General features: G+C 38.5%; 8 protein-coding genes across 19 annotated transcripts; 3 read left to right on the forward strand and 5 right to left on the reverse strand.

Moving 5' to 3' along the window:
• Nucleotides 1-2,809: 2,809 nt before the first annotated feature.
• Nucleotides 2,810-19,889, reverse strand: LOC149069306 (dnaJ homolog l(2)tid, mitochondrial-like). The gene is made up of 12 exons (XM_089249824.1): nucleotides 19,815-19,889; nucleotides 19,605-19,782; nucleotides 17,292-17,425; nucleotides 14,906-14,989; nucleotides 12,982-13,203; nucleotides 11,295-11,447; nucleotides 9,951-10,098; nucleotides 6,914-6,978; nucleotides 6,625-6,753; nucleotides 4,625-4,740; nucleotides 4,418-4,512; nucleotides 2,810-2,944 (listed from the first exon to the last, which is right to left on the reverse strand). Exons 2-12 carry the CDS (start codon nucleotides 19,726-19,728, stop codon nucleotides 2,868-2,870), a joined length of 1,347 nt encoding a protein of 448 aa, XP_089105950.1. The 5' UTR covers nucleotides 19,729-19,782; nucleotides 19,815-19,889; the 3' UTR covers nucleotides 2,810-2,867.
• A 5,927-nt stretch (nucleotides 19,890-25,816) lies between these two features.
• On the reverse strand, nucleotides 25,817-32,894 carry LOC149069307 (polyubiquitin-C-like). The gene is made up of 4 exons (XM_089250197.1): nucleotides 32,833-32,894; nucleotides 30,146-30,636; nucleotides 26,661-27,116; nucleotides 25,817-26,176 (listed from the first exon to the last, which is right to left on the reverse strand). Exons 2-4 carry the CDS (start codon nucleotides 30,627-30,629, stop codon nucleotides 25,971-25,973), a joined length of 1,146 nt encoding a protein of 381 aa, XP_089106323.1. The 5' UTR covers nucleotides 30,630-30,636; nucleotides 32,833-32,894; the 3' UTR covers nucleotides 25,817-25,970.
• Nucleotides 32,895-35,210: 2,316 nt separating this feature from the next.
• LOC149069308 (sulfotransferase 1C2-like) lies at nucleotides 35,211-66,267 on the forward strand. 5 transcript variants are annotated; one of them, XM_089249195.1, is made up of 2 exons: nucleotides 35,211-35,525; nucleotides 64,542-66,267. In XM_089249195.1, the coding sequence occupies exon 2, from the start codon at nucleotides 64,565-64,567 to the stop codon at nucleotides 65,453-65,455; it is 891 nt and encodes a 296-aa protein (XP_089105321.1). In that variant the 5' UTR covers nucleotides 35,211-35,525; nucleotides 64,542-64,564; the 3' UTR covers nucleotides 65,456-66,267. The 5 variants fall into 5 exon arrangements, with proteins under 5 accessions (XP_089105321.1, XP_089105322.1, XP_089105320.1 ...); XM_089249196.1 differs by lacking the exon at nucleotides 64,542-66,267 and adding an exon at nucleotides 43,426-44,480 and having other exon boundaries at nucleotides 35,269-35,525; XM_089249194.1 differs by lacking the exon at nucleotides 64,542-66,267 and adding an exon at nucleotides 52,426-53,386 and having other exon boundaries at nucleotides 35,284-35,525.
• Nucleotides 42,358-43,233, forward strand: LOC149069309 (sulfotransferase 1C2A-like). The gene has a single exon (XM_089250022.1). It carries the CDS (start codon nucleotides 42,358-42,360, stop codon nucleotides 43,231-43,233), a length of 876 nt encoding a protein of 291 aa, XP_089106148.1.
• Nucleotides 66,268-68,785: 2,518 nt separating the features above from the next.
• On the reverse strand, nucleotides 68,786-92,414 carry LOC149069310 (amine sulfotransferase-like). Of its 4 annotated transcripts, XM_089249427.1 has the most exons (3): nucleotides 91,440-91,470; nucleotides 75,682-75,770; nucleotides 68,786-69,938 (listed from the first exon to the last, which is right to left on the reverse strand). In XM_089249427.1, exons 2-3 carry the CDS (start codon nucleotides 75,726-75,728, stop codon nucleotides 69,041-69,043), a joined length of 945 nt encoding a protein of 314 aa, XP_089105553.1. In that variant the 5' UTR covers nucleotides 75,729-75,770; nucleotides 91,440-91,470; the 3' UTR covers nucleotides 68,786-69,040. The 4 variants fall into 4 exon arrangements, with proteins under 4 accessions (XP_089105553.1, XP_089105555.1, XP_089105554.1 ...); XM_089249429.1 differs by lacking the exons at nucleotides 75,682-75,770; nucleotides 91,440-91,470 and adding an exon at nucleotides 92,360-92,414; XM_089249428.1 differs by lacking the exon at nucleotides 75,682-75,770 and having other exon boundaries at nucleotides 91,440-91,534.
• Nucleotides 92,415-93,532: 1,118 nt separating this feature from the next.
• LOC149069311 (sulfotransferase 1C2-like) lies at nucleotides 93,533-96,198 on the reverse strand. Its single transcript, XM_089249430.1, has 2 exons — nucleotides 96,139-96,198; nucleotides 93,533-94,593 (listed from the first exon to the last, which is right to left on the reverse strand). Exon 2 carries the CDS (start codon nucleotides 94,563-94,565, stop codon nucleotides 93,633-93,635), a length of 933 nt encoding a protein of 310 aa, XP_089105556.1. The 5' UTR covers nucleotides 94,566-94,593; nucleotides 96,139-96,198; the 3' UTR covers nucleotides 93,533-93,632.
• Nucleotides 96,199-97,981: 1,783 nt separating this feature from the next.
• Nucleotides 97,982-109,619, forward strand: LOC149069312 (sulfotransferase 1C2-like). Of its 4 annotated transcripts, XM_089249435.1 has the most exons (3): nucleotides 97,982-98,073; nucleotides 104,509-105,409; nucleotides 108,538-108,667. In XM_089249435.1, the coding sequence occupies exon 2, from the start codon at nucleotides 104,537-104,539 to the stop codon at nucleotides 105,395-105,397; it is 861 nt and encodes a 286-aa protein (XP_089105561.1). In that variant the 5' UTR covers nucleotides 97,982-98,073; nucleotides 104,509-104,536; the 3' UTR covers nucleotides 105,398-105,409; nucleotides 108,538-108,667. The 4 variants fall into 4 exon arrangements, with proteins under 4 accessions (XP_089105561.1, XP_089105559.1, XP_089105557.1 ...); XM_089249433.1 differs by lacking the exons at nucleotides 104,509-105,409; nucleotides 108,538-108,667 and adding an exon at nucleotides 101,988-103,236 and having other exon boundaries at nucleotides 97,990-98,073; XM_089249431.1 differs by lacking the exons at nucleotides 104,509-105,409; nucleotides 108,538-108,667 and adding an exon at nucleotides 101,982-103,236 and having other exon boundaries at nucleotides 97,991-98,073.
• Nucleotides 109,620-113,809: 4,190 nt separating this feature from the next.
• Nucleotides 113,810-118,188, reverse strand: LOC149069313 (sulfotransferase 2A6-like). Of its 2 annotated transcripts, none has more exons than XM_089249583.1 (2): nucleotides 118,144-118,188; nucleotides 113,810-115,277 (listed from the first exon to the last, which is right to left on the reverse strand). In XM_089249583.1, the coding sequence occupies exon 2, from the start codon at nucleotides 115,254-115,256 to the stop codon at nucleotides 114,402-114,404; it is 855 nt and encodes a 284-aa protein (XP_089105709.1). In that variant the 5' UTR covers nucleotides 115,257-115,277; nucleotides 118,144-118,188; the 3' UTR covers nucleotides 113,810-114,401. The 2 variants fall into 2 exon arrangements, with proteins under 2 accessions (XP_089105709.1, XP_089105710.1); XM_089249584.1 differs by having other exon boundaries at nucleotides 113,842-115,272.
• Nucleotides 118,189-122,970: the final 4,782 nt, after the last annotated feature.

Genomic DNA, 122,970 nt, shown 5'->3' on the forward strand with positions numbered 1-122,970 from the left:
TGAGGCCCGGGTGGGACCATGCGTTAAGACGGCACTGAGTGGTGATCGGCAGAAGTTGGTTTCCTGCGGTTCCCAACTTTGAGGCGCAAATGCGAACCGATCTCCACATTAAAAAGTCCCGCGACAGCAGAACAACAGGCTACAACGGTATAATTATTCATTCATTACACTTCACGCTCTGTGAGTTGAAAAAACTAGTTTAAAAAATTGATTGCAGATGGCAGCACAACACAGAAACAAACTTCACGGAAGGTTCACTAATATACACACACATTCCAACATATACCAATTCGTTAGAGGTTCCGCAGAGGAATACGGACGAGGTGCATGTCTGGTTTAGTAAGTAGTAGTAGTAGGTTAGTCCTTCAAGTGGTCTGGATTTATTTTAAACAACACTATATCCTGTTACAATTTCAAAACAAAGAACAGCTTTGCAAATATTAGTAACAAGACATTTTTCTTCTTTGAAAACTCTACGAGTTCAGAGATTTTTAAGGGTTCCGTGGTGTTTGATGATGTGAAACCCCCAAAAAAACTATCACGGAACCCCAGTTGGAAGTCCGTGCCTTAGAATATTCTTGACGAAATATGGACCGCAAGTTAAAAAAGCTTGTGCACCAATGGTTTAGGACAGGGGTCACTGTGATCCTAGGCAGGGCCGCCAGTATTAGACGCGGAGCCATACTGCACCACAGATCCGTCTTGATAATTTCGGGACCCTTAGCCCAGAATTTTATGTATTCAGTGTGAGAGGAAATCGAAAATTCAGAAAATAAAAATTCAGAATAAATGCAAGAATTGCTTTTAGAATTAATGGAAATTCAGGATAAATGAAAGAAATATTTCCAGAAATTGATGAGAACTCAGAATTCTATAAATGATGAAAGTTAAAAAAAAATTCTATCATTATTTCTTTCCAGATGAAAATGCAGAGTATTCAAGAATTATGAAAGGAATTATTACTACTGTAAGTGCGGGGCCCGGTGCGACCGCTGCTGTTGCACACCCCTAAGGGCGGCTCTGGGGTCCTCGGAGATCTCAACAGTGAAAAACGAATAAATAAATATTCGGAAATCCTGCAAGTCACTGAACACAATTGATGCATTTCCAGGGCCGTCCATCTTAGCAGGTTAAGAGGATTTCTCCCCCGCCCCCCCCCCACACCCATTTGATTTCATATATTTCGGGAGGGAAAATCTGCATCCAAAAACGTTCACAGTTTCTACAGAAATAATGAAATACACCTTCAGAACCTACCCATTTCAGAATCACAAAGAATTTCCGAATCAGTGAAATAATTTCAGAATTGATGAAAATTCATAATCATGAAAAAAAAATAATCTTAGAATTACTGAGAAAAAATTTCAGTATTAACAAAAAATTCGTACGTGGTAAAGAAATGATTTTATAATTAGTGATAATCCTTATTAAATGGAAGAAATAATGTCTTCAATAACTGAAGAGCTCCAGTTTAGCTTATTACCCATCAGCCTAAATATAAAGAATCCACGGTATGTGATATCAAGTGCTTGTGTGCTTTTGACATACTCTCCATGATTGCTACACATTTCATTTCAACGCTTTAGCTGCACGAATAGTCAGCAATTTAGGTCATCACAGGGGCAAAAAAAAAAAGAAAAAAGAATGCAAGTCCTGTTGTATCTATTTTCACTATATGGAAACCATGGAAGCACTGTTAACACACATTTCTAACAACTTACATTGCTTCTTCCTGGGCAAAGAACGCTATACTTCAATCATGAACGATTCAGATTGTCAATAGTAGTAGTAGTCTAGTACGGTAGTTCTCAACCTAGGACCATATGGTTCTTTTGTGTAGTCCTGGGATACTTTAAGGTAGCCACAAGTTGTGAGTGGGGAGTCACAGAAAACTGTGAAGAAATAAAGCTTTGAAGTGAAATTTTTTTGGGGAAAAAATGGGTCTACTTTTTTTCAGAATCCAGCAGATGTGATGAAACCAGGGCCATGTTAATCCATATCCCCTATAGCCAAGGGCCTATATGATGGATCTGGTACGATGATTTTCGGGTCTATGTAACTATATACTTCTTAACTCATATGTAACTATTACTTCCAGCTAAGTATGGGCCCCCCCCCCAAAACATCCCTTAGCCTGAGGACCCATGATGGTGAGAAGCATACAGCCCCCACATTAAGGAAGCCCACTGAACTCAGCTCATGGTAGGCGTAAACCCATGACAATGTGTTATCAGAAGGGGCGTGTATAGATGATTTTTTTTCCCCATGTAATTCTGCTCTTGGAAGGAATGATCACTCTCCCCACCCGCCTCGATCTGTGCCTGACCCAGGGTTCCAAATATTGAACTTATTTATAAAAAAAATTGCATTGTAAATATTTAGTTTTGACTAAATTCAATTCCATAAGTAAAAGGGATCTCACTCCTGGATAAGGGTAGGACAGTGATATTTTAATGCATGGGTTCAATGGTGGGGTGGGGGGGGGCCTCATGATAATGAGATCTGTTTAAGATTATCAAGATTAAGCATGTAAATTTGTATAAGCCAGCATTTCTGAACAGGTGGCGGGGGGGGGGCACCTGAAGAGAATCTCTTTGCCCGAGGGCCCATGATCTTAAAATGGTCTTGGGGGTAGGGATCTCTGAGTAAGACAGGGAAAGGCCACAAGATCGTCCATGGGGGGGGGGGGGTGTCTCACAGGCCAAAAAAGATTGAAAAATGCTGGTCTAGTATACTGATCATTCATAGATGACAGAAGCAACCAACAATATGTAAATTACATCAGTTGTAGATAGAAATACACATTGAAAACATTTTAAAACCTTTATTACAGATTATAATTTGAAGAAAAACTAAATTTCTAAATGTTATCCAAATATGGCAGTCTTTATCCTTTGTAAAAGGCCAGGTTTGCTATCTTCTCCAGCATAAACATCCTCTTTATCTAAAAAAAATGGTAATTTAAGAACAACAGAGATTTAAAATTACAAAATTGATATCAATACATATAACAAAAAAGTTCTGGGATTTTTTTTGCAAATCACTGTAAAACCTGTCCACGTTGGACAACTACGGTTCCATTAAAATCTGTCCACGTTGGAGAGTTGTCCAAGATATAGAGGTACAGTATTGTGAACATTCTGTGTAAAAAGGGATTATGGCTGGTTCCATTTAAAGCCATTCAATCTAGGGAAGTGTCCAGCATACAGAGGTGTCTAAACTAATAGGTTTTGCTGTATTTTTTTTTCCGAAAAGTTTATTTAACATGATGAAACAGTGCATAATGATGTGAAAAATAAATTCATCAAGAGATCTGGAGATCTGTACAGATGAACGCAAAGTATCAATAAATAATTACAATGCCATTTCAAGGACAGAACAAACAAACAAAAAAGAAATAGAAAGGAAAAAAGAGATAGGATAAGTGCATCGGAATTAATTCTGCATCTATGAACAATTATAAATTCAGAATACAGCACAGCATTCCAAAAATATACAGTATACTTTCATATACATTATGAATGAAGAATATGAAATGCTAGAATGATGCGAGAATTGTTTAGTGACTTCGACAATTGGAGGCAAACAGCGGGAAGTGTACTTAGAGATTGATAAAATTGTATTTAGCACTGATTGAGAGAGCTCTGTTTTTTGTTGTTGTTTTTTTAAAAAAATGATTGTTGATGTTAGCTATTGAGAAAAGATAATTTTTTAAACGTTTTTTCCAGTAATGGTATGAAAGGGGGGAAAAATAACATCATGAAGTAGTTTGTCATAAAATTTCAGAATAAGGTATGTAAAATGGTTTTCCTGCACTGTTTTTATGTACTAAAGGAATATTTAAAATGTTATTGTATCTAGATATCCTTGATAGATTAAGGGCAAGACTGAGTTGTTTTTGAGCAAGTAAGAGAATGGATTTATAAAAGTATAAATACAGCAATGGGAGTATATTAAGTTGCGATAGAGACTGAACGATGGAATGAATTATTTTCTTTCGGATGATAGGTTGCAACACACTGATTTAGTCACTGCCCCAAACAGTTAGTCCATATAATAGATAAGAATGAAAAAGGTAATAGTAATATGACAACAAAAAATGGGTATTTAGATAATGTTTCAGATGATAAAATTTATAAACTATAAAACAAAGTTTTGATTGGATATATATTATATGGGATTTCCATTTAAAATTTCGATCTATAACAATACCTAGGTATTAAATGGAGCTTACTTGTTCTAATGGAATACAGGTACATGACAGATCATGAAGATAAATTTTTTGATGAAAAAGGATATTATAATTGGTATCCAAATTAGTGAGGTTTGCAAAACTATTTACCAATTTACTATATTAGGTGCTTCGTGTAAGTTGAAGCAGAATGTTTTCTCTTTTAAACAAATGGTTAATATCTACCTGGAGATGACGATATTCCCTCGACGGAACCAGGAGTATAATCTTCCATCTCTGCATACGACTTCAAAAGATTATATTGCTTTGAATTTAACCTCCTGTAATGGCAAAATAGCGTAGCATTGTTACCAATGTAATGTTATCAATTATATTAGATTCAATAAGGTATTCCTGATCGCATAGTTTATATCATTCATGTAACAAACTCACTTGGGAATGTCTATTCTTATGTGGACGATGTGGTCTCCATAACCATATCTTGATGGTTTCTGCAATCCTTTTCCAGGAATCGTGAATGTGGTGTGTGAAGACGTACCTGGTGGAATCTGCGTAAAAAATGTGATAACTTGATAAAGAAAAAATTAATCTTGATAATAATCACAATTTTTTTTTTTTTTTTGACCTCATATTACTTGGTTTAGACAGGAGCCCCTTTTGTCCTCTGCTAGTTCTAAACCATTGCAGGAGAATGGAAAGTGAAGATATTCAATTTGATCATTTTGTATCATATCATTATCATTTCATGTATTTGTGAGGACTATTTGGACCAGGGGTGCACAATCTCCAGTGTGGGTGGGGGGAGAAAGGCCCTCAATGGAGAAGACAAAAGAAACCTCTGGTATTTTTTTTAGTTAGAGATTGGTTCCTGTGGACTCGGGGGGGGGGGGAACTTTAAAGACTCGCCATAAGCAAGGAGTATGTGTTAATATTTAATGTTTACTGCTAAAAGTTATAATCAAACTATTATCAAAAAGTGACACTGTTTGTGGTTGAAGGCAATCAAGTGCTGAAAATGAACGGGACACTCCCCAATCAATATTTTGCATTTGATCATTTTTGTCACACCACAGTCATTTTTTGCGCATGAGGGCTAATTAGACCGGGACCTACAATTTATTGCTGATTCAATATTTTACATGCCCGAAAAACATTAGTTTTCCCTTTAGAGCAAATTTTTCCCACATATTCAAAACAAATATGCTGCTATTTAGCATATTTGTTACACTCGAGCAAATGCAACTGATAAGCCTATTGGTGTGTGAAGTTGTGCATTTGTCAAGTTTGGTAAAAGAACTTTTGTAAAACTTTTATAGTGTGGCCTAACAAAATTTCCCTTTTTTTATAATATTTTCCTCAAACATTCAAAACAAATGTGTTGTCATGTATTGGTGAAAATACTTACTGGAAAATTTCAATAAGGAAAAAAATATATATGTATGTTCTCATTTGTTTGTGAGAACTCTCAAAATTTCCCATAAACCATACAAAAAATTTCCATTTTTTAGATTCTTTACCTTTCTTTGCCTCGGGCGGGTATTTTTTTTTTTTTTTAACATGCCCCAAGCATGTAAGACAGTAGATTTGTCCAGCTTTGTTGAGCACCCCTAATTTCAACTGTAACTCTTATACAGATACCCCTTGCTTTATGCGATTTTTCTATAACGCAATTTTCAAAAGCTGATTTTAAAAATTCCAACCTGCAAAAATTTGGCTTTGAGATGAACTTCAATCCTGGAAATGGGCTTGAAAATCGAAGATATATAACATAGTTAAATCCTTTGATGAAATACGTTGGATTTGATGATGTAACTGAGACAAATATAAGAGAAATTCTGAGATGCAACTCACCAGATCTCACTGAGGAACAGCACTTGATAACACATTAACAATGACATGAGGAATTTCATTCAAAAAAGCGGCTTCAGTGAGACTAAAATTTTTTTATTTGCAAGAAATATGTAAATTCTCTGCTAAGGAAGATTTTTACAAGTAGATGAAAAATGCTGGTTGTCAGCCGAATCTCAACTGTTCCATTAAAAAAGCGTTATCAGCCTATTTTATACCAGGCTCTTCAGGAAAAAAATCCTCCACACTCAATAGAATCAATCAGAAGTAATGAAGACAGAAAAAGAATTAATTTAATTCATTCATATTTTCCCCTAAAGTCGCAGGATTTATTCATAAGTTTGAATAATTAATTCATTTAAAAAAAATTCTTTGCTGTTGGGTTCATTTCTTTTTAGATCCTTCTGAAAAAAACCAACCCCTATCCCCCATCTTCCCTATGTTAAATTCAACTCACTTTACGTAATTTTGACTTACACAACTATTTTGTGGAACCAATCGATTGCATAAAGCGAGGATCGCCTTTATAGGAACTGTACATAACAAAAGTAAATGAAGGAAAAAAAAACAATTCAATCACTTACGTTTACGGATATGGTGTCATGTACACCTTCGATTTTGATATTTCCACCTAGAACTGCTTGTGAAAGACTTATCGTTGCATCTGTGTGAATGTTGGCGCCTTCTCGTTTGAAATATTTACTATCTTGTATCTAAAGAAAGGTTTAGAATCTTGAGAAACAAGGTACCAACCATTATGTTACACAAAAATTGAGCAATAACTTCTATATTCAAATACCATGCTTTTCCAACAACTTTTTGAAAATAGCATAAATTTTTACAATTCAGTAACTTACTCTGTAGTTTCCTTACCCTAAAAGTAACAAAGACTTCGCCTAAACCAGCTTTCATTCTAACTGTCTGGCCATCTTCAACACCTAAAAAAACAACTAAATATTAATTTTTATGATAATTATAGTCAAACTTTTTCACACTTGAAAAATGAGATAGTTTTATATGTATGCCTTAAATAATGAAAACTCTCTCATAAAATATCAGAATGAACAGCCAAAATGCAATGATATTAGCTCACTGAATCGTTGTTGCAGCATTAATTTATGTTTTTATGAATCTTTTTTGAACAGTGCCCACGGGGTCCATGGGAGCAAAAACCCCTTATGTTGGTTGTTTGAAGTTGCTATGACAGAACTATGCAAATACAAATACAATGCCACAACAGGCAAATTGCCCAACGAGGTGGCTGACTTAAGAACATCATGGATCCCCGAGCCATTTTTTGGAGGCCCTACCTACTACTGCTACACCACACATGCACCCCGCCCACACCCCACCCCCGCGGAACCCCCAATGAATCGATACATGCAGGAATGTGCGTGTACGTGTAGTGAAACCTGACGTGAAGTTTTTTGTTTCGCTGTAATGCTTGTTATGTGTAGTGCTGCCATCTGCCACCAGTTTTTCTAACTATGAGTGAAGTGTTATGATTGAATGATTTATCGTTGTAGGACTGTTGCTCTCTGTGGCGAGACTTTTTAACGGGGAGATCGGCTCACATTTGCGCCTTGAAGTTGGGAACCACAGAAAACCAACTTCAGCCGACCACCACTGTGGGGTTCGAACCCGGATCCTCGCATCGCGAGTCCGTCACTATAACCACTCGACCACCACAGCGGCAGTCGCGCAGCTATGTTACAGTTGAAGTATGAAGTAATGAAGTATTCATTTTCTCAACTGTTATTTTTAAAAAATATATATATTAAAAAACTGCACATGCACCTCTGAGCATGTAAAGGTTGGGAACCACTGTTATAGAGTGTTAAATAACGTTTGATAACCAAAACATGATATTATATTATTGCTGCTGTTTGACCATGATTCATTTAAACGGTGATTTAATTAGTGAATAAGAGGCATGTAACGATAATATCACACCTTTATACAACAACTTCTTTTTGTCCACAGAGTATTGCTATATCTAGGTTTTACTGTACAGTCAGCCCTCAATATTCACGGGGTTATGTTCCAAGAGTCTCTGTGAAAATACGGAAAATCTGTGAATAACTCAAACCATAAAATTTTGTTTCGTAGGCATATCATGAACAGCCTCTATCTCTCCGTCACTTTATCTCCATAGTTATTTAATCAATTTTTGGATTTCTTCTATGTTCATATCATCAATTCATCTTGGATCAACATAGCGTGACAATGTGTTATACAGTCACATCTGCTTATAATGTGTTATGCAGTCACATCCGCTTATAGTGTAGTCGAAAAAAGACAGTGAAACTATACTTGATTAAAGTTTCACATGTATTTGAAATAGAAATGTGTCAAAATCATTGATTTCATCTTGACATTTTTGTGGACTTTGAAAATTAGGCATTTAAATCATTTTTGCCAAAAAAGAATGCAAAATGTAATGCTTTTATAATGGAAAAATTTTCGTCTCATTTTTTCAAACCGTTTAAAGAATAGTAAAGTAACCTCAATTTTTTTTTTTTTTTTTTGACACCTCACTTTCTTTTTTCATTTTCCGCTTTCAACAAACTGTATAGCTACAGTATTTGAAGCAATGAGTGGCATTTTGCACTTGGAAATTCTCAAAATTATTTTGCAAATGATGATGAAATTAATTAAAATTGCAATCAACGTCCGAATCTAGCTGGAGAACGGTGAATGTGCACTAAAAGCGGTTTGGAGGTTAGATTCTCTGGAATAAATAACCTCAATTCTTTCTTTCTAACGAGGTTTTCCTGTAAACAAAGATTTGACTGAGAAAATAAAAGCAAAATAGGATTTTATAGTACTGAAAACAGCCCTACTAGAATATCTTCAGAGGAAGAAGAAAAGGAGTCATTATCAGCTGCAGAAAGGGAAATTTACAGACAAGAAGATTTATATAAGATTACAAAAAAATTTGTGACAATGCCATGTTTTAAAATTGGTCAAAAATTTGTTACATGCATACCTTGCTGAAATCTTTGTTCATTATAAGCAATCAAAATAGCATTGATAAGCAAGACGAAATTCATGGGCCTCTAAAAATAACTTTGTAATATGAAAAAGTATATATGTAAAAATTCTTAATATCCCGTGTTCGTTATAAGAGAGTTCGACTGCATAATCTTTCCGATTGTTCCCTTAGAAATAGAAGTGTCTTTGGACACATACACACAAATTGTAGTTTTTTTTTTCCCAACACAAATTGAGTGTTTCTATCTTTATAGCTCCCACGGCTCAGTGATACAAATGACATTAGCGATGTTGTAATTCATTTATGGCTTGAGACGTTTGTTATTCTATGACTGTCTGCACAAATTATCTCAATCGAGTAAAGTGTACAGCAAGTCCTAAATGCTCGCATCATATCCTGATCAGACGACTGGATGATACTTAGTGTTATAAGACGTGTAGGAGACATCCTAACAATATATCTGAGTGATAAATAAGTGTTCCAATACCAGGAAAAAATTCCGCAGGAACAGCGTTTTCCCAAAATGGAAAAAAAACCTGCAAATACAGAAACCATGCATGCAAAATTCAAGAGGGCCAACTGTATGAGTAATACCCTGACTTATGTCCCCTCGACTTACATCACTCAGCACTTACGTTGTCTCATTCTAAAAATGATCTTTTCCAATAAGGAAAATTTTGAGCACAGCTTGAAGGCTTTTAACGTCACATTCTTAGTGCAAAAATTTCATGGAAATATTTCCTGTGTAAGTTTCATCAAAGAGATAAATAGATAAGAAACAATAATGTTTCTCTACATGACCCATATTTTAAACCAAAATTATAAGTGAGGTGCCGTTATAAAACGTCATATGAAAGTCTGATTGAACTTAATGTTTTTACCTCAACTTTCAACGCAATCAATCCATTCACTTACCAGCAGGAACATTCACCAAAATTGGTTTCTTCTGAACGCATCTGCCTTTCCCATCGCAATTAAGACATGGATAGCGATTGAACATGCCAGTACCATGACACCTCCGGCAGGTTGTTCTCATGACAAACGGGCCAGTAGAGATTGTTTCCTACAAGATTTGTAACAGAAATTTTTATTTCAGTGGTTTTCTATTCATATTTCTCCCAAAGGGAGCATAATTTATCACATTACAGTAAAATCTCTGTTTTACAGACACTAGTGGGACAATGAATGGATGAACGCCAGAACTTTACCACTGGACTTATCTCTTCCAGCCCAGCTTTGCGGCAGAGTCTGGAACACTTTATTTTGTGTCAAAAAAAAATTTTATAACAAAATATCTCCGGACAATTGGGTACTGTCACGGCACTAGTGGGACAAAAAAAATTCACCCAAAAAAAGACGGGTGACTGCATCGGAGAGGGTTCCTGTTGGAGCTGTAAAATATAGTATTAACAATAACTGTAATGCTTCTTTGTTTGCAATTGAACGAAACTCTGACAGTATAAGATGCATTATTATTTCATAGATAGGCAATTAAAATTACAATAGAAATATTTTACGAAGTTTACATACTGAGTTAACATCATTTTGTTAAACTGATAAATCGATGTTTGGTAGGTTTTGCTGAATATTTCGACTCCTTTAAAACGTTGACCTCATGATGTGCACAGAAACGATCTAACCAACTCCAAGCATCATTAAATCAAAACTAAGAAAAACCTATATATTTAAAGCCATCTTCGATTCAGTTAACGCTTCTCAGTTTCGTAATTGGTCCAACTGCACACAGACTGCATTACAACTTGTCACTTGGTTCTATTTAGATAAAAAAAATCCCACCTCTTTCAATAGTTTAGATATCGGTATACCTCAAAAATGTTAAAAATGGTGCTTGGTTCTTTTTATATAAAAGCTGTCCAAATATTAGAATTTGTGCTGCCATCTAGTGAGCATAATTTGTACCAAAATTACAACTACATGTGCCCGCACAAGGGTTTTAGTCCAATAGAACAAATGATGAAAACAGTGTCCCTGACCATATCTGAGGGTGACGGTTAAGCAGGGGTTAGAAATACATTATTTAAATAGACTTTTTGGTGGGATATTTTTATTGGCTGTAAACAGGGGGTAACCGTATCTGAGGGATGACTGTTGAGAGGGGTTTTACTGTATCACATTATAAAAATGATTAACCCTCCCCTACATGTGTTTAAACATAAAAACTTGCAGTAGTTTTTCCAAAATTCATAATGAAATGAATTAATGTTCTCTAGTAACAGTACACTAGAACATATCTCTTACCATTCCTGTAGCATTACAATGTAAACATCGAACCATTTTTGTCCCAGGTGTACAGCAAGAGCCTCCACAGTTTGAGCAGGTATCAACCATGTTCACAACAACCTGTTTCCGAGTACCTCTCGCTGCTTCATGAAAGCTCAGATTTAAATTAACCTATCAAAAATATTGAAAAATAGATAAATAATAACAAATATATTTGTACAGGAATTTTTTTCTGCAAATATTCTTCTTGAAATCGTTATTTTAGAGCATAAATCAGGGGAAAATTTTGGGTTTGAAAATTTGAATTATAGTCGGACCTTGATTTATATATATATATATATATATAACAATCCTTCCACAATGATATTTTTTCAAGTCTTGCTTGGAAATTCTATATGTACTCTAATAGTTAACTGCTCTTAATAGTTATACACTTGTATACTTGTGTACAAGAAGAGTTTTTTGTTCAGAAAATCTTTCATATATTGGCGAGAGGGTCGGATTATACATGGGTCAGGTTTTGAGGGAAAAAAATTAAACCCAAGTTTCACCCCCCCCCCCCATAGTTAAGTGCACTAATTCTGACCTGCAAAGCAGGTTCAGCTCGGCCCATGAAAACAAAGCCATGTTTCAACATCATGGGAGGACCCTCTTGCCTTTTTGTTAGGAAACTCTTTCACTTCTTGGAAAAGGCTGAATGTTTATTATGTATCTAAACTAGTTCTGAAAGTGAGGTGTTGGGATTGGGTGGAAGCATATTTACTATTAAAAATTTAGTAAACGCCTGTTTAGCATTTTGTCTACGATGGAAATGGTGGCTTTTGTTAGAAAACACTCTTATTTTAGCATTGCCAATCTTAGATATTTGGTAAAGTTGATTTTTCAGTGGAAAACCTTTTCCCCCAGATTGCACTGGCTGAAAATCAGAAGAAAGCCTCTTTCATTAAAAAGAGCTATGGTGTTTTGATGGGAGGTTTAGTGATTTCTGTTTGCCACCTGAAGGGTTAATATTCTCATCCTCCTAACTACTGTTATGGAACTTAACTACAAACAAAAACCTGTCTGGAACTGAAAATAATTCCAGTCCCTTGACATTCCTTTTTATTACAGGTTTCATTGTATACATTGACAAAATTTGTCGAATTTTTTAGGATCGCTTATACACAGGTTTCTAAATTTTTATTACTTTGGTGGTCCTCAAGTTGGGAGAGGGATCGAATTATGCACAAGCATATATATGGAACATTTCTGTGGTGTTTGGTGAGAACATGATAACTCCAAAATTTTTGAGATATGAGCATTTTCATTGTGATTTAACAATCAAAAATAAAGCATACACACAAATACAAATAAAAATATCATACATCAGCATGTTTTTTAGCTGTACGCGCGTGTTTGCACATTTATCTCACTTCTAATTAGTTATAATTAGCAAGACTTTCTTTTAGATCAAAAAAAACATTTTTTGGAGATATCATGTTCTGACCAAACACTACAGATTTCTTTTTGGCTATTCTATGACTCAGAACCACTTTCCATGTGAGTAGACACACTGATATGAATTCTAATTTAAATGTAGGAAATTTTAGGCTTCAGTGTCAATTTTTTAATCTCTGTGGCAACTTGGGGCCTAGGAGTTGTCAAGCCTTGTCATAAACAGAATGGTTAACAAATAATATGTCAAAACGTATAAACAGCAAATGACCTGCTCCGTCCCTGCATGCCCGAATTTGGATTCAGCAAAGTCAAAATCAGACATTTTGAAGTTGAAGCCCAGATCACCAAAAATTTTCCTGAAGAGCTCCTCTGGATCGATATCGGAACGGTAACCAAAATTTTGGGAGGCATCACCAGAGGTGCTGCTTCCAAAGTCTGTCTGTTTACCCCACTGATCATACTCGCTTCTCTTTTTCTCATCACCTAGAACCTGAATAAAGATTTGAATTAAAGATAACTCAATCACCTGCTAAACATATTTGTAACAACAAACTTTTCGCAGGTTGATTCAAAAACTGAAAAGGATTTCTTTAGAGTAAATTTTTGAAAAATTAACTCTAGAACGACAGAATCAGTCATTTTGATACTTTGACATGGGATTATACCCAAACAGTTCATCTCGGTTTGTTGAAATTTTAGGACTTTTTCATCTTGTTAAGGCTCTTACATTCCTAAAACATAAATGTTCCAGGTTTCTTAGTTAAGTCGTAAAATGAAGTTCTACCTAGAATGAATGTAGTGGTCATTTTGACAGCTATAGAGATATTTGTAAAACATGCTGAAATGAAGTCTTCTTATGCAAACATTAATATTGAGGGAGCAGAGATATTCTATCATGGTGTTACTCCAGTACCATTTTGTACCATTCAAAGGTACACCTTAGAAAAAAAAAGATCATCTTTGTATGTTTTTCGTCTTTACGGTCTTTTTGGATATTTCGTCTTTTTCGGATATTTTTTGTCTTTACTGCATTGCATTTGCTGGTACAATGTTGTACGATGAAACTAATTTTCATTTTTCACAGTTTTACTCATGGACAGAGCTTTAGCCTGGGAGCCGACACGATTCTTATCTTCTTTTTTTTTCTTCACACTTAAATTTACTGTAGAAGGGGCCACCAAATATCCCAGCCTAAGAGCTCTGATGGATGATGTGGGGACATTGGTGTACACAAAGGGGAGTTTTTGAGGTTCTAACCCCACAAGCCGCAAATATAGTGTTATTTTGCAGGAAAAAAATTTAACCCCCTCCCCCAGAGAAGAAAAAAAAATTGAAACACCCCCTTCAGAAAATTCTGCGTACGCCTATATGTGGGGAGCCATTATTTTACAATATATCGTGTTTTCAACTGAGCATAAATATAGTACTACGATTGGTAAGCACAGAAAATCTAGTTCTTGAGCACGGCATGCAGACACAAAGTTGAAATTGCAGACAAAGGAAATTTCTGCCAGAAATCATCAAATTTTATTACCTTACTAATGAGTGTCATTGATGTTTTCAACAAAATGAATTTGTTCTGTGCACGATGAAATTGGCATCAAAAAGCTGTCTTACTTATGTATTTTGTGTTGCTCAGGATTTGGTGGCTATTCAGTTTTTTTTTTTTTTTTGTTCTTTCTTTGCAAATTTCTCAAGCGTATTACACTTCAAACCTTGTCAGTGGACTGCAAAAAAGTGCAAATGAAGCCACAAATTACAAGAGCTAAAAAGAAACATAGTCAAACCTCTTTTTTAAAGTTACAAAACAGAATTAGTTTGAAAAGCGATTTTGCCGAAAATTCCAAAAAGACTTACTACGCAGATAAGGGTTTATTGCAAAAATGAGGTAAAAAGACTGAATAGGTACAGTTTCAGGAAATTTCAGAAAATTAAAATAATTTTTTTTTCTATTGCGGTCAAAATGGCTGCTTTCATCATTCTAGGTAGTTCAAAATTCCCATCATTCTAGTGTTAACTAAAGCATGCATTACAAAAACATTCTTCAAATCAAGAAGATTTTAAATGTTAATCTTGTATTGCCAATTTACATGCTAATGTTTTGTTATACAGTAGATATCATCATCAAAAAATGAAGAACATTTTTAAAACATTACTTACTAAACATGCATTTGAAAATCAACGAACCTTACTTCATAAGCAGCAGAAACCTCCTGGAATTTCTTAGCAGCTTCTGGGTCGTTCTTATTTGTATCGGGATGAAACTTTTTCGCCAGCTGATGGGAATTAATGAAATTAAATTTTTTTTTTCAAATGCAGGGAATCAAATATTGAAATGTATAATGAACTAAATAAGTTCAAATGCTACAGATACAAAACCTGAAGATGATGTCCTCTCCACTATTCATACGAAGGTTTCGACAGATCCAGCTGATGTGAAGATGAATTCAGGAATGAAAATTCAACTACCTTCACGGGAAATCGAACCCATGTTCTCTTGCATGTCAGGTTGAGAGTGTGCTAGACAACTACGCTATAGAAGTAACAAACTTTTTTCCTTAAAGCTTGTATGTGCTGAACGGGTCCGTACATGGACAGCCAGACCTAACACAGCCTACAGCTCACATAAACTGATTTTTTCCCCACCAGATGGTGACTTATATGAACATGAAAACACTCTCTGCTATTCATACAAATGTTTAACCAACTGGCTGATGCAAAGATGAATTCAGGAAAGAAAATTTGACTGCTGCTACAGGGAATTAAACCCCGCCCTTTTACATATAGCATATCAATAGATCTAGCGTAAAAGAAAACCATTAAACCATTTCAAAATATGTTGTTTAAAACAGGTGAAATGTTACCTTTGCTCGCCTAATCATTGACGGTCGGTCCCGGTAATCGCATGTTTGGCACTCATGACTGATCAGATCTGCTGCCATTTTCAAATTTGTGAAAACTTCGATTTTGAACTTGAATATGTAAATTTTAATCACAAATGTCATTAGTGATTTAATTGTTGTGAGACAGGTTTGTGTGGGGGCCCGTTTGGTCTGACATTACTCGTTTTGACTGTAAATAAAAGCCTCTTTCACCAAGTCATTCCTTACGCATTTCCCAATGTATTTTCACAGTCTCATTTACCTTTGTCTTTCAACATGTGATGGATTCACATTTTTATTCTGCTCATTTGGCCTTTGGCTAGGAAAGTTATCTCATAATGGGAAGTTAAACAAAACCTGTGTCCCTCTTTCTCTCTCTCAGGCTCTAATTGTTTCCGGTAGGTGCAGACGCCTTCAGAAATTGATCAGAGTTCCATCCGAGACTGTTGGTTTGATCAATCTCATCACGTGTGGGCTGTTTATTGTATACAGTAATTTTTTTTACGCTCTAGTATGAACCAAGTGGGTCCCTATGAGCTGCATAGCGTTTGCTTTGTTGTGTTATCTTTCATTTGTACTTTTGTATCGCATGATATGTTGTCTGTGTTGTTAAATAAGAAAAAAGTATTGAAGATGCTGTGCATGTTGAGAGATTGTGTTCGTAGCGATCCTGACTGTGCAATGTTCCAGCTGATCATATGGTCTTTTGCCACTGCTAACTCCTTCACATTGGTTCCTGACAGCGGAACTGGTTGTCAAACTGTCGCCTCCTTATGATTCTTCATGATGATGTCATCTGGGAATTTCATTCTGCAAAATATCTCAACGGTAATAAAGTATTTTCTCATAGACTGAGATGCACTTGAGTGTTTGTCAAAAAAACAAGATGTCTTGATAGGATATAGTCCTCCGGAGTCTTAGTGAGGGATAAGTTTTTCACTTTGTTGTAATCTATAGAATTTAGTTGAAAATACAGCTCGATCGTAATGTGTAAATAATACAGTTTTTGTGTATGTTATGAAATACAGAATCTCACGCAATAGAAGTGAAACTTCTAGGTTGTTTAAATTTGATTTGTGCATGACTCGATTCACCTTGCCTCACATCTATCTTTCACTGGTCGCAAGATATAGAGGAGTAGGAACACACACTCCTTCCCACTCTACCCTAATCCAATTTAATTTTCTTCCAAACTGTGTGCATCGCCCATCTACCATCTCTAAAGTGGGGCATTCTATGAGTGCAGCGGTATCCAGGGGGGAGAAGGTAATAAACTGTCTTTGTCTGAAAGAAACTGCGAAATGGTTCAGGCAACTCTTTTTAAGGGAAAGGGAAGCTTACGTTATTTCAGTTCAATTTCACTTTTTCTGATGTGGATCAGAAAATTTGCACTGTTCCTAAAGAAGTTTCACTTCAAAAACGCATTTCTAGTGGTCTAGCGCACTTACACCTGACATGCAAAATGATGGGGGTCGGATTCAACATGAAGGCAGTTGAATTTTCTTTCCCAAGTTCATCTTCACATCAGCAACCTATTGAAACATTTGTAGATACAAAACCATCAAATAAAATTTGCAATGCATAAAAAAAGTGTGGCATATGGATGGTTTTTTTCAATAATTTCAATGTCGTGTACCAGTTATCGACATGCACAATGAAAATATATTTGTGTGCGAGAAAATGTTAATTTTAGTACCTGATAATATGCTTTTTTTATATCTTTTTGACTGGAGTTCCGCGAAACACCGAGCACTTGATAGAGATCTTTCTGCCATTGCGATGACGAATGAAAATTACGAGAACTTATCCACGATAATGATGTATACAACACTGTAATATGATGAGAAAGAATAAAAAATTAGGCCTATGAAGTATTCATGAACAATGTCATGGTTTCTTTGCAATATGTGTGAAAACTTCTCAATGTTTTTGGCATGTGATTCCCCTGCAGGCAACTATTTTTCACACTCTTGACCAGAATTTTTAGTACTCCCCGCAATAGAGTAAAAATCCTAAATAAAGATTTTGTCAGGTCCCAAAGCACTTCTCATAGTGTTAATACATTTCATCTATAATGACAAATCCTATGTGATGACAAGCTTCTATGGTCACTTGAGTAGCGTTACATAAAAGTTTCACTACATTTGAATTTAAGATTGAAAAATGAATTATGTTCAAAAATATAACGCCACCTACTAGCCCCCTCCCCCAAAAAATGTAAGATTATTCTCCCAATCAGTGGCATATTTATGAGGGGGGCCTTAATAAGAGCTGTTGACCGAAATGGTGAATTTGAGGAGTGGATGTGTGTGACCAAAGATGACCTAGAGCGCAAGGTCAGCAAGCTACCAAAAATTATGCCAGCATGATAGTAATCAAAAGAGTGACCTAGAGAGTGTATGAGCATGGGACTGGTCTAAAGAGTAACCTACAACGTGTACAAGCATGTGAGTAACCAAAAGAGTGGCAGAGTGAGTAACCTAGAGAACAATGGGCCAGATCAGCTGGAGGTGTAAAATTCTCGAGAATAATCTTTCGGAGAATATTCTATGGCAGGACTACTATTATCAATAACTTCAGAATATTCTTATAAGTTCTTGATAAGAATATTCTCCTGTTATTTACAATATATAGTTACATATAATATCCTTGAGAATATTCTCTGGAAGGACTATTTTCATAAATTATTGGGGACTATCCTTATAGAAAATAATAAGAATTATTCTGAAGTTATATTAATAATAGTCCTTCCAGAGAACAGTAACCGAAATTTTTCCAGAGAGTATTATAATAAATAATCTCGATAAATAACTTGAGAATAATAATTATTTTTGATAAGAATATTCTCTGTCCCCGTCCAGGAGCGTCGGAAGTGTTTCGAACCTGTGGGTGCCCGTCTTGAGATTCATGCAGGAAATTTCGATTTTAGAATCAATTCTGTGGGTGCTCGAACCCGTTCTACAAACTTCCGTGGGTGCTCGAGCACCCACAGCACCCCCGGCTCTGACGCCACTGTCCCCGTCTCTCTTCCCGACAAGATGATGGGTATATTGAAGTTTGTAGACCACAATATTAAAGTTTGAAAGCAAGAAAATGAAACCAACAGGGCTGAATGGCACAACTTTTAAAGAAATGTGAGTGGTACAGAATTTGAATGTATGTGCATTAAAAAAAAAAAACGACAGTCCTGTATCTTCTTATAATGAAAGTCATTTTATAAGAATAGCTTCCCTTATCAATCAACTTTGGTGTAATTTCTTTTGTTGTGAACTTACTCGGAAAATTTATCTAATTTTAAAATAATTTTTTAAGGTTTTAATCTGAAGGTTTCTAAAATCTTTATAACCAAACTTTTAAAACCTGGAGAATATTCTCGAACTAAATGTTGTCATTGGGGGTGATTATACCAAAAATTGTTTGGTTGTATATGTTTCAGGCAATGAAAACTGATTTATATTTCACAATACAAACAAAATTAGTGAAATAATTTAAAAGAAAAATGACTATTTTCGATTATTCTTTAATTTTTACATCCAAGAGAATATTCTCGTTCTCCGATATTCTCACCTCACATCTCTAAGATCAGCGAGCAACCAAAAGAAAGACCTAGAGCATATGGTATGCAAGCATGCGGATAACCAAAAAAGTGTGCGAGCACGGGACTGATCAAATAGAGTAACCTAGAGGGAGCGCAAGCATGCTGAGTAACCAAATCAGTGTGCAAGCATGTATATGACGAAAAGAGTGACCAAGAGAACAAGGGACCACACCACCGAGCAACCGAAAGAGTGCCCAAGAGAGACCTATGTGAGCCACCAAAGTAGTATGCAAGAATGTAAGAGACAAAAAGAGTGATCATTCGTATTATCATTTTGGTACAGGAAACAAATCACTCAGTAAACAAGGTGTGGGTCTACGAATTAAAATATACAATAATATCAAACACATGAACATGAAGGATTTCACTAAATCGGAAAATTTCGAGAGAATTTCAAAAGCCCGTATTTACCCGATCTATTTCCTTGACCGGCACCGATCCTTTTGAATCGCGATTTAGTCCACCCTCGATAGAAATACCCGATTAAATCATTAGCGATAAATTTCCTATTAATTAATAAAACATGTCGGAACATTTCATTTATTAAATAAGATAAAAAGATTTACGAGTACAAAATCTAAATTCTTTCTGATTTAAACGTCAAGCGTCATCGATGATAAATGATTTAAACGTCAAGCGTCATCGATGATAAACAAATCAAGGTGTATATATTTTCACTTTTTTTTTTTGTTTACATCTGATGCAACGAGGGACAAGTTCAAGTTGCCCTGCTGTAGGAGGAGTCCGTGTCACAATGTATAAGAAATGTTATAAATTTAACATAAATGAATCGCCATTGTTCGACAAAAAAAACTCCTGAATAAATCAATGCATTCGAAAATTTTCATAAAAAGACACGTGATAAATAAAACAGATTTTTACACCATACTTTTAAACTTGAAATAGAAGATGTCCCCATATAGCCTTTCTTAAGCTCTACCAATACAGTGTTTCTCAACCGCCGGGCCGCGGCCCGGTACTGGGCCGTGATTGATCTGCCTTTACCTTTCCCCCCATTCACGTTCCGTTAATCGTGCGTTTGACCGGGCCTTCTACTTACAAAAATGAATGAAACCGGGTCGCGGGCTTCTAAAGTTTGAGAACCACTGTTCTAGAGCAGTGGTTCTCAACCTGGGGCCATATGGCCCCCTTGTGGTCCTGGGATATTCTAGGGGGGCCACAGGAGGAAATCAAAAGAAAGTTGATCCACGACAGGTGGTGAAGGGAGTCATAGAGAACTGTGATGAGAAAAAGCTTTAAAAGTGAAACATAGTTGAAAAATATTACTACTTTCAGAATTCATCAGATCCGTCCATAGAACCAGGGGCATCTTAACCCTTGGGTCTATGTGGGCATGACCTGGGTCTTCATGTCTATAGTGGAGGGAGAGGGGACCGCTCTATATGGGATATGGTATTATGATTTTCATATGTAAGCTGTTGTTTCTAGCTAAGTATGGAGGGCCGCCAGAGCAACGGTTGATGTGTAGGTTGAATTGTCGTGCATGTTCGTTAGATCGTACCTTATCTTACACTTACCATTTTTTACCTTATAATTTGACTCCTGGGAGAGATGATAATCCACCATTTCAATCCGTGCTTAGCCAGGATTCCAGATTGATTTGATTTATTAAAATTCCATATTCATAATAAAAAAATAAAAAGTATCTCACTCTTGGATGAGGGGGGCCCTGGATAGGACGGGGGGGGGGCACGAGAAAAAAATGTGATCCATAGGGGACCATGAGCTTAAAAAGGTTAGGAAACACTGTTCTAGAGCAGTCTGCTTTAGAAGGTGTTGCTCTGCCCTCAGGTTTCTTTTTTCTTTCGGGAGTGTCTTTTTTCCTTTGTTTTGTCAAAAAGCTATATAGAAACTTCTATAGCCCATGGAGGAAAGAATAACTTTTATTCTAACTAATATTCATTTAACTATAATATTTAACTATAACTAATTATTCATTCCTCCATGTCTATAGCCAGTGATCACAAAGGCACTGACTGGTTTGCACACCATTCTCTATATCTCTCTGAAGGAAAGGGGGAGGGTTTCCACACACTTCACAGTGGCCGGCATTTGCAGTTGGTTAGAAAACAATGGTATTCTCAATATGTATGATGTGGTTTTCTTTTCGAGCTCTTTTTCAAACTGGCTCTTTCATAAAATCCTGAAGGAAGCTGTGGACTGTGTGTTTGGAAGGCAACTTCAGTTGTGTTCTGGGAACTTTGAACGGCAATTGATCATGGGAAAAAAATTTAAATGAATCATCTCTCACGGGCCCATTACAGTAAAGAAATAAAATATACATCTTTTTGACGATTAATCGTCCCAGGCGGGAGCCCGTTAGCCCCACCCTCGCGGATGCCCGTTCTCAGGAGCTCTTTACCTAGAACCCACGAAAGGGCGTAGGGGGGGGGGGACTTGGGAGTCTGGTCCCCCCCCCCCAAAATGTGAGAAAATGACCGTGGGAAAAAGATGGCCAAATCCATTGTTCTGTCACTTTGGTCCTCCCCCCCCGAACGAAATTTCTGGCTACGCCCCTGAACCCCCGTACCCTCTTAGGCAGCGATTCTAAACATGTAGGTCGCGGCAAGCTTATACGTGCGTCTATTCAGCGCTTCTTTGTCGGGCTATTCTGGGAACCGCGGATAAACGTTGAATTAGGCAAGGGGGACAGTCACCGTAAATTAGAGAAACGCCGACATCTTGACACATGGGAGGTCTCAAGAGTAACGTCCTCATACAAATTGGTAGGCACTTCTAGCTACAGGCAGTGCCGTCTTAAGTCATGGTGATTTTGGGATACCGAAAATCCACATTTGTCTCACGCACGACCACTCCATTGCCCAAAACTTACCGATTTGGCTGTAATCTCCCGCAAAGACTTCATTGGGCTTTTTTTCTTGCGAGAAACGGTGACAGCTGACAGGTATATTGCGCTTTTGAAGCAATTCGTCGCCACTCAACAAGCGTAGGACGATCGACCATGCACGGCGTGGTTCATGCAAGATGGGGCTAACACAAGCCGTTTTTGACTTTCTGGACGAATATTTCGATAGAGTTATTGCGTTGAACTACACGACAGTTAAGGGGAAAAGGCATGGACTGGCCATAGGCGGAATTGACTTAGAAGTCTGGGGGGGGGGGGCAATGCCCCCACATATCTCCGCCCATGGGGCTGGCCTCCGTATTAACCCGACCTCACCCCTGCGACTACTTTCTGTGGGGCACACTCACTGAGCTATAAGTAAACTTACTTATACACTAGCAAGCTGATCTTGCAACGCACGACTCCCTGCAGTGGTTCTAATCCGCTCGTGGGTACACAAATTCCCTTTGTGTTCCTTTCTTTCCATTGAAAAAAAAAGATTCCAGGTGGGTCCTGTGAAAACTGCTCAAGAATCGTTCACAACACCGTACAAATTACTGAACCAATTGCGAAAACTTTCATTGCGTGATCCGCGCTTTTACGTAATGCTCGGGGGGGGGGGTGCCCTGGGATTGGGGGTGTGGCGGGATGTTGGTCCGAACCGGGTGTGCTTTCCTGGCCGGCACGCCCATGATCAATGAGCTTATATCGCAAAAGCGACAGAGCCTGGCGGTGTTCGGTTCTAAACACTCGACAAGCTGGAGGCCATTCGTCAAGCTTGTGTGTCCATTTCCGGTGACACTAGGGTCACTGACCATATCATTCTTCGTTTGCGACGTGTGTAAGGTGCACATTTTGAATCGCTTTTGATGTGAACGCAACGAGATCCGCTTCCATTACCCACATGTACAGCCTACTTATGGTAATACCGCCGGCGACGCAATTTGTAATTTTTTTTAGGTTTCTGTATCAGATTGTTTTTTTAATAAACATACCACCGGTTTCATGCTTCTATCACGTTTCTGAGTTATTTTCAAAGTTAAGGGTCCTTCGTGAATCACCCTGTAGGTGGTGGTGGGAAGAGGCACGATTCTGTTAAGGCAGCGATTTGGTTTAAGTCCAGCCTTTTATTTGTACAGGGTTATACATTATGGAATTACATTATTCGTAAATTATTTACAGGGGTGGTAAGAATCCCTGCTGTATGTAGTGGCTTTGTTACCATCAGTTCTCAGAGAAACCACAGGATTATTCTCTATCTTAAGATGCTGTCATAAAATTATCAAAATCGAAGATGCAAATTTAGTCAATGTAATTATTTTTCATCACAAAGCCAAAACATTGGGTCTAATCAACTTGTCGCGCGACAATTCGTCGCAATCAATTTGTCGCAGCGTCAATTCGTCGTGCTACAAACTCGTCGCGGTACAAATTTGTCGCAGAGTCAGTTCGTCGCGGTACAAATTTGTCGCAGAGTCATTTCGTCGCGGTACAAATTTGTCGCAGAGTCAATTTGTCGCGGTACAAATTTGTCGCAGAATCAGTTCGTCGCGGTACGAATTTGTCGCAGAATCAGTTCGTCGCGGTACAAATTTGTCGCAGAGTCAGTACGCCGATCAAATAAATTTTCAAAATTCAGTTTTCATGGTATTCATGCCACACTTCCCGCTTTCTGGCGGGATCTCCATTTCTCGCAGCGAGGGGCGTTGGGCGAACACACGAAGATGATAGATAAGTTATGATAAAATAAATTTTTAAAATTAAATTTTCACCGTATAAGCCGCACTCCCGCTTTCTGGCGGGATCTCCATTTCTCGCAGCGAGGGGTGTTGCGGGAACACACCAAGATGATAAATTAGGATCAATGCCCATCCCAAAGCACAATTTGCCTAAGGGGTCATTTAAGTATTACGTCAGGATCGGGGAGGGAGTTTCGGATTTGTTGACTTTTGATGGCGGAGGGGGGGGGGTTGAAGGTCGCTTACGTCATCAACCACCCCTTTTTGAAGATATGAAATATTCTAAGCTGCTGGTGAAATTTTGCTGACAGGGGAGGGGATGGGGGTCAGTGTTTTGCTGATTTTTGCTGACAAGGGGGAGGGGGTCAAAAATGGCTGAAAATCTGCTTACGTAATACTTGAATGGCCCTAATTCACTATTGAATATGTATCTGCCATGTAGAGAATACATCTTTGAGGAATTTTTTACCGACAATATATCTAAGGCTAGCATTATACTATGAAAGTGTTCTAAAAGTCCTTTTATAAAACTTGAAAAATTCAACCAATAAGATTATCGGTTGCATTTGCTCGAATGTAACCTATGAACTTTATTGGTTGGATTTTTTGAGTTTTTAACTTGAGCAACTTATCCGGTGCAAATTAAATTTTGAAAATGTATGTGATCGCAATTTATCATCTCGGTGTGCGCCCCAACTCCCCTCGCTACGAGTAATGGAAATCTCGAGAGAAAGCGACAAGTGTGGCTTATCCGGTGAAAATGAAATATTAATTAAATTAAATTATTAATTATTTCAGGTTCTTGTGGAGATACTGTAGTGGTTAATGTTGGTGGGAGTCTCGAGTCCACATGGGACAGATACAAGTTTACACTTAAAGAGAGCCTCCGCTGTGCTGTAATTTGGGGAATATCATAAACACCGACATTTTTTTACAGAATTTTAAAATTTTATCATAGAAAAAATGATTTTTTTAACATTTACAATAATTGAATAATAAAACATTAATATCAATTGTAATTTTAATTTCGATGTAATTTCGATGATTTTTTTCGAAATGACAAAAAAAAAATTTAATAAACTGTGTGCATTTCTTGATGGAAAAAAACTTTTCTTCATGTTTATTTTTTCACGTATGTGACAAAAAACCTACATACAGATCGCGTGACGAGTTGACTCTGCGATAAATTGACGTCCCGACGAATTGGTTACACGACAAATTGTCACTGCGACGAATTTGTACCGCGACGAATTGGCTCTGCGACGAATTTGTACCGCGACGAATTGGCTCTGCGACGAATTTGTACCGCGACGAATTTGTATCGCGACGAATTGGCTCTGCGACGAATTTGTACCGCGACGAATTGGCACTGCGACAAATTGATGCGCGACGAGTTGAGCGCGACAAGTTGAGTGCGACAAATTGACCGGCTACGTACAGAATGCCTTCTGTGACATTTAAACTAATGCACTGAAAATGAAATTTTAATAATCCTTCACATATATGAGGGTGTTCCCCCCCCCTTCAAATTTCAAGAAATTCATATAATTAAAATCAGCAACTAAAACATTTGGTCAACGTTGTATTTTCCACCATTACGTACCACCTGTAGTTCAACAAGAGACCAGACTGAACACTAATTTATTGGAAATATCTCCTAAACACCGAGATCAGTGGTAAAAATGAGCTATTTAGGATTGAAGGCGGCCATCGTCTGACCAACATTTCTCCAACAACTTCAGAAGATTCCAAAATGCTTAGAGAAAAACATTGAGGTAAAAAACTCAAAACAGATGACAGCCTTCAAATGCTAATAGCTATGATGCATTTATCTAATGGCTGCGAAAACCTCAACCATTGAGAGCAACGATTGATATATTAAAAGGTGGAGTGTCCTAAAAATGCAACTAATGAACAGCAAATTTCTATATTACAAATACATTAGATTTATGAAAATTTTGATTAAAATAAGATCAAAACAAATCACTCAACAATACTAAATAAAAAGACAAATCATCTTAATGCTCATTGTGTAACCTTTATTCTATTAGTTCAAAAACTCATTCCTGTATAAAGAAAAAAAACTGTTCTGCAAAAAAGAATATCTTGTCAAGTTCAAGCCTAAATGGAATTTTTCTTTTTCCACAAAAATAAAGATGGGGATCCCTGGAACTAGAATCCACCCCTGAGCCTGAGAACGAGATGAAGAGTAGATTCCTTCTGGATGTTATAATCCGAAAGAGTGCGTCCGTCTTCCAACTGCTTGCCAGCAAAGATGAGACGCTGCTGGTCCGGTGGAATGCCTTCCTTATCCTGGATCTTTGCCTTGACATTCTCAATTGTATCACTCGACTCAACTTCCAGAGTTATGGTTTTACCTGGAATAAACAAATTATAAAATATGGCACATCAAACACATCATACTCAAGGGGGAAAAAAAAACCACATTAAAACAATACCTCCTTGAGCTGGATCCACACCCACAGTGCTAAACTGCTCTCATGCACAAAAAAAACATAACTCAAAAATAAAAAAGTGGAGAACTGTTAACGGAGTGAGGCATAAGTGGTAGAGAAACTTGTTCCATGTAGAACAAATACTGATAATCACGCAAGTGACGAGCGTCACAAGAAAACCGAACAATGTGTGAACCCCCCCCCCCCCAATTTCTCATGTATAAACTTCCAGTGGGCTGCTCCCTGATGAAAGCAAGGATATACAATGTCGCGCTATTCACATTGACCAACTTGTGTGTAGGTCCACCTTAAAAACCAGTTTCCCGCTGCACAATACCGTAAGTGCGGACCCAACTTTAGATTCTATACATGGGAAATAAAGAGTTTAAAAAAAAAAGATAATTACCAGTCAGAGTTTTAACGAAGATCTGCATGCCTCCTCTAAGCCTCAGCACCAAGTGAAGCGTGGATTCCTTCTGGATGTTGTAATCAGAGAGCGTACGGCCCTCTTCTAGCTGCTTGCCCGCAAAGATTAGACGCTGCTGATCGGGAGGGATCCCTTCCTTGTCTTGGATCTTCGCCTTCACATTCTCGATCGTGTCGCTGGGTTCGACTTCCAGGGTAATAGTCTTGCCAGTCAGGGTCTTCACAAAAATCTGCATGCCTCCTCGCAGCCGCAAGACAAGATGAAGGGTAGACTCTTTCTGGATGTTGTAATCAGAGAGTGTACGACCATCTTCCAACTGCTTACCAGCAAAGATCAGACGCTGCTGGTCAGGCGGGATGCCTTCTTTATCTTGGATCTTAGCTTTCACGTTCTCAATGGTGTCACTCGGTTCAACTTCCAAAGTGATCGTTTTTCCTGAAATTTAGAAGGTTTTAACTCCGATTCAAATTCAATACAAAATAAATATTATTAAAAAAACAAAAAAAACTTAGAAAAACAATCTAGGGATTTTTATAAAAATAAGGATTTTTCGTTTGCAAAAACATGACATTGTGTCAGCCATTGCCAATCGTCACCAAGTTTAAAAAAAAAAAAAAAAAAGGTTTGCGAACTTCAACGTAAAAAAAAAACAAATGAATCATTTAGACCCTACAATGCACGATTTTTTTTTTTGACAGGTTACAGAATTAAAAAAAGATGTAAATAAGTTTTACGGCCATCCACGAGTGGCTTTCGAAAGAAAAATGGGAATAATGAATGTTTCAAAACATGAAGTTGCCAATTGGCAGCGGAAAAAGACACGCGTTCAAAGTAGCTGTTGCCGATCGGCAACAGTTATATACACTATGGTTTAATTTTTGGCACAAGCTGGAACGAAACAATTTTCCATAGAAACCTATGGGGGGGGGGGAAATCACCACTTGGCTAATGAAGTGATTCCAGAACAAATATTTTCATTACTGGAGGTATCACTAATATTAAAATACAATAATAAATAACAATAAATATAAATAACAATGATGAATACATCATTGTTAAATTTGATTGTTAATATCATGGTAACAAAAATCTTTTGGTTAATATATAAAAAAAATTAAAATTAAATCTAAATTAGAAATTATTAATTTTTATTTCCAATTAAAAATTTTAATTTTATTTCTAATTTTGATAAATTAAGAAAATTGATATTCTGCCGCCAAATATTTGGTATTTGACAAAAATCACTATTCGTCCTATCCCTACATGTCTATAGACACAAGGACATTCTTCTACCCACTCCAAGCCATGCAAATATGGCAGTGGTTCTCAAACTTTTATCACTAGCGGCTAACTTGCTTGATTGATGGCTCATTCACAGCTGCCCAGAATAGTAAACAGGGATGAAAAGTGACAGTCCATTTCAGAGCAGTTTTGTAACAGTAAAATATAGGATTCGAAGCAGATATTTATAAATTGGAACAACGAAATTAGCTCAAGAATATTTTTGTTAACCCCCCCCCCACCCCTTTTTAAAATAAAACAACTGCACTGTCTTTTGTTATTAAACATCTTTTTATCAGCTTGTTTTTGTTTTTTTATTTTTGATGTTTCAGGCTTTTGACACGTTGTTTGAAAGAGCAACTGTCACAAAATTTTTTACACCACTCTATTGAAGATGATTTTTGTTTACTGGGGGCATTATTTGCTGTCTGGAACGGCAGTTCAAATGGGATATAAATCTTCAAGTTAATATTTTTAAACTCTGAAACTTGAAAAATCTGAGAGAATTTAAGAATCAACATGTTTGGCAATTCAGCAGTCATTACTTTGCGATCTGACACTATATCGGCAATTTAACGCTCGTTATTCGGCAAAGTTTCTAAATTAACATTTTCAATTTGGCAAACCTGTTCTTTTACTCCCGGAATGAATTTTTTTTTTTTACGAAACATCAGGATTTGACGGAGTGTCGATCAACTACAATTTCTGCTGCTTCTAGTGGAGGCTTTCAATACTGAAACTGACTTGCATTTGCGCTTTAAAGCTGAAAGACCATTGGAAACCAACTTCAGTTGCACGATCATGGATATTAGGGATTTCGCAATGGAAAGCCAGATGAGGGGCCAATAGCTTAAGCACAGTGGAATAAAACACTTTTCTCTGGAAGAATTGTTTTGCAGCAAGAATGAATAAATTATTTTGCCACGCTTTCTAAAATTCGGGACATACTAAAGCAAAATTTGCTATTTGAAACAGAAAAACACTATTGGAACAGGATGGCACAAGATGTTAATTTTGACGCAGTGTTCCTACCCCTGTGAGTAAAGTAAATATTCATTTATAAAAGAATCAAAGCATAATTTTAAAAAACACAAATCAATGTTTCTAGCTCGTTTGGGATATCTCAGCAATGCATACTTTAAAATATAAACTTCTTTTCCTTCCGAACACAGCTCAGGTCTATCACCATGGGTAATTTACTATCTAGCAAGCTGTGCTGGAAGAAAGTTTAAATGAGCACCTAACAGTCCCAGTGTATCTAATGAGCCCAGGACCTTGCGATGCGATTCCGTCATTATGACCATAAATGTAAACGTAGTTGTGTTTGTGAATAAACAGCGGCTTTCGAGAAAAACTTGCATAGGGAATAAGGAGTTAAGATTTACCTGGTTCTATGGACACCTCTACCTTGATTTTGAATAGTAGATACCGCCCCCCCCCCCACCAACATATTTCACTTGACAGTTTCCTTTCCTGACACGAGGAAAGGGGGGAATATTTCAAACCTGTGGGGATGCTAGCCTCAAGTTTCATGTAGGAAATTGATTTCCGAATCAATTCTAGGGGTGTTCAGAGTTCAGACCACTCAACGAATTTCCATGGGTACTTGAGTGTTCCTCGCTCAAACACCACTACGTTCACATTTGTGGTCCCCTTCACCACTTGTGGGTAAAATTTTAGATGAAAAGGAAGCCATGACATCTTCAGAATATACCAGGATTGGATATGGCTCCAGGTTAAGAATCAATGGGTAATGTTACCAGTCCTTCCTACTCTGAAAATCAAGTCACTGCAATAATAAGTAATGTTACCAGTCCTTCCTACTCTGAAAATCAAGTCACTGCAATAATAAAATCCTATTCAGCTTAAATGAGACATGTGGTTAAATAGATAAATCATTTCGAATGTCGAAAGACCCGATTGACGTTGGCCATTTGGCAAATTATCTTTTACTACAGAAAATTGACACAATTAGTACAATTTACATTACGCTTGCAATTAAGTATTAAAAACTAACGCAAGAGTCTTTTTTCGGTGTACAGCAAGTTCCTTCGGGGTAGGAAAGTAAGAATTTTTTTACAAATCAGCCACAAAATTCGAAAGCTGCCTGGAAAATCTGCTAAACTTGGCAACTATGTTTTAAAAACATCAAAAGCAAATTTTATAACCAACCAAATGCATACCTGTCAAAGTCTTGACGAAAATCTGCATGCCTCCCCTGAGTCTCAGCACCAAATGAAGCGTCGATTCTTTCTGGATATTGTAATCAGACAGGGTACGGCCATCTTCCAACTGCTTTCCTGCGAAAATGAGACGCTGCTGATCGGGAGGGATCCCTTCCTTGTCTTGGATCTTTGCCTTGACATTCTCAATCGAGTCACTTGGCTCCACCTCAAGGGTGATGGTCTTGCCGGTGAGAGTCTTCACGAATATCTGCATGCCTCCTCGCAACCTGAGCACGAGATGAAGAGTCGACTCCTTCTGGATGTTGTAATCCGAGAGGGTACGGCCATCTTCCAACTGCTTCCCGGCAAAGATCAGACGTTGTTGGTCCGGCGGGATGCCTTCCTTATCCTGAATTTTGGCCTTCACATTCTCAATCGTATCACTTGGCTCCACTTCCAAAGTGATGGTTTTTCCAGTCAGGGTTTTCACAAAGATTTGCATGTTGTACCTGGAAGTAAGAAAAATAATGACCCTCAATTTTTTTTTTAATTTCTTCCCCCTCTCCATAGAATTTAAATCAATCATCCAAAATCACTACAGTAAAATCAATAATTGAGTCTTGAAACAGATTCCAGATAATTCATCTTAACCCTACGCATTGCTCATCTTGCCACCACCCCCCACCCTCGAGAAAAACCATCTGGACTTTTCAGTACCCTTCAAGCTAGTTTTTGCATAGGTTTTTGACAGATATATATATATTTTTTTTTATCATTGATCAAAAGTTTGTTAGGTCAAAATGACTCCTCACACTACTTGCACAAGGTTAAATGCCTTTCGGAAAAGCTGTTAGAAGATCACATGCAAGATTTGATCAACATGTAGTGTTGTTTGTAAGGACTACGATTCCGAGTAGAACCTTTTATATCCCGACAGTACTTCAAAGCACCGTTTTAATCAAACGCTTATATCTTCGTAATACCACCACTTTTACTGACAGTATCTACAAGGACACGAGCGCAGTTCCAATAGCGGGCAGTTTATGGCAGCAATACTTTTTCCATTTGCTGCGGGCATTTTATCTTTGCCACATATATAGCATTAGGAAGTTCAATAGTAGAGTAGATTTGCGTGTTGTTCATTCGAGTTAATTTAGTGACTAAATTACTAGTGCTATTATTTTTTATTCTCTTCTATACTAAACACAGGTAAGCATTCCCTACATTTTATTTAGAATTCTCTATTTTCTATCATAGGGTCAAAAATGTAAGCCGGTACTATAAAGTACCGTCAGGTAGCGAGTGGATTTTTTTCCTATAATACAAATTGCTTCGATGCGGGGAGATTTTTTATTGAAGCAACCACATTGAGTAGTGAAGATAGAGATAGGACACAAAAAAAAAAAAAACCCGACTAGCACCTATGATATTGATCAATGGGCAGAATGAACAAGGCAGATATGCTGCACTCACTAGATGACAGGGACAGGAAGTCAAAGAAATACTGGCTCAGACCGTTCTTCACGATGCTTGAAATGACATATGCCATTTATAAAAGAAATACATGGAGAAATTTCACTATTGCAGTTTCAAAAGAAACTTGACAAATGAGACGCAGCATAAGGGAGTAGTCCAGTAAACAAATTCTCGGAGCTGATTGTCTACATTTGTTCAGCAGAGGGAGAGATGCAAGATGTGCTCTATTCGAAACATTGTAAAATAAACACTTGGTTTTAGACTATGTATTTATGTATTCTGTGGAGAATTTTTTTTTTAACACAAATCATTCTGGCACCTAGATCTTTTTGCAATTGGTCCAGCCCTGAGCACATAGGCGCAGATAGACTTGGAAGTCTGGATGATGTCAATTCATAATTAAAAAGGCCCGATTTTTTTTAGGGCCCCAACTGAAGGAGGGGACGATTTTTCTTTTTAAATTACCAAAATATTATTTGGTAACATTAGGAAAAAGGTCCAGAACCGCGGCCCTGCCTACATTTGTCTACAAATTTGGTTCTTAATTAATTGCATTATTTTCACTTTAAAATATACCCGGGGAAAGTTTAAAAAATGAACAGATACGATTATAATCATCAAAATTGCATTAAAAAAACTGAATATATAATGTAATAAAATAAAAAACGGAGTCATTTATCCTTCTCTCTTCCCCCCCCCCCCCCAATTTCTTTGAAATGTCTCAGTAAAAGATAATTTTCAAATAATTAGAAAGAAAATTTGAATATTTTTTGTGACTTGGTCCATGGAAGAATGAAATTACGTTAACGCCCATCCCCCATTGTTTTTAAGGGGAAAAAACCCTTTATGTCGATTTTTTTTGCCAGCAGTAATACTTGCTGGGATCAAAATGGCACCACAACACGAAGTTAAGGGTTAAGTAATAATACAGAACAGAATACATCAACCAAATATATATTTTTCTAATTGGATAATAAATCGAAGAATTGGACCTTTTTCAGCAAATTACGATTCCTAATTGGTCGATTGATTAATTATGCAGACGCGTCGCATTTCTTTCTCTATGGCGGCAAGGAAAGAACTCGACTTCCGCCCACGTAAGCAGTACATAAAACCCGCAGAATGAACAGACGACATTAATTTAAGCCCCGTTTATTATTTTAATAAAACGCGCAAAATAATGTAACGAATTAGAAATGGATTTACTCGTAGATTAATATTACGCTCACCCAAATTGATATCTTCCAAAATCGCAGTAGAGAAATCTTCGACAAACGCTACCAACTTCCAAAACGACGAACAATAAATGAATTTCCCCGTACACTAGCCTATATAAAATGCTGACTGCTATCGGAAATCCCTACCTCTGATTGGTCGTTTGTTGCAACTCAGAATGTTCTAGCACCTATGACGTCAACGAAGCTCGTGATCTGATGATGCGTAATCTTGAAATTGCATAAGCTGGAAGTCATTAGACCATACGACCCGTTTTCAATTAAATGATATTCAAAGTTTTGATATGCAAAAATCTCCCCCACGACTCACAAAATCTTTTTTTTCCCCATCGCCGATCTCCCAGTGCAGGATTTAGGTTTGATGAGGCCCTGGGCCAGGATCGTAGTCACAAAAAGGCCTGTGAAAAGTCACAAATTTAATTCGGAGGACGGAGGAACTAGTACTTCGATGAGGGATGGGGACGAAAGTGATAAAACAATAGATATTTCCATATTATTGCATAAAAATCAGTCATTTTCTAACATTTCGTGGAGACCGGACCCTCCTCCGGTCCTCTCCTCTCACTACGGTCTTGGCATAGGCTCTTGAAAAAGGAAGGTAACGGGGCACCTGGGACCCGTAAAATGTTCAACTCCAGCCGTCCTTTGTCAACGACAAATTGTCGTTTTTTTTGTGCTGAATGTATCATACATGATAATTTACGTACCAACTTTTTTTTTTCAAACAGAGCACAACTCAGGTATATCGCCATGGGTAACCTAACAGTCTGAGAGCGTATCTACTTTCTAGTGTTGTGTCTGATTTTTCAGTGCTGCCATCTATATTGCAGAAGTGAAGTGTAATGATTGAATATTTGAACCGTTTGTTGTTGAACCTGTTGCTCCCTGTGGGCCCATTAAACATTGGGCCCGTTAAATTAGAAAAAGTGTAAAGTTTGGGTTTTTGGATCCCTTCAGAAGTCGGGGACCCGGTGCGCCTGCCGTTAAATCCGCCTCTAACTAGTGAGAATGCTGCCGATTGAGCCGCTGTATTAAAATAGAGCTTTGATGCTGCCTTGAAAGTGTACAGTTCCATGTACACTTTCAAGTGCACTTTCCTCCCCCCTCAAATAAATCGAGAAATGTAGGGTGAGAAGATTTCTATCCGCCATGATCGGTGTCAGAAATCGCGGGAAAAATTTTTGAAGTTCAGACGTTCTGTCGAAAATCACAGCTGACGTTTTGGGCTTCCTTCTGTACAATTTATGAGCCATTGGAAACTTCATAGACCCACCCCCCCCCAATCCGGCAGCAGGGCACCAAGGAACCCCACTGACAGCATATAGTGGTGGTCGGCTGAAGTTTTAAAACTTCAAGGTGCGAATGCTAGCCAAAAGCTTACATTTATAAAAGTCTCTGCACGGAGAGCAATCAATCCAACAACATTAAAAATGTTCACGCACGACACCGCAAGCAAAAAAATAACCTGCAGAGTTGTCTGCTTTCGAATTCGGAAGACAGATGGCAGCACTTGACGAGAAACAAATAACAAGCTTTCTTCAGAAACAAACTTCACAACATGTACACGAATATTCCGACATCTGTACCCATTCACTGAAAATTCCATAGAGGCATATGGATGAGGTGTATGTGCAGTTTAGTAGTGGTAGCAGGGTCTCAAGGCTGGGATCTTTGGTGGGCCCCCTAGGCCAGATTTTTCGCAGGCCCTTCTATAGTGAATTTATAGTGTGGGAAAACAAAAAAAAAAAAATTGAGAATCGTCCCAGGGCCGTCTTAAGAGTATCATGAGTCCCCGGGACAAGGGGTTTTTCGGAGGCCCTACCTGTTAAATCCTGGAAAATTTCAACCGGATCTCATTTTTGTTAGGCCCTCCTCTCATAGGCGCAAATAGACTTGGAAGTTTGGGGGGCACGATGATGATGATGTCAATTCATATATACATTACATCAGTCGACTCCACCTTTGACACCTCTGACTTCTAAAATCATATGAATATACGCACAGTTGAAGATACAGTAATAAAGTGTGTATATAAATGAAATTTACACTTTATTCACCCCCGCGAGGGTGAAACTCCACTTCATTTCAACAGTGAAATGAATCAGCACTTTGATTTCTATGACGTTCATCCCGTGCTTCAAAGGAGTGATGTTGATGATGAATACGACGTCTAACGAGACTGGCTGAATTCATTCCTGCACTAAATTCTATGAGAGTTTGAGGCAAAACCTTTTCGACCTTGAAAAGATGCCAAGAAAATAAACGCCATTATTTTTTTTATGTTACGTGTAAAATATAATACAATGCATTTATCCGTGAAATGCCGTTGATATGACACATGTTAAATAGAGAATAACCCGTAAACAAATGGTCACGTTCACGTTACAACAGAAAATGAATCATGCTCTTTTTTTTATTTTTTTCTGTGTGTATATCAAGTTCCAACACACGAAACCTCTATCTGATGCCGTTTCTTCTTTTCACGAGGATAATTAAAGGTAACACCCATTGAATATACTAAAAACCCAAGAAACGATGTCATGCGAGAGCACTTGATAAGATTACAGGGAGGTTCAAGTCCACTTCCGAGGCCATAAGTCCACGATTTCATTTCATCAATATCAGTGACAGCAAAAAAACGTCAATTCTTTCACCTGGGAGCACCTTTTCTCTTCTTTTTTTCATTGGTAAGTTGCTCTTATTTGTTCTTTCTCTCGTTTATTTGATTGGTTATACAGTTTGTAAAGCGCAAAAAGAAATTTATAAATACACTAGCTATAATACCCGGCGTTGCCCGGGTATTTTTCAATGAGGCTTTTTTGGATCACCTGATATCTCCCTCTTCTCTTTCTTTGAGGGACATGCAAACCGTTTCCAAGTTCACCAATATGGCGACTTCCTACGTGACTCATGAAAGAAACAAATCTAGATTTAAAGAAACGTAAAAATATATATATATATATATTTCAAAAGGTGCTAGGTATTTCGATTCCCCCCTTTGAACTTCAAGTTATCTATTTCTGCCTGTTTCTGCTTCAAAAAATGCTTAATTAAAGCTGTGGAATTTTTTCGATGTACTTTTTAAGGGCCCATAATTAATTTTAAAGCAACCTAAACTATATGAATTTATGCAGTTGAATATTAAAAGACAATACGGAGACATTAATTTTCATGCTTGAGAAGATACAGGGGCGTAGCCAGAAATTTCGTTCGGGGGGGGGACCAAAGTGACAGAAAAATGGATTTGTCCATCTTTTCCCTTTTTTCGGTCATTTTCTCACACTTCGGGGGAGGACCAGACCCCCAAGTCCCCCCCCCACTCGCTACGCCCTTGAGAAGATATAAATAAAAAGTTAAAATCAATGTTATTGCATGGATATCCAACTCAAAACTATATATATATATACAATAGGTCCGGCTAATTACTTCATATTTAATCTCCTGGGCTTCGTATATCTTTAAGCGAACTCAATCGGGAATTCAATTCAATTTTTAAAATTATTGATGTGACAGAAAAAACCCCACCAAATTTCCGCATTTCTACATTAAAATCGGCAATTTTAACACGGATTTCTATGGGGGGGGGGTCATCCTTTGCCTTACCCTCAAAGTGATGCTGATGATGGTGTCTATTCAAAAAGCTCTCATTACTGGGAGGATTGAGTAAAGTGGCAAACCATTATAAAGTCATAAACTATTATACATATACGTACAGCATTGAAGAAATGACAAACCATTGTAAAGGCATATACACGTCTTAAACGCATTGCTAGGGAACCACGGTAACCAAAATAAACGTTCGGAAAGTGATTGTTGAGGCCCAAAAAACCATTGTTGCCGGACAGTTTTTTGCCCATTTGGGGCATTTGCCCTGGGCTGACGAAATTTTAAAGTAGCCTATCGTTCAAGTCGGGTCCCATTTGGTATATATGCAAAATTTGGCGACGATCGATCTAAAATTGTAGATTTGTATAGAGAACATACACACACACACACACACAGAAAATCAATTTTATATATATAGATTAATTAATTAATTAATAACAATAATAGTAATTTTTACTTAAAAGCAATGAAGGAAGGGGAGCTGAAACTTGCTTGTCGACAAGCGCGTACACAGGAGAGAGAAGGTGCATTTTATTTTCAGAAATTATTGTGGTGGTCATGGGCCCCACATCCAGGAGTAGGGGCCCCTAGGCTGGAATTTTCCGCGGGGGCCCCTAGTCAGACTTTTCACGGGCCCTTCTATAGTTCATGTATAGCGTGGAAAAGCAAAAAATTACGAGAATTATCCTGGGCCCCAGAGCTAGAGCCCTGTCGGCCCCGGCCTTGTGGGGGCCTCCCTACAAAATTCATTCGGGGAGGCTCAAATCACCTCAGCTCTTAGGTTCCGGCACCTATGGTAAGACCTCGGTACGATGAATATAACTTTTGACGTCAGCTCGCTTATAACGTCATTTTTTTAAGTTCCCTATCAGCATATGCAAATTGGGATTGCGCGTTATTACCAGGGGCCTCTGTAATAAGAGTAGTTTCGTGACGTGGCAGCTGACGTCATCGCACTGACAGGACCGGTCGATTGCCATTGCCTACCCTGGTATTTCAAGGTCGCGCTTCAGTTAAAAATAAGACGCCTTCATATACGAGCGGAACCATCAGGCATTCTGGTCCTCGCCGAAGGGTTGCTGCACGAAATCGTCGCTTCGGAAATGACCGCCAACAGAGGGGAAAAAAATCGCGTCGGTAAATCTGGCATAGCAACCTAACAGAATTCCCATTCGCGCTAAAAATGCTTGGCAAAAGCGTATGGAAAATTCAATTTGTGGGAGAAACAAGGAATTTCAAGGAACGGATTTACTATGGGAAATAAACCACGTTTCACGAAATTATGATTAATCACGAAATTATTGGTAAACAACAGGTTGAATTCGTAACAGTTCGTGTGATGACGATCAAGTAATTAATCTTAAACACAAAAGTATATAGCAAAAAAAAAATTCTTAACTTTTTTTCAGGTTTTTAGTGAAAATAAAATATTCCTATATATCCCTTACCCCGATCCTTAATTTCAGGGTAAAAGTGGCATACAAAAATATATATAGTCAATTTAGATTACATTAAGAAAATTTCTTCTGGATATTAAATGATTGTGTGAAGTTAAGGATTTGATAAACTACTGCCTCTAGATATTGGAAATTTAGTAAAAAAATTGTTAAATATTTTAGGAGCATTTATTTTATCAGAATTTTCTTCAGTAAGTTACAAATTCTGAATAGCACTCACAGGTTCAATAATGTAAATTGACGAGCTCAATGAGTGAATAAATTTATTTATTAAAAAAATATTCAAACATAATGTACATAACTGATGAAAGCAAGATTTTACAAATATCATTCACAATTTCACATATTTTTCTACACCATGTAATCAATTATTACGCTGCTTTAGAGTACCAGTAAACTTTGGGAATTACAAAAAAAATATGCTTAAATAACAGAAATATAGTTTTTCTTGAAACTGCGTGACCCAACAGCAATTAATCTGGAAAAATATATATATATATATATTCAAAAGCAATACTTTAAGAGAGCCAAGATAAAAACTCTACTGAAAATTGAAAATTACAATTATGGCAAAAAAATAGTCTACGCGTACATGGTAAATACCCATATTTCGTTATCTTTGACCCTAGTAATAGGTCAATACAGGAGCGCAACAAAATACTTTGTCCCTCGGGCAAGCCAGAATTTTGGTACCCCCTTGCATGTAGAAACAGTTAAAGGGTGAATTCTGCACCCCTTCTGGTCCAGCGCCTGGGGCACCAGACCCACATGCCCCCCCCCCCAGTTGCAGCCATGGGCCAATAATAAGCTAATCTTAAAATCCTAATAAATGTATAAAAACATCACCACATTAGGATAGATAATCACCAATAAAATACACACATTGATTCCTTTTAATAAATATATTTGTCTGTAGCTAGTATCCTCCGAACCAAGCTTTCTCTCCTCATCTAAAAAGTAAACAAATAAGCAATGACGATTTTCTGGCTTTCAGTATTTTCTGGCTTTATAATGACAATTGAGAAAATAAGGTTATTTGAGAATATCACATACATAATCATCACTCAGAACTTTTGGAAGGCCTATATTCTTCTTCCGTTGAGGAGTAAGAAGTTTCGGTGGATTAGGAACCTGGAACAAGGTCGGCACAGCAGTTTGCTTTCACTTCTTGCAGCCATCTTGCCTTTTCAACTCATACTGGTTTTCTTCAAAATGTACCTAATTTAAAAAGGGACAATAACGAAAAATTACCACACAGCCTTTTTTTATACCTTAATTCAAAGTAATGTCAGGTAAGTGCATATTGCATCACACATAAGAATGATAAAACAGCATAACATACATATTTTTAAGTGATTAATATGGTACAAATATTAACGTCCAAAACAGTCAAAATTCCTTTTAAGGGATACACATCTGTTTTTCAAAGATGAAAAATTCTGCCCCAATTTCTCAGAATAGGAATTAAAATCTTCATTAACCATCATAATTAATCTCTAAATACTGGACACTCATGGAATTCTTAATACCTATCCTTCCTGGTCCCCGTTTCCTGGTATGAAATCGTCTCTCCTGGAGTTCACGATCCACTTCTCGCGTCGTTCTTTTTCCACCGGAAATCTAAACATTCTATAAAACCTTTTTTGTCGGAATTGGAACACTTTGGAGCTGAACAACAAGGCATTTCTGAAGTTATTTCACGAAAAAAATCGATAAAAACAACTACAAACACAATAAATTTAACTAATATATAGGAGCGTTGAAGGGACCCTACAATGCGATGATAGTAAGCAGTGCTACAAAAAGGACCAGAATGCCGCATGCGCCAGCCTGTGTATTAAGGAGTTCTAGTTAAAAAGTATTGGAGCAGTGACGTCACGCACTTGATCCGAGACCACGCCTACTGAGCCAAGGTGGCAAGAGCAACCTTAAAGGGATGAGAGACAACCCTTACTATACAGCCGTGTGGTTATTATGTATTTAACATCGCTCATGAAGTCATTTTCATTGTTTCTCTGGGGGTGACTTGAAAATTGGCGATTGATAGTATAGTAGAACCTCCCATAATGGGCAAACCTCATTAGTGGACACCTACCACTAACACTTACAGCGACAATGCCGAGTTATCTCGCTTCCTTAAAACCCTCTTATTTTGGTAGCTAAATTATTCAGCTACTGCATTGTAGTTTTTTTTACAGTAAAGCATGTTTTCCATTCCCCCCCCCCCCCCAACCTGCAAATCAACTGCCAGCGGGTATAGTCAGGTTATACAGTCGAATCAAGTTTTAACGAATACCGTTATAGCGAAAATCTCGTTTTAACAGACACTTTTCTAATCCCCCAAATACCTTCACATAGGAATAATGCTAGGTAACCTGGAATTCCTTTATAACGAAATTTCGTTTTAACGAAGTGATTCCTCCGGTCTCTTGGCATTCGTTATAACGGGATTCGACTGTAGTTCAAAATTTGATAACAGAAGGAGAGAGACACACACACACACGGTTTAAGTAGCTCGTGGGACGGCGCTTCAATGTATTTCGCTATATATTGACCCTTTAATTGGCAAGCATTGAAATATCCAGTGGAGAAAAATTTTGAGGGGGTTATCTTCTGTAAATGGAGGTGCCATGAATGCTTTTTATGCATGACAAAAAACTTTTATATAAAAAAATATGGGATGTTGCACTTCAGGGAACACACCGTATTTATATGATTTACATTGATATGAACAGCATAAAAATGTCATTTATTGTTTCCCAACTTAGTTTTCTATCTCTGTTGAACAATGCAGAGCAATATACGAGAACACTCCAAAATGCAAGGATCAAAAATTGTTCTTGCTTGGCTCGTCAAGAAATAAGACACAAGCGCACTTTTAAGCCATTCTGCTAGTAATTATGGAAACTTCATGAACAGTTTTCAAGTGAAAATCAAATGTTTAGGAATTGCATGGAAGCATCAATGCCGAAACCCGCTCAAAATATACAATGATTTCACTAAAAAATATATAAGAAACTCATGTTGCTTTCGAAGGAATATTGCCAAATATAATGTTAGCGGACATTCTCCGTCTGCGGACAAAAAATTTCTGTCTCACGGATGTCCTTTATAGAGAGGTCCCACTGTACAGTATTTACAAAAGAATAGATGAAAAATTTTACTTTATGTAAGGGCCCTTTCGCACGGAGCGGATGCGGGTCCGGAAGAAGTTTTAACAATTGGAATATACTGCGCCTTTCAGACGAGCCGAAAAATCTCCGCACCTAGGAAATGTTCATGCGGGTCCGGACGTCGTCCGCATGTGTCAAAACCTAAAGTAAGGAATGTATTACTAATACCTAAGGAATGTATTTGTTGAATATATTTGTTGTCGAAAAAAATAAACTATAGAAATCAAAATATTTTTATCAATAAGCAGATATGTACAGCATCTTTCATATTCTTCATGAACCGATTGTTATGTGTAGCTTAGGAACTCTTATTTCAGCAATGTGGTACTTCTTTACAATTAAGTTCTAGTACTGTACATATATACAAGGTGTCTATAATTAAAATTCTTAGGCTCTGAGTTGTGAACACTATTCGTGTGCGACTATTCATCACAAAGCTATGAAACTTATGAAATTTTTTAATGAAGAGACCGGAAAGAAATTGAGAGCAAAAAATGCAAGAAAATTTCCTATCAGATGGCGTTCCTCCACCCGAAATTCCGTAGCTTTTCCTTATTAGATAATGATTCAATCTTGGGATGCGGTGTTTGCTGCAATTATTTGGTCCTTAGACCAAAGCTAGGGCAACACTCATGTCCAGATTGGCAGAATAGTCATTCGCAAATATTTGCTTCCAATATTTGATATTTGCCCTCCCCCCTCTGCTGCAATGAAGCACCAGCAACATAGCCTGGCTATACACTGGCCCCAGTGTCGTCTAAATGCATAGGTCCCCACCCGTACACGACCCGGGGACCTGATGAGAGCTGGTTCAAATTTTGAGAGTAAGCATTTTAATTGGTAGGCAGTCATTTCCATCAAGGTAGGAGGTCCTCAGAAAGATCACTTTGCCTGAGTGCTCATGATGATCTTAAGACGATCCTGACTGTCCCAGCCTGGCTCAATATTCCTCGGCGAAAATTTGCTTCCAGAACACTCATCTCCAAAGATACTTCCATAGGATACTGGAGTGGAAGCTTGAGAGTCCTGGTCGTTCTCTAGGGCCTCTATAAAGGTGACAAAATTTATGGTAACTGCTATGCAAAGTCATTTAAGCCCACGCGCGAAGAGCCCTCCAGGGTCCGGATAAGAGCATGCCTCAGGATAGCCTGGTTAATGGAAACGATTTCCGGCTACATATTTATACTAAAGAAATATCTGATGTTCGATGTCAATTCAAAGTGACGCCGGCCTAGTGAACACGTTTCTCTTCATCTATTTTTAGATACATCCTAGTTTGGTTCATGGCAGAGGAAGAGAAAAACTCGTCCCGAACACTGAAGTTAAAGAAATATAGAGGTTATCTCTTCCCCGATGGCCCGCTGGCCAAAGACGAAAACTTGAAACAGGCCTGTCAGTACATGCCATTCGACGATGATATCATTCTGTGCACCTATCCAAAGACAGGAACAACGTGGATGACCTATATAATATGGATGATCTTGCATGGAGCCGAATCTTTCCCAGGGATGCGAGAACTCTCTAAAACACTCGCGCCGTACCTGGAGCAATACGGGACGAGTAAGATAGAGGAACTGAAACCACCTCGGTTTTACAGAACTCACTTGCCAAGAGGTCTCGTGAAAATAAACTTGAAAGCGAAATATATATACACATACCGGCGTCCGGAGGATACTCTCGTATCTTACTACTACTTTGGTAAAATGACCGAAACCCCAGAGAATGATTTCGATGATTTTTTCGAGAGCTTTCTCGAAGGAACTGTTCCTTGCGGGAACTACCTCGATCACTTGTACAAGTACTACGTGCATAAAGACGATCCAAACTTCTTGTTCGTGTCTTACGAAAACCTGATAAATGACACAAAAAACCAGTTCCTTCGCGTCGCGAACTTTCTGGGGCACGATTACTATAGAGACTTGCTCGGAAACGACGTATTCTTGGAGAAAGTACTCGACTCGACCAGTTTTGGAAATATGAAAAGAAACTTGTCCATACCGATATCGCTATCGGGTGGAAAAGACACTGCCGAAATGTTCCGTAAGGGGGTTGTTGGAGAAGGGAAAGACAAACTCACAAGTGAGCAGATGAGCCGTCTTCGTGCATTAATCATCCATAAGTTGGACGGCACCGAGTTGATTGATAAATGGTTAACTTGACGATTTCTATGCCATAGGAAATTTCACGTATAATGTGGAATGACCTTAAATCTTGCAACAAAACGTTTATTTTGTCGCTATATTCGTGCATGTGAGTGGCTGAATCGTCTTCAATTTTCAGTTTCTTTATTTTGATTTCTGATAATCTCAACGGTCACGATAAGCTTGAATAACCAAGAAACCGTATTTCAGAATTCCAGTGTCTGCAGCTTAGATGTCTGATCAAACCCAAGTCGGAGACGATGGAAGCACCAAGATATACAAAGGTTACCGACTACCAGGCCCGAAGTTTTTCAAGGAGGAGGATATGGAGGCGTCCATCAACTACACACCTCTCGACGGAGACGTAGTCTTGTGCGCTTTCCCGAAAACCGGAAACACTTGGATAACCTATATTATCTGGCTGATCCTCCATACAGACGATTCTTTTCCGGATATAAACGAAACCATTCATACTCACGTGCCATTCATGGAAAGGGTGGGTATCGAACCCGTGAAAGCTCTCAAACCACCAAGATTCTACAAGAACCATTTCGCTTACGGCTTGATGTCTATCAACGAGAAAGCCAAGTACGTGTACACGTACAGAAGACCCGAAGACACACTCGTGTCCTTCTACCACTTCTTGAGAAATTCCGGAAGAGCCGAGGAGAACTTCGACAGGTTCTTCGAGCTTTTCGTCGACGGATTGTTACCCTACGGAGACTACTTCGATCACGTGATGGAGGCCTACGAGCACAAAGACGACGGTCATCTGCTAATGGTCTCGTACGAGGACCTCAAATCCAATCCTCGTGACGGGATATTGAGGCTCGCGAAATTCCTCGGCGAAGACCATTACAATTTCCTGAAATCCAACGACTCCTACTTGGAGAAGATCGTGGAGCGGACCAGCTTCGATTACATGAAGGACAACTTGAAGGTATCGATTACATCACCTGATACAAAGCTGCCCATGCTGTTCTTCCGGAAGGGTGTCGTGGGAGACGGAAGGGATACACTCACGGAAGAACAGCTGCAGAAGCTGGAAGATCTCATTCGTAAGAAGATGGTAGGGTCCACGATACTGGATGAGTGGCTGCTGCGATGACGTTTCCAAATATCAAATGAATATTGTGTTACAAAAACCGTATTGAATGTATAAATTTCCTCAAGAGAAAGCAGTGCCCAGTATCATACATTGCTATGAAATGATTCATTGATTAATGAGAAATTAAAAATTTTACACCATAACAAATACGTGATGAGTTTATTTATTTAGTTGTTGGAAGTCGTGAAAAGTATTACGTATACGTGAAATGTATCTGTCCTACAATCAAATGACGGTTTTTAAAATGGGATAGATAAAAATAAAAATAGCACGATAGAACAGAGATAGATATTAAAGTCATTCTTGCGGAATATATTCGATTGGTAAGGGACAATTCTAGGTTATGGTGTCGCAAGGAATTTTTCTCTAAGAGGGTTGCTAATAAATGGAATAGCTTGCCCCCGGGGAATGGTAAATTCTAACGCAATTAACACGTTTAAAAAGAAATACGATAAACATATATATTGCTTATAAATTTTTTATTGCATTTTTAATTGGGTTGCTGTATCTTTGTAATATATGACATCCATACTTGCTATGGGCATCTTTTTCTCAGCCACCTCGTTGGGCATTTTGCCTGTTGTGGCATTGTATTTGTATAAAAGTGCAAAGTCAGGAATTTCAGCTACGTCATTCATACGAAGTACAGGTGACTGGATACCAAGCGAGCGTATTTGGAGAGAAAAGTTACATTTCTCTGTGGGGGGACTGTGTGGCGTGCTCTGCCATTAAGCTACAGAGGACAGACATTTTCTTTCCTAAGAACACTGTTATCTTTTTGGCTTAACGGGACTGCGTAATAGACAGCCTCCTAACTCAGCAACAGGTCGTAACGAAATTCTGTAATGTTCGGTCAGAACATATCTTCAAAAAATGACTTATCTTTGAATGAATTATCTAAAAGTAAATCTTGCTAATTATAACAAATTAGAAGTGAGATAAATGCACAAATACGTGCCATACGGCTAAACAACGTGCTGATATATGATATTTTCATTTGTATTTGTGTGTATGCTTTATTTTTGATTTTTAAATGACAATGAAAATGCTTATATCTCAAAAATGTAATTTTGGAGTTATCATGTTCTGACCAAACACCACAGAATTAGTCTCCAGATTGCGATATTGAACGAAACGATGAACCTCTCTGCTTAAACTGTACGAAGTACAGATGACTGGATACCAAGAGAAGATAATTGGAAAGAAAAGTGAGACATTTCTCTGTGGGAAGTCGAACCACAAACCTCGCACTATACTTTGAACTTCGTATAATTAACGAAGAGGTTCATCGTTTCGTTTTCGATGTCGTTATTTAGCTAATTTCGTAACGAACTGTTGCTAAGTTAGGAGGCTGTCTATTGCGCAGTCTCGTTCAGCCTTTAAAAAGTCTCGCCACAGAGAGCAGCAGGCCTGCAACGATTAATTATTCAATCATTACACTTCACTCATAGTTAGAGAAACTGGTGGCAGATGGCAGCATTACACACAACAAGCGTTACACAGAAACAAACTTCACGTCAGGTTTCACTACACGTACACGCACATTCCCGCATGTACCAATTCGTTAGAGGTTCCACAGAGGAATATGGACAAGGTACATGTGTGGTTTAGTAGTAGTAGTAGTAGTCCCGTTCCGCCTAAAGGAACACAGTGCTCATAATAAGAAAATGTCTGTTCTCTGTAACTTAATGGCAGAGCACGCACCCGGATGGTGTGAGGTCAGTGGTTCGATTCCCCACAGAGGAAATTGTCTTTGATTGGTAACCAGTCATCTGTACTTCGTATAATTAGCGGAGAAATTTCGTTCTGCGTCATTCATGTTGCAAAAGGTTGTTAAAAAATAACTTTTTATACCTACACCGTGTCCAAACACCCTATTAGAAAGTTGTTGCCCTGTCTCTCCATTTTTGCAAAAAACAGTCGGGATTGCCGAAATTACTCGAAAATACGGGAATGTCAAAGCAAATATGGGTGCATGTTCACTGGAGTCATAAATATACCTGTCAGTATATGTATAGGTTTGGCTGAAAAGTCTTCAATTCTTAGTTTCTTTTACTACATTCTAATGATCTCAAACGTCATGATAAGCCTGAATAATGAAGAAATCGTGTTTCAGAATTCCAGTGTCGGCACCCGAGATGTCTGATCAAACCCAAGTCGGAGACGATGGAAGCACCAAGATACAAAGGTTACCGACTACCAGGCCCGAAGTTTTTCAAGGAGGAAGATATGGAGGCGTCCATCAACTACAGACCTCTGGACGGAGACATCGTCTTGTGTGCCTTGCCGAAGACCGGAAACACTTGGATTACTTATAATATCTGGCTAATCCTCCATAAAGATGATTCTTATCCGGATATAAACGAGACCATTCATACTCACGTGCCATTCATGGAAAGGGTGGGTATCGAACCTGTAAAAGCTCTCAAACCACCAAGATTCTATAAGAATCATTTCGCTTACGGCTTGATGTCTATCAACGAGAAAGCCAAGTACGTGTACACGTACAGGAGACCTGAAGACACACTTGTGTCCTTATACCACTTCCTGAGAAATTCCGGAAGAGCCGAGGAGAACTTCGACAGGTTCTTCGAGCTTTTCGTCGACGGATTGTTACCCTACGGTGACTACTTCGATCACGTGATGGAAGCCTACGCTCACAAAGACGACGGTCATCTGCTGATGGTCTCGTACGAGGACCTCAAATCCAATCCTCGTGACGGGATATTGAGGCTCGCGAAATTCCTCGGCGAAGACCATTACGATTTCCTGAAATCCAACGACTCCTACTTGGAGAAGATCGTGGAGCGGACCAGCTTCGATTACATGAAGGACAACTTGAAGACATCGATTACATCACCTGGTGCAGAGCTGCCCATGCTGTTCTTCCGGAAGGGTGTCGTGGGAGACGGAAGGGATACACTCACGGAAGAACAGCTGCAGAAGCTGGAAGATCTCATTCGTAAGAAGATGGTAGGGTCCACGATACTGGATGAGTGGCTGCTGCGATGACGTTTCCAAATATCAAATGAATATTGTGTTACAAAAACCGCATTGAATGTATAAATTTCGTCAGAGAAAGCAGCACTCAGAATCATACATTGTTATTAAATCCATGAATTTCTTCATTAATTAATGAGAAATTAAAAATTTTACTGCAAATATGCACGGTAATGGGTTCATTCATTCAGCCGGAGTCAAGCACCTTCAAGAAACTTCTAAAAAAGCACCATTTATACATTTTGCGTATGCAGTCCGCGCCGCTGAATGTGACCACATCAGGAATCGGAGTTTCTGATAACAATTAACGATTGATAACTATACGCGAAAAAAAGTGCCATCCGTAAATACGATGGTCATATATTCCGTTTGGTTGAACCGGACATGTGGTTAACGGGTGTTGGTAAAGCAGGACAACCGTTTTCCTTTCCGACATAATTGGTTGCAAAATGGAAATTTTTCTTTCTATTCTGAAAAACGGGACCTCTTTTTTATTTTCCTTCAAGCTAATTCTGTAATTTTGTTGATCAGCCATTGTGAGGTGTTAGAATGAAACGATATAATGTATATCACACAAATTACAATACTTTTTTTTAATGTACACAATACGTTTCATGGATCCCTTGAGAAAGTCTCTCGTTAAAAGAAATTTGAATGAGGTCAACTGAAAGAAATAATCAAGAACTGAAGTAAAGTGCTTTTTTTCCGTGTCCGGAAAATTCACCGCCAGCAATTCACCGACAACAATTCACCGCCGGAAAATTCACCGACCAACAATTCACCGCTAGGAAAATTCACCGACCAACAATTCAACAATTCACCGCCATGCAATTCACCGCTAGGAAAATTCACCGACCAACAATTCGCCGCCATGCAATTCACCGCTAGGTAAATTCACCGCTAGGAAAATTCACCGACCGACAATTCACCGCCATGCAATTCACCACTAGGAAAATTCACCGCTAGGAAAATTCACCGACTAGCAATTCACCGACAACAGTTCAATGCGAGGGAGTGAGCGATTGAGTGACCGAGTGAGTCAGTGATTGAGTGACCGAGTGAGTCAGTGACCCAGTGAGTGACTGAGTGACCGAGTGAGTCAGTGATTGAGTGACCGAGTGAGTGAGTGACCCAGTGAGTGACCGAGTGAGTAAGTGATTGATCCAGTCAGTGATTGAGTGAGTAAGTGATTGATCGAGTCAGTGATTGAGCGGGTGAGTGAGTGACCGAGTGAGTAAGTGATTGATCGAGTCAGTGATTGAGCGAGCGAGTAAATTGGTTAGTGAGAGAGGGAGTGAGTGAATTGGTTAGTTAGTTAGTTTTTAACCTAGTAGTGTCACAAATGATTAAAAAATCCGATTGTTCCGAAAACGTATTTATGATGAAGTGTTGATTTGAAGACACTTGGATCGGGCGTCCTCTTCGTCGTGGTGGTCGTCGTCAGCCGCGCTTTGGCATCGACATTTGGAACTGCTTTCAAGGAACGCGTAACGATTTACCAACAATTCTATAGAAGGATGGCATCGAGCGTTCCAACAGCAATTATCTGCTCACCACCCAGATATATGGAAGTTCATCGGTGCCATAAAAAGAGAACAGAGTTTGAATGAAGTTCGGATGGTGCAAATTGTAAGTGGACAAAACCATCACATTGATTAGGAGAAAGAAATACCGGGACTCTGCGCAGAGATTAAAGAATTTACCCTTGACCGAATTCCGAAATTTTATGGGGTCCCAGACTGGATATACCTTGGGCTTCCACTATCGCTAGGACCCCTGGAAATGAAACCTTTTAATTTCCCCATGAAGGTATATGTGCAATAACCCGGGTACCCCGACCCTGTATGTTGGGAGCACTGGTGATATATGTATATTTTACGTATACATACCTCTCGGCATGACCCCCACGAGGGCAGGGCTGACAGGGGTCGGAACGTTTCTTATCGCTTTTTGATATTTTCACACTATAAATTAAGTACAGAGGGGCCCGTGAAAAAGCTGGTTTGGGGGCCGCCATCCATTTCAGCTTAGGGGACCTGCTGTAGGATGTGGGAAACTCGGGGTATATGCACATTACTTGGTCCCGATGTGTCAAATGGGTCCCGATATATGCAAGAGTTAAATGAAAACTTGACCCCAAAATCGTAACCGACTTCCGTAACACAAAAACGTAACAGATTTCCATCACTCAAAAAACGTCACCGACTCCCGTAATAAAAAAATCGTCACTAATTTCCGTTGCATAGGAAGTATATATATACGCATATAGTAAATATAGAGTACATATACTAGATACGCACTAAGGCGGGTTCCTGAAAGTTCATCACGTGAAATCGCGGGTAACAGCTAGTTCAGCATAAAAAAATCCATTGGTTACTGATGATCAGCGATGTTTTTTATAATATCAAAGTGATAACAGGAGATGATTTTAAACATTTTTAGGGGGTTGATTTATCGCGTATCCACTTACTTTATTATCTTTTAATTCTGTTATTATCCCTTTTAACATTCCATTAGAAGTTTCTGAGTAAAACCGAGTTAATGGAATTTTGTTGAATATACTATCTTGTATTGGGCAACAGCAAATTGTAATTTATACAAATACAAGGCCACAACAGGCAAAACGCCCAGCGAGGTGGCTGAGAAAAAGATGCCCACAATAAATATGGATGTCATATATTTCAAAAATACAGCAACCCGAATCCGTATCATCTGAATTTCTTCTCATAAAGTCATTATTTAAACTTTCCGCCATATCTTTAGGACATGGCACTTACTCACTCAATAGATCACTCACTCACTAGATCGCTCACTCACTTAGCAGCTCGCTCACTCACTCACGGACTGACTTACTCGCTCATTGAATCAGTAACCCACTCGCTCACTGAATCACTTACTCACTCGGTCAATCAGTCCCTCACTGGGTCACTCACTCACTCAGTAACCCAATCGCTCATTCCCTCGCTAACTGACTCGCATCGAACTGTCGTCGGTGAATTGCATGGCGGTGAATTGTTGGTCGGTGAATTTTCCTAGCGGTGAACTGCATGGCGGTGAATTGTTGGTCGGTGAATTTTCCTAGTGGTGAATTGCATGGCGGTGAATTGTTGGTCGGTGAATTTTCCTAGCGGTGAATTGCATGGCGGTGAATTGTTGGTCGGTAAATTTTCCTCGCGGTGAATTGCATGGCGGTGAATTGTTGGTCGGTGAATTTTCCTAGCGGTGAATTGCATGGCGGTGAATTGTTGTCGGTGAATTTTCCGGCGGTGAATTGTTGTCGGTGAATTTTCCGTAAACCCTTTTTTTCGTCATACAGTAGGTTTCCCTTCACTACGACTCCCTTGTTAGCTGTCGTTAAGGCAGGTCATGATTTTTTTTCCCTAAAAAATAAAGAGTTTTTATCATGATAATTGATACTATTGATAATACTGGATCTTTCGTCGGGAAGTTTATAGATACGTGCAAGCTTTCGTACGATCACTGCCCGAGGTTGTTAACACTGGAAATAGAGTGGCAGTGATCAGTGCCGTCTTAAGACATGGGCCCGGGGCCCTCAAGAGAAAAGGGGGCCTCTCAAAAATGGGATCTGGTTGAGATTTTCGAAAATTTGCCCGGTAGGGCCTCAGAAAAATCATTTGACCCGGGGGCCCACGATGCTCTTAAGACGGCCCTGGTAGTGATGGAGAAAATAGGACTCTGGCGTCTGGAGGCAAGTGAGTAATTTCTGGGTGCCGAGGCCGAGGTCTAGGGAGAGCCGCTGGTTGACAAATATTGCAACGAAGCTGTTTCTGTCGGGGCCCGACGTCTCTTTTTGCGGTATATTCATCAATGCTGATAACTGGAAATGGGTGAGCAATTGTTACAGAGCGCCATCTCGTATTTTTTGGGGGTTTAAATAATATTGTGTATATTGATATCGGACTTTGAATTTTTGGGGGAGTAGATAATCATTGATTTCTGATAATTAGGGGAATTTTTCCGATTCCATTTTTGTGAAGGACAATTTTGTAAGTAATAACTTAAATTGGAAATGGAAAGAGATTTCCACTGTGCTCTTTGCCATACGCCATCAATCAATATCAAAGCAGCATGGGTTGCGTTAATCACAGTAACTCGATATGCTAACCCAACAGCTGATAGCTTTGAGGGAAAATGTTTTTGATAAGTTTCAAACATTAGTTGTGTAGAAATCAATAGACAATATGATGATAATTTACCTGCTGGTAGTACTGTTTGTAGGGATGCTGTTAGACTTAGAAAACTTATAGACTTATATCACAGATGTAATAGTGCTAAGAGTAGTAAGGTAATAATCAAAAGACAGGTAGAACTTGTTGAGAAGGTTGTGGCATTCTTTCAAAATGAATGTAGTCATTTGCCTCAGGGAAAAATTAATAGAAGAAAATCTAAGACAAATGTAAGGAATGCTGCAGGTTCTGAAATACATTTTTCTAGCTCACAATCAGCTTCAGAAAATGAGGTTTTGTCTAAGGGAATTTTCAGTCTAAACGGATTCACATACACTACCACACAAAAAAATACTCCAGAGAGTAAAAATGTGGATATAACAGAGGGGAAAATTAAGTAGAGGAGATCAGAAAATGTGGACAAGGTAATAGCAAAAATAATGGTCAACAAAGGGTTGAATAGTGATAAAGAAGGAGTAATAAATGATGATCCCTCTATCATTGATGTTGTGCCCCTGGATATTGATTCCTCAATTGTTGGAATGGTTCCCTTGGATACTGGAAAAGTGACAAGTAAATTTCCCTTTCATCGAATTGTTTGTCGAATTGTTTCTCGGAATTTCCCTTTTGATGAATTGTGGTGCAGGCAGATTTTTCGATTCTGACAATCAGAATGACTATTGAATTGAGCTAAGTGACCATTTATTTTAGGGCCAATCTGTCGGCATACTACGGATATTATATATGAATAATATTGAAAACGAGTCCGTGGCCTTCATTTCATTGGCATCGGAAGAGGGGGGGGATATACTTCACTTAAGAACCTCTGAACTGAAATAATCGTTTTTTCGCGCAGAAATGTTTATAATAGCTTTTCCCACAAAATATATTTTCTTGTTTCCTTCTTTCTTCAAGATCGAAATGGCTTCTAGAGCGGAGGGAGGCGATGGGCGCGCCAAAAAGTGCGGTCAACTGCCCAGACCCATACCCGAGTCCTTCAAGGAGGAGAACTACCTGGCAGCGATGGACTACACGGCTCGAAACGGTGACGTGGTCTTGTGTGGTTATCCGAAAACTGGGAATACGTGGATATCCTATATTATCTGGATGATCCTGAACAACGATGAGAAATATCCGAGCTTCGATGAGGTGACCAAGACCCATGTACCATTCATTGAATTCATCGGGATCGAACCAGTGGAAGCCCTTCAACCACCGAGATTCTACAAGACTCACCTGCGTTTCGACGAGATCAAGGTCAACAGCCGTGCGAAGTACGTCTACACTTACCGCAGACCGGAGGATACGGTCGTTTCCTTCTACTATTTCCATACGGCTTTTATTAAGGCGGGGGACCCCATCCCGGACAAGGACGAGTTCTTCCGTAAATTCCTGGACGGGAAATGCCCCTACGGTGATTATTTCGATCATTTGTTGCAGATGTACGCCCACAGGCACGACGGTAACGTACTGATGGTGTCGTACGAGAACCTGAAACGGAACACGCGCGACGAAATCATGAGAATCGCCGAGTTCCTCGGAGAAGAGTATCACGGCAATCTGAGATCGAACGAGGGGTTCGTCGACACGATAATCCATCGAACAAGTTTCGACCAAATGAAGAAGAACCTGTTTCTCACGGTACCGGACACCGAAAATGATTGTGGGGAAGAGAAAAGGACCGTTGACTTCTTCAGGAAAGGAGCCATCGGTGACGGCAAGGACAGCCTCAGAGAGGAGCAATTGCAAGAAATTGGGCGAGTTGCTATCGAGAAAATGGGACATACAGAAATATATCGGGAATGGATCGCTTAAAAACACTCCGAGAAAGAACATGTTATAACTTCTGTTGTCAATAAAGGACTACAAATTTTAAGGGTTCGACTCTTTTATTTATCATCGCGAATCACGTACTGATTTTAATTCCTTAATCAGGTTGATAAATGGGGCATTTGTTGAAATAACAGGGCGTAATTTACGGAGGAGTGATCGGGGACAATGCCAGTGGTCCTGAAGCTTAAAAAGAAATAGGACAGGGAACAGTGATTGGATTGGCTATAGCGATAACCCTGTCGTAGAACGTCGCGAAAAGATGGATAAATCATCCCTAGGAAGTCAAGGAACCCTAGCACAACCTAACATACTACACTATTTTGCATACCAACTAGAATTCTTTAAGTGGGGAGCTTATTTTCAAAAGGGAACATTCCACGATTACTTTCTTTCATACTGAACACAACTCAGGTCTATCACCATCTATGGGCGATTTACTACCTAGTGAGTTGTGACGGAAGTGTAACTGTGTGTGTATCTAACAGTCTGAGTGAGTATGTAGTGTTGTGTTTGATTTTTCAAGTGCCGCCATCTATATTTCAGAAGTGAAGTGAGTGATGTGCTATATTGAATTACATTTGTAGTGTTTGTAGGTCTGTTGCTCTCTGAAATAGCGCAGCATTTTTAACATATTATATCATACGGGAATACTATACGAACATTTCAATACAGTCGACGCTCGTCATAATGATCCCACGTTATAGAGACCATTCCATTGCAACGACCGACAAGATCAGTCCCAAATTTTTTCATGTACCTTTCGGATATATAACCCTCCCAATATAACGTCCGTTTTCGATGGGACGAGGTCGACTGTATTACGTTTTTTGATCAACATTCGAGTGAGTTATCTACATTTGAATTTTGGAAATGTTCGGTTTTTGAAAGAAAATTAGCGGAAAAATATGTTACCTTTTGATTAAAATTGGAGCTGATTAATTCTGAAAAATTGAAAATTTCTGCGCCACCTGTTGATTCCCAGAAGGTTTCACCTAGCCAAGGAAGGCACCTTTACTACTCTGTCATGAGTAACATAAGAATCATGATCATTCTAAAGTGGAACAATCCACAACGGACACTCCCGTCAGCGACGTCTCCACTAACGGACACTTTTTTGAAATTACATCGGCGGGACTCGATGTAGTATTTTACTACCCATTGACAGACACTCCTCGTTTGCGGACAAAAAATTTTCGATCTCATTGGTGTTTGTTATCGAGCTTATACCGTAAAATGCGACTTTCAAAGCGCTTCTGACAAATGTGACGTTTTGAAAGAAAAAATCCCTTAACGCCAGACGACAACCGCTCTGTTATGTTCGCTTTTGAATCAAAAATACCGAAGTAATGAGAATAAGGTGCATGGGTTACACCTTTTGGCAGGAACGACTAACTTTACATTGTGATTTGGATCAAAAATATCCCCGTTTGAATAAAACCCTGTTGCACAATCCGACATCCAGACCAACCTTGAGTCTCCATAGGGGATATAACCTGGTTTGCCACAAGCGCATCCATCCTTGACCCATGGGTCAAGGTGGAAAAACACTATCAGAAAATGAACCGGGCAAGCCGTGCAAACCAAGCCCACCGCATCAGCGCAGCACCTCCTAGAGATAGAAGGCCTCCGCACGGGTTGCCATAAACGTCATTCAGACTACAGAGAGATCAGTTTGCCACATTTTGAAACACAGCATCTTATTTCGTTTCTTCTCATTTTGACTTAGAATCTTCCTCATTGACGCACAAATACCGCATAGTGATTGGATGTGGGGCATATAAATCGCCAATTCTGAGCCCGACCAATTCATTTTCTCACAACGATGATACTGGCACGCGGAAATGAAGCATACGGGATTTCGTCGCGGCCAGTCGCATAAAAAATTCACTTCGTCAGTATAATAACGGAATATTGAGTCTACTGAGTTCGACGTTTCAACAATCATCTACGGTGTTCTGGGTGTGATCTGTCTTCGACAGCGATCAACCATTGGTGCTGTGATATCCGCAATGCGGAATAACGGCGTTTCACAACGGTTACCAGTGTCTACGCTCACTAATTGTTGCACCTGTGTTTCCCCCCCCCCCCAGTGTTACGTCTGGCCTAATTTTTTCCCCCATTGTGCTATTTTGTTGGATTAAATTTCCTCTTCACAAGGTAAGTGGTATCTCGTACATGCCCTTATGCGAGTTCCAACCTTGAGGTAGTTTGGAAATTACCATTATGGGCTACGGAAGCTAATGAGTCTAAAGGCCCCTTTACTCGTACAATCTTCCCCGCACGCCCGGAGCGGGACGTTCTTGCGCGAAGGATTGGAGGGCGGTTAGGAACGCGGCGTTCAAGAGCGCGTTGTTAAAAAGAGACACATTCTTGCGCGCGCTCTTCCCTGCACGAAAGAAGGCCCCGTTCAGAATTGTGTGTGTAAAGGGAAGCGTGTGGCGAAATTCATACGCTTTTGCATGGCGCGTGGACTTTCGGGGAAGCACAAAACTCCACGTTCCTGGCCAAAGTTTTTTGCCCTGTTGGCAGATCGAAATCGGCTGACGTTTGCGCGGAAAAAATATAGATTTCAAAAGCTTATTATATATACTGTATATATATATATATATATTACTACGTGGATTATTCGTTTTTAAAAATAATTTTAATAATTATTAATTGAAATTACTGTTACAAATTTATGGTAATTTTTTATGCAATTTATAAGAAATTGAGAAATAACATTTCTGTGATCGTTAATTTCAAATTTTTATTGTTTCGATTCGACTTTCATTTGTTCGTTCGACTTTAATTGCTATAATTAGCTGTTAACTACATTTTCTGAATTTAATTGTTTATATACATAATATTATAATGTCACCGAAACAAGAAAAAAATCAGATTTATTTTCTTCCATCAATTATTGATACTGTGTGTAGCCGATGTTTTTTTTAATACTACCAGCCAGAAAAATAGATAAAAATTGTTAAATTGAAACCTCGCTACAACGATTCTCGATATAACGGTAAATCCTTCTACAACGATATAGTTTCAAATCTTTTTTGGAAATGTCTATATTCTAATGTTAAACCGCTGCCTCCCTATATAACGATAATCCCTCTACAACAATATTTTTTTCTTGGTCCGCTGAGTATCGTTATATCGAGGTTTCACTGCACTTTTTTCAAATTATGGTGTTATTTTGTAGGGCTATATTTCAGATATTTGAGAAATTCTTGATGAATTTCTGTCGGTTGTATTCATATCCTCAAAAAATCATTTCAGTTTAATGTTGTCGAGCATAAGCAGTTCATAACAATACAAAAAATAACAAATAAATTGAAGCATAATTTTTTTTCAAATTTTTAACAACTCATACACACGTATTCTTATCCGTGTAAAACATTCCGTTGTGTGTCATGCTATGACAGCAATGAAATTAAAATTGCGAATAGCAATACGTTTTTAGTTGGATATCATTCGTGATATTGGATGGTTTTTGGTTTTAAATGAAATCGGCGAGACAATCTTATAACATGAAACATCCCTTTTACTTGGTATTTTAAACATCACTTGACCTTGGACATCTTTTGTGATCTTATCATGGAAAAGTACAGCACATTGTCCACTGAACACCTGCTATGAATGCAGAGTTGGCTGGATCTAATGAATAGGGTGCTTCTTTTTAAACAGTATCATTGTTAACCTTTGGACATTCAGATAATGGAAGTTTTTTCCACAGCCCTAAATCCCTTTTAATTTTTTTTTCTAGTGTGTTGCAGTCAAATTTATACTATCAAATTTAAATCAGATGTTCTTAACCTTTTTAGCAGCGACTTAAAAACACCAACTTTGTGTTCCCCAGATATATTTCCAATTTTAAATATATGCGTATTGAATAAATTTCTAATTAAAATGGTTTTTTTTTCGAAATTTCTGTAGCCACTGGTAGGCGTCTTAACTGGTGAGTGAACAAGAATGGAACCAGTGCCAAATCAAAAAAGAATCTCCAAGTTATTGAAGGCTTTCATCTATTCTGAAATTATATTTTTTCAATTCTGGATTTTTATTAATTTTGGAATAATTTCTTTCATCAATTCTCGCATTATTTTGCATTAATTATGAGTACATACTTCTGTCGTTAATTTCAGAAAAAGTCAAATTTTGAAACTGATCTTTGTTAAATTACTTTTTTCTATTAAAAAAACAATTTTCTTATTTTCTTTAAAAAGAAAAAAGAACTTATAGGTTAAGAACCCCTAGTTAAACTACAGTATTTTAAATTTTTCCCACACCCTGAGAATAAATGAAAGCTTGCGAAGTTATCAAAATAATAATAGTAATTTAACATATCTATAAATCTGATATAATAAATAAAGAAACCAAATCAAAGTTCGAAAATTATTACAATAACCTAATAAATGTAATTACGGCACATTAAAACAATTCGTTGGAAAAAGGAAGAAAAATCGTTAAATAGACTCTGAAAAAAAAATTGCAATAAATATTGTCGCTGAAAAAATTATTTACACTGTATACATCTCTTTTTTTAGAACGATAATGAAGGAAGACGACGCAGGAGACGAGGGATTCGCCCCGTTTTTGCCCGTAGGGTGGGTTTGCGTTACGATTTTGAGTTCGCGATTGAACGCTGGAATGACCAGTTCTTGCGCGCACTCCTAACCGCACACTTTTTTCGCCTTTACACGCACACTCTTGATGGCGGTTCTGAAGTTGTTTACAGCTATCGCGCGCAAAAGCGTACGTGGGCCTTAAGGCAATTAGAAATAAGTTTGAAGAATTGCTGTTGGATTTTGTCAAAAAAAAACAACAAAAGAACAAGAGAGTGATGAACTTGAAAGAATTTGATATCATTGTTTTAGCGGACTATGTTTTGTGGGAAACTTCTAATAATGAAGATATGGTACAAAAGTTTGAACATTTTGTTTTGAATTCTATCACATAGTTTGATGCGTTTTAGGATAAATCTGAGGAAATTAGCAATAACATGGGGAATCCTTTGATGGGATCCCATCGGGATTCGACAATTCTATTGACGACAATGTAAAAATTAGTCAACAACATTCAGATTCTTGTGTTGATAAAGACAGTTCTTCTGCATTAGCAAATAGTTGTTTTTTAAGTGCTAACCCAATGCTTTTAAATTTTTTGGTTAAATACTTCATCTGAAGTTCTGTACTATGCACAGGGGACTCTCCTAATTCCTGGAGAGACGTATTTAGTGTCTGCACAACAGCTGAAGGTGGAGGGACACATGAGTTTGTTTCATCATCCAAAAGTTTTCTGCAATCATTTTTTCCTTGCATATTTTTCAATGAACCAATCTGCTTCCTACAATTATCACAAATTTTTGATATCTTTGGCATATCAGGAAACACCACATATCCATTAAGGCACATTTCTTAGTCTCCTTATGTTTTTCACAGAATGATTGTTTTTTTTAAAGGATTGCAACATTGTAGTGTCTGATATCTTTCTTTCTTCATTGTATAATATCACACAGATCTCAATTGAAATATAGAAAAAAGTTTCTGAGGAGAACACTAAGAAAATTAACTGAAATAATATTTTTTTTTTCACTAATACCAACACCTCACAAAATATTAACATTTAAAAAAGAAACTTATTACCATCACATTAATCACCAACAACATTCACATCCAACTGCCAATGAATCAGTATGAAGACTGATTTGTTGGACTTGATCAGTTGGACTGGTTTAAAGTGGTTTAAACCATAAAATACTCACCCATCATAGTCACTAGTTGTATTTTAAACACATTAAAAATAAATTTATTAAAAAAGTGAAAATTTGTTTATGGGTGGGTTATGTATTAGTCATTCATTAAGTCAGTAAGTTATGTACGTCATTCCCGCATGTACCGATTCGTTGGGGGCTCGTGGGGGGGGGGGGGGGGAGGTGCATGTGTGGTGTAGCAGTAGTAGGTAGGGCCTCCAAAAAAATGGCTCGGGGATCCATGATGTTCTTAAGTCAGCCACCTCGTTGGGTAATTTGGCTGTTGTGGCGTGGTATTTGTATTTGTATTTGATAGTAATAATTCCAACACTAGCTCTTCTAATAGTAACAATAATTCCTCGTCCACGTCTTCATCGAGTGGTAGTGGTACTGAGGAGTCAACTGACTGCTGCAGTACTTCTAGCGAAGCAGAAAAAAGTGGAATTGGGCCTGTGTTACATCGAATCTCCCCTGAAAACAGTCCCATTAATAATTCTGATTATGAGCTCCCAACTAATCAGGGTGCCAGCACCTCCAGGTCACCTGACAGGGCTGAACTTACAACGCATAATATTATCAATACTAAAAATTCAAACAATGGACTTGACACTAATTTCACTCATGAATCTACCTCATCCAATAATGAGGTTACTGATGTTAATTTGGATGGCATTGGTTTTATCCCTGTGTCACGGAAAAAAAAGAAAGTAGACAAAACTGCAACTGCTAATAATTCTGATAATAGGAACGCTCATAATAACAATATTGCTGCTACTGTGGGTAACACTAGACTTTTGGGTCACAAGGGTATCCCTCCCATTATTTTATCAGACTGGGGTAAACAATGGCTTATTGATTTTGCCTCAATAAAGAAACAGTGCGAGGTGCCCCGCCCCCCAGTTTAAAACTACTGCAAACACTTTAGTATTTCAAGTATACACCGAGAAAGACCACAGATTGGTCACCAAAATATTTGATGAGGAACACTATAATTACTTTACATACCAAACGCCTGGAGAGCGTACTTTAAAATTCGTAATTAGAGGATTGCCTGCTAATGTAAATACTAATGAAATTAAATCCAATCTTGAAGCAAAGGGTTTTAACCCTTTAAAGGTTACCAACATGAGGAATTTTCGCACGGGAAGAGCTCTCCCTCTGTTCTTGCTGGAAATTCCCGTCTCAGAAAAGCTTTTTGCAAATATCACTGAAATAGCGGATATCAACATCCAGATAGAGAGATACAGAGGTGTCCAGGGGCCCCTGCAATGTCGCTCCTGTCAGGAGTATGGGCACAGTGCCTTCAGATGTCGACAGACTCCTATATGTGCTTTTTGTGGCTCCTCCCACGAGACAAAGTTGTGTCGAGATAAGGGTAATCCGGAGAAAATTAAGTGTTGTCATTGCGGCGGTAAACACGCATCTACTTTTTCTGGTTGTCCGGTAAGACCTGTGTCCAACTCTAATAGAGGTAGAATTTTTATTCCGCGTGTTCCTCCTGATTTAAGGAGATCAACAGTTGAAAAAAGTAATACATTTAATAGTAACCCTGAAATTGAAAATTTTGATGAGAACGATGCTTTGAATAATGGAACGCTCACCATTAGCCCCTCTACTCAAAAAAAAGAGGTGGAATATTCCTGAAAACTTTGAACAAATCGAAAATCACAAACAAATTCAAATCAACATTAACAAACAAATTGAATTACACAACGCAATAAAAGCAGGCATCCATCCACTTGCTAAGGAAAAATCCTCGATTCAATCGGTTTCAGAAGATACAGTAAATTAATGCTTACTGATATACATGCAAAAATCTCATTTAGAAAGGTTTTGCATTAACTTTTGCTGCATACTAATAGACTCAACATTACATCAGCCACAAATATATCTATTTCTGAATCAATAAATTAAAACAATCTTGAACAACCTGGCACATCTACTTCAAACTTGGTGTCAAAAAACTGTGATATGGACTGTAACTCACAGAAAATAATTACAACTCGATCTTATAGCTGTATTGCTCAACCAATTCTTGTGAATATGCCTAACTTAAACACATTTGACTCGCAGTAAGAATTAATTCGGAACTCTCCAGAATTCTTACAATTTAGTGAAATTTTTACTGATCTTTTGAGTGCTGCAGGGTTTTCAACTAATAAAATTAATTTGACCATCAAAGCTTTGATTAGCATACTCAAACTCCCCAACAATTAGTAATCTTCAGAATTCACTACTACGGCCATTAACAGTAATGGCGTGGAATGCGAATGGAGTTAAAAATAAGATCCACGAATTAAAAGAAGAACTTTATAATAATCAGATTGACATTTTATTACTGAGTGAGACCTGGTTGCTGCCCAGTGCCCAGCCAACAATTCAAAATTAACGGTTATAACGGCATCCGTAAAGATCGATTACGTAATCAGGGGGGCGGAGTTGCTGTTTATGTGCGACATTCTTTTTCATTCCATGAAATGGCTCTGCCTTCCTCTACTCAGATAGAGGCTGTTGCCATCAATATTCTTATCAATAGAATGACAATGACTTTTTGTGCAATATACAAGCCCCCACGAAATAGACTCGATATCCCTCTTCTTGATAATATCTTCAATACAAGTATACCGACGCTTATTAGAGGAGATTGGAATTGTAAGAATGGTATATTTTATAGTCTTGGTTCGAATAGATGTGGTAGGGTACTTAGAAGGTACTGTCTAAATAATTTCATTAACATTCACTCTTCAAAAACACCGACACACATTCCACCGCAATCTACATACCAACCTGACTTTATTGACTTTGGCTTGTCAAAAAATTTTCTTCATGAAATAAAAATGTATACAAGACACATTCTCAGCTCTCCTCACAACCCCATTTTCTTTCAAATAAATTTTTTGTGCACTCATAAAAGACACACTGTGAGGAGAACCGACTGGCCTACCTATCAGGAATTACTGAATAACGATAACATAATTTCACAAGATTTACTACATCCTCAAGATGTTGATGATGCTGTATCACAAATTACACTTACAATACAAAATGCCCTTAGAGAATCCTCTACTGAAATTCTCAAGCCTGAACACCGATATGGGCTACCACCGCTTCGCCGTTTGTATATTGACGATCATCCAATTCGCTCTGTTGAAAATATCAAATATTTGGGCTGTATTTTTAACAAAACCATGACTTTCACACCACACGTTAAATACGCTTGCAATAAAGCCAATAAAATAATGGGAGCCTTAAATAAAATTACTTTTCCTCAGGCGAAACTTTCTCTCAAAAATAAAATTCTTCTCTTCAAATCAATACTTAGACCAACAATCCTTTATGCTTCTCCAGCTTGGGCCCTTGCGACAAAAACAAACATTAGAATACTGCAAAGTATGCAAAACAAAATACTTAGAAGATTCGTACGGGCCCCTTGTGTGGTTTATTCGAAACCGCAATATTCTTAGAGATCTCTCACTTCCAAAACTTTTTGTGTACATTAAACAGCTCAACAAAAACCAATTTGGTCTAATGGACAAATCCGAATTTCAGCACATAGACAAAATTGTCAATTACAGTGAAAATCCTCCTCGGCGAACAAACACTCGAAGAAAAATCTACAGAAGACAAATTTTCCATCTAAGATGGGAAAATCTAGGGAACTAATTTGGACTGTATATATGTGTGTAAATATTTTCAAGTTATCCATGTTTATTCTTGTATTTCTGGCACCTATTTAATCTTTTTTACTTGCACCTATATAAATCTTATTTTTTCGTTATTCTTCTTGGCACCTATATATTCAATTGGATACTTTTTTCCTTTTTGTCCTGGCACCTATTTAACCTCATATTTATATCAAAACTCTAAAAAATGGGGGAAAAAAAACTTCATTCCCTATGACGACTAGTTATATTTGAACTTCATGTATTGTAAAATGCCATAATGATTGTTGTATCACCGGTTGATTGTGGACCTTCCTTGGAACTCGCAATTTACATGTTGATCCACCTACTAATTGTGTATTTCGTTGTCTTCACTTTCAGCTTCCCTCAACTGTTGGTGTGTGGCGGCATTTTTATTTTTGACTGTGTAACAACCAGGCTTAAATTCTCTTAGCCATAACCATGACTCCCAAAATCGACAAAAATTCTTCTTTTCTTTACATACATGCACACACTTACTAACCTACTAAATCCTTCCTTCTTCATAGGCCTATCTTGGCCCGTTTTTATTCCCACTATCAGCCCCTTGGCGCTGGGAATGGGGGAAAAATTTTGATGCTGGTCTGGTCTGGCTGATACTGGCACGAGCAGAGAATTTTTTTTCCCTGAATATTCTGAGGGAAAATGGACTACTTACTGACGTCACAAGCAGACTGCGGATTCCTTCTATCTCTAGGAGGTGCTGCTGAGCTCCCTGCCAAATCCAACCCCGCATCCGATCCACGCAAGCGAGTCCGCCCATTTATTGTGCCACAATCCATCAGAGCTCATTCCAAATATTCAGAAACCGTTGAAAAAAAAGTCGAAATGCTGCTCCCTTTTGAAAATAACCGTCCCACGTGAAAAAAATCATTAGTTTCATTTATGCTATGAAAAAAAAAAACTCGCATGAATGCTTTGTCTCTAAACTAGTTAAATTGTATGAGGGCGACATTTTGAAAAATATATTTTTATTGCTTATTTGACTTACAAAAAAAACCGTCCCTATAACGTCAGGGGTGCACAAGCTTATCTGTCAGCGGACCAGAAACTGGTATATGTAAGTTGACTATGCGACCCGTATTTTCCGGGATATTCCCTTAATTTTGGCTCCATCCCTTACTATTTTTTTATAAAATGTCCCATTTTTCCCCTTTTACTTTCAAGGAGGCTTTGTTTATTTTTTTTTTATAGTACAAATATAAACACAAAGGCCTTAACAGACGAATTGCCCATCGAAGTAGCTGAAAAAAAAATGTCATAGAAGGTTATTTTTTCATAACTCCACAACTAACTTTTTTCGTCGTATAAATATATTCATCTCACATATTTGTCAAATGCGCACTTTTTCCATAAATGATCGTTTGAATTACATTTACCCATTGCAACTTGCAGTAGCACTCTATTTCGCGCCATCAGCGATTTTTTTTTTAGCAATTTTGGCGATAGTAGGGAGCTTTACTTACATTGACAATTTTTCCTTGCCTGTCATTGGCAACTTAACTTTACCTTTGACAAGTTTTTGGCCGTAATTGGCAACTTAACTTGCCTTTGACAATTTGTTCAATCTGTAAATATGGCCATGCTAGGAAATTTATCGTGTTTTGTACATTGAAACTTTTTTTTGTCTGGGAGCAACTTTCGCGGTACTTGGTACCCCTTGGCGGACCGCAATTCGCCCGCGTGCCGGAGGTTGTGCACCCCTGATATACGTGGATTGTTATTTGTCTCTAACTTGAATCTTTTCTGTTTCTCCGAAGTTTCGCCGAAAAGTCGACAGGCGATGGCCAACGGAAGAGCGTCATCAGAATCCCTACAGCATCGAAACGATGACGTAAAATTCTACAGAGGTCTCCCACTCCCATCGATATTCAAAGACGATGTACTCGATTCTGCTTTGGAATACCAACACCAAGATGGCGACGTCATACTTTGTACTTTTCCAAAGACAGGAAGCACTTGGACGACGAACATTATATGGCAAATCCTTCACAAAGCCCAAGTTCCCATGGACAAGCACTTGATCAGGGACCGTTATACATTAGTCCCGTTCCTCGAATGGTCCGAGATAGAGCAGCTAAGGCTACTGAGACCGCCTCGTTTCTACAGGACTCATTTCCCTGTCAGTTTCTTGAAGATCAATCCCAAAGCTAAATATGTCTACACTTTCCGCCACCCAGAGGACACCGTCGTGTCGTTCTACCATTACCTCAAGGCTTCCGATCGGATTGAATGCAACTTCGACACCTTCTTTGATGACTTCGTCAGTGGCACATCCGTATACGGGAGTTATTTCGGACACCTACTCGCGGCGCATGCGTACAGAAGCTGTGAGAACTTCTTGTATGTTTCGTACGAGGAGCTTAAGAAAGACACCGGCTCCCAGGTTCTGCGAATAGCGAAGTTCCTGGGTGAAGATTTTCACGGAGCGTTACTGGCTGGAGGATTACTGGATAAAGTCCTCGAACTGACTAGTTTCGAATACATGAAATCCAATTCGGTATTCGCACTGGTACCTGGTGCAGAAGGCGCCACTGTAGAGTTGAATCTTTACAGAAAAGGAGAAATCGGTGATGGAAATACTGCACTGACTCAATCGCAGAGACATCAACTACGCGAGAGGGTATCCGACTCTTTGGAAGACACAGCGTTTTTTAACTTATGGTATGGATGAATTTTTAAAGAAACGAATTTTAAAGAAAGTTTTTAAAGAACGATTCTTCTCATAACATAAAATTTTTATCATTTTTGTTTAATAAAGATTAATGTATGTTTCATGTATATTTCGAATTATGTTCGTGTCTAAATTATGGCCACCAGGGTGGTTTACGAGGTCTCTAAAGGGTGGTCATGAAATAAGTTTGCCGATACACGAGCCCCCAAGCGGCGGCCACAAAAATCGACAAATGCGAATGAAATTCGAGATATAGGTGTGCCAGAGTATGCGCTCGAGAATAAAAAGGGAAACAATGACCTAGCTTGCACAGTTGCAGCCCCATCGAGAGTATTTTGAAAAATTAAAACAGCAACGCCCACTCTCTTCTATGCATTACAAAGCGATCGGCGCAGTGAAAATAAACCATAAATAGCGTTAGAACGGTACCTGTAGCATGATAACGCAGACAAGGAGGCATGTGGAAACAGCCAATACAGATCACATCTCTGCCGCAGGGAGTCAGTCCCGCACCAGAAGGGTTTGCGCACCAACCAACCCCTTGGTGAGATCCTTCTTCGTTTGCGTCCTGCGCCGGTTCCAGCGCCGTTTATGGTTTTTTACTACGCCGGTCACTTTGCAAGGCATAGAAGTGGGTGTTGTCATTTTAATTTTTCAAAATAGTTTTGATGTGGTCGTAACCGCGAGAGCTAGGGTTTCGTTTTTCCTTCAAACACCTATATCTCCATTTTCATTAGCATTTGTCGATTTTTGCGGCCGGCTAGGGGCTCGTGTATCGGCAAATTTATTTTTTATGAACACCCTGTATATAACTTTATGAGGTACATAAAAAATATATAAAAAGTTTGAGTGGTGTTTTTTTTTTTTTTTGAATTCATTGTTTTTACCTTGCCCAAATAGCCGCTGTTTGGGCAATTTTTGGGAAAATTTTCCAAAAAACATTTTCCAATTTTTCAATAACGTATTATGAAATTTTCTGCGTGTAACTGTGTTGAAGTTCTTTGTTCTACCTGTAATAAAAATATTTTTAAAATATTTTAATATAAACAGCTGGCAGGCATTATACACATGCTAATGTTTTTTCACTAAAATGCGTTTTTCTCAAAACTAAGTTCTTTGTTAGATAAGGAACATTTTTTCGAACACCGCTCATTCACGTGTCTTGAAACTTTGTGTGTCTCTCAACACTATGGCGTTACATACTTTAACACGAGCTTTCAGGATTTTAAGTTTTTCTTAAGGATTTTAATTGTTGGTTATTTTTTTTCTTGAATTTTAACTTCAACAACATGCAACCCATATTTTGTGCCATAAAATTTTTTTAAATAATTCTAATTAAAAAAATCTCGCATTAAAGTACGTAACACCATAGTGTTCTCAAACTTTCAAGACATTTGATTGAGAGGTGTTCGTAAAAGTGTCTGGTGAAAAACATTAGCATGTGTATAATGCCTGCTAGCAGTTTATATTAAAATATTTTTAGTACAATTAAAAAAAAACTTAAACACAGGTAGACACAGAAAATTTCATAGTATTTAAAAATTGGAAAATGTGTTTTTCGGAAAATTTTCATGCACCAGCCCCCTTTAAACATGAAAATTCAGGCGTCTGCCACTTTCATTTTCAATGTGGAAGAAAGGTAGCAATACTGCTTCAACACGAAACTCCCGATTATTACAAACAGATTGAAACTCTGATATTAATTATACGTTACGACCACGCATATGCACACACAATCATAGGCGTACGCAGAATTTTCTCGAGGGGGGGGGGATTTCAGATTTTTTTCCTTCTAAGGGGGGTTTTACTTTTATTTCCTGCAAAATAACACCATAATCTTGGCTCGGGGGGGGGGGGGTGTCAGAACCCCAAACCCCCCTTTGCGTACGCCAATGCACACAATACTTTTAATCATTCACAGCTAAGTTTCAATATCCTCAGGGAATGTTTACCAGCTACGTGTACGATGTAGTTCCTTCCAAAAACATGAAGGTGGGCCTACACTACGCGTGATCGGTTTCCTCAGGGATGGAAGAGGGGAATTTTTGAAATTAATGCACTGGCTTTTCTTTGCTTTTTATCTTTCTCCAACCACACACAAGCTTCTACCGTACAAGATTCGAGAGGCATGACTCTGACAGTGTGATGTACCAAATGCTAAAGCTCGATCCCATAAATAAGAGCGGACCCGTCATCCATCTTTAAGAAAAGAACGGGTTTACCACTCCAAGCAATGTCTCTGAAATCATTGGGGGAGGGGATTTGGATAAGGTATAACGATAACACTGACGCCACACTCACGACCAAAAATAGCGGATGAGTCAGCCCGAGGTTCATAGGAGCTCTAAATTTGAGAAATGATTAAATATTTTTATTAATGTTCAAGGGAAGCCTTTTTGGAGGTTCCTAACCTTTTTTTTTTCCGTTACGCACCCCTAGCGCAATACGATTTACCACCCCGTATCCCCTTCAGTAATTCGTTTGCTGTTTGTTACAAAATTTAGTTTTTTTGTAATAATTAATTACGTTAATTATCCATCAATTAACTTTTGCAAATTCTTTTAAATACGATATTTTTGTGTGTGTTTGCGCTACGGGCTATGGTTTCGGTATGGTTATTTCGAACAATTAATTCGAAACTAGACAAAAAAGTAACGTTTTTCAAAATTCTGGAGAAATAGATTGAATGAATTGTGTTTGTGTTTTCACTTATTGGTTCCAGTCAAAATAACAATACATACATGTTTGTTTAACAATTGATTGAACTTGGTGATTTTTTTTCTGAATCATGCTCACGACAGTATCAAATCTAAGCGCAGCATGCCGTGAACACGAATTTAAACACACTGCTAAATATTTTGGGTATTAAGCCCCGTTTCATGTGCAAACATTGCGGTAGCATTGGGAGTTCTAGCACCCGCTTGACGACTTTTTTCCTTCGTAAGGAAAGAAATTGTGAGCAGTTATTGGTGAAAATTCTTGAAGCAGGTTTTAAACCCACTTTTTCCATTTACCATGTGATAGATATTGGGCTTTAATGGTATTTTCTTCTCAATCGAAATGAAAAACAAGTACTATCGCTGAATGAGAAGTAACTTTTGAAGCAAATTTCACGGCACACTTCAATGTGAAAATGTCAGTATTTTGATTAAATCGAAAAGAATTCAACTTTTCTCATCATTTCAATTTCTCCTGAATGATCAGTCAGCCCGTTATGTTTTTTCTTTCCCATCTCGCAGTCTTAAAAATGCACCCCCCCCCCCCCGTTAAGAACAACTGATTCAGAGCTTGCCAGTACACTGAAAGATAATAAAATGCAAGATAAATGACTTTATCATTTCAGTATTAATTTATTATAATTAAGTGAGGTGAAATGAATCGAAATCTAACAGTACCATATTTAGCGTCTTAAATTCGAGCCATTCAATGACATCAATACCAACAAGAGACCATACTGCAGTGGTGTAGAGTAGTACTTATTCACAGAGTAGTGGTGAAATCAGTTTTTCTTTGACATTTCCAGGAAAAAAATAATTCTGAGTTCATAATTATGTCACGCACACCCCGAGTTTAGCAGAGCCCATTCTAACCAGGATACCACTTCTTGATCAGGCTTTCGTCTTTCAGTTTCTCCGCCGCGATTTTTCTCAGCTGATCCTGTTGCTGTTGGCTGAGCAACTTCTTCCCCTGACCGACCTTACCCTCCCTGACGAGTTGCACTTCCCTGTTACCACCGTCGGGAAGAGGTAGATTCAGAGTCGCCAAGCTCTTCATGTGTTCGAAACTCGACATTTTGAGGATCTGGTCGAGGGCTGACGGATCCTCGACTAGTTTACGGTGATACTCCTCGCCAAGGAATTCGGCGATTCTCAACACTTCGGACCTGATGTCACTCTTGAGGTCCTCGTAAAACACCATCAAGAAGTTTCCGTCGTCTTTATGTCCGTAGAACGAATTAATGTGATCGAAATAGTTCCCGTATGCGACCTGACCGTTCAGGAAGTGATCGAAGAACGTACCAAAATCCGCGTCGTTACCAGATGTCTCCTTGCTGAATGGGAAATAAGACGCTATAACGTCCTCTGGATGTCTAAGGACGTATATGTACTTTGCGGCTGGATTCCATTGCGAATGATCGAGTGGGAGATGGTGTTTGTAGAATCGAGGTTTCGGCAACAATTCCTTGACTATCTCGATACAATTCTGGAACTCGATGAAGGGCACCGCATCGAGGACGACTTCTTTAAGGCCGGGGAACTGCTGTCGCTCCTCATCGGAGTGAAGGATCCCCCATGTGATATACGACATCCAGGTCGTGCCGGTCTTCGGATACGAACACAATACGATATCGTCTTCTAGTGGGACGTAGTCCATCGCGGCCTCGATGTTCCGGTCCACGAACCAAGGCGCTCCGGGCATCGGAAAACCTCTGCAGAACCTCATTCGCATCCCTCCCGTTTTAGCTTCGGTCGTTGACATGTTTCTGTCGGATGAGAAGAAAAAATGCATCACGAAATGTCTTCAATTCATAAAAATTGAAGGAATCGGTACATTTCAATTGCGGTTTGTCAAAAAGGTATTTTCAAGAAAGGACGAATTTTTTTGGAAAAAAAATTAGTTCAAATTTTTGCAAATCAAATTATTTCAAATCTCTGCACTTGTAGTCCCCCGAGGCGTGTGTGTACATGGATGGTCCCATGCGTCGAAAAGTCACAGCGCGAGCCAAGTTTTTACAGAATAAGGAGACCCCCCCAGCGTCAAAAATTGAGTCGACTAATTTAATGTATATGTAAATAGACTTCATCATCATCGTGTGCACCCCAGCAATAATTTCCATGCCTCCAGAGTTTCAAGTCTATCTCCGCCTATGATAAGGACATGAACTTAAGGCCGTTCAAGTAATATTACGTAAGCAAATTTTTAGCCATTTTTGATCCCCTTCCCCCCGTCAGCAAAAGTCAGCGAAACTCTGACCCCCGTCAGAAAAATTTCATCAGCTCTGCCCCTCTGAATAGTAACGCATATTAGTGGGATCAGACAGGGGCGTAGCCAGAAATTTCGTTCGTGGGGGGACCAAAGTGACAGAACAATGGATTTGGCCATCTTTTTCCCTTTTTTCGGTCATTTTCTCACATTTTGGGGGGGGGGGGGACCAGACCCCCAAGACCCCCGCTACGCCCTTGGGATCAGAGACGTACATGGGGGCGGGGGGGAGGCATAGGGGGGCTCGTGCCTCCCGACGATCAAAAATTTATTTTTTTAATGCAAAAAAAAATTTTTAATTGAAATTTCGGAAGAAAATACCTTTATATGTTATTATAATCAATTTCTGTTAATTTCAATGTTATTTGAATGCTAGGAACTCAAAATTTATCTTTGATAAATATAATGATAAATCGCATAACGGCCCTTGATCCGCGGATCAAATATGGCCCTGGGGGTTATCTGATGCGGCCTGCCCTCCTCAAACCTAATTTTGTAAAAAATGAACTAAGCGGCACATTTACAGATCGCTTAAGTGTCCCGTGGTACAATTCCAGAACATTTAAGCGGCCCGTGGCACATTTTCAGATCACTTAAATGACCCGGGACACAGTTCCAGAACACTTAAGCGATCCACATTTAGAGATCCCTTGAGTGACATGTGACGTAGTTTTAGAGCACTTAAAGTGGCCCCCAGTGCGGTTCTACATCACTCAAGTTACCCATGGCAGATTATTTAAGTGTGTGTGTGTGTGTGATCCGCGGCATATAATTACGAATCACTTGATTGATGCGTGGCACAGTTCCACAGCGCTTAAGCGGCCTGGACACATTTCCAGATCACTTGGATCCGCGAAACATTTAGAGATCACTAAAGCGGATGTGTAGGGCACTTATCAACAAGGGGGAATGTTACTTCAAGTGCCCATAAACTATATCGAAAGGTTTTTCTTGTTTTTGGGGCACCAAGTAAAATGCCATTAAGAATATTTCATATTTTCATAAAGGGTGGTTGATGACGTAAGCATATCCAACCCCCCCCCCTTGTCATGAAATATGAACTCCCCCCCCCCCGGCATCGATGCTGACGTAATACTTGAACGGCCCCTTAAAATTGTGTAGATCTACTGGTATACTTGTATATGAATCATAAGTGGATAAACGATCAATTGTATAGTATGATCCAACGTAGAAACAAAACAAATACTATCAAGTCTACATTTCAAACGAAGACGTAAATGGATCAGAAAGACAAAAGTACCCAATCATAGTAATTAACCAAAAATAAGGTACACTCGCGTATAATATTGCTGCTATGCTAAGGTTCAGTGGTTCCTCCTGAAACTGGTTCGGGAAATTCTAAGAAAGCAGTCAATGGAAGCAAATATTTTGAAATATTTTTTAAAAGACTACAACGAAGGGTAAAAATCAAAGATCTGTCTTTTTTGGAAAACATGAAAGGGAAACTTCCAAAAAAGTACATTTTCGGCATTGCCCCACAGCGTTAAAGGTGGAGTCGACTAATCTAATGTAGAACCCCTTTATACCCATATATTCGTATATGAAGGTGTCTTAATCTAATGTATATATGTATTGGCATCATCACCGTGCCCCCCCCCCCCCAGACTTCCAAGTCTATCTCCGCCTATGATTTTCGGCAAATTCAAAAACAGTGGTAGTAACATTGACTTGCGCTACAATTCTAACAAATAAGATGTGAAATGTATTAGAATTCTTAATTGAGAGAAATATTGAATCAAGCAAAATTTTAATGAAAAAGCTACAGAAATGTAACATTGTAATTTTGAAGCCAGAATTATGACAGATACTGAATTAAAAAAAAAGAAAAATTGCGGAACAATAGAGAGCCTTATCTCTGCTAAAAGTAGAAGCAGATGTGTGTCACGTGTAGCATTAGTTTCGAAGACGTGAAAAAGACTTTGCAAAACTAGAAAAGGCCGGGGGAAGGAACCTTTTAATAATAAATAAATGAAGCGTATGCTTAGAAATACTGTAATATTTACGTGATATTCTGCCAATTACTGAAATACAAAATTTCATTACATGTTTATTTATGATTTTTTTCTTTTCAATTGATAGATTGAATGGGGGATACATAGATGGGAAATACGGCGTGTATGCTCACCCTGGAGAGAATTGGCAATATCCCATATTGTCAATTCTTGGCAATATCCCATATTGTCAATTCTTGGCAATATCCCATATTGTCAATTCTTGCCGAAAAAAAAGAAGCTAAACGTGAAGTGTTGTGGTGCAAAATTGTTGAGTACTATTTAAGCTGACAGTACTCCAAGAAAGAAAACTTTTGGCCTGGTGATCATATTAGTGGGGTACCATTTTTGAGTTGTTACCGTGTCCGCAATAACCCTTTGTGTGTCGGTGAGTAATTCTCCTGAATAAATATGTACTAGAGCATTTTAACCGAAACAATTAAGTCACAAAGAAAAAATAATATGTACACACACAGAGGTCTAAATGCACATTAGGTTCTTTAATTCTTAATTCCAAAAACAAAATACCAAAAAAAAAACAACGATGCTGAAAACCTTATTTTACTTATCGAAAAATTATTTGATTGCAAAAGACAAGAAACTAAATATTACTGCAGTTTGGCTTTTCCTGACCACTCAACAAAATTTGTAAGAGAAAACTTACTCACTATCTCCCATATTAAGGTCACTTCATTCTTGACAACCGGATTTCGATGAACAGTTCTCTTTAACTTGAACACTCAGTACGGACAGTTCGTTTTCTCATAAGTCACCCTTTGACTGGCGAATTTGCTTGGCGAATTGAACGATTAATGTCCTCTGTATCTGCTGAAGCAACGGTCCGTGCACATACTTTACGATGTCGGAGCATCAAAGTTCTCCATCTGTACTACCACTCGGGGTAGTGTGGACATGGGCGAAGTAGCATCCTTAGACTGGACTGCAAGAGACAGCTGCTGGGCTTCATCTTTCTGGCATGACAGTAAACCTTCCTTCCTGGATCAGCTTGGAGCAACTGATATAAAGAGACGATGCTTCATACTGTTGTTTTTTATAGCTGTTTTTCTTGAACTTACATCTTCAAATAAAATGTTACGACTTTTGGCAGTTCAGAACTACATAGGGGTTTGAGTGACTTGACTTGGGATTTGAGTTTCAGGGGCTCTTCAAGTTACGTGGGGGGGGGGGGATTCTTCAACGGCGGGACCACGCTTTTTCGTGCAACTGGTCCCGATGAACTGCACACCTCCAAAGTTTTTCAGTGATAATATGTAAATTGAGTGATGGGCGGGGCTTGAGAAAGCGCACCCTCTAATTCGTCGCGCAAACTGCGTCATCCAAAATTTTATCCAATTGTATCACGAGGCGCGAACACAAACATGAAACCAAAAGAAAAACATCTTCTCTCAATACGGGGTCGATTTAAGAAAATGAACGGCTTTCAGCAAAGTTTATAATTACAACAATAATTTTCAGTATAAGATTTCCGGATTAAATGCAGAAATATTCATCAAAATCAAAAAAAATTAACATCATTGTGTGGAGAAAAAAATTAGCTTTCCAACGATATGCGACATCATATATAAATATTCTTGTTTCGCGACATGCCGAAAAATTTAAATCCAAACAAAGGAAATTCTTAAAAAAAATTCAAATTCAACACTTTCTTGATGACAGAGAATAATTTCAATGCATATAACATTATCTCACAGTTTCTCTCAATCACAATATTTTACGACACAAGCCTTTTTTTTTTCTTCTTCAAAGCATTGGAAACAGTGGAGAGAAAAAGGGGGAAAAAAAATATAAATTTTCAAAATTGAAACACTCACACGGTCTCAAAATTAAACTCTTGATTAACAAAAATGTTTGTTTCCCTTATTAAAAAAAAACCATCGACTCAGAATATGCAAAAGGCGAAAAATCGGCTTTTCAAGTATAAAAAAAAATATATACGACGGATTACGAACAAGTGAGAGAGAAAAAAAAAAAGAGAAAGGAATCTTATCTTCCTTTTACATGTACCTGCGTTCGTGTGGGAACAAGAAAACTGACTCATCAAGATGGTGATAATATCTTTGATTATCAGTGGATCATTAGGTGTGTCTCTCTCACAAAAGAAAGAATACATTATTCAAAAGAACACACATTTTCTCGTTCAATTTAACTCGGAATTTCTCAAAATTTTACAGGAAGAATCAGAAAAATTCAAGCAATTTGTTGTTGAGCTCAAATGATTGAGATGTCAAAGCAAAGCATTTAATATTTAGGATTTTCCGACAAACACATACAGTGTGATGCATAAAGAGTGTGTGTCCACTCTATACAAACAATCTGTGGTTCAGATCTCGGGCATTTTATGAATATCAGACAGAATGATAACACAAGAGGGAAAGGAACTAGACAACCACGAGATTCGGCTCAGCTTTCCACAATAATATAAAGACAGAAGCTCAAATATTTTCCACGCGACAAACACAATTATATTTACATTTAGCAAATTTCACTTATTTGACATGACAATTCTGAGTTGAAATATGTCAGGCTTCTTTGTCAAAGGGGGGGAAAGTGTCCTACTTTTCCCACCGTGACATCACCGACGGTTTCGGGAAAAAAAATTTTACCGCAGGGAAAATTTTTAGAGAAAACACTCTATAAAAAAAAACAGATGTCAAGATCTACTCTCAATGATGTGACACAGTACTTGATGAAAAGAAAGAAAATGATTGAGTGATTTAGTTGCCCGGCTGTTCATAGTGTTTCAAAAGAAAGAACAATCGCAAAAGTTACCATGACTCATTTGACATTTGGGGACAAGGAAATGAAGACAATGTCTACACAGATGAACAAAATACAAAGTGTGTCACCTGAGTTATTCCAATGTGTTACCTCTATACTGCTTCTCATACCATCGAAATATGACTTCGATTCAACGAATTTGTCCATGCTTCGGACTCTACACACGCATCATGAAAACGAAACCAACACACCATGAAAATGAAACTAACGTAAAAGAAAGGACAACATCAATGAAAACGAAACTACTACTTCTCAACGTACAAATACTTAAATCATCAATACACAACAGTGATCTGGTGTTTCACAGATACAACAAAAGGGATCTGGTGTTTCACAGATACAACAAAAGGGATCTGGTGTTTCACAGATACAACAAAAAGGATCTGGTGTTTCACAGATACAACAAATGGACAAAACTTTAAATCTACAAACCGACTTCTTCTGAGATTCTTTTGATTGTCCTCAATCATACTCGACATACTTGCTTATGTTTACGTGTCATCACAAAATTCTCTTTTTTCCTGGAATACTCAAGCAACAACACATATGATTAATATTCGATTGCTGACATTATAAACAAATGATATTTGTTATACAAACTAAATAAACATGTTTTTCAATGTTACATTGTGACAAATTATACATTTGTGAGTCAATTTCCCCTTCGATTTTGTCTCAGTGGTCAGGCAAATGCAAATTGTTACATTGACAATTTTATGATATGATATACACAGAATGAAGAAAATTTTTTTTTTTCAATGTCAGTCTTTAGGGGATGCTGTGATTCGGTGAACTGGTTGGAATTGATTATGGTTACCATGGTCGCAGCATCAGCTTATGATACAACAGAGCAAATTAGAGTTGTGACAAACATTTCATTCTTATACAACACTTCAATGATTTGTATTCTCATTACGACATTTGTCATGTCTAGACATGCCGTTTCATGATATACAAACAATCAATGAATGTTCACGTTACATGAAAGTTTGCACTAGAGAGTGAGAGTTCAGATTGACCACACGTCCATTTGACAGAACAAGGGAAAAAAAATTTTACTTCGTCTATCCTTATGAAGGATTTGACTCGAATTTTTTTCTTTTTTATGCACAGACTTTATGGTCACATTCCACTTTGAAAAAGGATTTTTAAGCAACTTATCAATCAGTATTTCCCAAAGAGACACAGCACTTACATTGCTTTTTGTGTTCGAAAGAAAAAAAATTACTGAGCAAATATTCATGAGATCAACCCTGAGCATACATTGGAAAATTCTGTTTTTCGATTATACACACACACAAAAGAGAAAAGAAATTGCATGGAATTCTTGCAATCACACATCATGCCTAGTGTGAACATGAAAACGACGGAGAACATAGAGGTGTTCACTCTTCTGGTAACAGATTTTTTTTTTTTTTTTTTTTTTTTTTTGCGAAGCCACCTTCCCTGCACACTTCTGTAGTACAATGTTTTTTCTATGGTGCATTCCACCCTGCCAATTGCAGTTGCATGGCCAATGCAACGAAATAACTCACGAGCTGAGGGTTCAGCTGTACCTGAAAATATGGGCAAATTGTTATATGCACCCATTAAAATAGGCCACAGGGTTTGTGGATCCTGTGCTTGTGCCATAGTCACTGTGTGTGTATGTCTGTTTACCAAAGGAAAAACAACTAGCAGTAGAACCAAAACAATTATTTGTGCATCAAATGAGAGGTCACCCCTAAAGAATTCGATCAACATAACCTGTACATATAAATATATACACCACTATATACTTAAATTGTATACACTCTATACCAACATGAAATTTCTCAATTATAGGCACACCAAATATTCACATATTTCATAGCTAACCTCCAAAATAAAATTTGTGTGTGTGACATTTAATTAGTATTTTACTTGACAAGAGAGCAGAATATTTTCTATTTTCATGAAACACAAATGCATATCTTAGAATAGCTTCAGGAGAAAAGATAATTACTCAGATTCGAGTTTGTCACGGCACCATTTATGTTGTGGTGCAAAATTGTTGAGTACTATTTAAGCTGACAGTACTCCAAGAAAGAAAACTTTTGGCCTGGTGATCATATTAGTGGGGTACCATTTTTGAGTTGTTACCGTGTCCGCAATAACCCTTTGTGTGTCGGTGAGTAATTCTCCTGAATAAATATGTACTAGAGCATTTTAACCGAAACAATTAAGTCACAAAGAAAAAATAATATGTACACACACAGAGGTCTAAATGCACATTAGGTTCTTTAATTCTTAATTCCAAAAACAAAATACCAAAAAAAAAACAACGATGCTGAAAACCTTATTTTACTTATCGAAAAATTATTTGATTGCAAAAGACAAGAAACTAAATATTACTGCAGTTTGGCTTTTCCTGACCACTCAACAAAATTTGTAAGAGAAAACTTACTCACTATCTCCCATATTAAGGTCACTTCATTCTTGACAACCGGATTTCGATGAACAGTTCTCTTTAACTTGAACACTCAGTACGGACAGTTCGTTTTCTCATAAGTCACCCTTTGACTGGCGAATTTGCTTGGCGAATTGAACGATTAATGTCCTCTGTATCTGCTGAAGCAACGGTCCGTGCACATACTTTACGATGTCGGAGCATCAAAGTTCTCCATCTGTACTACCACTCGGGGTAGTGTGGACATGGGCGAAGTAGCATCCTTAGACTGGACTGCAAGAGACAGCTGCTGGGCTTCATCTTTCTGGCATGACAGTAAACCTTCCTTCCTGGATCAGCTTGGAGCAACTGATATAAAGAGACGATGCTTCATACTGTTGTTTTTTATAGCTGTTTTTCTTGAACTTACATCTTCAAATAAAATGTTACGACTTTTGGCAGTTCAGAACTACATAGGGGTTTGAGTGACTTGACTTGGGATTTGAGTTTCAGGGGCTCTTCAAGTTACGTGGGGGGGGGGGATTCTTCAACGGCGGGACCACGCTTTTTCGTGCAACTGGTCCCGATGAACTGCACACCTCCAAAGTTTTTCAGTGATAATATGTAAATTGAGTGATGGGCGGGGCTTGAGAAAGCGCACCCTCTAATTCGTCGCGCAAACTGCGTCATCCAAAATTTTATCCAATTGTATCACGAGGCGCGAACACAAACATGAAACCAAAAGAAAAACATCTTCTCTCAATACGGGGTCGATTTAAGAAAATGAACGGCTTTCAGCAAAGTTTATAATTACAACAATAATTTTCAGTATAAGATTTCCGGATTAAATGCAGAAATATTCATCAAAATCAAAAAAAATTAACATCATTGTGTGGAGAAAAAAATTAGCTTTCCAACGATATGCGACATCATATATAAATATTCTTGTTTCGCGACATGCCGAAAAATTTAAATCCAAACAAAGGAAATTCTTAAAAAAAATTCAAATTCAACACTTTCTTGATGACAGAGAATAATTTCAATGCATATAACATTATCTCACAGTTTCTCTCAATCACAATATTTTACGACACAAGCCTTTTTTTTTTCTTCTTCAAAGCATTGGAAACAGTGGAGAGAAAAAGGGGGAAAAAAAATATAAATTTTCAAAATTGAAACACTCACACGGTCTCAAAATTAAACTCTTGATTAACAAAAATGTTTGTTTCCCTTATTAAAAAAAAACCATCGACTCAGAATATGCAAAAGGCGAAAAATCGGCTTTTCAAGTATAAAAAAAAATATATACGACGGATTACGAACAAGTGAGAGAGAAAAAAAAAAAGAGAAAGGAATCTTATCTTCCTTTTACATGTACCTGCGTTCGTGTGGGAACAAGAAAACTGACTCATCAAGATGGTGATAATATCTTTGATTATCAGTGGATCATTAGGTGTGTCTCTCTCACAAAAGAAAGAATACATTATTCAAAAGAACACACATTTTCTCGTTCAATTTAACTCGGAATTTCTCAAAATTTTACAGGAAGAATCAGAAAAATTCAAGCAATTTGTTGTTGAGCTCAAATGATTGAGATGTCAAAGCAAAGCATTTAATATTTAGGATTTTCCGACAAACACATACAGTGTGATGCATAAAGAGTGTGTGTCCACTCTATACAAACAATCTGTGGTTCAGATCTCGGGCATTTTATGAATATCAGACAGAATGATAACACAAGAGGGAAAGGAACTAGACAACCACGAGATTCGGCTCAGCTTTCCACAATAATATAAAGACAGAAGCTCAAATATTTTCCACGCGACAAACACAATTATATTTACATTTAGCAAATTTCACTTATTTGACATGACAATTCTGAGTTGAAATATGTCAGGCTTCTTTGTCAAAGGGGGGGAAAGTGTCCTACTTTTCCCACCGTGACAGAAGAAACCGGGAAAGGAAAAATTATATATTAACCTTCAAATGTAAAAAAAAATCACTGAACAATGGCATGAAGGTGGGGGGCGGGGGAAACCAAAATCACGGCAGTGCTTAGGTGTCTTATCCGGCCCTGCGCATTCAACTCCTCCAGAAACAGTCGGTCAATCACGCCCTACGTAAAACGCTGGCGTGTGGAGCTCTGCAGGAAAACAGTCGTACTGCCCTCCCTATTGGCGAGTGGATGGCGTGTTGCGGTGGGCGATTCACGTGGCGCAAAAAAGAAAACCCAGCTTCAAGCTGGGATTTCCTAGGATTGTTTTTTGCGTCGCGTGAGAACCGAATTGGACCGTTTCGCGTCGGTAGAAACGTGATGCATAATCCCGTTACGCGTTTATGTTTTTCTAGCTTGGCGCATCAGCTCACACCTTCTAGAGCAGAAGGCTCTAGCATGGGCGGAGATACGGGGGGGGGAGCGTCGGGCATTGCCCCCCCCCCCCCAGAGTCAAACGTGGAGTCGACTGATCTAATGCATATATGTATAGATGAATTGACATCATCATCATCATCATCGTCGTGGGGCCCCGCCCCCTAGACTTCCAAGTCAATCTACGCCTATGGGCTCTAGAAATGCCCTGGTGTCAACTATTCTTTCGTCTGCATGCCCAGTTTGAAGGGAAAGAAAACGCAACCAAAATGAAGAGAAGACGGTGAAACACGCTGCGCACGACGCATTTGACTCCTCCAGAAGCAGTCCGACGTGAAGCTCTGTCGTGAGCCGCGTTGCACTGTGTAGATAAACAGTCATACTGATTTTCTGATCGAGCTTATATTACTATAATATAAGCTCGATGGATTTTCTTACTGGTGAGTGGACGGTGTGTCACGCTGGGTGATTCACGTTGCACGCGGCGCAGAAAACCTGCTCCTAGGAAAACATAGCTTGAGCGTTGTCATTTGTCAATTCTAGAGAAACCGTCAGCTGAATATAGAATCAGCGCCCTCCCTGTTGAGGAAGAGTAAGACTCCTACTGCTGGCCTGTGATTGGCTGATAGCGTAGGGCGGGAAGCACCATTTTACTTTAACTCTCCTGACGAGTAGGACGTTAGAACCGTTAGTGCACGTGGTTTTTTTAGGACCAACTGAAATTCTGCGCGCAACTTGCTTTATTTATCCAAAGCTGCATTAAGAGCATCTTCCAAGCGGCTTTGGTGTTTATCAGACAGTATGTCTCGGTATCCGAAATTTTATTGAAGAAATGCAGACGGGTGTGAACAGCTTTCACAGAAAGACGCAGCAACAGGTTAGTGTTGAGAATATATTGCTTTTAATTTCCTATTCTATATTATTTTCGAGAACATGCAAGAGGAGTTTATTAATCCTTCGTTATTGCGGCTATTTTTCTTATCCCTTGCAAATTGTACTTCAGCAACACTAACGCAGGGTTGATGATCAGTTTTATTATTGTGTGGGTCATTCATTCGTAATTTTCTTTTTCAACTACAAGTAGAATCTTAATTATCTGGGGGTGAATTATCCAGGAGCTGGTTGAAAATAAGAGCGTAAGCACCGAGCGTGGAAATTATTGGTGAGGGTAATAAATGCGGTGAAATCTCGATATAACGGTGCCTGGTGATGTATCCGTTTATAATAAATCGCCGATGTCAAGGCTACGTCGATAACCCGATTTTGAACACGTTCGTTAATCCCGGTGCGTGGTGGTGCCATTTTGACCCCAAGCAAGTATCAAAGCTCCCACATCCTGGAGCAGGGGCCACTAAGCTCAGTGGCGTCGGAGCCGGGGGTGCTGTGGGTGCTCGAGCACCCACGGAAGTTTGTAGAACGGGTCCGAGCACCCACAGAATTGATTCAAAAATCGAAATTTCCTACATGAATCTCAAGACCGGCACCCACAGGTTCAAAACACTTCCGACGCCCCTGACTAAGCTGGAAAATTTGGTGGGTCCCCCTAAGCCAGACTTATCGTGGGCTCCTTCTATAGTGAATTTATCACATGGGAAAAGAAAAAGTTATGGTTTTGTCCCGGGGGGGGGGGGCATGGCAAGTATTAATGCATTTTTAATAATCAAAAGAAATTTTCATTAAAGTGATGAATGAAGCCATGGAAAAAACCCCCATCTATCAGTTAATTCACTAAATAATTTTTCAAATTTATTTAATTATTTTCCCAAACATAGGGGTACACAGAATTTTCTCGAGAGGTTACTGATTTTTTTTTCCGTTCTGAGGGGTTTACGTTTTTTCTTGCAAAATAACACTGTAATCTTGGGGGGGGGGGGTTATTAGAACCCTCCTCCTCCCCCTCACTCTTGCGTAGGCCAAAATGCTCCCAAAAAATTTCTTTTATTAAGACACACATCCGAAAAAAATGGAGGGATACACGACTTATTAAATCTTTTGAACGCAACTTTCTTGATTAAAAATTGAACAGATGTGATATATATACATACATTGAGTGTATGTTCTTTGCCCCCTCCCCCTGGAAAATATAATGAAATGACGGCCCTTCTTGTAAACAACATATTTCAAATTTGTGTAATTCATGCTCACTTATATACAACACCACACAATAAAATATAATCAGCAAATTTATGCAGAAAATTCTAATTAATAAAGTTTTTTGAAATTAGTTTGTTGTACTAAGATTTACACAGATATTTAGTTGAATACCTAGGCCAGTGGTTCTCAACCTTTTTGGACTCGCTCTTTTCACTATGTAATTTTTATGGCGGAGCCCTGTTTGTATATAATTTTTATTCCGCAATCCTGTAGGCCTCTTTTTTTTAATTTATCTATCAAATTTACCGATTTATTTTATTTTGCTCGAGTCGTGGCGGAACCCTTGGGAAGTCGTGGAGCACTGGTTGAGAACCGTTGACCTAGGCAATATTCGACCGAACTGAATATTCATCCCATTTCTATTACCTATGCACTCTGCATATGTTAGTAATTACGTAAGTTACATGCATTTATTTTTTTCTTGTTAGCACTTATATATGAGTATAACTTATGCCAGGGCTTGGCGAATTGCAAAAAAAATCTAGACTGCAAAAGCATTTCTTAGTACGTCTAATAACAGTGCTTCTTTCAACCTTTTCAGAACATAACGACCTCATTCCTTGTTGGTAGATATGCTGATGTAGATTCCAAACATTGTGTTGTCTGACTACTACAAACCATTTAGTCTAATTGAAAGCAGAAAACAATTAATTCCATGGGTAATTTAGAAAAATCTGGTTTCAAATATTCTGCATGCGTAAAGTAAGTTTTCTCGAAAACTTGTTTCGTAAAAGTTAAAGTAAGTCCTTCAAGCTTTTGCCACTGGCAAAAACTATTGATGCCTTGGTAGCAAAAGGTTTTTGCTTGCCTTCTTCTATAAATTTTATCGCTATGGCAGAAACTTGCCAACCATGATTGAAAACTATTGTTACTAAATATTTCAACAATAAATTATTTTGGCGCTAAAACTTCCAGGCTAAATATTTCTAAAAAAATTCAAAACAGGAAATCTCCCTTCATCGCTTACAGGGTAGTGATTTAAATCGCAATTTCATTCTTCCTTTGTATTAACTTTAATGATAAAGAAGTAAAAGTAGCCATGTATGTTATTGAAATGAAGTAAAGCTCTTCATGCAGATCTGGTAAATATAGACATGTACCTTTTCCTTAGATCACAGTGCAGAATAGAGATGAGGGGAGAATATTCTTGGAGAACGAGAATCCCCAAAGCAGAATGTTTAGCACTGTTCTGCAACAAGCCCTAGGCTGACTGGAAATGTTCTGCGGTAAAAATCCCCATACATGCAAGTGTTTTTTGCACTTTTTCTTAAAATTCTTCTGAATTGTTCTGCGACGTACGTCGCAGATTTTGGCACATTCTGCTTTGGGGACAAGGATGTAAAAATTTGAAAATAATCCAGAATATTCTTTTTACTTTTAAATAATATACATTTTTTTACTAATTTTGTTTATATTGTGAAACAAATCAGTTTTCATTGCCTGAAACATTTAGACCAAAACAATTTTTGGTATGATAACCCCCAATGGCAACTTTTAGTTCGAGAATATTCTCCAGGCCATGATGACAGGTTAAAAGTTTGGTTATAAAGATTTTAGAAACCTTTAGATTAAAACCTTAAAAAATTATTTTAAAATTAGATAAATTTTCAGAAATAAGTTCACAACAAAAGAAATTAAATCAAAGTTGATTTTGACAAAGGAAGCTATTCTTATATAATCACCTTCATTCTAAGAAGATACAGAACTGTTGTTTTCTTCAATGCACAAATACACTTCTGTATCACTTACATTTCTTTAAAAGTTGTGCAATTCAGTCCGGTTGGTTTAATTTTCCTGCTTTCAAACGTTAATATTGTGGTTTACAAACTTCAATGTTCTCATTTTCTTGACGAACAGGAGAATATTCTTATTATTCTTAGATATTACTATACCAAGCATCCCCAAAGCAGAATGTTTTGCGATGTTCTGCAACGAGCCCTCAGCTGACTGAATATGTTCTACGGTAAAAATTCGCATATACATAATAGCGTTTTTCTACACTATTCTTAAAATTCTTCAGATTGTTCTGCGATGTACGTCACACATTTTGGCACATTCTGCTTTGGGGCCAAGCATTAATTCATTGAGGTATTACAATAGGACACTCGGGACCTTCTGATAAAGAAGTGAAATTAATTTTCTGTATAAAGCCTTGAATTTCATGCCCTACTTACTCATTTGAAATAACGGATGTTGTACCAGCACAAAGGCAGTTGGGCTTGCAATTTTAATACCAAAAAAAAAAAAAAAGAAAGTCTAGCGTTTGCTCATTGCTTTACCAAATCTGTGAAGCAATAAAAATGCAAATTATTAAGCAGCAGCATGCAAGTCTACAGCACATCATAATGAATGCATCCATCAATTGCGTTAGAAACAGTTTGGTCAATAGAATGTTTTTCATGTAGTTGATGCTGAATAACCCTTTGGCTGTATGTAGAGTGAATTAAAAAACCTGCACCATATTTAATACTGAGTTGCCACCAGGCATTTACTTGAAGGGGGAAGCTTACTTGAAGCCCTCATGAATAAAAGTACTCTACACAATGCAAATTTTAATCTGTTAAGTTAATTCGAGCTTGGTTGCCTTTCATGTTACATAAACAGATTTTTGGTATTCATTTTCATCTTACATTAATAAACAAAAGGTATCATGAATATTTTTTTTTTTTTTTTTTTTGCAGATGTGAAAAATGGGTAGCTGCACAACCCCAAACTGGTTGAGATTCCTGTGGAGAAACTCCTGTGTCAGAGACAGTGAAAGACGTTTTCAAGATTGGTGTCAAATTGAAAAATACTTCAGTTTAAAATTCCATACTTAAAGGGCCATGCACTTTTTGATAGTTTTACTACTAGCTCGTCTAGTATGGTTTCTGAGTTGCCAATTACTCAGATTATCCTAGCCTTCAATCATAAACGCCACAACCACTGGAAAGTCTTTTTGTATAACAGTGCCTATAGATGCACATTCCCAGTGCTACAGTATACAGATTACCTTCCCTTAAAACATGTTGCACTCCATGAAGTGAAGTTGGCGCAAAAAAAGCAGAAGGAATTGGCGAGAAAGTTGAAAGCAAAGTTGGTGCCTGTAGAAAACGCTTTATTAATACAAAATGTCAGTCACTGAAGCAACTTGCAGCATAGTGCTTAGATGAAAACCTATTTTCATTTCTCACCAAGTAAGACTATACAAAACATCAATAGTAAGAGATACACTCAGTTTGACAAAACACTCAGTTTGACAAAGTGCATGGCTATAAAAAAAATTTTAAGTCGTTCAGCTTATTCTTTGCTGCAACAATTTTTACAGCTATCGCCACCACAAACACACTGGCAGTTAATTTCTTCCTGCCTATCAGAACCGAGTCTTAATGCTGATGTAATTGCAATTTTAAAAATATTCTTCATAGGAAGGATGGACATGCAAGATTATTTGCCCTCGTTTTAGATGAGGGCCATAAAACCGTTTATGGTAGTATATGATAAAGCAGAGGACAAAATTGATGGCTTTGAAGACTGGCAATAGTGTTAAGTGTCTCCTAAAATTGCTAACCAATCATTTGTTCTGATACAGATCCTTACTAGAAAGATGTTATTGCTGGGTTTTTTTTCTTTTCGAATCGCACAATGTTTGGAAAAAAGAATGAAACTCATCATTCTGTGCACTCTGCAGGCATTACACCTTGTATCGGTGGGAGATCGTCGGAATGGAGGGGAGGGTGTCACACCTCCCTGCCTAGATGAATGTTCATCTTCAGTGGACATTCACAATCCTAAAGTTCTAAGTATGATATAGCTTCACTATATAGTTTTTTTCTGGCCACAGCTTTTCTTCGAAGAAAGCACTTTTGGCAATTCCCCCTGTGAAGGAGTTTTACACTTCAGCATTCCAGAGAGCCATTGTTTACCTATCCTTTCAAGTCTGGATAGAGTGTCAACATGTGGTATGCAACCATTAATATAGGAGAATTCCGCAATTTCTCCTTGAGAATCTGAAATGCAGTTTCCTCCTTGTTATCCCATGTAACCTTTTCTGGTTTTTTTTTCTGAGTTAGTTCAGTCAAAAGACGTGCTATTTCATCATAATTCGAGACAAAATCTCTATAATATCCAAACAATCCTAACATGTTTTTAGCTTGGGATTTAGTTTTCGGACTATCTAGTTCTTTAATTGTATTTAACTTTTCTGGATCAGGAACTTCAGTTTGTGATCCTACATACACACACAATATGTCCTAAAAATTCTACTGTACATTTTCCTGCATTAACCATCCAACCATTATTTACCAGCTCAGTTAGCATGACTCTTAAATGTTCAAAGTGTGATTCCTATGTCTGACTATGCACAGCATGGGCTGACAAGGGCCCAGGATGATTTTTGCCATTTTTTGGGGTTTTTTTTTACGCTATAAATTTATCATAAAGGGTGGGGGGGGGGACCCATGGAAGTCTCATTGGGGGCTCTACAAAAGATCCCAGCCGTAGGGCCCTGCTTCAGGATGTGGGGGCCCATGGTGCTAGTTTTCAGAGGACGATGAACATCATTTTAGCGAAACATAAAAAGTATGCTGACGCTTATCTTGATGCTATTTCTGTACATCAGCGGTCCTCAACCATTTTTTGACTCGCTCTTTAGTAAAAAAATTTACTTACGACTATTTATGTGCATTGTTAACTGCCAATACCCTCTCTGAGAATCGATTGTTGAGATGAAATTTGCCCTTCCAACTTTTGCTAATAAGTTTGGAAGGTGTTCACTCTGTAGTGTATGGGCTTTAATCATTCTATAATCATAACTTCGCATACAATAGGATGACTGAGTACGTCTGGAGTACTAAATCTGGTAGATATACCTAATACCTCTTTGAACTCAACTCTCAGTGCGCTAGTGAAATTCGTTCCTTGGTCAGATGCAATAGCATCAGTGATAACATATTTCTGCATATCGTGAATGCTGATAAGTAATCATAAGAAAATATTTATGCCCTCTTGATGATGGAGGAGAAATCTCGCCAATGCAATCAGCATTAATTACCGACCAAACTTTTCAGGTCTTTCCACCCAGTTATGGGTATATATATACATGGTCGTATCTAGTTATTTTTCCTCTCAATTGACATTCCTGCTAGCGATCACAATAAGCCCTCACTTCTGCCTTCATCCCAGGCCAAAAAAGTTTTTATTCTTTCCAACGTTTTTCAAAAACCATAATGGCCAGCAAAAACAGCTTTATGTGCTATCTCCAAAACGTTCTTTCTGCAGTTCGTCGGCAAAACCAGTTGACAGATTACAGTACGGATTGTAATATACAACAGAAAATACTGCTGCTTGCATGGCCACTGATAAAAGTACTCTGCAGCATCTTTGACTATTGAATTCATCCTCAATAATTTTACAGATAAGCTGATATCTCTCGAATTTAACCGACTGCATTGATCATGACACCATTATTTAAAAAAAAAAGTTAGAGCACATATAGCAAAAAGTTGCTCATAAAAATTCATAGAAATGTATGCTCAATAAAAAAAAATACCAGCATCAAATGTCAAAACATTTGATAGAAATCAAATGTCAAAACATTTGATAGAAAAGCAAATATAATATGTTATTCTTTCTTTCTTGAATCATTTGGGATCATAACTCGTATTTCTTTCTCGTTCATTACATGAACTATATATGTAGTAACTTACACGCTATTTCTAATCACTTGTGCAGCAAGACGCCTTGATGGGAAAAATGCGAATGTAAGTTCAGAGTAAACCATATAAATTTACTCCATCAGACTCCTGATTGACGAAATTCTGGTGTGCTGTGTGGCCATCACATTTGCAAGTGCTTGAAACTGCATTATACTGTAGCTTTGCATATACAAATGGTGGACTGATATTTTCAGTTGAGAGTGGGGGACTGATATCTTTACTTGAAAGAATGTCCTGATATTTCTAGGGAGAATGGTTGTCAAGAATGGTGCCACTGTGGTGGTCGAGTGTTCACAGCGACAGACTCGCATCGCGAGGTCCTGGGTTCGACCCCACTGGTGCCTAACTGAAGTTGCTTTTCTGTGGTTCCTAGATGCAAATGTGCTCCGATCTTCGAGTTAAAAAGTCTCACCACAGAAAGCAGCAGGCCTACAAATGGTACAAATATTCGATGATTACACTTCTGAAATATAGATGGCAGTATTGTAAGATCAGACAACACCAGATACGCGCTCGGCCACTGCGTACTAATTAGTGAATTGAGTTGTGACGGTTTGACAGAAAGAAAAAGTCGAGAATGGCCATATTTTTTGACGAAAACGGGCCGATGTTTTCAGTCCAGAATGGCTTGGTATTTTCAGTCACGAATAGTTTGTCACAGCTTGTATTTGTGAAAGACACTTTCAATATTAATGTTTTATGAACATCAAATTTTGAAAATTGAATACCCAAAGTCCTGCAAAGAATCACATTCATCAAATGTGAATGATGAGAACAATGAGAGTCATGTGTATCTTTTGATAGTTTTGCTAAGGTGATGCCCAACACCAATGTTATCAGATGTTCTCGGCAGTGCCGTCTTAACACGTGCGCCCACCCGGGCTCCAGCAGGCTGGTTTCGTGCCCCGGGCGCTGGACCAGAGGGGACGCAAATTCCATTCTCACCTTACCTTCAACATTACAAGGGGGCGCCAAAATGCGCACTTGCCCCGGGCGACCAAGCATCTAGTTGCGGCTCTGGTCCGGGCATTCCCATACAGAATAATTTTAATGAGCCTTGCTTATAACGTTGATTAAAATCAACCACCTCGATCATAACGGACACCCCACGTCACATTTCACTGAGAGGTATCTAAGTGTTCCCAAAGGATGGATGTGTTGGGAGATGTTATTAAATTACAAGTCACATAGAGCCACTTCTGACAAAGGCAAGAAAAGTAAATTTATTAGTGGCTTCAACAATCATCCATATGACAATATCATGGACTTCGAAGTATAGATTTAGGGCAATCGCCCAATAACAATGATTAATTTAGAAATCTCGCATATAACACGGCACTGGGAGCATTCTGTCTTCAAAGGTATCCTAGGGTGATGATACGGTAGAGCATCGATTATCCGAATATCGATCAACCGAAACATCGGTTACCCGAAAGCTTTCCAGTCGGCAAATTCACTGCTTTCAGACGCTTGTGAAGTGCTTAGAACAACAAGAAGAATGTGATGCTGTGTCGTTATGAAACGTTTGCGAGATTTAGCGGCAAAAAAAAACATTCTCAGCCAAGGCCATCTTAAGGGCATCTCCCCTCTCCCCCCGGTAAACTCGAGAATTTCAACCAGTTATAATTTTTGTGAGGGCCTTGTTCTCTTGAGGCCCATGTGTTAAGACTGCGCTGGTCAGGTTTTTTTATGCATCGCAGCTTACGTTTCGGAGACTGGGCGTGCGGCCGACATAGTGTTCATCGTTTCGATGAAATGTCCTCATTTCCTCTATTTATGTCATAAAAAAACGCATCTACAATAAGTAGATCTGCTACTTTAGCAGTGGAAAATCTAGAATCGCAGTGGCGTAATCCACTATCACGGTGGCCATTGTAAATCAAAATCGTACGCCGATTGCGTTCCTCCGATAATACATGTAATTACTAAATAATCTTGCTGATTAATGTGTCTCAAATTCGAGGATGGTTAAGCCCAGTATATGCGATGCATATAATTAGTAACGAATTGATCATTGCGTTCTTGGGTGTGGCTACCTCAAGTTATAAGTATGCGCAGTAGCGGATCTTAACACGCGACTGGACGGTGTGTAGTCGGCATCGGTTTTATTCGTCGGTGACTACCCTTTTTTTTTTTTATCCTGCATCAGATGCAAGTTGCTCTCCAGATGATGCAGCAGTTTCATTACAAGTTGATAATTACGGTGATATACACGGCTATAACGACAAATACTTCGTCACTTGTTTCCGTTTGAATGGAATTCTCATAAGATTAAAGGACTACTAATCATATCCGGGAAATTTTCGTCGGTTCTATTCATACTCAAACGTTGAAAAAATTATTTATTATATTAGCTATAATACCCGGCGTTGCCCGGGATTTCTTCAATTGCTGGGAGAATTGAAAGTGACAAACACCATTGTTAAAGGCATATAAACTTATATGTTGTACATATACTAACCGGATAAAGAAGTGACAAACCATTGTAAGACACATGTCTGAAACGCATTGGTATGGAACTACGGTAAACATTCCGAAAGCGATTGTTTGGATTTTATATATATGCATTTGATGTTCCGACTTGCTCTTAGACTACTATACAGGAAACATTTCGTATTTTGCCCTTCCCAACTGTGTAATCCCCAGTCTTTACTAGAATCAGGAATGAAGGTAATTCACATGATTTATAAATTGTGTCATAGTGAACATGACTATAAATATTCACATACTTGCCTAGTTTATTTCCCCCCTCCCATGAAGTATATTTTAGCATACTTTCTGTAGCATTTTTTTTTCTCGTTAAGGATTATTTATAAACTATATTTGTGGCAATTTTCTCATTTGGCAATAAGCTTGGTGAGAATCAGCTGACTCGTATCAATTTTCCCGCATTTTTCTTCAATCAACTTGGTCACCCTAATCGTAAGCAAATAAAAACTTCAAAAAGTGTTTGCAAGCCTCTGATTTTATTTTTCGTCAAAAAGTATTTAGAATGTCGGCCTCGGTTATAACGGCAAAATCTCGTGTAATTTTCGATATCGTTACAACAGAGTTTGGCTGCACTATCAGTAAAAGCGCAATTTTTGAATGACTCCACACTTTAATTACCCAAAAAAAGTCGCGTGATTTCGTTTTCGGTTGCATTTAAAGAAATCATCCAATGCAAGATTACGCGCAATTACATATTTGAAGTGTTCAGACGAATAACTATGTAGCATTTTTGCGAAATCAGTTTTTTCATGGAATGATGTTCTAAAAGCGTCCGTAACAGGTTCCTTAAATTAGCAACGAAATATATGGGTTTCTGCAGGAACTATGTATTTTAAACTGCTGCAATCGCGAGGTCCATGTTACTCTCAGGGAAAAAACTTCCGTTTTTAGGGATGACTTTAATCGCTTCTCTAAAGTTTTTGAAGAAAAAAAACACTGTTATTCGTCTCAGAGATCTTCATTTCTGACAAGAAGTTTCAAATTAGTAGCACTAAAGAAACTAATTCAAATACAATATTAGACCAAACTGCTGTATCATTTTTCAAAAAACGGGACTGCAGATATTTCTACTCACCAGAATATCACGAGTGGTGCCGTGCTTTGTGTGAGGCAAGTCGTATCAGCCACTGGAGAAAGTTTCAAGCCAACTGATAACAAGGGACTGACTATCTCTGTCATTATCTACATCGTTGCTGCCGATAAAATTGCATTATCCTTTCGAGGTCAGCGAAATAGTTGATCGAATAGGAAGCTGTTCACACTAGATTCCCGTATATACGGGACGATCAACACTTTTCAGCCCTCTCAATAGTATTTTTATGTCGGTGCCTCTGGTTTAGTAGAGGATCCCACGGTTGACTTGAATTGGGGGGCAGTGTAAAGTAGCACCTGGCGAAGTTAGACCAGCTCACGAGTGTCTCGACATGGGCCCCGATTAAATAAAGTTTATGTTAGGCTCAACGAAAGCCTAGGACGACTCATTCATCTTTGTGAGTACAAGTGTGGTGTCTCACTACCACTAGTCGATCACTATATTATACATTAGAAAAACTAAGAAATGTTAATTTATGAATTCCAACAAAAACCAAGCCGAGCACTGATTTTGCCAACAAGTCGAAGATTGCCGCTGAAGCATCTCAATTTGGCGATTGCATTAACATTGATCGATCATTTTATTCGTGTAACTGTAAATCAAGGGTGTTCAACGTTTAGGAGGGTGCGGGCCACTATTGATTTGGAAACGTGTCGCGGGGTCATTCAAGTTATTTGGGAATGTGGCATTATCTATAAATGTTGCACGGGCGATCTGACGCTTTCATCTGTAAAAATGCCGAGTCAAACTCAAGTGGCACTTTAACAGATCACCAGTGTTTCTCAACCTGTGGTCCGCGGTGTTCACGGGCAGACGATAATTCAATGCGAACTGAATGGAAAATTGATATGCACATTATAGTAATATATAATCCATTGATTCACAAATAAAAAAAATTGTGCCTTCATGCCTCAAGGGAAATTCGATCCTAAATACAGGATATCACTGATTTGCAGCCCAAAGAGGAATTTACTGAAAGACAAGTGAAGAAAAAATTTACTACTAATCACAGTAAACAAAAATTTAATGGGAAAACATTAAAATTACCCAGTTACTGTAAAATATGGGCCGTCGCCTAGTCAACAAAATCCCTCAGTTGTCAAAATTGAAAACAGCTTAACTTGAGTGAATATTTGCACCCAAAATAAGTTATAAAAACTGTTTATTCAATGATTTTAGCGATTATAAATCATTGAAAAACTTTATAAATGCATAAAAGTAAATTCACAGAACCACTAAAAATAGAAATGCCCCCTTGAGTGATCTGTAAAAAAAATGTTGACCTGAAGTTCTGTTTCAAAAGTTCATGGGGGAAAAATTGGCAAAATAATTTCATAATTATAAATTTTAGACTAAAGGGGAAAAAAATAACTTCAGAATTACCGGGACAAATTTCAGAGTAAAGGAAATGACTAAATCAAAATATTCACGAACCTCGTCTAGTAACTGGTGTAGCCAGTCTCAGCGAATCGACTGAGGACCCCGCAATTTCATGACCAGAGACCTAGTTCAGTAGAGTTTTTTTTTTGTTGACGAATGAACACGTTTAGCTTTAAGACATAGCTAGCTGCAGTTTCCTACCCCGACGTAAGTAATAAAATTTAATATTCGCTTATATCGACAACTTTCCTAGTTGTAAACTGTCGTCAAAGTTTTACTGTACCCAAGCAGATTTATCCGTGGTCGAATAAAAGTGATGTTTTTAATCAGAGTGTTTTAATCACTTTATCCAGCGTTTCTCAACCGCAGCCCCCCCCCCCCCCAAGATCAGTCAAACTGAGCCGCGAGTGGTTCAGTGTTCCATTTTGGCGCATTTATTTTTCATATGTATGGCCGGTCTTTTCACTTACGGAAATGAAGTCAACCGGGAACCTTATTAATTCATCCTAATACAGGACGAAACTTCTATCAATGTACGTATTCGGAGTAAATTTTTAATTCATTAAAAAGATTCTCTTTACCAACCCTCAACTACACTTCCAGGACCCAAGTCCTACCAAGATCACTAGTTTCTCACAGGCTAGATTGGCGGAACTATGGTCATACTAAATAATATAATGCAAAATAACCAAAAGAATTGCCATGAAACGAATTTATTTCGTACAAAAAAAAAAAATTGTTACACACAAAAACAGCTTCATAAGAAACTTACATCGACATCAACGAACTCTAAAGTCAGGCTTGTTCTTCCTTGGGGAGATCCTTGTCTTTCTTCTCATCCTTGGAAATCTTGGCCAACCAGTGTTTTTCGACATCTGTTCCGGCCATCTTCTGCTTGGTCTTGGCATTCAACCTCTCGATCTGCTCGGCGGTCAAGCGACTCTGGCCGTCACCGACTATTCCTTTCCTGAAGAAAGGCTCCGCTTCCTTCACGACTTCCTTGTCGACGGGGATGTCGAACGACAGGCTCTTCTTCATGTGATCGAAATCAGTGACCTTGATTATCTTGAGTAGCAGGTCCTCGTCAGCCTTTAGAGCGTTGGAGTACTCTTCTCCCAAGAACTCGGCGATGCGGAGGATTTCGGAGCGAGTGTGGAACTTTAGGTCCTCGTAAGTCACGAACAGGAAGTTCTTTTCGTCCTTGTGTTCGTAGGCGGCGAGCACGTGATCGTAGTAGTCACCGTACCACATCGTTCCCTTCATGAAGGCTTCGTAGAAGAGCTCTAACGGGTAATCCTCCATCACGTAGTATTTATTGAAGTGGTAGAAAGACACCAGTAGGTCCTCTGGTCTGCGGTGCAGGTAGATGTACTTTGCATTAGGATTGGGCGGGATGGCCGCAAAGGAGATGTGGCGCTTGTAGAAACGCGGATGCTCGAGGGCTTCTACGGGGACAGACCCAGTGATTTCGATGCAAGGAGCATGCTTCTGGTAAGTGGCTTCCACACTGTGGTATTCCTCCCCCTTGTGCAGGATCTCCCAGATGACGTACAGCAGCCAAGTCGAACCAGTCTTGGGATAAGCCACCAGGACAGTGTCCCCATCTCTGGTCGAATAGTTGAGGGTTTGCTCGATATTTTCTGGTTTGATGACGTCAGCGATAGGCACTATCTGGCCGTGGACAACCTGCATCCTGAGCGCATTCATGGTTTCCTCGTCGGTAGCCATTTCTCCCTTCAACCAGAAAAAGTCCTCCCTGAAAACAAATAAAAATTAGCATTTAAGAATACACACCAACATAATGGAATTCTAATGAAGACTAAACATAGCCGCCGCCATCACCCGTGTTGGGGGGGTCATTTAGTAAAGCTAGGACCACTCGTGTTAAGCCTGCTTAAAGTCAGACTTGGTCGTTTCACTGAGACAACGCAATGTTACATCCTCTTCCGCCGCGCCCCCCCCCCCCCATCCATCCATATTCAAGGAATATTCACCTCGATAAAACTAGTGTTGGAGGTCTTCGCCCATTGGGTGGAGATACCCATTAGGAGAAAAGGTTGCCCCTTTGACTTGGGACTGAATGTTCTGGTCGACCGACCTTAGATTAAGGCCGAATGGGGAAGCGGCCACGCTGGACAGAAGAAGTGCGGGCTTGGCGCAAGTAGGCGGTTTAATCTGTCAGCTATTCCCCCCCCCCCCCCATTTTTTGGGAAATAACTCTTACGGGGAAGCTGAAACGAAAAGTTTGGGAAATCGATCTTGGTGCCTATCTCCCCTCTAGAACATCACGAGTGTTACATTTAGCGAATGAGCCTACCTGGAGTTTCATGGAGCTATCTTTGAGTGCAAATGAAGTCATTATCGCTGGTACCATCCTTCCTCCTCAAATAACGTCTTAGTTTTTTGGAGCGGAAAGGCTTTGTTCAAAAGATGAAGGAACAATCTGCTGCCCTGCCCATATCAGAGTCCTCTAACTAGGGGGGGGGGGGGGAGGAATCAGGCGGGTCTGGTGCCCCGGCTTTTTCCGACTAGGCAACGGACGTCAATATGCCGGTTTGCCCGGGCGACAAATTTTATATTATTCATTCGGTTAAACGTATTTGTTCACATCAAATGGTTCATGTGAAGAAATCTAGGGGGGGGGGGGGGGTCAAAGTGCTCGATTGAGAATAAAAGTCCTCGTATCGGTACTAAAAGTTTTCGAGAAGTCACGATAAATCTCACCAATACTAGACAGATTTTTATTAAGGGCCAGAAGTCTAATTTGGGTATCTCGCCCAAGCTTAAACTCATTTTTATAATACATACGTTACAGTAAATGATTAACTTTGAGGTGATTATGCATAAATTTCATCATAAATGCAAAATATTCACATCGCTTTAAACTATAAAGTAATACCCGTATACGATGTCAGGCTTAATATCCTAAACGGTCGTTTGGACGCACGATGGCGAGACTTGACCTCCTACCCGACAAGAACCTTCCTTTAAATTTTCGATCAACACTGATCTCCTTACCAATATGGAACAAATATATATTTCTAGAATTGTGTCATTAATGACACAAACTGCACATTTTGATTTAGTATGTAATTTAGCCTATATGATCAGTATGAATAAATAACCACACTTAGAAATGGCCAACAAAAAAAACACATTAAAAAGATTTCAATGCTACTAGTATTAACTTGACCAATGAAATAATTATGATTAGCGATGGCGTAAAGAAAGCCAACTGAAAAAATGTGAAACATAAAAAATTGACACAAAATAATAATCGCCCATTTAATGGGAAACTTACCTGAAACTGCTATAGATAGACTCACTAGGATAAACCTTTGCACTAAAGGATGAGCGAAGGCGGTAGCTGTGCAGCACGGTTTTGCTTCACCGGCTATTTATTTGAAAAAGTGCACCTACGCTGCGTGACGTCATTGGATAATCCGTGGACATTTAAATATTACGTCGATTGAAATCAATTGTTTGATTTCATTTTCTGACAATTATCAGAAATTATTTTAATTGGATTTCTGTATATATTTCTATAATATTACACATTAGAAACTCTGAGAAAAATTGATTTGAATTAGAATTCATGAATGAAGTCAAATACTGATTTTTTTTTTTCTCAAGAAATCGACGATTGTTACTGAAGCAGCTCGATCCGGCGATTTGCATTCACATTGATCGATTGATTACATTCATATTGGTCGATCAATTCATTACTCGTGTAATTGCAAATCAAGGGTGTTGTTTAAGATTTAGGAGGGTGCCTTAGGATGTAGGAGGGTGCCTTAGGATGAGATAGGCTGACCATATTTCCTCGAGAGAAATAAGGGAAATTGGGATTCCAAATACGGGACATCGTTAGTTATCGCCGAAAATGACGCCATAACCGAACAAAGTCGCCAAATATTGTTGAAATAACGGAAAAATCACAATGGCGGGAAATGCAGTATTACTGCTAATTGCAGTGGATTAAAATGAATTCCACGAAAAAAAACCGTTCACTAAGACAAATGTGGGAGGTTAATATTCTCATTTAATAGTTGTACTTACCATAATATAATTTATAAGTTGAAAAATAATTTCAATCTTTGACTTCAATAAAGAATAAAAATTGAAGTAGGTTTCGTGCAAAATACGGGAAAAACCGGGACACTTTTGCCAAAAAATCGGGACAGCCAAAAAAAACAGAAAATACGGGACGTATGGTCACACTAGGATGGGGACCCCCCAGATCAGACTTTTCACGGGCTCCTTTATAGTGAATTTATGGCGTGAAAAAATAAAAGAATGAGAATCGCCCCAGACCCCAGGGCTGGAGCCCTGTCAGCCTCCCCCTTGTGGGGGACATGACTGTACGACCAAGGAAAAATCGTGCCCTGTGCGACCAAATCCTTTTCTATTGTTCGCTTCCACAACAAGAGGCCATCTCTCATGTGGTGGCATTATAATTTGCAGGGGCGTAGTCAGAACAGGGGCTTCCCCCCCCCCCTAGTTGCGGCCCTGATTTTGTCCATCCCGAGAGCTTTTAGAAGATTTCTTCGAGACAGAGAGATGAAATGCATTGATTTAGAACTGCATAAATGCAAGGATTATTTTATTTTTCGAGATACAGAGTTTTTGAGAAAGGGAGGTTTGACTGTAGTTCTTTCATTAATTTTTTCCAGTTCAACATTACACTTACGTTATTATTAACATTTATTTTATTATTATAATTATTTTTAATTTACATTTAATTGTGTCTATATTTTTTGTACATTTTTTCGTGATGTATGAATCTTAGGATGACGTTCCCGCCCCCTCCCGAAGAATACGTATATGAAATCGGAGCTAATTGACCCCCGAAACTATCAAGATGCCTCTGGTCCCACAATTATTTTCTCAACCAGCATCGCGTCTGGTAACGGCGGCCCAGACAAGGAGAGGCTGCGATGTCATTTCGTGCCCACACTTCCCGTTTATAGAAGATTATCGGAAAGAAAATTATTGTGTAGGGAAAACCTTGTTCCTTCAATCGTCAAAATAACAAAGTGTAGGGGGGGGGGGGGGGTAATCATTTGAGTTAGAGATAAAGTGGCGATAAGTTGATCGCAAGGCCAAAATAATACAAATAAATAAAATAGATTATTCGATCGAATGTCTTATCTGAACACACAACATAAACTACATTCACAAGGAAGAAAGCTTGTAGAGACGTCACGGCGTATTTCCTTCATTTCCAGGCGTATACGTGAGTATTAAGGTTTTTTTCTCTTCAATTTACAGGTAATAATTGTCATGCAAAAATATCAAAATATTCGTATCGCGGTACTTCTGGACATGGGTGCCAGAACCTAGGGGCTGAGGGTATTTGAGTTTCCCCCCTCCCCAATAATTTTGGTAAGGAGGCTGACCCACATAATAATTTAAGAAAAAAACAATGCAATGTATCATCCTCCTCTCCTGTGTACGCGCCCAAGTCCCGTATATACGGGATGTGACCAGCAACTTCATGCCCTCCCAATGTTTTCTTCATATCGGCACCACCTACAACGGTTCGGCACGAGTCAGCGAGCCAGTAAGTGAGCGAGGAACGACTGAGTGAGTGATACAGTAGTTAATGCGTGAGTGAGTGATACAGTAGTTAATGCGTGAGTGAGTGATAGAGTGGTTATATAGTGTTGGCGACTGAGCGACCTAGAGATAGAGTAAGTGAGTGTTATGGTGAGCGACCCAGTGGTATACTCAAGGATCTAGAGAATGAGCGAGTTACAAAAAGAGTGACCTGGTGATTGAGTGTGTGGCAGAGTGAGCGACCTAGTCCGTAAGTAAACGACCTGGTGATTGAGTGCGTGTGACAGAGTGAACGACTTAGTCAGAGAGTAACAGAGCGAGTGACATAGTTAGTGAGTGAGCGACCAGGAGATTGAGTGTGTAATAGAGTGAGCTGATGATAAAGTGAGTGACCTAGTGAGTGAATGAAAAAGTGAGTGACCTAGAGATCAAGTGAGTGATCGGCCTACTGAGAGACTGATCGAGTGGCATAGTGAGTGATATAATAAGCGACATAGCGACTGACTGGGATACCTGGTCAGTGAGTGAACGAGAGCGAGCAAGCTGTAGTGACAGGCCGGTTTCTCTCATTCATCCACTCACTCGTTCACTCATTTGCCCACTCACTTGCTCACTCATGGCGGACTGATGTTGTTGAATTTCCGGACACGTTTTCAATAGGGCACACCCGTGGACCTCCCATGATTGAACACCGAAGGACCTCCATGTCATATTCCCCCGCCTCATTTTTGTTTTATTCTATTATCTTAGAAACACATTCCGCAGTAACCTCTCGAGGCCTGGGATGAGCTGACCACCTTCTTGGAAAAATGATGTCATCATAGAGATGGGAGAACTATTCAAACGTGGATTCGCTCAGAGACGCCGAACGAAAACAGAAAAGTGCAGCGATTCAGAAAAGTGGCAGAGAGAGAAAGAATAGGAATTTTTTAAGAAAGTATAAAAAGGGAGACGCAAATTGATTTTCAAAAAAGGCCAATGGGGACAGAAAGTCAGAGGAGAAGAATGTGGAAATTCAGAAAAAAGCAGTAGCAGGCAGGAACAACACTGGTTTAAGAGTTTTACCAGCTTTGTTGCTGGTTAGAGTTACTCTTTACCCAACTTTGGGCAGGAAGTCAGATATGGAGAGGAGTGAGGAAATTTGTAGGGGAAAGAGAAGAGAGCCAGAAGCAAAAAGTCAGGGGAAAAAACAGAAGAGTGTGGGAGTTTAGAAAAGAAGAATGATGTCGAAATTCAGAGCAGGTGATCAAGGAGGTAAAAACTCAGAAAAGGGCAACAGGGCCAGAGAGTCGGAGAAGAGTGCGGAAATTCAAAGGAGAAAAGGGGCAATAGGAACAGAAAATCAGAGCAGGGAAGAGGCAGAAACTCAGAGAAGAGAGAAATTTTCGGTAAAGAGCAATAGGAATAGTAAGAGAAGAATACGGAATTATTTAGAAAAAAGGATTTCAGGCACTAGGAGTAGAAAAATTCAGATTAGAGAAAGGCGGTAAGAATTCAGAAAAGTGCAATTATACAAGATTCATTGGAAGATGAAGAAAATTCATCACTGCCCCCACGGGGACTCGAATCCCGGTCTCTCGCTTGCCGGATTCTTGGAAGCAGATAGAATACAGTATTTCAACCTTGGAGCGTATATATATATAGTGAAAGGCTCCGTACATGGACGGCGGCAGCAATGAACTAATAGGTCGTGAATGACATAGGCCACCGGATGACCACATGCGTATAGTTAGAGAGGGATAAAGAAGCGTGAAAATTAAAAAAGGGCAATAGGTGCCCCCCCCCTCCCCCAATTCAATAAAGACTAATAGAGGGCAGAAAGGTAAGGTAAATTACTTCAACATACAGCATTGTCACGTTTTCAATGACCAAATCCTAAAAACATGGACATGACACGTGAGATAATACAGTATATCTGTCTCAAGAACACCCGGACTTGAGTGATAGATAATCGAACTCGTCAGTGCTGCTTTCTTTGGAAAGGCATAGATAGAGACAATCGCCCCCCCCCCCCACCTTTACCAACTCAGCTCCGGAACACATTCCTAGTTTTGTTTCTAATTTTTCGTCAATTTATAACGCTACAATATAATGAAGAAAGCCAACTGAAAAAATGTGAAACATAAAAAATTGACACAAAATAATAATCGCCCATTTAATGGGAAACTTACCTGAAACTGCTATAGATAGACTCACTAGGATAAACCTTTGCACTAAAGGATGAGCGAAGGCGGTAGCTGTGCAGCACGGTTTTGCTTCACCGGCTATTTATTTGAAAAAGTGCACCTACGCTGCGTGACGTCATTGGATAATCCGTGGACATTTAAATATTACGTCGATTGAAATCAATTGTTTGATTTCATTTTCTGACAATTATCAGAAATTATTTTAATTGGATTTCTGTATATATTTCTATAATATTACACATTAGAAACTCTGAGAAAAATTGATTTGAATTAGAATTCATGAATGAAGTCAAATACTGATTTTTTTTTTTCTCAAGAAATCGACGATTGTTACTGAAGCAGCTCGATCCGGCGATTTGCATTCACATTGATCGATTGATTACATTCATATTGGTCGATCAATTCATTACTCGTGTAATTGCAAATCAAGGGTGTTGTTTAAGATTTAGGAGGGTGCCTTAGGATGAGATAGGCTGACCATATTTCCTCGAGAGAAATAAGGGAAATTGGGATTCCAAATACGGGACATCGTTAGTTATCGCCGAAAATGACGCCATAACCGAACAAAGTCGCCAAATATTGTTGAAATAACGGAAAAATCACAATGGCGGGAAATGCAGCATTACTGCTAATTGCAGTGGATTAAAATGAATTCCACGAAAAAAAACCGTTCACTAAGACAAATGTGGGAGGTTAATATTCTCATTTAATAGTTGTACTTACCATAATATAATTTATAAGTTGAAAAATAATTTCAATCTTTGACTTCAATAAAGAATAAAAATTGAAGTAGGTTTCGTGCAAAATACGGGAAAAACCGGGACACTTTTGCCAAAAAATCGGGACAGCCAAAAAAAACAGAAAATACGGGACGTATAGTCACACTAGGATGGGGACCCCCCAGATCAGACTTTTCACGGGCTCCTTTATAGTGAATTTATGGCGTGAAAAAATAAAAGAATAATTTTGACCCCCCTACAAATTTTAAAACCCCCCTACAAAATTGATTCCATCATCCAAGTTTTACTCCTGCAAAAGTTATGATATTAGTTCGCTCTCGGGTGATGATCGGAATTAGGGCATTTTCCCGATCAACTAGTGACCATATGTCATCTCAAACAGGGCCGCAACTAGATGCTTGGTCACCCTGGGCAAGCGCGCGTTTTGACGCCTCATTGTAATTGAAGGAGAGGTTTCAGAATGAAATTTGCACCCCCCTCGGGTACAGCGTCCGGGGCGCGAGACCCGCCTGCTCCTCCTAGTTGCGGCCCTGATCTCAAAATCTGCTTAGTGATCATGTTGCACGTAAAGCCACCAATACCATAAATATTCTTCTCTGCGCTAACTGTATGGATGCTTTTGGGAAGCAGTATTTAAATCTACTTCTTTTTCTTTATAGAGAGAGAGAGAGAAAAAAAAAATCATTGTATAAAACGTGATGGCATCCGGCAAGACACGCATCGGAAGCCTGATCTGTAAGTACTTCCGAGGATTCCCCCTGCCTCTCCATGCATCTTTCACACCCGAGAAAGCTGAACAAGCTGTCAACTACCAACCGAGAGATGGAGACACGATCCTTTTCGCGTACCCAAAGACAGGATCGACGTGGATATTGTACGTGGTCTGGAACATCCTGCACGAGTGCGAAGGTTCGCTGGGCGATCTAAGCGACATATTGATTGTCGAAATGCACGGTAAGGACGTCATCGACGCCATCCCGGATCCGAGGTTCTACAAGTGCCATTTATCTGCCGACATGATCAAAATCAATCCCAGGGCGAAGTACATATACGTGCACAGAAATCCGGCTGACGTTTTCATGTCCTGCTACCATTTCTTCGACAAGCTCGAGAAAGTCGACTACGATCTCGACTCTTTCTTCGAGGCTTTCATGGTCGGAGATCTACCTTACGGTGACGTTTTCGACCACGTGCTCGCCGCCAACGCCCACAGGGACGACGAGAACTTCCTGATGGTATCTTACGAAGAGGTCAAGAGAGATCCCCTGGCCGCCGTGATGCGGTTGGCTGTATTCCTCGGAGATAAATACCGCGAATTGCTGGAGAACAAGCCGTCGCTGGCGGAGAAAATCGTAAAGGTGACAAGTTTCAATCACATGAAAAAAAACGTGCCTTTCTGCGATCCACAAGTAGTCCAAGGTCCCCAACACATGGATTTTTACTACCGTAAAGGTGAAGTCGGCGAGGGTCGTTCGGGTCTGACAGCGGAACAGAAGAAACGTCTAGAAGATAGGATTCGGCTTAAGATGGCCGGAACAGATTTTGTAGACTTATGGCTTAACCAAAACTGAACTATTACAGTGAGGCTGAACCAATACTACTTGACTTGTAAAGAGTTCTCCAATCAATCTTCATTCCGTTCCTTCATGTGGTCTTCTATAAACACTAGTTTCTTAGAATACTCTGATCATAATCTGTTCAAATGAAACATTTTCAATTTTAAATAAAATAATGCCCATGGAATATAAGGTCTTTCTTTTTCAATATATCTTATTAACCCTTTAATTAGCACGAATTGAAATATCCAGAGGAGAAAAAATTTGAGGTGTTATATATTAAGTACATGCTATTATATATGACAAAAAATAGTTATTGTCAATATTACGAAAAAGCATGGGATGTTGCAATTCATTGAATACACTGTATTTGTAGAATTTATATAGATTTGAATGGAATTTTTATTCTTTGCCAACTTACGTTTCTATAATTTTTGAAGAATGCACAGCAATATGTCTTCTAAACACATGGCATTTTCCTCCAAAATGCAAGGGTCAAAAATCGTTTTTGCTTGGCTTGTCAAGAAATTGGGGACACGTGTTCCTTTCAGTCATTCTGCTGGTAATTATACAAACTTTTTTTTATCGCACCCAAAACGTTTAATTTGTTTCACAAGATGAAAGATCCTTTCTTTTTCCGCTATCAGTCCATAGCGTTTGTTCAATTTCTTTTTTTTAGATTTTCATTGAACGTTGGTGCCCTCTATGGTCTTAACAGAAAACAAAAATATACAAAGACAGCTTGAACAATACGAAGCTTGAATACTAGGTTTTTTTCCATGTCTTAAGTGGCCACATAATTTCCTAATGTGATAAAGATATTATGTACATAGGTTAATACATATTAAGTTGTTGAGTGAATTCACATTATTCGATTAAACAGGGGAAATTTTTTTTGAGATGATTACATTAAGTGGAAACTTTTCCCTAAGGGAGAAATTTGAATTTCAAGGGATTTTATCCATAGCAGCGGGGTATCCGTAAATCGATTAAGCGGGGCCGACTGCATTTTAACTATATTGCTATAGTATTCCCAGGATCAGGCACACCTTCACAACAACAACATGAAAAATTCAGACACTTGATATTCTCACTTATGAAAAACAGATGGCAGTACCGAATGAAACAATCGTAACTCTTACAACATAAGCACGTTAGAGCCACGCATATACTCAGAATACACGTTCCTACATTTAACCAATTAGTTCTAAATTCCCCATAGGAATGTTTGCGATGCACATGTGAGGTTAACTAGTAGTATATTTCTGTAGTTTGAGACCAAAATTTGACAAAGAGTGAACACACGCATGACCCCAATATCAACTTTATTTCATAATTCTGAAACATGCATGTTTGGATTTTTGAATGTGATTCACATTTTCAAATATTTTCTTCCTGGTTTGGGTGGAGGGCAAATGAGACTGGGGACTGGTTCTATAACGTCTGAAAATCCCATCAAAAAACGAGGCCGTTTTAATTCCAATGCAGAGAGGGAGCTCCTCGTGATGATAATGAGATGACCCTTTCCAGTAACTTCGTACCTAAATTTGAACGACACCAACTTTACGCCACATGACTTCGCGAATGGAAACACTTGAATTATAATTCTTCTTCTTTTCTTTCCTCATAGAAAAGGCTAGCAGAAAAGAAAATACAGAATGGCATCGAGCAAGACAGACGTCGGAAACCTAATCGTCCAGCACGTCCGAGGATTTCCGTTCCCTCGTCACCCATTGTTTAAGCCTGAGCTTATCGAGCAAGCGATAGATTACGAGCCAAAAGACGGAGACACGATCCTTTTCTCATACCCCAAGACCGGATCGACGTGGATATTGTACATGGTCTGGAACATCCTGCACGAGTGCGAAGGTTCGCTGAGCGACCTAAGCGACATATTGATAGTCGAAATGTACGGTAAGGACGTCATCGACGCCATACCGGAGCCGAGGTTCTATAAGTGTCACCTACCAGCTGACAGGATGAGAATCAATCCCAAGACGAAGTACATATACGTGCACAGGAATCCGGCTGACGTCGTGATCTCTTGCCACCATTTCTTCAAAAAGACAGAGCAAGTCGATTACGACTTCGACTCTTTCTTCGAAGCCTTCATGGTTGGAGATATCCCCTACGGCGACGTTTTCGACCACGTGCTCGCCGCCAACGCTCACGGGGACGAGGAGAATTTCCTGATGGTATCGTATGAAGAAGCTAAGAAAGATCCTCTGGCTACAGTGATGCAATTGGCCACGTTCCTCGGGGAAAACTACCGTGAGTCACTGGCGAAAAATCCTTCTTTGGCGGAGAGAGTTGTGGCTGTGACGAAATTCGACCACATGAAAGAAAACGTGCCTTTCACCGCTGAAGGAACGGGCCAGATGGATTTTTACTACCGCAAAGGTGAAGTTGGTGAAGGGCGTTCGCGTCTGACAGCAGAACAGTACAAACGTCTGGAAGAAAGGATTCGGCTCAAGATGGCCGGAACAGATTTCGTGGACTTGTGGCTAACTCAGAAATGAGAATCATGTTACGTGAGTGCAATTTTTTTTTTGTTTTTGAATTATTGATGGAAGAGAATATAGATCTTGACCTCCTTTGAATTTGATAAAAAGAAATTGAAATACTGTACATGATCTTGTTTTAACTATAGTTTTTTTGTTATCAAAATAAACTGATGCCTCAATGATTTCTATTGAATTTTTTATTGCCTTAACACTTTTTTATGCTGGCGAGTTTCAGTTGTAATGGTAGAATTCCTTCCAGGCGCAAAAATGGCACATAATTGTAACCCTGTGTCGTGCTTGCTTTTTTCCCCCTCTTATCAGCAGGTAGTTTTAACTCAGGAGGGAAATATTCTAACTCTGCGGGGTTCCCAAACTATGCTCCACGAAGAGATCGGAAAACAGGTGTCATTTTTTCCCAAGTGTTTCAAAAATTTATGTTTATACTAGGTAAAACGATGAGAGCTATCTTCTTTTTGAATCAATGAAAACCCAGTTCGACGCGAGAAGCCCAGTTCTGTATTCATACAACTCCAATTCAAAAAATTTAATACATATATTGAATAACGCAAAAAGTCGTCGTTTTCTTCTCTCCAACAAAGAATCACCGGAAAAATTAACAATGGAATTGATATGAGTCGTTCAGAATAAATCGAATTGATCTGTGACGTTTGTTACGTGTTCAAAATTGCACAATATAATAACATTTTTAAAAAAATATATTTAAGATATTCAACAAATTAAAATAATCAGAAAAGATGGCTCAAAATATTGCAATAAAGTAGGAATTTCTGATTGGATATGGGTTACTGTTAACATTTGTATAAATGACGCTATCGCGAAGCCGTTAGATATATAAAGGCAGGCTTGCAAACCGGTTTTATTCAGTTGTGTGTTCAAAATGGGTCGAAAGAAAGATTTAACAGAAGGTCTAAAATCTCTGGCAGTGATTCTCCGCAAAGAAGGATTTACTCAGAAAGCAAAGTGTGATCTCAAGTAAGTGTGAGTATAACTTTTAAGAAATCATTCAAATGATAGCAATTTTCAGAGAGAAAACGCGCAAATAGTGGTTGTAAGCCAATTACTATTACGAGGCAGGACAGACTCTTAAAAAACATCGTCGACTCAGTCATTATGGATATACTTGTATATACAAGCTTTCGAAAGAATGAACTTACTGAAAGCTCTAATGCTGGATGATATGGATCCTCGGGAACAAGAGCACCAGGAGAATTATAAAGACTACATCGAAGGCAATTATCATTGACCAGAGCTAAATCGAGGATTTTATCATAGAAATTCACAAGTTTGTTAATTTGAGAAAACTCGTGGCTTTGGACAAAGTTTACAAATTCAACTGCTCTAACTGTTGCATTGCTAGTGGGATCACTAAATATCCAGGCAACTGAAGGTAAATTAAAATCACCCATGATCAAAAAATTAGATTTAGAGTGAGATAAAGCATCAACAGAATTATAAAACTCATTATATAACGTATATCGAGATGAAGGGGGGGGGGGAGAATATATAGCACATATGTGCACACAGAAGAACGGTGACAGTTTAACAATGACCCAAATATCTTCATTTGAAGTTTCAATATTCGAACATCTATTGGAAATTCATTTAACAGTAATTAGAACACCACCACCTCTCGTAGATGTAGAAGATTGGCGGTTATGTCTACAGACTGCATATATCTTATTATCAAATAATTATTAACTTGAAATGCTATCGATTAGCCAGGATTCATATTATGTCAGAATCAAAAGAAATAACCGAGATTAAAAAAAATCATGTGTCTTAGCTCTGAGTCCATGCACATTCTGGTAGTGAACAGATATGAATTGGCGCTTAAGCTTGTGGGGGTCCTGAGGTGATCCGCATATATCATAACACTCAGACTTATTGCGTCATGCATTTACTTGAGTGGGTCTGAACCCGATTCCGCTCTTAGGCGAAAAAAAAAACCGATCTAACTGCAACACCAGAAGGCCAGAATGAAGCAGTTATTCATCAAGATATCATATTTATATATATTACTCGTAATTTTAAATGAAGAGTTATAAGCAGAGGGTGCACTTAGACGCTCGCACTCATAAATATATCTTTCCCCCCCCCCCGATTTCGAGAAAGAAATAATTGATTCATCAGTGGTATCATTTCTGCATCGGCCTAGATATATATATAGGAAAAAATATATGTATCAAAGTTGTCGCTTTTGGTAAGGTGCGCGGCACCGTCCCACCATCATCACTTGAGCAATGTGCGGCACAGTTCCAGAGCAATTGAATGGCACACTCGGTACGTTTTTAGATCACTTAAGGGACCCGCGGAACATTGCCAGGTGACTCAATTTACCTTTTACGCTTTTCCATATCACTTAAGTCACTTTCGGCGCAGTTTCAGACAGAACCGTCTCAAGCATCATGGGCCCAGGTAAAATCAGTTTTTTTTTCAGTCCCCCCCCCCCCACTTCCACTATCTGACTATAAATGCATACCTACCACAATTCACGTGCATAATCTCGAAAATCTTAACTAGACCTCATTATCCTGACTACCCCCGGTCCGTGCCCGGCTCGGCCCATGCGTTGAGACTGCACTGCTTCAAGATCACTTAAGTCACTTTCGGCGCTTTTCCAGATCACTTAAGTGACCCACTGCACATTTACAAATCACTTGAATCACCTGCGATATATTTACAGATCACTTGAGTGACCCGCGAAACAGTTTTACAGCGCCTAAGTGGCCCGCGGCGCAGTTCCAGATCGCTCAAGTGAACCGTGGCACATTTACGGCTCATTTAAGTGACCTGCGGCGCTGTTCCAGATCGATCAATTACGTAGCCCGTGGCACGTTTTCAAGCCAGTGAAGTGGCCAACACTCTCCTAAAGGTTAAGTACATGGTTAAGTTTTGGATTACATGATGCTTTAGAATGCAAAATAATTTTGTGTGTGTGTGTGGGTCCTCCTCCCCCCAACCTAAAAGTAGGGAAAAGAGTCGCCACTGATGTAACACCTATTCATTAATTTGATGGGGGGGGGGGGGTTCTGTTGTCTTTTTTTTAATTTGTGTTTGCTTGTTGTATGTTTTCGATTCAAGTTCACATTTTAATGAGCTTTTTTTTTTTTTGTTTCTGTTCCGCCACAAAACAGATCAGTTGAAAACCTAACAGAACAGAGGATGTCGGCGCATAAATATCTAAACATCGACTTGGCTATCGTGCAAGGATTCCCTATTCCGAAGCACCCTATTTTCAAGCCGGAGTACACCGAGCAAGCCATGGAGTACGAGCCCCATGACGGTGACGTGATCCTGTTCGGTTACCCGAAGACGGGATCGACGTGGCTAATATACACCGTTTGGAACATCCTCCACAAATGCCAACGGTCCATGAAAGACCTCAACGCGATACAGGTTCTTGAAACCTCTGGCAAAATAGCCATCGACGCTCTTCCGGAACCGCGCCTGTATAAGTATCACTTGCCCGCTGATCGGATCCGGATCAGCAACAGGGCCAAATACATCTACGTGTATAGGAATCCAGCGGACGTGCTCGTGTCCTATTACCATTTCTCACGGGGTAAAATGGACGTCGAGTGCGAGTTCGACGCGTTTTTCGAAGCCTTCATGGCTGGTGGTGTGCCTTTCGGGGACTATTTCGAACATGTCTTGGCCGCTTACAAACACAAGGACGACGATAATTTCCTCCTGTTGGCTTACGAAGACGCAAAGAAAGATCCTCTTGGTGAAGTTCTGCGCATCGCCAAGTTTCTAGGAGGAGACTATTACAAGCCGTTACTAGAAGATGGTCCGTTGGCGCAGAAGATCGTCCAAATCACGAGTTTCGACCACATGAAAAAAAACCTGACGTTTTCCGGTAACGTCAGCGAGGACGAACCCACCGAGACGATGGATTATTTCTTCCGGAAGGGTGTCGTTGGCGACGGCAAAGCTACTTTGTCGAGTGAACAGATGAAACGTCTCAATGATGCTGTGAGACGCAAAATGTCGGGTACGAAACTCGGGGAACGATGGCTTCAAATGTAATTAGTGAATATTCATTCGAAGTCACCACTATTGTCACGAATGCGAAGCCATGAAATTTATATTTGATTGTACTGTATAAGTGTTACTTCTTTCAAAATGGATGAAGAAAATGCAAAAAAAATGTATTACTTTTTTGATTCAATCACAATTTGTCGGTTCACACGTTAAATATCAAAAACAAACCAAAAGTGCTTTTTAGAATAAAAAAAATATATTTTTTTAAAATTCCAAAAATAATTTATTTTATTCCAAAATTTTTCATCAGAGAAGTACAAGATGTACCGTAAGTTCGTGAATAAGAAGTTTAGGAAATTTAAGAAGTTCATAAAAATTGAGGGAAGTGTACATTTGAGTGGGGTATGCGTAGGGTGACCATATTTCCTCGAGAGAAATACGGGAAATTGGGATTCCAAATACGGGGCATCGCTAATTATCGCCAAAAATGACGCCAAAACCGAACAAAGTCGCCAAATATTGTTGAAATAACGGAAAAATCACAATGGCGGAAAATGCAGCATTACTGATAATTGCAGTGGATTAAAATGAATTCCACGAAAATAAAATTTCACTAAGACAAATGTGGGGGATTAATATTCTCATTTATAGTTGTGATTATCATAATATAGTTTATAAGTTGAAAAATAATTTCAATCTTTGACTTCAATAGAGAATAAAAATTCAAGTAGGCTTCGTGCAAAATACGGGAAAAACCGGGACACTTTTGCCAAAAAGTCGGGACAGCCAAAAAAACAGAAAATACCGGGACTGTCCCGGGAAATACGGGATGTATGGTCACCCTAGGTATGCGAAAAAGTTATTCTCACGAAGGAGGATTTTTTTTTTTTTTTGGTACACGTAAAGGATTTAGTTCAAGTTTTCGTCGATAGGGGACGCTGCATGTCAGCCCGGCAAGAGTAATGAGGTAGAACTCCTTAATACCTTCCTCCTGTATGAAGACGTCTTATAATGAGTAGGCTGACCACATTTCCTCGAGAGAAATACGGGACATTGAGATTCCAAATACGGGAAAATACGGGACATCGCCAATTATCGCCAAAAATGACGCCAAAACCGAGCAAAGTTGCCAAATATTGTTAAAATTACGGTAAAATCACAATGGCGGGAAATGAAACGTTACTGCAAATTGCAGTGGATTAAAATGAATTTCACGAAAAAAACGTTCACCGAGACAAATGTGGGAGATAAATATTCTCATTTATAGTTATAATTATCATAATATAGTTTATTAGTTGAAAAATAATTTCAATCTTTGACTTCAATAAAGAATAAAAATTCAAGTAAGCGTCGTGTAAAATACGGGAAAAACCGGGACACTTTTGCGAAAAAGTCGGGACGACCAAAAATACAGAAAATACCGGGACTGTCCCGGGAAATACGGGACGTATGGTCACCCTAATAATGAGGCTTTTCGAATAGACGTCATAATCATCATCAGCATCACTTTGAGGGGCAAACACTAGATGATCCCCATAGAGATCAATGTTAAAATTGCCGATTTTAGCGTAGAAATGCGGAAATTCAGTGGGGTTTTCCGCCACACCAATAATTTAAAAAATTGAATTGTTATTTTGATTTTCGAAATATTGAGTTCGCTTAGAGATACAAAGCCCAGAAAATGAAATATAAAATAATGAGCCAGACCCACTTTTGAGGTGGATATCCATGCAATAACATTGATTTCAACTTTTTATTTATATCTTCTCAAGCGGGAAAATGAGAATTAATGTCTCAGTATTGTCCTATATTATCCAATTACATCAATCCATATAGTTTAGGATGTTTCGAAATTAATTATGGCCCATATAAATTACATTGAAGAAATTCCTCAGCTTTAATCACGCATTTTTTGAAGCAAAAACAGGCAAATCGATAACTTGAACTTAAAAAAAAATTCGAAATTTTTAGCTCCCATTAAAAAGAAGAAAAAAACGATTCATTTCTGTTTCTTTAATTTAAATTTGTTTCTTTCATGAATCGCACAGGAAGTTGCCATATTGGTTACCTTGTATCCCTCAAAAAAAAGGGAAATATCACGTGATCCAAAAAGGCCTCATTGGACCTGAACCTTTCTTCAATCGTATTTCCCGGAACAGTCCCGATTTTCTTTCTTTTTCTACCCGTCCCGACTTTTTGACAAAAGTGTCCCGGTTTTTCCCGTTTTTCACATTACGCCTACTTTGACTTTAATAAAGAATAAAAATACAAGATTGAAAATATTTTTGAACTAACTTATATTATGATAATTGCAACTACAAATAACAACATCAATCCCCCGCATTTGCCTTGATGAACGTTTTATTTCGTGGAATTCACTGCAATTTTCAGTAATGCTTCGTTTCCCGCCATTGCGTTTTTTTTTGAGTAATTTCAGCAATATTTAGCAACATTGTTCACTTTTGTCGTCGTTCTTGACGATGTCCCGTATTTGGAATCCCAATTTCCAGTATTTCTCTCGAGGAAATATGGTCAGCCTAATTTTGTGTCCAAAACGCTCGTAAAACTCCAGAAGGCGATTCTTGGTTGAAATAAACAACTTCACTAATAGTGCTTTATTCAGATAACGCCAACGTCACAATGTAAATCTTATGTGAGCACCAATAATGAAAAATACAGAAATGAGCTGTTAAACGTACGCGCTGCATTTTTTAGGACTATGAATTGCATATTTCCAGTGATTTGCTTTCATGCAGCACCCTCTATCGACAAAAATTTGAACTTTTTTTCTGCGTCTAAAAAGAATCCCCGTTCGTAAAAATAATTTTTCGTAAACCTCCTTGAAAAAACTAATTTCTTCAATTTTTATGAATCGCTAAATTATTTACGAATTTATAGGACACCCTTTATATGTTCCAATTATGTATGTCTCAAAAAGACTCTCTCTCTCAAAACACGAACAAATAAATAATCGAACACATTTTAAAGCTATTGGAAACCAACGGCGTCATTTCTCTTAAGTAATTATTACCATATACAAGGTGCATAGGTAACAAGGTGTATGGCATTTTATTGGCGAACCCTTGATCCTCGAGGCGGGCTTCCAGTTAGAAAAAGTTTACAAATAACGTACAGTACTCAGATATGTCCTTCATGTTGCAAGGGGTCGAATCATTATCAAAAAAATAAATAACTTTTTATACAGTCCTCGTGTATCCAAAGCCTAATTCGAAAAATTGTTGCCCTGTCTCTCTTGATGCCAACTAAAAAAAAACATTCCACGTTTCCAAGAGCAATATTCACTGAGACATTCGAAAAACGGAGGAAAGTTGGAGAAAAAACATCATTAAATGCGGGTAAAACGATTTATCCACGTTTATATAATGCTGTTTTCTCCGTCTTTAGAATATCTCGGTGAATATTACACTCGGGATTTTTTTTTGTTGGCATCATGTGAGACAGGGCAATAACTTTGTAATTGTGGGTTTTGAGCACAGGGTGACCGTATAGAAAGTTAACGTTTTTATTTTTATAACTATACAAAACTCCTAGTAACATATATGGCATAACTACACGTTATTTGGATACTTTATTCCAATTGGAAGTATGCCTGCAGGATCAACGGTTCGCTAGTAAAATGCTACGCGCCCTGTTACCTATGCACCCCGGTGTAATATCAGTTTTATTTGAACTTATTGTACTTGATAGAAATTATGTCTTAACTCGTTTAGGACGAAAAAGAGTCACACTTCAACCTCCTCGTCCAACATAAAACTACAGTCGAATGCCGTTTTAGCGAACACTTTTCTAATCTCCCCATGTAAGTTTACATAGGGATAATCCAAAAAAACCTAGGATTCTTTTATAACGAAGTGATTTCTCCGGTCTCTTGGAGTTCGTTATCCCGGGTAATGTTATTATTCGGGTTTTGTTATTACCTTCGTAAAGTACGGACCGGATCAATATTGTAGCATAGGAAATAATTCGTTTATAGCTATAAGGACTTTTTGTCAAAAGTTTTTCTTTTATCTCTGTATATTTTGTGTGTGAAGCTAAGATTAAACCACACTCATTTTCCCCCTATAAATTATCGTTATGAACCTATGTAGGAGGTCAGAAGGCTCCCCTGTCGACAAAAATTTTCGTACTCAGTCCACAATGTCCTTCCTAATCGGGTCGTGTAATAGCCGCTATAATCCATGTAACGTGTAGCGCCTCTCACATTTGGAATTTCTTTCTTATAGTGAAGGCATATGCAAAGTGGAAAAAAAAAGTCCCTTTTTTTCAGTTCGTGGTCAACTGACAACATTCATAATTCCCCTGACAGGAAGATTTTCACAAGGGGAATCTATTAACATTATAAAAGCTGCACATTATAAAAGAGTATCGTAATATATGTTATGCATATTAGACAGTTTTGTTAATTAAGCTTTAATTGTCATTTTCATACATATATAAATACAATACAAAGACATATAACACATTTCATAAACTACACACACCCTATAATACAAGAGTCTGATCTCCCAAAGGACTAAAATTCATACTAAATCCTCACAATTTCTGAAAAACAACAAGGATTTCAGCTTTAAGTTAAAAACAATCTTGTTTTAGAATAATTGAAAAGAAAATGGTACGATTTAACATTTTGAAACTAGTTGTGTGCGAAAGAAAAACGGAGCTGTCCCGTTCGATCAAACAGGACGTATGGTCATCGTACTTAGTACCAGGATATTTTTTCGGATATAGTTATCAATCAAATGTATGTTTTAATTTCATACAAGCATGTAAACCCCAAGGGCATTAAATTTCTGCTCACGAAATGTTAATGGTAAGAAATAAAACAGTTCGGAGAACTCCGTATGGCGAATCATGTTCACCAGTCCGGGGTTTTGATCTCGTAGTCATCAATCAGTTATTGTTATTAGAAACCCCGAGTGCCGATGTGATCTCATTAACCGGCGTGTACTGTAGTTCTAGACCTGAAGTAATTGGGACCAAGCTCAATCGGGGATCACGAAGCAGATTGCAAGTTCCACAACTTGACGAACTCAGTTCCGGTCATTTTTTTCGAAACGGCATTCTGAATTCTCTGAATGTGTTCTGCTGACAGTGTCCTCCTGCCATCGCCTGTGACACCCTTCCGATAGAAATTTATCTCTTTCTTCATCCCGCCTGGCATGGGCTTGATGTACTTGCAGTTTTGCTTCATGTAATCGAAGCTTGTGCACTCCTGAATAACTCTGAGCTTCGCTTCGCCGTCCGCCAACAGTCCCGACACGTATTCCCCGCCGAGGAAAGTCGCGATTTCGATTATTCCCGAACGGATGTCTTTCTTCATTTCTTCGTACGACACCAGGTGGACGCAGTTCTCGTTCCTCAGCGAGTGAGCCGAAAGCACGTGCTCAAGGTAATCGCCGAAGGGAACGTCGCCGGAGAGGAACCGTTCGAAGAACTTTCCCAGGTCGATCTGCTTGTTGCTCATCTCGACGCTGAAATGATAGAAAGACGCAAAAGTGTCTTCCGGGTTCCTGAAAATGTACAGATACTTCGCCTTGTCGTTCAGTTTGATGTGACTGAACGGCAGGTGGTGCTTGTAGAAGCGAGGCCCGGCCATCGCGTCCACGACTTCCGGTCCTTCTCTCTCGATGCGAGGTATGTTCGTGATGTCCCGGGAAGGTTTGGTGCCGTTGAGTATCATCCAAATGATAGCCTGAAGCCAAGTGGATCCCGTTTTAGGAAACGCTACTAGGACGACGTCACCGTCCTTGGCTCTATAATCCATAGCCACCTCCGTTTTATCCTCCCTGTAGATCGGATTCGCTGGAACTGGATATCCTTTTACGTATCTCATTTCTCCGATGCCCATCTCGTCAGTTCTTTATCTGTACTGAGAGAAATGGAAAACATATACTCATGACTCAAAATGATCTACCGCAGACGTGAAACAGTTATAACCGGTTTTAAAGATCAGCAACTTTGAACTCATTTTATATTTTTGAGAAATACTGAAAAATACAAGAATCTGTGCGTGCCTAGGGAAAATTTAAAAAGCTCGTTCAAATTCATTCAAAACTTCATTCAGTTCATCAATGATTTAATCCATTCATTCAAAGCTTCAAGCCCTATCGAAATTTAAAAAGCTGTATTCCATTCTTTCAAAACCCTACCGAAATTTCAAATCTGGGTCATAATTTATTCAAAGAACGTGGAAGTCTTAGTTCATTCAAAGCTTCAATCCCTACCGAAATTCAAAAGCAGGGTCCAAAGGTCCATTGGTTCAAAGTTTCAAACCATACCGAAATTTCAAGTGGAGTTTTAATTCATTCAAAGCTTCCAGCCCTACCGAAATTCGAAAGCCATGTCCAAATTGGTTCAAAGTTTCAAACCCTACCGAAATTTTGAAGCTGGTCCTAATTTATTCAAAGCCCTACCGAAATTTCAAAGTGGAGTTTTAATTCATTCAAAGCTTCAAGCCCTACCGAAATTCGAAAGCCGCGTCCAAATTGGTTCAAAGTTTCAAACGCTACTGAAATTTCAAAGCTGGGTCCTCTAATTCATTCAAAGCCCTTCCGAAATTTCAATGGGCCCCAATTCCCATTCCAAGCTTCAAGTCTCACCTAAATATTAAATCTGGGTTCAAATTTATTCGATTTATTGAATCATTTATTAAAACCCGTGGAAGGCCTGATTGAAAAACCAAAACTGCATCAAACTTTACTTTATTCACTAGTTTTTCTTTTATCCATTCAAACTCATTCGAAGTTTCATTTAAATTCACTCGAAGCTTCATCAAAATTGTTCAAATAGTTCATTCTAAATTTTAAATCCTACTAGTCTACACATTCGTCGAAAATTTATCATATTCGAAGTGATTTTTTTTTTTTATATTCCATTCAAATCTTTATTCATAGCTTTAATTCCCACTGAAAAATCTAAGACCTTTCATATTTATTGAAAGCTTCCCTCTCACTAAAAATGCATTCAAAGCCTAACTCTTATACATTCAAAGCCTAACTCTTATACATTCAAAGCCTAACTCTTATACATTCAAAGCCTAACTCTTATACATTCAAAGCCTAACTCTTATACATTCAAAGCCTAACTCTTATACATTCAAAGCCTAACTCTTATACATTCAAAGCCTAACTCTAATATACATTCAAAGCCTAACTCTAATATATTCAAGGCTTAATTCTAATGGGTACAAAGAGTAACTCTAATACATGCAAAGCTTAATTCTAGTGGATTCAAAGCTTAATTCTAGTGGATTCAAAGCTTAATTCTAGTGGATTCAAAGCTTAATTCTAGTGGATTCAAGGCTAAATTCTAGTGGATTCAAGGCTAAATTCTAATGGATCCAAAGCTTAACTCTAATGAATTTAAAAACCTAATAATACATTCAAAAACCTAATAATCTTCATTCTAATGGATTCAAATCTTCATTCTAATGGATTCAAATCTTCATTCTAATGGATTCAAATCTTCATTCTAATGGATTCAAATCTTCATTCTAATGGATTCAAATCTTCATTCTAATGGATTCAAATCTTCATTCTAATGGATTCAAATTCTTATTCTAATGGATTCAAATTCTTATTCTAATGGATTCAAATTCTTATTCTAATGAATTCAAATCTTCATTCAATTTATTCAAAGCCTCATTCAATTTATTCAAAGCCTCATTCAATTTATTCAAAGCCCCATTCAATTTATTCAAAGCTTCATTTAATTTATTCAAAGCTTCATTCAATTCCAGTTTGTTTGGAGCTCCGTTCAATTTAGTCAAGGTTTCATTCAAGTTCAATTTATTTAAAGCTTCATTCAGTTTATTTGAAACTTCACATTCAGTTTGTTTAAGGCTTCATTCAACTCATTCTATAAGCTTTAGGCGTCTTGCCGAAATTCTATAGTACATCCAAATTCATTCAAAGCTCATTTGATTTATTTAAGCATTTATTGAGATTTTCTCTATATAAGTTTTACTTCTACTTTTTAATCACGCGTGCACCTCGTAAACGTTTTTCTGCGAAATTTAACAGTTAACTAATTAAAAGACTTTCTGAAAATTCAGACCTTCATTCAAATTTATTCAAAGAGCTTTTTATTTAATCCATTCAAGCTTTCATTCAAATTCATATGCAGCTTTATTTAAATTTATGTCCGACTATTTCACATTCAGAATTTTTTCCTACTATTTTAAGATGAGTGCAATTCATTTAGAGCTTCGTTCCAATGATCTTTGAATTAGCTGTAAGCTCCATTAAAATAGTTCAAAGTTTCATTGAAATCATTTAAAGCTTCGTTGAATTCATTCAATTCAGTCAAATGCATTCAAATTTATTCAAATTGGTTTAAATCATTCAAAGCTTTATAAAATTCGCCTAAATTCATTGAAATTCGTTATCAGACCTGTTACTTAAAACTACATACTACGTTCGTAATAAGGGGTTTGAAATACATACTTTTATTACACAAGGTGAAATTATTATTTTGCCGTAAAAGAGGGGTGACCGCATCTGAGGGTGTCCGTTAAGAGGGGTTTCCACTGTATTTAAATAGAGTAATGAATAATAAATATGAATTATATAGAAAAATCAATATTTTATAAACAAAGTACGCATATGATACATAATATTCATTAATGACGAATCATTTTCCTCTAAAAATGATGCTTTACATAAATATTTGGCATTAATATATAAAATATCATTCGCTTATCGTAATCAATATTAGCATAAGTGTCAATAACTTACCAGTTAACGACAGTGAATCGGAAACGAATTTTTGTTTTGGATTCGTCGATAAATGAATTTTTAAGGAAACCATACCCGACGTATATATACACATTGATTATTCAAAACAATGGCAGTGATGATTAGATAATGAATAATGAAACGGAGAGGGTGGGGGGGGGGAAATGTAGCGCTCGTTTATACTGAATTATCTCTTTTAAACATATCGAAACCTTAACGCTATTTGTTTATTGATTGTACCGAAAAGGAAGACAATACAATCAACCCACACATTGTATTAGCTTTGAGTGGTGCGTCTTGGAGGTTTTATTCATGTAATATATCGGACTCCTGTTGTGTGTGTGTGTGTGACAGACCCTCTACAATTCATTGATATATCGCTGGTCTCCAACAGCTAAAATCTCTTTGTCTGATACGGTTAACAGTTCTTGAGAACATCGACCAACAAGATGTTTCTATTAGAAAAAGTGGGTGATATCTCCTTCGGTGCAGCATTGGGAAAGACTGGGGGCCATAGTAGAAACTATGCATATAATGAATGCAGCAGGGTAACAAAATATGTTTGGTTTTCGAGGCTTTTTGAAATCAGTCAGTGGTGTCTTAACGGGTGGGCCAACAGGGGACCTGAGCAAGGAGCACCAAAATTATTGAATTTTAATTGCTTTAATTTTATGACCAATTATTTCATAAACTCTTTACATTATTTCAGGAATTATACCTCTATTTTCGGTTGCTTCTCTCTTTTATTAATCTCTAATTTCATCAAAGTTGTGGCATTACTTTTCACTGATTCCGAACCGTTTTTCCCTCTGGAATTATTTATGACTTTCATTAATTTACAAAGCCCATGGCTCAAAACCCAATAAAAGTCAGGATTGCAGCTCAGGTCACCGAAAACGTTAGCTCATACGTTAACCCCTTTAGGAACAAAGACGTAATATTGCGTCTATGAACGGGAATCGATTTTTTACCCTCTTTATGAGAGCATTATATTTTTTTCTCTCTTCCCCCCCCCCTACTGTTTGATGAGTAAAAAAAAAAAACTAAGCTAAACATATAATACGTATTACTGTATATGTTAACGTATTACTGACCCCAAATCATAGGGATATATAGAGACCGGTATATGGGGGGGGGGGAGTGGGCGGAGAAAGATCGAATTTATGACATTGACTGGGTCAACTGGGCTGGAAACTTCGCGAAGTGGCCAACTTCGGGCTTGCCTGGGAGAGGGGGGATAAGAATAGATATATGTGACCTGCTCCTATCATCTTTTTTTTAGTTCATCTATACACAGGGTGCATAGGTAACAGGGCGTATGGTATTTTACTGGCGAACTGTTGATATAGAGGCATACTTCCAATTAGGAGAAAGGATCCAAATAACATGTACTGCTCAGATATGCCACGCACGTTGGAGGGGGCGTTGTATAGTTATTAAAATGGAAAGATTAACCTTTCATACAGTCCCCGCGTGCCCGAAAACCCAGTTAGAAAGTTGTTGCCCTTCTTTCCTGTTGTGAACCAAAAATAAAAATAAATCGTTTCCAAGTACATTATTCATTGAGACATTCAAATTCGAAAAACGGAGGAAAGTTGAGAAAAAACGGCATTAAATACGGGTAAATTTTTTACAAGGGGACACCAGTATCGATTGGTGAGGGACAATGCAAGGTTATGGTGTCGCAGGGAATTTTTCTCTAATGGGGTTGTTAATAAATGGAATAGCTTACCCCCGGAGGTAGTAAATTGTAACACAATTGACACGTTTAAAAAGAAATACGATAAACATGTTGGGGTAAATCGAGAAGCTATCCATTCTTAGAATAAGACAACCATAAGTAATCTTTATGGGCATCGTATAATATTTTATCATGTGTATATATTGTTTGTAATTTGTGTTAATTGCATTTTTAATTGGGTTGCTGTATTTTTGAAACATATGACAACCATATTTTTATGGGCATCTTTTTATCAGCCACCTCGTTGGGCATTTTGCCTGTTGTGGCGTTGTATTTGTATTTGTATTTGTATATAAAACGTTTTAGCCGCATTCGAATATCTCAGTGAATAATGTTCTTAGAAAAGTGGAATTCTTTTTTTGTTGGCAACAGGAGAGTCAGGGCAAGAACTTTCTAATTGTGTTTTTGGGTACACGGGGGCCTGTATAAAAAGTTAATTTTTTTTACTTGGATGTACCTTTACAGCCCCTTGAAACATGAATGACATGTTCTGTCTGTTCATCAGAAAACTACGCGTTATTTGGATACTTTTTCTAATTGGAAGGATGCCTCTAGGATCAACGGTGCACCAGTAAAATGTCATACACCCTGTAAAATAGCACATCTCGACTGATTCAGCATCACCGAGCCGAAACCACTGAAGCTATAAATATGAAATTTGGTCAGTGGGTTTTATTTCGTGACGTAAAGATTCACCTAAAGAGGAGTGTTTCGAAGTTCGATTTCTGAAGGGGGACATAGGAGGGTGGTTCAAAGGTTATTCGGGGCAATCATCGCTGAGCTATAAATATTGTGGTCAGTATTATATTATATATATATATATATAATATATAGATTCCCCAAGACAAGATTTCTCAAAATTTAACCCCCAGGGGTGGGCATGAGGGGATCAAATGTTATATAGAGAGGGGAATCATCCCCGAGCTATTTTCAGATTGCCAAGTCCAAGCGAACGAAGAAGCGGGTAACAGCTAGTTTCATATATTTTAACAATAATACCACTTTTGGCGATTCATTTCTGGTACTCCAACTGTAGCTGGTCCGAATTTGTTGCCAAACGCCTGTACATGAAGGGGTAAACATAATAAACTTTAGGAACTTTGGACCGAGTTTTAAGAAGGATCTCCTTCCCAGAGAAAAATGCTCTTTCTTTTTGTTCCTTCTCAGCCTCCGCCTTTTCTTTAATCAACTCAAGATCCTATATTTTACTACTGGTAAGTTACTGGTAGTCACTGGGAGCAAATAAAGGGGTCCTTAACTAGGTTTCCTGGGAACGATTATCAATGGATCCGTGAGCTTCAATGAGAAGACACACGATTAATGCTTTTTTTTTCCTCTATGATCTCATTAATGCATATGTTACTGCCAAAGCCCGAAGTTGGCCACTTCGCTAAGTGGCCAGCCCAGTTGACCCGACCAATGTCAAAAATTCGGGCTTTCGCTGGACTTTAGCCGGACCCTATATAGCGATCCCTATTATTCGGTGTCATCACCACGTTGGTGTATTTTTTGTGATAATTATGGCCATTTATAATTTGCCATAGATAACCCCAATTATCATGGTTAGCTATGACAACCTTAACGATCAAAGGAATCTGAATATCGATATCTTAGTGATACATATATAGGGATGTATACGGATCGGCATATAAGGGCCGGCGAAAGCCCGAATTTCGGACATTGGCCGGGTCAACTGGGCTGGCCACTTCATGAAGTGACCAACTTCGACTTTGGCAGTAGCACATATACCAAATATTATTCTGTGAAAAAGTCCGTAACCTTCATCCGACTCGAACAAAGGGATCGTGGATCCTAAAAAGGTTCAGAACCCTTTATATTGTGTCAAAATGTGGGTTATTAAATTTTGCTGCTATATTTTTTGCTGCTATTAAAACTTTAGTTAAATTTCTAAAAAAAACTGTAAGGCTATCTCGCGCGCGCGAAGAATTCTCACTCCTATGTGCCGCGGGACACCTGTTGTGGCTTACTGTACATTAAATCTGTTGGTTCTACCGCTCTTTCCTCCGTCAATTTCCATCACAACCCCCCCCCCCCCAAGGGATCAATATCGCCCATTATAGGGAAACACTGGAAGTATTTTATTAATTTTTATAATACCGAATGATCAGTGAAATCGATAATGTGGAGATTTTATGAAGCCACAAAAAGCCTTGGTCCAGGACTATGTTAAAGGGGACCCCCCAAACCACACATTAATAATTCTGAATTATTTTATCATTATCTTTCATTTTTACTTAATTATTTCATTTTATTTCGCTATTGGCAATTCGACTCTATCCCATTGATGGCATTTTTTTAAAAGTTGAAAAGGTGCCCCCACAAGTATTTTTGTGCTCTGGGGGGGGGGGGGGGACTTTGAATTCTTATAAGTGGTCCTGGGCATTATGCAAATGAATATCCGGGTGGCCAGATATTTCTTCCTATTCATCTGAAATACATGGTGTCCCATAAATTCGTAAGTATAAAAATTCATAAAAATTGAAAGAATGGATATACAGTCAGATTCCCGTTTGAACGAATACCGTTATAGCGAAAATCTCGTTTTAACGAAAACTTTTTATTCCTCCCAGATAAGTTTGCATAGAAATATTGTACAAATATGGAATTTTTTTATAGTGAAATTACGTTATTATAAAGTGATTGCAACGGTCTCTTCGAGTTCGTTATAACGGGATTCGACTGTATTTGAATGCGGTTTGCGAAGAAGTAGTTATTCTCGCGAAGGACAATTTTTTTTGTACGGAAAAAGAAGACGGTAGTTCAAATTTTTGTCGATAGAAGGCGTCGTAAATCAGTTCGACAGTAGTGATTGAACTCGAACTTAGCTTCAATCTCTTCTGTGTCCGAAACGTTGGTAAAGCTTCAGCTGGCGATTCATAGCTGAGGAAAAACAACTTCACCAAACATGCTTAATCCACCGATGCCAACATCAAAATGAAAACCTTGTTTCAGTGCCAATAACAGAAAGATTGAGAAATGAGCTGTCAATTGTTTTCCCTGTATTTTATAAGACTCTGATTTGCATATCCCAAATGATTTACTTTCCTGCGATGCCCTCTATCGAC

Source organism: Pholcus phalangioides, unplaced genomic scaffold (genome assembly GCF_987345545.1).
Source record: "Pholcus phalangioides strain wild (caught in Gottingen) unplaced genomic scaffold, Ppha-v1.0 ptg000022l_1, whole genome shotgun sequence".
In the NCBI taxonomy this organism is placed as follows: Eukaryota; Metazoa; Arthropoda; class Arachnida; order Araneae; family Pholcidae; genus Pholcus; species Pholcus phalangioides.

Bases quoted from the DNA above. Each gene is read 5' to 3' on its own strand.
- LOC149069306 (XM_089249824.1), bottom strand. From the start codon at position 19,728: ATGTTCCGACATGTTTTATTAATTAATAGGAAATTTATCGCTAATGAT. The intron at 13,204-14,905 runs GTAAGGTTCGTT...ATCTTTATTCAG, and splicing joins AGGTTTCTGCTGCTTATGAA to GTTCTAGGTGATGAGAAAAA. The intron at 2,945-4,417 runs GTAGATATTAAC...CATTTTTTTTAG, and splicing joins GGGAATATCGTCATCTCCAG to ATAAAGAGGATGTTTATGCT.
- LOC149069307 (XM_089250197.1), bottom strand. From the start codon at position 30,629: ATGCAAATCTTTGTGAAAACCCTGACTGGAAAAACCATCACTTTGGAA. The intron at 27,117-30,145 runs GTATGCATTTGG...TCTAAATTTCAG, and splicing joins TTTCGTCAAGACTTTGACAG to GAAAAACGATCACTTTGGAA. The intron at 26,177-26,660 runs GTAATTATCTTT...TGTTTATTCCAG, and splicing joins CTTCGTTAAAACTCTGACTG to GTAAAACCATAACTCTGGAA.
- LOC149069309 (XM_089250022.1), top strand. From the start codon at position 42,358: ATGGCAGAGGAAGAGAAAAACTCGTCCCGAACACTGAAGTTAAAGAAA.
- LOC149069308 (XM_089249194.1), top strand. From the start codon at position 52,432: ATGGCTTCTAGAGCGGAGGGAGGCGATGGGCGCGCCAAAAAGTGCGGT.
- LOC149069310 (XM_089249427.1), bottom strand. From the start codon at position 75,728: ATGTCGAGTATGATTGAGGACAATCAAAAGAATCTCAGAAGAAGTCG. The intron at 69,939-75,681 runs GTTTGTAGATTT...CTCATCCGACAG, and splicing joins AAGAATCTCAGAAGAAGTCG to AAACATGTCAACGACCGAAG.
- LOC149069311 (XM_089249430.1), bottom strand. From the start codon at position 94,565: ATGGCTACCGACGAGGAAACCATGAATGCGCTCAGGATGCAGGTTGTC.
- LOC149069312 (XM_089249433.1), top strand. From the start codon at position 102,021: ATGGCATCCGGCAAGACACGCATCGGAAGCCTGATCTGTAAGTACTTC.
- LOC149069313 (XM_089249583.1), bottom strand. From the start codon at position 115,256: ATGGGCATCGGAGAAATGAGATACGTAAAAGGATATCCAGTTCCAGCG.